General features: G+C 43.8%; 1 protein-coding gene across 2 annotated transcripts; it reads right to left on the bottom strand.

The window, feature by feature from the left end:
• Positions 1-25,679: 25,679 nt before the first annotated feature.
• LOC147894087 (Met-10+ like family protein / kelch repeat-containing protein) lies at positions 25,680-127,544 on the bottom strand. 2 transcript variants are annotated; one of them, XM_087384987.1, is made up of 11 exons: positions 126,919-127,544; positions 126,650-126,840; positions 125,994-126,559; positions 124,983-125,366; positions 100,870-101,895; positions 78,356-78,485; positions 39,421-39,656; positions 39,028-39,163; positions 26,542-26,618; positions 26,326-26,432; positions 25,680-26,204 (listed from the first exon to the last, which is right to left on the bottom strand). In XM_087384987.1, the coding sequence occupies exons 1-11, from the start codon at positions 127,496-127,498 to the stop codon at positions 26,101-26,103; spliced, it is 3,537 nt and encodes a 1,178-aa protein (XP_087241113.1). In that variant the 5' UTR covers positions 127,499-127,544; the 3' UTR covers positions 25,680-26,100. The 2 variants fall into 2 exon arrangements, with proteins under 2 accessions (XP_087241113.1, XP_087241114.1); XM_087384988.1 differs by lacking the exon at positions 124,983-125,366.
• Between the last annotated feature and the right edge of the window lie 16,635 nt (positions 127,545-144,179).

The raw sequence follows: 144,179 nt of genomic DNA, 5'->3' as shown, positions 1-144,179 counted from the left end.
CATATGTCATACTCCCCACTTCCCATGGTGTCCTTAGCCATAGCCTCATAGCCTCTGCTCCTTGAAGCCCTTTAGCCTCTGTGTGCTTCTCACCATCATCTATGCTATGTGCTCGTAGCCTATGCTACCTCCACCTCCTCTGCCCACATTGTGTTCAGTGGTACAATACATACATTGCAATCTTGGATTCTGCTTACTATGATTTGTATCATTGCCTATCTCTAGTGCTCGTATTTTACATTGCAAGCTAACCTACAATCCTCATGCTATTGGATTTTGTGCATTGTGCTTGTCGCCATCCTATCTATATTAGGCCACTTCACCCCCTGTGCCTTGTAGCATCTTTGCCTCGAACCGCTAACCATAGGCCAAGTCATCATGGCATGTCATCAAACCGCATCACATGCCATGTCATCAAGCCTCATGATAATGCCACATCATTAATTCCATGTCATAGTGCCACATCATTAGTGGCACATCATAGTGCCAAGTGATCAGGCCATGTCATCCTATGCTTCATAGGCACATGTTTTCTCTTGTAGCATATAAATACTTACCACATCATCATAGTACTTCACAAGCACACACATTGCACAAGGATGTCATTAATGTTTTCACACTTGTGTTAATGTCATTGAGGTCCAAAATAGCATGAGAATAATATAATGACATTGGTAGTAAGGAAAAAAAAAACTAGCAAGCTGGATAAGATTACCATCGTTAGATGGCTTAATATCACTTATATTATTCATATTATAATGATAATATAGAATATACCACCAACACTAACAAATGATAATATAAAATATACCATCAAATATAAATTGTGATAATACTAATAATTTTGGTGACTGTAGGACTTTAACTAGTGGTAATATTTACTATTTCCCTCTAGTTTCCTAAGAACAAAATACATGCGAGAGATGCAAGGGCACTTCATTCAGCAAGTTGTTTTCCATGTCTTCTTTACCATAATATGGACCACAATTGAGTCATGAGGAAGAGCATGAGGGAGGGAGTAATCATTTATGGTTTTGTAGGAGTGGTCGACAGGTATTCCAATGATATAGCATATTGGGTAAAGTTTTACCACAACCATATGTTGATGAATGCAATTGAGATTATGGATGGTAAGGTAATGAGGTTGCCAAGAAATTATTTGTTTCCTTTTTATCTAGTTTGAATCTTCATTCAACTTGTAGGCAATATACTTTCTCATGATATGTATTCATGTAACGTTTTGGTAGTATGTGGACAGACTTGATTAATATGTGTTTGTGCTTCTATGGATTTTGTTTGGAAAGCTATAACTATGGATATAAGAAATAGATACATAGGCATTAGTCAACGTGCAATAAGAGAACCATTGGTAGCCAAAAGAAGTACTACACAATCAACAGATCGAGATTCAAGTAGGAAGTAAGCTACAAATGCACATAAATTTATACAAGCCTCATGAATGTCCATAGTGTGCACACAATGTGGTTGATAAGCCTATTAATAAAAGTATTAATGCTGATGCAATTCAAATAATGATCCATAATAACAATTGGACACAACCTCCTTCTTGCACTATGCTCATGAGAGTTTTAGTCAATGTATAGCTATAGCATTTGTTAATGATTATTGAGTAGCACAAAGGAGAGCAGGGATTTAAAAAGTACTTCAAAAAAAAAAAACATAATTTTTTATTAAGAAATGAGTCTTCACATTCTAAACGCATAAAACACATTTTTTTCAGTTGCTCAAAGGTGACATATTGATCAGCACTATATACGCAAATACCACGTCGTATATATATATATATATATATATATATATATATATATATATCTAAACCTACCATGTAAATAAAAAAAAGACATAGTATTATAAATATTGCACATAAATTATATACCATGGAATAGATTTTAGGGCACCACATGTCGCAACCAGGGCCATTGAGAGACCGTGCGGTAACTCGAGATACCAAGCAATATTTTTGCGTGAAGGTTATAAAATGCCCGTTTCCTCACATTCATTGCAAAAATCCCATTGTGCTGTCAGTTTCAATGTTTTGGGCTTTCTGCCTTCTTGCTCTTTTGGTGAGTTTTCTGCTTTCTTGCTCTTTTTGTGTATGTCACTCGGGCTGGGTGATGGCCCACTTTAGTCGGTCGGAGTCACCTCACCTTGGCTCTGTGAGAGAGAGAGAGAGAGAGAGAGAGAGAGAGAGAGTTGCATGTCTATGTATACGTCGGGCTAGTAGATGACCCGCTTTGGCTAGTCGAAATTGCCTCATCTTGCTTGTGTTATTCACTTTTGTGTGTGTGTGTGTGTGTGAGAGAGAGAGAGAGAGAGAGAGAGAGAGAGAGGGGGGGGAGAGAGAGAGAGAGAGAGAGAGAGAGAGAGAGAGAGAGAGAGAGAGAGAGAGAGAGAGATGCATGTTTATGTGTCAGTCGCTAGGAGATGGCCCACTTTGGCTGGTTGGAATCACCTCATCTTGACTGACATGTTCACTTGTGATGATAAAGATTGAAGCTGAGTGTTCGCTTGCATTTTCCAGTTGATCCCACCCACTTCGATCTAGTGATATACCATATTTCTTTATTTATTATTTTTATATATAGGTGTAAATGGAGGCACGTTTTATCCAGATGATGGTTCACTTTTGCTGGTCAGTTCATCCTATATTAATAACATTTCCCAACCATATGCATGATTGGCAAAGCTAATCTAGATCATCTTGGTTATGTGATGCTATTACATGTTTTCTATTCTAGCCTCTACCACCGTGATATGTTGATACTAGATAGCGAGTCTATGAAGATTTCTAATATGTTTAAACAAATACTTTGCATTATGATATTCGGTTGTGTAGTGGGATGCATCTTACTTGACATTAATCCTCCGTTGTTTTAGAAACCAAAACGTATTTAGTATTTTGTTATTCTATGGTGCGAAACTTCTATGAACGATATTTTGCATCATGACAGTCAATTGTGTTGCAAGTCTTTTGTGAGTGGCTTAATTGACACTAGCATTGCACGTGTAATTATTTATTTAAAATTATTTTTAGCACTTACAAAATGATTGTTGCACGCCTTAGATCACTACACACCCATCTTTCATGGCAACATGAGAGAATAAGATATCATAGTTGAAGGTTGAGGTATTTAACCATCTCTACATGAATTGGCAAGGACGTGGCAAAATGTTAGGGTCAGATGTAAAATTGATAGTAGAGCAATTTTTCCCTCGATTATTGGGAGATCCAATAGGTCAACGAGAAATATTTACTAAGGCGAACAATGTCACCGTGCCTATCAATGGAGAGGAGAAGCTTGCACTCTAGATGACTGAATGGAATGCATCATAAGTTTCTACATGAAGGAAAAACATAAAGGAGAAAGGGGTTGTAGGAAAGGCAACAGCTAGTGCCTTAGTCCATTCCACCAAGATGGCTAGTGGCCAGATGCAAATGCCAATCTAAACTCCAAGGTGAAGGGAGACCACATATACAACTACGTACATCATATATAGTGCACTTCCCATTGGAAGCACTAACCATGCATGAACAAGTGGGCAAGGGAGAGGAAGGAAAGGTTTTTTGGGTACAAGTTGTGGGTGTCCTAGGTCTTAGACCAACATTGTGGTACGTTGGCAAGAGGAGTAATAGAGATGATGCCCACGCTCATGTAGCACTAAAGAATGAGCCAGCGATGATAGTGGTCCATAAATCTATTTGTCTGGTATTAGGGTACTCATACATCCAAGAGCTTTGGGGTGTCACTCCGTTTTTCAACTGAGGCAATGTGCATGGTATGCTAATGTGTCTCCCATAGGGCTATGGAACATAGGTGAGATGGGTTACGCCCATACATCCAAGAGACGACTGGAACTCCCCACTCACCAAGTTGCGAGCAAGGTTGTTCTATCAGCATGCTTTGTCTATTGCTGCTACTATTGCCAATGCTTGGAGAGTAGTCCACGAACATAGATATGCTCACATTGATCTACAAGCAACCAACTGCATGTTGGATTTCACACGGGATGACTAGTCGATGCGAGTAGGAATTAGTGATTGGAAAAGAAGACTCCACTAGACTGAAAAAAAGTATCCGCAAGACCCGACCCATGCTCCTCCAAAGTCGTTTCTAGTTTAAATTCTAGTCCAAATGCATGTCCAAATCCCAAGGGTGCATGGGCACCAGAGTCAAATTGCTTTGCTATGGGTTGGCTATTTAGAGAAATTACCAGCTTTCTCATAGATGTTGGAGGAGCTCTTAGTGACAGCTTGATGAAGGGAGAAATTGCAATCAAACTCTTAGTTGATTGTGGAAATTCACTATGCAGAATTGATCCAAAGGAGAGAGCTACTATGGGAGCAATTTTGACAAACTGCATGTGACCCATTGAGAAAATGAAGATGTGCTTGTGAAGATAGGCTACATCTTTTTTGATCTTGAACCATGTGACCACAAGTTTGATTGCTAAATTTGTAATGTCTTTGAATTGTATGTCATATGGATTCTATAACCTGTATCTTCAATTCTTGGTAGTATTGTTGGATTGAGATTGTGCAATCATTTGTAAGAGTTTGACTATTTTATTTTTTCGTCCTTCAATTTCCACAAGCATGCTCACTCCACAATTGAAACCTTAGCATGCTCACTCCGCAATTGAAAATTCCAACTATCCTTCTTGTTTAATTTTCTCAAACATGCTCACTCCACCATTGAAAATTCAAGATGTCCTTTCTCTATGAAATAGTTAGATAGATTTCCACATCCTACAATTTTCATATGCACCCTACAATTAAATTTTTGAACACCTATCGCTCATTCATTATCGTCGTGGTTATTAGGTCTTCACTTGCTCTCTCTCAGCATGGCATCTTCCTTGCAGCGTTCAAGGCAAGCATCATATGAGTCACAAGAATAAAACACTCACGGCAAGATAGCTATCAAACACATAATTGATGTGGCTGATGCTACCCTCCAGCCAATAAGGAGAGATGAGGCACACACAATTGTCAATTTGAGTGTCTACCATGATACATAGGGTTGGAAGTGCAAACGCGAGAAAAACATGGTCACCAACAAAGACATAGACACAGTTTGGGGGAGAGGCGATCTCACACATGGACATTGTCCCATGAGACTCTACAAAAACAAAGCTATGAAGGAGAATTTATTGCATGGTGTATTCAAGTGTTCTATTAAAAGAAGCCTCAGAGTAGATGCATGCCACTATACTTTGCAAAGATGTTGTATCCAAAGTTTGCGCTTAATGTGCCAATTGACTTTGCTTCTTGCCCTCATTCACATGAGTGACAGCCATTATTGCCAAGGACAACAATTGTTGTCCCCATGGTAGCATCACCACCCACAAATGTGGGAAGCCTGAGGTGAGTGAATAGATCTCTCTACAAGCGCATGCCAATTTTTTGCATTTGTTTATATTGATGATCATTGTACTCATTAGAATTGTTTTGCATCATGTAGTTTCTGTGACTTCCAATAAACTCTTCATGAATGTTGCTAAAGTTGAATGTGTAGAGGGGGATTACAGTGAATAGGACTAGGTCCTTCAAGGGAAAATCTCACTTTTCCCAACATCATAGTTTGAGATGCCATGTTTGAACTCCGACGGGTAGTGAGTGAGAACGAATGGCTCCTTGCAAAAAATAGTCGCTTGAATGCATTGCTCCATGAATGTAGACAAAGGTTGAACATAGAAAATGCCTATGAGGAGCAATGCCAATTGTAGCTTCATATCATCAACAAGCACGAGATGCACAGGCCTCACTTCAACATATCTAAGAAGGAGGCCGCGTTTGTGACCTTGCTCCAAATTTGTGGGACTAGCTATCCGAAATTCCTCTACCATTTTGGCACCCATTACTTGTTGCAATGATATATCTGCATTTTTCTTGTGCATTCTTCTTTTGCATTTTAAATGCTACGTGTTTAGGACATGTTACATGCCATTTTAATCATTGAGTTTTGCAATCGGTGCCTTTTAGATGCTCGACAACTGTTAAGATGTTGGTCATATTACTTTCCATCCTAGCTACCCTCATCGCAGTCACCCTGTTGTGTGGTATTTTCATTGTTTTTTTGAACAATTGTGAGAATTGACAACATTTTTTGTTCTTCAACTCCAAATGGGATTGCCTTTTGTTTCTTGGCCACAATGAATGTACTCATATTTTTTGCTGAATGGGCACCCCTTATAATTTTTGGCCACATCCAATGTACTCATAATTTTTGCTAAATGGGCACCCCCTATATTTTGCCCACATCCCATGTACTCATAAGTTTTGCTAAATGGGCACCCAATTTACTTTGCCCATATCCAATGTGCCGCACCATGTATACTTTTCCCATATACAATATGACGACAGGCTCCTACCATGTTTCCTTAATACTTATGCTTACTATATGTCAATTGTTGGGTAATGTAAATTGTTGTGTGGTTACTATATTACACTTTAATGAATAGAAATGGATATCAACCTACATTGGAATCTCATCTATAGACACTTACATGGTTAATACGTACAATTGCATAGTGCTTTGGGATGTTGTAATTGAAAATGATGCATTGTAAGATGTTATTTGAAGAGTCATGTTGAAAAAGAAAGATACATTATAACATGTTATTCGAAAAGTCATGAGGTGCATTGTAAGGACATACATGTATTATGACTATATTAAAAAAAACGATGAATCACAATATCTCATTTGCATTTTAAATGAATTGCATCATTAAACTATGACAAAAATCAGACAAACAATCAAGATGATAGGTTAAACATTCTCCTCCCTTTGCCTGTTAGATCACAAACCTATTCTTATGTTTTGTGACTTTGGAAATGGGAGAAGGGCCAATTCTGGGTTTAAGGCAGATCCTACTCTTTTTAAGTTCAGGAGTGTGTAGACTGAAATCTCCAATATTTGGAGGAGTTTCTTTGCAAAGAACATCATTGTTTTAGAGGAGTAGGAGAGAGCTGTGGAAAACACACATAGAGTTCTTAAAGCAACAAGGAAGCACAGGGCTAAGATAAGAGCTTAGAGAATGGTTGCTATCCATCAGTCAATTTTACACCTTGAAGTGATGGCAAGGCAGGGTAATTAGAGGGATCAAGAGCAATTATTAAGAGCAAAAAGGGACCTTAGAATAGAAGATCAAATTAAACTCATTGAGATTAGGTTGTATTTAAGAGAATGGTGGGTAGGTAAAATGGATAGACCAACAAAAGATGCCTTTAAATTGATTAGAAGGAAGAGAACAAATGAGGAAATTCCTCTTCTTAAGAAGAAGGATGGGACCTTTGCCAACAACATTGAGGACAACATGCAACCTTTACATGGTCACTACAGAGAGCTTCTATCCACTTCCATTATGCCTAACAAGTTAGTTAAGAGAGAAAGGAAACTATTCCAGGAAGCCAGACAAAAAAATACCAAAAGTTTTGACAACTTTAATTTGGAGACTCCTTTTACCCTGGAAGACCTCAAAGGAGCAGTGGATGTAATGGCAGATGGGAAGACCCATGGGAGGATGGCTTACCAGTTGAAATTTATAAATTCTTTTGGTATTTTCTTGTCTTCTTTTTTTGTCAAATGAGAGTGTGGCAAATAAACACCTTCCTCATCTCATCAATGGAGGCATCATCAAACTAATACCCAGGGAAGGAAACAAGGAGGAAATCAGACACTGGGGACCCCTTACCATGCTTAACTATAGCTACTAGATTTTTGCCAAGGCCTTGGCCCTTAGAATTCAAAAAAGAATGAACAAGTGGATCCTAAAAGAGAAAAAAGGCTTCATTAAGTGGAGGCACCTCTTTGAAGCCATAATTAATAGTTTGGAAGGCTATGACTATGCAAAATAGACTAAACAAGACTATACTTTCTCAAGGTAGACTTTGATAAAGCCTATGATACACTTGAGTGGGACTTCCTTATTCCATCCCCCCAGGACATGGGGGGGCCTACCTTTGGATCTCAAGTTAAGATTCTCCTCACCAATTCCTCTACCAAGGTTTCGGTGAAAGGTGAAATTACTTAGCCATTTCAACTAAAAATATCAATAAGACAAGGGTGTCCTTTAAGCCCCTTGCCATATGCAAGTGTTGCTGATGCTCTTTATTGGTTGCTCCATGAGCAATTAGAACATGGTTTAATTAAAGGCATTCAACTTCCATCTAGACAGGACCTCCTTGACCAATAGTTTGCATATGACACCAACCTGACACTCGAGAACAAAGATCAGGATATCCAAGGTGTCATTGATAGCTTAGACATTTTTTTAAATTCAAAGAGCTAATGTAGCATGCAAGTATGGTACTGAAGCTAGCATCCTGAGTAAGCATCCTCCTTTGGTTGCTTTTTCCACTAGTTGATATCCTTTGGATTTATCCTTAGTTGTGCATTCATCTCCATCAAAGATGACTCTATAGCTATGTTTCCTCATTGTTACAAAAGGTTCTTATTGCTAAGTTTTGGAACAAAAAGTACATATTTCATCAATTCTTTTATACCAATAAAATTGTACATAGGGACTATGCCTTTCCCTTCAACTAGATTTAGTTTGTTATTTATAGTATTGATAACATTCTTGAGTCCTTCTAATGGTTTCACCTCTATAAACCATTCTTGATGCTTTGTCATGTCCTATCAATGTAGCAAGGATGCTAATCTACATGGTCAACTTGATAACTACATTCTCCCTTAGAATTACAATCAATGTTAAGATACAATGTGTCAGTCTTCTACATATCCTCACTCACAAAATTCATTGTGTTGGGATCATTGGCACAATGATGTATTTCCTCTTCCACAAAAATCTCCTCTCTTGCTACTAGATTGACCTCCTTGGTCGGCAATCTCTTTCATAGTGTCCAAACTTATGATAGTAGTTGCACTGAATGTTTGACATGTTGGTGGATTCATTCCCTCTTCCTTCTTGAAACCTCCCTCTATTGAAATGATTTCCTCTTGAATGTTGATGCTGATGTTGTTGTGGATTCTAATATTGATGTTGATGACCACTTCTCTGAGATGCTCTTCCTCTTCCTCTTCCCCTGCCTCTGCCTCTGTATAAAGCTATAAATGCTTAATAATTGGAATAATATTTTCATGATTGAATGTATTGTGTCTTGAGTTCCTTACCAAGTAACAGTAATTGTATTTCTTCCAGTGTTGGAACTTGCCTTTGAATGGCAATACTTTGTACTAGATCCTCATATCCTTCTCTTAGTCCATTCCAGATGACTTGAACCATCTGTATGGGATTCATAATCTCTCGTGCTGCTCTGCAAGTTGGTTGTTGTAATCCTTGATCTTGAGTACATAAGCATGACTAGATTCATTGTTGTTGTGAAAAATTCGATTGATATGGTTTCTGAGTCAAAATTTTGGATGTGTTCCTGGACTCATAAAGAGTTGCGAACATATCACATGCTTCTTTTGGTGTCTTGATTGTATTGATCTATTCAAGCATGAAATCTTGCACATTCTCCTTGATTAAATGATATGCACACCTAACTTTCTTATCCCAATCTTCATGTGCTAGGTCAATGCCAAGATCTATTGTAGGTTTGGACCTAGTTGGTGTAGGTGTAGACCCTTTTACTTATGGTCTCGTAATGGTGGGGGTTGCTATAGATTCACTCGATGGTCTTTGTGTAGACCCATCTACATACTCCCATTTACCTTAAGGTATAATCATGGTCTCCATTCAATACTTCCATGTACCATAATTGGAGTTGTTTAACTTAGTAAAGGCCTCTAAATAGAGGTTATTAGTGGTGGACATGATGCAAAAGATGCACCCAACATGCTTGTGAAATGTTGTTAGTATCAATTGCAATTCGAATTGTTGGTGAAGATAGAACTGCAATATATATCCAATCTATTACAAGGCTTGTGTGGCATTAGATTCTGGGAATAGTCTAAAAGGCTTTATAAGCCTCAAATACCATGCACGAATGCCAAAAAAATAGCCAATAAGGCTTTACAATGAAGGCATGTGAGTGCAAAATGAAATGATGTGCAATCTGCCCAGTGAACAATCTAAAAAAACCTACAAAAATACTAAAATCTACTCACTGATCTATAGATGGTTGGGTTTTAGGACGTGTTATGATGTTGAGCCGCATGTGAGCAAAGGGATTGACTCCAAGTAGGAACTAGTCAAGAATTTCATACATGGCTTTGATTGGCTATAAATTAATCTATGCTAGTCTATGCTATACCAATTGTCGAGCCTATGAAAAACAAGAAACAGTTTCTTTTCCTTTTTTTTGATTTAGGTGTGGGGTTAGATGCATCGATGAAGAGGCTTTAAAGTGCAGTAGAATCGGATTGGATGTTGAAATTAAAAAGTGTAACATGCAAGTATCACAACCTATGCATGATTTGATGAGCATGTAGAGCTCAAAAAGTCAATTGATTTTCCTATTTGGTGCACCCTCAAATCCTTCCTAGATCAAGAGATATCACTTGATCAAAGTGGAGGGGAAAAAAAGGGTGATCTAGCACACAAGTGATGATGTAGCAAGTGTGTGCACATGTAGAGTGAAAACTTAGCCTGTGAAGAGGTCATTATGCCTAACTGGCATTGTGTGCAAGGTGGCACTGTTGGAGTAGGATGTTGATGTGGCTACATGACATGGTAGGTTGACATGGGAGTGGGGTGTAGATGTTGATGTGGCAGTGGTGAGCCAATAGATAATGTGGTAGATAAGGTCGTGACGTGGTAGGTAAGGTGCCACATGTCACACTTATAGCCTAATCCTAATGTGGTAACCAAATTACCACGTGTCACTTGAAGGACCAACCTTGAGTGATAGGGTGGACGAAATCTGTAGATGGTAATGAAATCTTTAGACTTTTCTCTCCTCACCATTGCCTTCTTTGTTTTGTCATTACTGCTTCTACATTGTTGTGTTGCTCATGCATGGCAGTGCTATTGATATTATTTATCGATTGATGTGATTTCTTGTTGGTGAGTGCTTAGGTGCTCGTGTTTGCCTAGCTTTGCATGTTGCTGCTATTGATGGAGCATTGCATGATTCATCTTGCTTGCCATTGCTATGGGACATTCGCTTAGTCGAAGCTTTATCAGTTGAATTCTATTGTTTGTTTCACTTGGGATTCTGCCTTGTGGTCATTTGAGCCAGGTATGGCTGGTCATGTCCGCCTTGCCAACTGAAGTGATGTTTCATCTATCCCTCTACTTGATGTTGTGTAGTCCATGGGTTGCTTGCAAGTTTGCGTGGAAGTTGCTATTGCTTGGCGTAGGTATTGCATCTAGGTCATATAAGTCCTTTATTATAGCGCTATGCAGCTACATTGTTTTAGCTAGGTCATGTTGTTGGTTGCACCTTTGGTCACAATGGTGTGAAGATAGTGGGAGAGAGGGAAGGAGTCTCACTTGTGGCTTTCTCACATACACAATGGGGGGATACACACAAAGGTGGAGGCTGAAAACAGTTTTCCTCTTCTTAGTTGTGTAAGCCAAAAGAACTCAAGTACAAAGAAATAGAAGAACCCTATATGTGGGTCTCAAACCAAACTCAACTAGCTAAGGTGGCATACTAACTGAGCCACAAACTAGAGTAGATAAGGATAGCTATCATCTAGCTATTATTCGTGGGCGGTGTACCAACCGCATCTGCAGCTAACAAGTCGGTGACATAAATGCACAACGGTCACCCTGGCATATCATGAGTGGAGCTCGATATCTCAACACTCCCCCTTGAGCTCAATCCCAATTCCTGCACACCAAGCAGGTCTCTGAACTTGCACAGCTTCTCTGCGCCCAATGCTTTCGTGAATATGTCAGCTACCTGATCCTCTGTGCTGACATAAACTAGATCAATAAGACCTAGTAAAACCTTCTCCCGCACATAGTGATAATGCACCTCAATGTGCTTTATTCTAGCATGAAAGACTGGGTTATTTGCCAAGTGTATACTGCTCATGTTGTCACAATAAATGACAACTGGCCCATCTATAGACTGATGCATATCATAAAGTAGCTTATGCAACCAAGCTACCTCACATGCAGCCATTGCTGCACCCCTGTACTCAGCCTCTGTGCTCGACAAGGCAACTGTAGGCTGTTTCTTGCTGCTCCAAGTGACTGCAGCACTCCCAAAAGAGAACACATATCCACTGGTAGATCGTTTATCAGAAATACTACCAGCCCAATCAGCATCACTATATCCATTGAACTGTATCTGAACCCCAGCCTCATAAAATAGTCCATACTGCAATGTGGACTTCACATACCTGAGTATGCATCTAGCCACATCCAAATGCGGTTTCCTTGGAGCCTGCATAAACTGACTTACCAATCCAACAGCATAGCTTAGATCTGGCTTGGTAATAGTCATATAAATCAAACTTCCTACTATTCTGTACATAGTAGGGTCTTCCAAAAGCTCACCTGCATCTGTGCTCAGCTTCACATTCTGCTCCAAAGGAACTGAAATAGGCTTACAGCCTGTCATCCCATATTTGGACAGCATGTCCAATTTATACTGCCTCTGCAAGAGCTGTATCCCACTTGGTGATCTAATCACCTTAATGCCCAAGAAATAACGCAGCTCTCCCAAATCCTTCATCTCAAACTTTTGCCTCAATAGCATTTTCACATGAAGGATATCTTCATCACTATCACCTGTGATGATCAAATCATCAACATAAATGACAAGCAGCATAATACCTTTCTCTATTTTTCTCACATAGAGTGAGAAATCTGCCTTGAAAATCTGAAAGCCAATAGTGACAAGATACTATCCTATCTTGTCAGACCATGCTCTAGGTGCTTGCTTCAAGCCATACAAGGCTTTCTTCAACCTGCAAACAAACTCAGGATGAAGAGCATGAATATAACCTGGTGGTTGCTCCATAAAGACCTCTTCTTGCAAATCACCATGCAAGAAGCCATTCTTTACATCCATCTGATGTAAAGACCATCCCTTTGATGTAGCCATAGCAATGGTTGCTCTTACGGTTACCATCCTTGCAACCGAAGTGAAAGTTTCTTCATAATCAATGCCATATGTCTGTGCATACCCCTTGACAACTAATCTTGCCTTGTATCTATTCACAGAACCATTTGCATTGTGCTTGATCTTATAAACCCACTTACAGCCAATTACATTCTTGTCTTTAGGCAAAGGCACTAATTCCCATGTAGCATTTGCTTCCAAGGCATCCATGGCTTTCTCCCATTTTTCATTTCCCATGGCTTGCTCAAAAGAAGTGGGTTTTGGTTCTTGTATCACTTTGACCATATAAGCATAGTGAATGGCTGTAAATCCATCATATTTCAGCCTATCCACAGGATACCTAACCCTGGTAGACCTGCGCAAAATAGGCTCACTTCAGGTGCTCTCAAAACATCCCTGGTCTTTCTTACTCCACGTGTAACAACAGAAGGAATACCCAACTCATCATTAATGCTCTGTTCTGAGCCACTGGATTCACCATCCACATAAGAGTGACCTACATTCACATCAAACATGGGCTGATCTACCTTCTCTTTTCCTTTTTGTGATACCTGCGTACCACTATCTGCATTGCTTTGAGGAGATTCTCCTGATCTCAATTTGCCTGTCCATGGCGAAGTATGTGAACCACTACTAGAGGACACTATAGGTCCACTGATATTGTGACTATTGCATTGAATTCTGTGCAGCATTACCATTTTGTGCATCTACATCAATCATCACATTTATTGGTTTATACCAGCTGCTCATCTCATAAAAAACAACATCTCTGCTCACTGTGAACTTACATGTAGAAGGGTTATAGCATCTATACCCTTTCTGCTGCAGAGAATAACCAATAAAGACGCACTTCTCAACTTTTGGATCCAACTTGGACCTCAACTCATCTGGCACATGGACATAGGCAATGCAACAAAAAATTTTTAAATGAGAAATGTCTAGTTTCCTACCAGTATACATCTCCTCTGGCGTCATGCCATGTATTGTTGCAGTGAGAGTCCTGTTCATTATATAAATTGCTGTAGCAATTGCTTCAGCCCAATAATAATCTGGTAGATCTTTTTCATTTAGCATAGCCCGAGATACCTCTCCAATATGCCTGTTTTTCCTTTCTGCAAGTCCATTTTGCTGTGGGGTATGACTGCATGAATATTGCTGCTTTATGCCATGCTCCTGCAGGAACCTTGCAAACTCATTTGAGAGGTACTCTCCCCCTCCATCTGACCTTAGGCATTTTATTTGCAGGCCTGTTTCTTTTTCAACCATAGCTTTAAAAGCTTTGAAGTGCCCAAACACTTCACTTTTCTTTTTCATAAAATACACCCAAACTTTTCTGCTGAAGTCATCAGTAAAAGTGACAAAATAGTGACAGCCTCCAATAGATGCAGCTTTAGTAGTCCACACATCAGAGTGGATTAATTCCAATGGCTTTTTACTCTCTTGAACATGCCTAGGAAAAGGTTTCCTTGCCTGTTTCCCAAATTGACAGGCTTCACAAACCTTGTGCATTTCTGCAACCTTGAATTTAGGCAATCCTGCAACAATATTTTGGGCTTGCATTGATTTAAGTCGTTGTATATTAACATGACCAATGCGTTTGTGCCAAATATCAGTATCTGCAACTACACCGGTCCCATGTGCAAACATTGCTGCACTCAATTCAGGCATGTCCGCATCCAACGTAAACATCCTGCCCTTCTTCTTTCCTTTTGCCATCAAGCGACCGTTATTTTTCATATCCTCAACAAAGCATCCATGAGGATTAAATCTGACCTGCAAGCCCTGCTCAACCATTTGACCAATAGAAACCAGGTTCTTGGTGATGTTCGGGACATGAAATACATCAGAGAGGTATTTTTTTTTCCCATCCTGCATAGACAAAGGAATTTTACCAATCTGCATAATAGGATGTGCAGTATCATCACCAGTCTCCACAAATCCTAGTTTTTCCATTTTCCTTGCATCTTGCATCCATTCTGCATGACCTGTCATGTGGTTTGACGCACCTGAGTCAACATACCACACATCATTTCGTTCTTCTGCACTTGTCACAGAATTGGTCATATGCTGCACCATAAATAGATGCTCATTCCTATCATCACCCTGTCTACTGGAAGATGCATAATTGCCTTGCTGCAACTTTCCATTCATAATGTCATTCTGCTTTTTGTAGTAGTCCTTAGCCATATGACCCATTTTACCACAGTAGTAGCATTCAACATTGCTGTTTGCATTTTGGCCTCTCTGCCATCTACACGGCCTCTTTGGCTCCCCTTGCCTCTAGAGTTACCACGTCCTCCTGCATAGGACTAGTTTTCTTGAGTTTGCTGCATATTCTGATTTCTACTACGGCCTGCAGATCGGCCTCCTCTACCTCTGCCTCTACCTCTTCCAGCATTTGAGTAGAAGACAATTTCTTTTGAAGTTCCTCCTGAAGAAGATGCACCCCCATTTCTCTGCTCTTCAGAAATTAGAAGAGCAAACAACTCTTCAAAATCAGGAAATTTTTCACGGACGACAATGGATGTCCGGAACTGTGCATAATCCTTTCCTAGACCATTCAAGGTCACAAAAACTAGATCATCATCTTCCACTGGCGACCCAATGGAAGCAAGTGCATCTGCAATTTTCTTCACCTTCATGTGATAGTCATTGATGCTCAAATTTTCTCTCTGCACATTATGCAACTCCTGTTTGAGCTGCATTTTCCTGGCTTGCGTATTTGTGCTGTACATTTTTGCCAAAGTATCCCATGCCTCCTTTGGCGTACTTGCATCCTGAATATGCACAATCATAGAATCTGAAATGTTGATAGACACCCAGTACATAAATTTTCTGGCTCTCTCATGCCATCCTTTAAATGCCTGCATTTCTTGTTGATTGGGAACATTAGGAAGAACTGGTTCTTCTTCATTTCCTGTAATGAACTCCCAATAGCCTTTTCCCATAAGGAAATTCGTCATTCTAAACTTCCATGCCTGGAAGTTGTTCTTGTCAAGCTTTTTAGTGACAATCTGTGAAAGAGAATCAGACGCCATGACAGAACACTACAAAATATTCTGTCACTGCAAAAAACACAGCTTTTGCCTCACACGGGCAGATCTGCAAAACTGACAAAAGTGGTATTTGACCACACAGTCACTTCCTAGTGACGATTTTGCATCAACAGGCAACAAGGATGATTCTGCAACTCCCAATATCTCTGCACACAGGCATACGATGCAATTTCTGCGGCAACTTTTCACCGACCAGCTGAGCAGTGGTCGCACAACAAAAACAGGGTCTTTTTCTGAGTGCCTGCGAAGAACTTCCGCCTTCAAAACGGGCCCCGAAATGGCCTCGAATCAGTAAAATAAAGTCACACCGCGTGAAGGGCATCTCAATCTGAGACAGTGCACTCTTGCACTTCTGGCTGTGCTACCTGCAGAGATTTGCTCCCAAACTCGAAATAGGAAAGCAACACTGGTCCTCTTACCAGGACACCACGAACTTGATTTGCTTTCTTCAGCTCCTTACCACGAACAAGGCTCTGATACCATGTAAAGATAGTGGGAGAGAGGAAAGGAGTCTCACTTGCGGCTTTCTCACATACACAATGGGGGGATACACACAAAGGTGGAGGCTGAAAACAGTTTTCCTCTTCTTAGTTGTGTAAGCCAAAAGAACTCAAGTACAAAGAAATAGAAGAACCCTATATGTGGGTCTCAAACCAAACTCAACTAACTAAGCTGGCATACTAACTAAGCCACAAACTAGAGTAGATAAGGATAGCTGTCATCCAGCTATTATTCGTGGGCGGTGTACCAACCGCATCTGCAGCTAACAAGTCAGTGACATAAATGCATAACAGTCACCCTGGCATATCGCGAGTGGAGCTCGATATCTCAACAAATGGAGCTTAATTTTCCTGCTACTTTGGCTTGCGGGAGTTGCTTAGCATATCACTAGTCATTGTAGTAGAGCATTCCACGTTGGCTATTGCTTGCTACTGCATGTTAGTTGTGAGTAGGACTGCCTTAGTTGCTTGCAATCAGCATATGCTGCTAGAGTCTGTGCCTATTGCTTGAGTGCTAAGTAGAGGTTGCTTTGTCATACCCATTCTAGACTAGTTGATATTCTTTCTGATATTCTCTCTCTCAAGAAGAGAAACTTTCTAAATAGAGTAGGTCTCTATATCTCTCGGTTGTGATATAGAAATAGCTCTCTCTTAGAGAAAAAATAAGAAACTCCCTCGCTCAATGCGTCTCTATTGCTCTCAATGAACAATTCTCAGTCTCTCTCACAATGGAAATTCTCACAATGCTCAGTCTCTCTCACAATGAAAAATCTCAAAGAGGCATGATTGGAGATGAATGAAATCTCTCTCTCGCATGGATGGAAATTTTATTTCATCAATAGAATGAAATAATGAACACTCAAGAACTTTCAGTCTCTCAATCTCTCACAAGGATGGCACCTCTACAGAAGGTGTAACCATGCTCTAACACCATGGAAAAATGTGAGGAGAAGAGTGGGAGCTAAGGAGTGAGGGCAATCTAGATAGTATACCACAAATGACTAATGTACACTATACTAATTGAAAAGAATCAATACATACATACCCCTTTAGGGGTAGGGTTAGGGTTAGGGTTTCCAACCGTTGTGCCTTTTTAGCACTCTTTGTGTTAGTGCTATGCACATATGATCACATGATGTTGACATGAATCCTCATTTGAGATGGATGGCAATGTTAATATGAGATTGGGTCCTTACCATGGACCTCATATTTTTCAATTATCATGAGAACCTATCCCACTAATTAAAGAGAAGTTGCATGCACTATACAAATTGCTAAGGTCGACGGCGAATGTGTTAAGTCCTAAACCAATGCTTGAAAATGAAGAAGAGCAAATTTATGAAAATGGACTCAATGATATGTTCGATGATTGCTCTATCAATGATGTTGATGCCAATTAAAACAATGATGTAGATGACATTGGAAAGTTGAAGAATGAAGCTACAACTCCAATTTAGAAAAGTGCAATTGTATTAAGATTTTCAACAAGCCATCTAATCATGAATGTACAAGCACGATTAATATAGAGAAACACCTCTGTATCAGCACTCTTAAGTAATTCCAAAGCTACTTAATTCATGTCCCTTTCTTAAGAAATAAGGGAATATGATTTTATATCTTTCACTTCTTTGTTTTTCTCTATCTTGTAGGTTACTACAGACAAAATATTTCCACAAAACAATACTCTACCTACATCAAGCGTGGAGGTGATTTCACTAATGGCTTCATTAGGAGTGGAATATAAAAGCTATCATGCATGCCCCAATGATTACATTTTATTCAAATAAAATTTCAAGATCAACACAACTTGTCCCAAATGTGTAAAATCATGCTGCAAAAAGTGATAGCAATGGTCCAAGTAAGGTTTTGAGGCACTTTCCAATCATACCATGATTATAACACATATTTTGATGTTGAAAGTTGGGGTGGCATGCAAAGAATTGGAGTATGGATATGGGATGCTGCTATTCTAGCTGATTGTGAGACATTCAACATACTGAAAGAACATGGCCAATATTAAAAAATGAGCCACGTAATGTGAAGCTGGTACTTGATCTTGATGGAGTTAACACTATTGGAAAACACTTAGCTAATTAGTCTGCATTGTGTGGGTGAGGAATACTCCTATATACAACCATGAAAATGAGAAAGAGGTTTTGACATTTATTGATAATAACATCGCATGTGACAAGGACTCATAAACATACATCAACATGCAAAAAATGCAAAATCATAGATGTTGCTTTAACCCTTCGTGAGACAATGATACTCGCGCCCTTGGAGGTGCCCAGAAGCATCATTATAGAGAAATATACAAAAAACAATATTTTGAAATGTGCAATCTTCCATATGACACATCAACTACCAATGAATGGATGGAAGGATTGAGTTTAGATCGATCAACATACATTCTGTTGATAAGATCTCAACTAACCAAGCGAACTCCATTCCTCAAAAGGCAACCTAAGGACATCTTCACCAATGCTTTGAACAAGAAAATAAGCTACTTGTGGTAATCTAACATGGATATACAAATCATGACGGATCCGTATGTATTAGCCTCATACTGCACATGATATATAGCAAAAATATAGCACAACAATACAAAACTTGCAACATGCTATAAAGGAATGTATCCATAACAACTCCACTACTCAAGAGAGGATGATAAAAATGGAGAATGCCTTCTTACACGCTCAACAAATGAGTGCCCAATTGAGCTTCATTTATAACTTTGTCATTACCTCTACACAGAACATCAAGAGAGTTTCAATTTATAAAGTATAGATGAAAGAGATGTTGGAAAGGTCACCTCCCCATCTGTAAGCCCCCATATAAGGAGAGCATGGGGGAGGGAGACCTTGGGCATTTGCCCAGAGGGAAAAGCTTGGAGAGGGGGTTGTCACATGGGCAATTCCCCACAACAAAGAAAAGAGGGCTAAAAGGGCTACCACATGGGCAGTGGGTAGCACAACAGCCTGGCAGAGGCACAGCAAAGCGTGTGTGTACGATGGGCTGGAACAGGCCCCTAAAAGAGGCACACAGATGGTGGGACAAAGGGCTAGCACACGGTGCATTAATGGCGAGGAAAACCAGCAAGAGTGTTGGCCACATGGAGGGGCTCTGGTTGGGGAGCCAGCCAACCAGTCCTTATGGGCAAACAAAGGGGGTTGGGACCTTGCCTGGAAACGAGGGCTAAAGCCCTTGGAGTATGGGCCAAAGATCCTAGACAAATGAGCCCCATAGGGGCATTTATGGCAGACGAGGTCAGCCAATCTGGTCAGATCTAATAAATCCCCTTGGGGGCCTATAAAAGGAGGGCCTCCAGGCCCTTAGTACTCATCATCTAGAGCAGCCACTCCACCAGCAGAAGGAGCAAAAAAGGGCTACCTTTGGGCCTATAGTCAAGAGGAGAAAGAAGTACCTTCTGTTGCAAACCTAGCTCACAGGAGGCTGTGCCCACCTAGGCTGTGCCCACCAGGAGGTAGTAAGGTGGAGAAGATCATTCTAGACGAAAAGTCTACAGACGCTTGAGGTGGAGCATGCGGGCTCGAGTCGAGAGATATCTGACAGATAGTAGAAGTACCTTGTGGTAAGATCAAAGGACCACACCATTGGTGGGACTCTGGATCTATCTCTTTTGTATTGTGTCCATAGCTTTGGATGAAAATATATTATTTGGGTGGTTTCCATATCTGGCTAGTTCATTGTCCTATTGATGAGTCTGCACATCTATCTGATGCACATTAAGTTAAGAAGTTTGTAATTCCACACCCCACACCACACTGTGTGAGCTCCTGGGCTATTCTATCAATCTTTCATTGTGCGTACCCTCTGTTAATAGATTTCTAACAAGAGAATCTAGAGCTTTAATTATAAAAAGAAAACATTAACTTCAAAAACTACATGCCAATTCCACAAACATTACATGCGAAACAATCATCAACCAGTACATGAAACACCAACACCTGAATGATGTTTGCCTTGCATCCTTTGCAGCTAAAAACAATCACATAAATGGCACAACTAGAAAGCAAAGATCATTTGATTTGTGAACTTTAACAAGGTCGATTTGAACAATTACTATTGTACTATCCATTTAGGAATGATGAAAATGAAGAGCTACTGGCCTTTGGAACATTGAGAGTAGTACAATTGAAAAGAACCTATTTAACTTTGAGTACAAAAAAATGACACAAGGTGGTGATCCTATGGAACAAATTCATAGATGACATTAATATAAAGTACATCCCAGCACATGGACCAAATTGAAGATGACCATGATATAGGACTAGACATGCCAAAGTTATAGAGAAATGCAAGATTAATAAGTTTCACCATATCTACAAAAAGACACGTACTACTAAGTAATGATGAATACTATAGGAAAACAAGATCTCTCAATAAAGAGCAAATGGGATATATTTGATGACGTCTTGCTATGTAAAAGAATCCGGCCCCACGAAACCATACACCTCTCTTTGACTAGCGAAGCTAGAACGGGAAAGACATATATACTACTACTCATTGTCCAAGCTCTAGACACTGGGTGTTACAACCAAGAGCTCCAATGTAATGACACAAACCTACCAAAGTTCCTCACGCTTGCGTACATAAGGAAGGCATTCAACATTAATGGGGTCACTATACATCCCTACCCTCCATATGCTTGTGCATAGCAAGGAAGTGACTTCATTGGCAGGGGGAAAACTAGATACCTAGTGTGCCTTTGTATAAACAAGTACATTTTCTTGTATTTGATGAAATCTCAATTGTTGGAAGGAGAACTTTAAACTTTTCCGACCTTCACATGAGATCTTTTTTGAGGACTACTTTGGAGGTGTCGATATCATCACTTGTGGAAATTTCTGCCAAGCAAAGCTAGTGAAAGATGCATGGGCTTTTAAATCAAACAAGACCACTTTAGACTCCATGGCAAACACATATTGGCAAATCATGTTCAAATGTTTTGAGCTCAAAAGAACAATGAGGCAAAGAGATAATGACTCCATAGAAGCTTTGAATTCATTTAGAAAATGTACCCACATGCAACAACAAATTTACTACATAAACAACAAATGCTTCCACCCACCACCACAAGAGCATATGTTTTTCCTAACCTATTTTACACCAACAGTGAAATGAACAAACACAATTCAAATTGCACAAGGCAAGAGCTAGATACTAAAAGCGATAAACGATTTTTTGCAGACATGTCACAACAAAAAATATTGGAAGACGCAAAGGTAACGGACAGATTGAGAACATACATACAAATAAAGGAGGAATGCTCGTTGAGCTATGCTCAGGAAAGATTAACCAACATGATGGCCTCGTGAATGGAGCATATGTTATTTTCAAAACAATGTCAATGTAGTGGCAAAGACATAGTTTGGATACAATTCTCACAAAAAGAGATAGGGTTTAAAAAAAAGAGAAAAATACAAACATGCTTACAACACAAACATTAATAGAGAATGGACACCCATCTTCCCTATTGCAAAAGAGGTGCAAATAGGACCTTAAAAAGCAAGCATTTTGACCAGACAACAATTTCCAATTCAACCTGCTGCCGCAAGGACAATACACATAGTGCAAGGACTCACTATGGAGCAAGTGGCCTTCTCTCCCAAAGGAGTACGTGCACACAGACTTGCACACACCGCCCTCTTGCGTGTCAAGAAATTGAGAACCTTTACTTGCTCTACCCATTGCGTACAAAAAGAGATGGAAAGAATGAACACCACATCATGATGGAAGACATTAAAAGAGTTGAATTGCACCTCTAAAAAACTCAACATACCAGAAACACAAAATTTAATACAATCAATGTCATTTGCTTACAAGAACCCAATACAAAATTCTATAGCATTCATGACTCTAGAATTTGCATAAAATGTGATGCTATATGAATGTCAAAAGTATGCACTAAATGGAATAGAAATTACTGAGGCACATATATCTAAGATGGGCTAGAAATATGTAATTGTGAACATCTGCAAGCCCCCTTGAATTGGAATTAAAGTGTTCTTAGAGCTCCTCTAGCAAATACCACAAAAAAAACGACATGAAGACAAACGTAAAATATTGGTCGAAGATTTGAACATTGACATGTGTAACACCAATACAAATTTAACAACAATTCACTTATTCATGCGAAGCTGCGATTACTATTTGCATATACATGAACCAGTAACTATCAATGGAAGTCAACTAGATCACATTTGGAGGAACATTCCCACACAACAAACTAAAAGTGAAACTTCATATGCATATTGGACAGATCACTCCATCACTTACATTTGCACATAGAAGCACATTCACCCATCAAGCTCATAGGCTTCAACACTCTTTCAAACAATATCTACATTGTTAGAATACATTAACAACATGAATTTCATTCATGTGGCTTGCCCGGTTGTATACATGGCCTCCGCAAGGGCAACGGAGTTTTGAAGCCTAGCACCCAACCTCTCCTCCTCGAGCCTCAACAAATGAAGCTTGCTCTTTTGGTTAGCCAAATTTGACAAAGATGCCATCGTTTGCAACATCTGCATGGTTTCAACTTATGAGCCTCAGTGTTCATATGAGGCTTGGGAGCCTTTTATAGACTAACACCTTTTGCTAGTTAGATTGGTCAAATGGGAAGGGACAACTGAATTTGAAGGGAACACTTGGATCTCTCATGAGCTCAAGGAGTTGCTCATGCAGCTAGAGGACTACTTCCAATTCTATCTCAACAAGGCTAAGGACAACAACCGCTATGCCCATATGGCATCCATTGCCAAGTGTAATCAGGTGATGCATCCTAGAAAAGTGTTTTTATTTTTACCCATTGAAAAAGGCCAATTCTTTCACGATTGCTAATTCTATTACACCATCTTCAATAAGTATTTTAAAAGAAGAGGTTTGCCCTCAAGGCTAAGGACCAATTGGACTAACCCTGTAAGAGCTAGGCTCTATGTTGAGACTAGATGTACCCAAGATCCATCTTGATCTAGGGATACGAGCGTGGTGTGACCAAGGGTTAGGAATACGCAAAGGCATAGATTGAAGCTAGTAGGAGTTATTTCCAAAAAAAGAAATGCTAATCCAAGAAAGGTAGTGCTATTCTGAGAAAAGCTTGGCTTTGAGGAAAAGCAAGGAATTTGGGGTGTGACTTCTATGAATTCCAACGATAGCAGGAGCTAGGATTACAAGTATAAATCAAGCGATCAATTCAAAAGTGTCCTATGGCCTTAGGTGTCATAGGCTAGAGGCTCAAGCATGTGGTATGGGCTAGACCTTACACTCGAGGACGATTCTAATATTTAGAACCTATGGTTGGGTGGGAACCCACTAGCTCTCCTCCTTGGGGTTTATTCAAGATGGTTAAAGGATATCACATTGGCACCAAAGCAACTCCTGAGTTGTATGAGAATCTAGTATGTCCTCGTGAGAATTTATAGCTCTAACCGCAAAACACTAAGGAAGGAGTGACAAAAGCCTGCAAGCTTCATCTTGAAATCTCCAAAAGTTGACCCATGGATTTTGGGGCAAAGGGCCCCAACGGTGAATTATGGTTAACTTTGGTTTGTCTAAAGAATTGTGATTCAGCCTGGGAATCAAGCTGAGTCGCAGGAGTTCTTGAGCTTGACATATGTAGCTTAGAAGCATGGTGATTGTGTTAGCGCTCCAAAAGATGCCACGTGTCATGACTGGGTGCACCAGGTACGAGAGGATCCCACTCCCTCACCCCATAGCCAAGCATGCCCTCTCTCCCAAAAAGGCCGATGGGATGAGAGAGAGAAGTCTCAACCCTCTTTAAATCCAAGGGATCCAATCCTCCCATATTATTTATGGGATTGGAATCCCACAAATACACGTGTCAACCAGCGCCACAAGGCCCCAATACCTTCATATTGATGAAGCTACAAAAGGGGGTACCAAGGTACATCCCGCAACAATGCACAATCCACCGGTCTAGAATGGCACTGATACCATGTTAGCACTCCAAAAGATGCCACATGTCATGATGGAGTGCACCGGGTACGAGGGGATCCCACTCCCTAGCCCCATAGCCATGCATGCCCTCTCTCTCTCCAAAAAAGGCCGACAAGAGGGGAGAGAGAGAGAGAGAGAGAGAGAGAGAGAGAGAGAGAGAGGAATCTCAACCCTCTTTAAATCCAAGGGAACCAATCCTCCCACATTATTTATGGGATTGGAATCCCACAAATACAGGTACTAGCCAACGACACAAGGCCCCAATACCTTCATATTAATCAAGCCACACAAGGGGGTACCAAGGGTGATTGGCCCATATCCAACAAATTGGAGCCTGAAAGCATAGCTTGGGCTTGGCACGTAAGCAATCAAGAGCTTCTACCCATATCTAGCAAAGGTAGAAAATCATAGTCTTGGAGCTTGGTGAGACAAGCTTGTATTTGTCCCTGTGTTAGCAAATGGCTAAAGGATTGGGCTTCAACAAGCATTACTGCAAGGGATGCTTGGGATAAGTTAGCCTCATCTATTGTCACTTATGGAACCTCAATATTTATTTGACATAAACCATGGAAGTAGCTAGCACAATTATTAAAATTACTCCTTTTCTTATAGATGAGATGAATTACTCCTTTTCAGTCCATGATCCATTGGAACCTAGCTTTAAGAGATACATCACCCCATAGGGTAGCTCAAGTTCCTAAAGACTATTCCATGGTGGATTAGTTTCATTCCCAACTGCTGATGAGAGCTTATCCATCGTCCACCGGACCTATCCTTAAGGGATACATTGGCCCTATACGGTAGCCCAAGTTACTAAAGATTGCTCCATGGTGGATCAGTTTCATACCCAACTATTGAATCCATACGTCATATTCAGTCCTGCCAGACTCCGAAGCGTGCCTGGGATGTTTTGAAGGTGTGCATTAAGCTCGTATTGAGGCCAGAGTCTCGTTTTTGCTGAGAGAGCTTGATTCAGTGCACATGGATGGAGATTATATGGTAGACCATACCATAAAAATTCAGGATCAAGTACGCTAGAATTCTATATCTTCAGAATTCAAAAAGTTTACGCATTGACAAGAATCACAAGATATACCAACAGGAAATGAACTTCTAAGGAAAAAGTGTCTGCATAGATGTTTTTTAAAACCCAGATAGCTTCAACGTAAGTACTTCCACAGCAGATGGTTTGTCAATGGCAGTGCCATTCGTGTTTCATGTCAAATAAGTCCTTCAATGTCCTTGCCAGGCTATATATACAAGGGGCGTGCCTGCCTCAAGCAGGACATTATTTGCAACGTTTGCTGTTACGTGCTTGTATGCACTCAATACACTAACAGTTTGAAGCACAACTTGTATTACCAGACTCTTCTGTGGACTCAAAGCACCCTCTTTGCCAACAGATATTGTTAAATTTTTATGCTTGTTTTGTAAATGGTCAAATCAAGCCTAATTCTTTCTGAACCTATCTCGATCATCTAAACTTCATGTGAAGACACATGCAGAGATCTGTCATTCAGTCATCTGTCAGATGGTTTTCTTAGAGTCACCTTCATGCTATAACCTCGCACTTGATATCAACCACCAAATGACGTATGTGTGGTGCATACCATTTCACTCGCTCAATATGGGCAACGTGGACATTCCACTGATGTTCTGCGAGTTCATAACAGAACCAATTACTAACATGCATAAAGAAATCGAAGCAAGACCAATTTGCTAGAGTTAAAGACACTGAAAAGACTTAAGTAAATTGTGTTATAACAAGTCTCCTCACCTTGGCTTTCAGAGATTTTTTTTATAGACGTACACACATAATCAACCCATTCTTTCTCCTCTGCATCCTTCACATTACCATGAATGTGCAATGTACCACCTTTGTCTCTGTCCAGAAAGAGACAAGTAAACATGTCAGAACAATTCACTTGGATATTCTTGTCCGTTGACCAGCCTGTGATGCTCTTTAAAGAAGACAGACATTACTCCTGCTCACCGCAAAGCTTTCACAGCCACTTCCCAGCTTTGCTCACTTGTTGGTAGAAGCCCCAAGCAGACTCTATCTGCGAGTCCCTGAGAAAGGAAAAGGCCAACTGAGATAGTCATTCATAACGAAATTCAAAGTTACGTCGGAAAGGCATCACCAAAGTCAAAGAAAGAGTGCAGTATAAAAGAGAAATTTCTCATACTTATGAGATAAACTTCATGAAATGAAATGCCTGTAGTACATCCACAGCATGGACACTTGAGAAACTAGACAGAAAATTAAATCCCAGAATCCTCAGTCTCAAGTCAAAGGTTTGACTACGGTGTTACACAAAGCCATTTGAAAGGCAAATCTACCATTTAGAAAGCAAGCAAAAATTAACATCCTATGACTCCTAGCTAGCTTGCTGGCTGCATGGTCACTTTCGAGGTTCGTTGGAAGGGCCCACATGGCCATCAACTCCATGATGTAGACCACTAGGTAAGGTTTTACATCCATTTGCATCAACAAATGCAATGTTGCACTTCTATTTCTTTATCACTCCCCTTTGCTGCATTGCTGACAGATGAGCTTTGCAGTTCACTGTCTAGTGAGCCTATACCAGCTCCCTTCTGCTATTTGGACAGCTAGCACATGTCACAGGTGGGGAACAGGAAATATGAGCTTCGTATTCAATCTCAGCATGAAATACTTGTGGCTGACAGTTAGTTTAATTGCAAATTTGAATTCACATAATTTAGTAGTGCACACCAAAAATTGACTCATGGTCAAGTTTTCTGGATCACTACAGAGGCATCCAAGCGTAAAAGACAAGGACGTTCTCATGGACGTCCTCCTCACCTCCCTCTCAAATAAACTCACTTGGTTGTGATAATATGTGAGAAAGAAAGAAAGACAGAAATTTTATTAGAGTCTTCGAAAGACCGATGGGTCTATGAGACTGAAAGAAAACCTGATACAAACCACAGTAAGGGTGGAGCTACTAAACGAGCATCATCACCCGTGCTAAGTCGTAAATTTAATCATACATAGTCAAATACATCTGGGTGTGAAAGGAAAAAGACTCGAGCGAAGCTGAATCCTCCGTATGTCATGTTGCCCTGGCTGGTGTGTAGCCTGTGATGGGATGTTGGCGTCTGTCAAGGGGTGCCGTGCGTCTTGGTTTCTTGGAGGAGGCTCAACTCAAGACCAGAGCCACCGTGACTCCTGTGGGACCATACGCGAAATCTATGAAATTGATTTTCGACCATTTAGTATTTTCATTCTTGATGTAAAATGGTTTAGAACTATTTATGACGGTCCCCATGTGACAGTGAGGAAAGACAATAGTGGTTTCTTTGCAATAGACTCCACCAAACTTTGGACTGTTGGACCGATGAAAGTGATACTTTTGTTCTTCCCGAGCATTGTGAGCAGGTACATACTAATGATTTAATTATTTGAATCTTTTGTTTTTAAAGATCAATTGGTACATGTACTTAAGCATAATTTCATATAATTGATGGCATTTGGCACCCATCTTCAATATAGATTGTTTTTCATCCAGATTGTTTTGATCCAAGATGGTGGTACCTGATCCAAGTTGCACCACGAAGTAAGCAAACTTTTGAAGATAGAGATGTGGATATGGAGATACCACTACCAATGCCGGATCCAATTGATCTAGATGGATCTAGCGAAGAAGATGAAGATCACAATATGAGCCAAGAGGAAGATGGGCATAATGACATCATACGGGAGGAAGATGGAGATCACGATATTGAGGAAGAAGATGATCATCATCAAGAATCACTTGATTTTATTGAAGAAGATGATCAAGTCCTAGGTGAATGTACGATGCCAGAGTACGATGATGATATAGGAGATCAACTCGGTATAGAGTTGGAGATAGACATGTTTGGCGCACTAGACTTGGCTCACGATGAAGCCGTTGATGTATGCTCCTCCGACTCAACCTCCTGACAGTTGCATAATATGCATATGCGATGCTCCCTAGGGATCCCCTCTACTTTGCTACTCTCCCCTCAGCTTTGCCGCTGTCTATGCAGAGGTGGTGTGATGATATCCGAAACTGTCCGATGGAGATCCGTAGTGAGTGAGGCATGTGTAGCTCAGTGTACCCTGGTAGTGTGATGAATCCCTCCTCTGAAATACGAAGACAATAATGTCTGTAGAAGCTCAGCTTCATTGGAAGCTCCCTCAGCTCCAACCAGGTCCTAAAGGTGTTTAGCTGCAGGAGATCCTCTCGAATGACCTGGTTGGTGTGTGGCCTGATCGGGATGGTAGGTGGGAGTACCGGGGGGGCATCCAAATTGTACTGAAAAGGAGGTATCCTATCGATGTGAAACCCCAATCTCACAAACCATCTGTGAGTCTGTGCTGCCAACCTCATGGAGGAATTGAGAGCCAACCATGGCAACCTCTGTCTCCCTGATGTGCAATCCCCATATGATCTAACCTGGTGTAGATATGTGATGGTCTGAAAGGTTGCATCTAACTGGTATGGAGAAGCACCAAACTCGGCCTGAATGATATGATGTGGTACAGAAGGTTTCCCCCCGATCCCGTGAGAGCATAAGGATCTGCAGGCGCTCCACCTGTGTCCACACTATATCTGACATGTCCGGCCCCCAATAAGGATTGCCATACATAGCAGCTGGTCGAACCAAGGAGTTGAAGAGACGAGCCTTGGTCAGAGGGTCCTGGAAGTGGGAGTGGAAGCACTGTCTCTCTAGCCGAGCCAGTGAGGTGTATCCCTTGCTCAGTCTGGCTTGCATCGCTGGTCTCATCGTGAAGATCGAGCCGGAGAAGATGATCCCCAAGTAAGTGTATGAGGATACGATCTCAACTGGTGATCCACCGAAAGTGAACTGCTCCCGATGCATGGCTGCTCGAGAGGTGTTAAAGATCATGACCTTGGTCTTGCCAAGGTTGACCTCCAAATCATGTGATACACAAAAAGCATGCAGTGCATCCAGGTGTCACTGGAGCCCCTCCGGTGTGGACGACAAGAGTGACACATTATCTGCATAAAGAAGAATCCGGATGATGATCCTGGCAAGTGAGCAATTGCTCCCTCTCGAAGCCCCCATGAAAGTCTCAACCTCGTCAATGTAGAGGCGAAGCAGGATTGGTGATAAGGGACAACCCTGTTTGACCCCTATGGTGCTCAAGATCTCATCTGTCCAACTTGCGCCTGTCTGAACTCAGACTGAGACTCTCTCATAAAGTGCCATGACTGCCCATATGATCTCCTGGACAAATCCCAGTGCCTGTAGGCGTGTGATGAGTCAAGCTCGAGGTACTGTGTCAAAGGCTTTACAGGAATCCACAAAGCAGCAATATACCCTCTCCTTCCGTGATCTGGCCTTCTCTATGACACTCCTGAGTGTGAGTATGTGATCCATAGTCCCATGGTCTCGCCTGAAACTGGCCTGACCCTCTGCTCTGGGCTCTCTCATCTCTGCGGACAGGCTGACCGACGCATCCAATACTGCTGCATAGATCTTGGACATCACCTGTTCAATCATGATAGTCATGGAGTTACTCGGGTCCATGGGATCCCTTGCCTTCTGGATGGGGGTGATGATGTTGAGTGTCCAAGTGCGGGGGAAGCCAAGGCAAACAGTGTCATTGAATAGCTTTGCTAAGATCGGGGCTAACTTGTCGATCCCATATGCGATAAACTCAATGCATAGCCCCTCGTGGTCCTTAGCTCGACCATTGTGCAGTTTCAATGTCGCGTCCTTTACTCCCCCTCTGGTGAACAACGTGCAAGTGGTGGGGCGAGGTGTGTCTATGAGATTTGGAGTAGACTGGTGTGGGACATCATAAAGATGGCGTGCATATGTGTGCCAAACTCTCATGTCGGTGAGGGGTGATGGAGACCTACGCTCAAGGAATCTCCGCCAAAATTGCGAGCTGTTGTTGTACAAGATGTTCAACAACTCCTCCTCATTTCAAAGAAGAAATGCCTGCTTCTTTCGACGTACGAGACGTCGGTACTTGCGTACCGTGTTTGGTGTGTTTGGGAGGTGACACTTGGTTTCAAGTCGGAGTTGTTGGCGATAAGCCTTGCACTCCGCATTGTACCAGTTGTTGCAAGGTACAGAACCAAGAGGTGGTGGTCTAGTGGACCGTGTGGTGTTGGGGAAAGGCTTGGAGGGCAACCTCATGGAGTCTACGACTAATCAGGGCAGCACGGTCCTCTATGAGTGGTATGTGATCGATGTAGGTTAGGAGTCTATTTAGGTATCCAGAGTAGGCAGGGGAGAGGCTGTGATCAAAGTGTATGTCGTGGTAGGTGTCGTGCATTATATGTGGTGTGTGTGGTGTGTGTGTGTGGTGCATCCAGGCGTCACTGGAGCCCCTCCGATGTGGACGACAAGAGTGCCACATTATCTGCATAAAGAAGAATCCGGATGATGATCCTGGCAAGTGAGCAATTGCTCCCTCTGGAAGCCCCCATGAAAGTCTCAACCTCGTCAATGTAGAGGCGAAACAGGATTGGTGATAAGGGACAACCCTGTTTGACCCCTATGGTGCTCAAGGTCTCATCTGTTCAACTTGCGTCTGTCTGAACTCAGACTGAGACTCTCTCATAAAGTGCCATGACTGCCCGAATGATCTCCTGGACAAATCCCAGTGCCTGTAGGCGTGTGATGAGTCAAGCTCGAGGTACTGTGTCAAAGGCTTTGCGGGAATCCACAAAGCAGCAATATACCCTCTCCTTCCGTGATCTGGCCTCCTCTATGACACTCCTAAGTGTGAGTATGTGATCCATAGTCCCATGGTCTCGCCTAAAACTGACCTGACCCTCTGCTCTGAGCCTCTCATCTTTGCAGACAGGCTGACCGACGAATCCAATACTACTGCATAGATCTTGGATATCACATGTCCAATCATGATAGTCATGGAGTTACTCGGGTCCATGGGATCCCTTGCCTTCTGGATGGGGGTGATGGTGTTGAATGTCCAAGTGCAGGGGAAGCCAAGGCAAACGTCATTAAATAGCTTTGCTAGGATCGGGGCTAACCTGTCGATCCCATATGCGATAAACTTAGTGCATAGCCCCTTGTGGTCCTTAGCTCGGGCATTGTGCAGTTTCAATGTCGCGTCCTTTACTCCCCCTCTGGTGAACAACGTGCAAGTGGTGGGGCGAGGTGTGTCTATGAGATTTGGAGTAGACTGGTGTGGGACACAATAAAGATGGCGTGCATATGTGTGCCAAACTCTCGTGTCGATGAGGGGTGATGGAGACCTACACTCAAGGAATCTCCGCCAAAATTCCTTGGAGTTATTGCTGTACAAGATGTTCAGCAGCTCCTCATTTCGATGAAAAAATGCCTGCTTCTTCCGACGTATGAGACGTCAGTACTTGCGTACCGTGTCTGGTGTGTTCAGGAGGTGACCCGAGGGGTGCCGGTCAACAACCTACTATCTCAAACCACGGCCCATTTTTCCTCCTTGCGGGCAGCATCCCGCTGTTGGAGAAGAACTCGTCACTCTTCAATCTATAGTGGTGTTAAATCCTCATCCATGGACAGGGTGGGATGCTCCCGTACAATGGCTCGACGTCGGAGTGTCGCTAGTCGAGCATGTGAATCTCTGAAGCGGGTGACTAGGGGCTGCTCTCGGTTGGGGTCTCTCCCAACACGCCATGCTCCCTCTATGCTGTGGTGTGGGACCCCCATGGTGGTGGTCACAAAGGCGATGGCCTCCTTCATGGGCGTTGTCGTGGTGCTGGTGCTGTCTCGCGTGATCCCTCGTATCCGGATGTTGAGGACCTTCGAAGCCCTTTGCTGCTGCTCCTGTATGGCGATTGAAACGGTTGCCTTGTGGGCTCCCCTTTCGCCACGTCCACCCATCTAGTCGTCTCTGCTATAGCCGACTGTATCATGGCTATCTGTGCCTCCATCTCTGTTACTGGGGTCCCTCTAGGCACTGCTCTCACGGTCCCAAGCTCCTCTCGGAGCTGTGTGATGTCGTGTCTGAGCCCCTGGATGTATCGGGCTTGCTCTTGAGTGTAATGTGTCAGATCTGCCTGACGGGCCTAGATGCTATGTATCTCACCCACTAGGGAGTCCCAAGCATCTGGTGGGAGCCTAAGATATCCTGGTCCAAGTGGGAACTCGATCTCGAGAGGGGTTGGAATGAAGGTGGGCTGCTGAGGTTGTATTGGTGTGTAGGAGTAGCGAGGCCAGACGAGGCGATGGAGGGTGGCTGACTGAGAGGTAGAGGGGATACGAGGGAGAAGTACTGTGGAGCCGTGGTTGATGGGGCTCTTGGGGGAGGAGGCCTGTGATGATGATGCAGGAGAGGGAGAGGGGAGAGGGGGCGTAGATGATGAGGCGGATGCGGATGATGGTGACAAAGTGGTGGTGGTAATCATAGTGGTCGAGGCTGTGGTGAGCGGCATGGGGTTCGGGTGGGCCCCGTTCTTCTGGGCCGTGGTGTTGTCCACTATCAAACCGCTCCGGTTGCTGCGTTTGTTGAAGTCCTCCAAGTTGAGTTGCTTTTGTGTTTTTACCTTGTCACCGTTCCCCTTCCCCATCTCCTCGTGTATGTATATTTGGACTCAAGGGTCTCCCGCCTAAGTGAGTCCCTATCCTCATCTCCCTTTGTCCTTCATTATGGTAGAGGGCTGGGGTCAAAGGTCAAAGGTCCTCCAAGAAGAAGGAAGCCAAGCCAAGCTCAGGTTCAATCACACCTCGAAGGGTCTGGTCATCAGCCGGACTATGAGGGGGGAGGGGGGGGGCGCTGTAGTAGTCGAATTGAGAGGAGGTCTATCCCGTGGGTGTTTGGGGCCACTGCGACTTGTAGAAAGCCAAGCGGAGAGGGAGATGGTGAGCTAATGTGCAGCAGCCCAGCAGTGATTGGAGCAGAGATGAAGCGGGGAGCTTGGAGCAGGGCTGACGCAATGGAGCAGGGCTGCACGATAGAGCAGGGCTGACACGATGGAGCAGTGTGCTGGTGCGATGGCAAGGCAGCATTAGCATCAAGAAGCGACGTGAGCAGCAAGCAAGAAAGCGTGAGCAAGTGGCGTGAGCAAGAAGGCAGCAGACGGGCGAGGCGGAGCAGCGGGCTATGGCAAGGCTATGGCGAGGCAATCTAAGCTCAAGAATAATTCACGCACATGGAAAGGAAAAAGATAAACTAGATCTGAGTATAGATATCTAGAACTTATTCTTTTGTTGCAACATGAAGAAGACCTATTTCACCAATAAGAATTTTTTCTCTGATGAAATGACACTTCTCCTTGAATGTACTTTGTTATCGAATGAAACACTGGGTTCTTAGCTAGTTGTATACTGCTCATATTATCTAAATACATCATTGTTGGATCTCCTAAAAGGGTTAAATCCTTGAAATAAGTCAACAACTTCGCATGTCACATTTGTTGATCCTTGGCATTTTGCTGTTGTTGATAATAAATAAACAGTCATTGTTTCTTGCTTTGCCATGATAAGGCTGCTGAACCAAGACTAAATGAATATCCACTGGTGTATTTTTTGTCATCCAAATTATTGGCCCAATCAGCATTGGTATATCCATAGAAGTCTAGATACAATGATCTGGCATAATTGACACTACAATTACATGTGCCCTTCAGAAATCTAATAACTAAACTAGTTGCATCAACTTGATTATTCATGGAACTTTGCATAAATTGGCTGAGAACACCACTGCAAACGAATTTCTGGTACTGTCAAGTCGATTATGATATCAATGAGTTGTGTATTGTTGAAGACCTCTATTTGGACATCTGTTCATAAGCTAATAATTCTATGTTAGATTCTATGACCATTGGCACTGGTTTGCAGTCATGCATACGAAACTATCCAAATCTTTCTGGGTGTACTTTCGTTGTGTCAAAATGATGCCATTTTCACTTCTTAATATTTAGATGCAAAGAAAATAGTGGAGAACTCTCATGTCCTTCATACCAAATTCAGATGTGAGATATCGTTTGCCTTCAAATTTGAGCTGATCAATATAAAGCAGAACAAGTACTATGTCTTCATGATGTAGAGTAATGAATCTAAATCCAATGGTTAAAAATCCTGTGTGGTAACAACGTGCATCTAATAAACTTAGCAATAAGTATGTTCTTTCTCTCAAGAACCCAATTCTGATTTAAAGTGTATCAACAAGTAAACAACCTTTTAGTCTCCTAGTGCTTGCAAAACGCATAAATTTGTCTAATTTACAATTACCTCCATTGTCCCATAAAAGAATTTTAATGTGTTTCCTAGTCTACTTTTCAACAAGTTCTTTGAACACTTTGAAAGCATTAACTGTATCTTCAAACAATATTTTTTTAAAAATCACCAATGAAAGTGAAGAAATACAAGCTTTGTTGAGGAGAAGCACTCAAAGAAGATTTGCGCAACTGTGAGAACATAAAATGCATCACCAATGCTGGTTGCAAGACCTGTGTTACTGCGCAATGTGATATTCCAATTGCTTTCATTTTATACCATGTGTAATCACCCAATTGCTTTTCTTGTACATTTTTTAAAGGATGCAATTCTGAAAAACGAATCCTATTGTGAGTGATGTGATTTTATTGTGCCCTTAACTTCCGTTCATGATTCCTTTGGGAGGCAATTACTCACATACACTATTGTTCTACTGCTTTCGCCTCGAAAAATTTGAGTGCATGCTTGGGGAAGCAATAATCACATACACTATCGTTCTATTGCTTTCGCCTCGAAAAATTTCCGAACTACTTGTTCGCAGCTTACATAACACAGTTTCACAAATTACCAAATTCTTCTCCACAACACCACGTGTTCTAGAGTATCTTCTATCAAGGTATCATTGCTCTTGCAAAATTCTACAAACTCGTGAAGTACTCTCTGCTACTGCCACTTCTCAAGCATTTCAGATTCCTTCTTGACTAAGCTTTTGCCATTTGCTTTGAAGGCTTTGAACATTTCAAAAGCCTTCGACCAGCTCCTAATGATGGTGCGTCCAACATGTATCTTGGAATATTTGTGTGAATCAAGTCCAATGGATCACGTTTCCTAGTTCATCCTTTGGTAGGAAGTGTTAATTACCATATACACATCCTTCACAAAATCCTCATTTACCAATCTCTGGTAGATCTTTATGTAAGAATCACAATGATTGGAACCTAAGGTATACGAGCCTTTGATACCACAAATTTACTTCATTGTGAGCAATTGTGCATATTGTTATGTCACTTTGCATCACTGCTACCTTGTACACTATACCACCTCTCATACCATGTGCAAGAATTCCATTTCAATTATGCAGTTCTTATTGTTAAAAAGAACCTTGATTCTTTCATCATTGATTCTTGACATAGATATTTAATTTTTTGATGACAAATGTTTCTCTATGATCCATGAATTAGTATCTCATATGTCTTCAATAGATAACTTGCTATCATCACCAACATAGATGCTCAAAGGTTTATGTAATGGCTTCATTGCCTTGAAACAATCATTTTGAAGCTCATGTATAGAGATGCTCTAGAATCTATGTATGAATGTCTAAATCATATTATCTAGTAGCCAAAAATGCCAAGAGTGCACTATGAAGTGTATTCTCTTATCGAAATTAGCGGCTTCAAATGTGTAAGAAATGATCTCTATAGAAGCCTTACTTCACCGCGAGTTCACTCCATCCCAACTAGGTCCGAAATAGGTGTAGCTGTAATAGATCCTCACGGATAACCTGGCTGACCTCGTGTGATATGAGGGGAGAAAACAAAGCATCCATGCTATACTGGCAGGGAGGTAGTCTATCCATGTGCAGCCCCAGAGCAACCGAATACAGAGAGCAGTTTACTTTTGACGAGGCTTTAGCTAAGATTGTTTCATCCTGGGGTTCTATTTTCAAGACCTATCTTCACATGAGACCGGCGATGCAGGACCGCCTAAGTAGAGGTTACACTTACTTGGCCTGACTGGTAGACAATGCTTCCACTCGCATTTTCAAGACCCGCGGACCAAGGTTCTCCTTTTCAACTCCTTGGTCCGACCTGCGGACATGTACGGTAGCACTTGTTGGGGACCAGACCTCTCCGACACAAAGTGGGTTCCAGTGGAGAGATTGCAGGTTCTCCTACTCTCACGGATGATACACAGCAAGCCGTCTGTCCCTCATCAGATCATCCAAGCTGAGTTTGCGGCATCTCCTCTGCAATTAGATGCAGCATTCCAAACTATCACTTATCTCTACCGAGTGCGCGCATACGGCTCATGTACCACAAGGCGACGTAGGCACTAGCATCTTCTATGGCACTAGCAGCTCAAGGTGATCAGAGATGTTGGTATGTATGCACACGCGAGTGGTTTGAGAGATTGGGTTTTCATATAGACAGGTTGCCACCCTTCCAGTACAGCATTGACGCTCCATTTGTCCCGTTCTGGGGCAACGAATTCAACCCAATCATCCGAGAGGATCTCCTACAGCTACACACATTCAGAACCTAGCTAGCATAGACAGAGCTCCCTATGAAGCTTAGCTTCTATCGAGACCACTGCTTGCACATTCCAGCAGCGGGTTTCATCATTCCACCAGGATACACCCAAATCCACCTATCACATTCACTCAAGATTGCCCTTGGACAGTTACGTGTGTCATCGCACCGGCTTCATATCGAGAGCGGGAGTGCAGAGGGGATACCCAAGCAGAGTCACATCTGCACATTATGTGAGCACCATGAGGTGGAGTCAACGAAGCACTTTCTTTTCCGTTGCCTAGTCTACTAAGAGATTCGTGGACGATACCATTGCCTTTTCAAAGACGGGTTCGAGGGCCTCTCTAGACGACTCCTATACCCAGACCAAAGATGCATGGCAGCTTTTACTCACGAGGCGGTTTGGCATAGAGATCGTCTCATCAAATCGAGGAGACAGAAGCAGGGGACCGTGCCCGGCCCATCTTAGAGTACGATCATAGAGGTCTTCTAGGCAAAGCAAGTTGTTGTCACGATTAGCAGGAGAGGCAGAGACCCTGAGACCGAGACGCGGCATACCAGGCAGAGGACAGACGCACAAATCACACTCACTGACATCTCCTTCTTCAAGTCTGGGATGCAGCCGACCGGGGTTACAGTGACGCTTGTCAGATGCCGAGTAGCCGCCAAGAGGACACGACAAGTTACTCATCCAAATAGCAGATAGCGATCCATTACTCGCTTCCTGCCTGCACTGCCTAGTCCGCCATCAGGTGTATCTTGATGCTCTATATGCCTATTGTATTGTATTGGATCAGACTGTGTCTCAACATGAGGATGATGATGCCAAGATGGCTGCTTAGGTTTTTTTAGTGGGCATGTACTGTGATATCACTGACTATGTCTACACAGTTTTCTAGCATGGGTTAGGATGCTCGCTTAGTAGCTCCACCCTTTTGCTCAATGTATTAGGTTTTTCTTCAGTCTCATAGACCCATCGGTCCTTAGCAGACTTTAATAAACTTGCTTTCTTTCTTTCTTTCTTGCTGTCATTACACGTACGATCCCGTCTCTTCAATGCTCTTATTGCAAGAACGTGAGGTCACCATTCAAATATGTCCTAATTCCCCTTAGTGGGCCCTTATGCTCATTTAGAAAGAGCATCACCAATGACAATATATACACCTTAATTATATCACTTTATACACAATTACTTTGTGCAGATTAATCATTAACAAAATGATCCTATCTACAAGCAGATAAAAAACAAGGCACACACATAGTCGCATGAAAACCCATTTCGTCCTGTTCAAAACCTCGAAACCTGAAACAGACGAAACGTTTCCAAATAGGACGAAACGCTCTAAACGTAACCTTTGTTTCACCCATATCAAAATAAACGTTTTTGCCCCATTTTTCCTAGAATCCAAGGTGTTTATGCTTTGAATTTCCTTTTAGTATCTTGACTTATATTTCTCTTTGTTCACTCTAGCTTAAATATAACATATCTTTTTGTCCCTATAAGGGTATATATTAAGTATCAATTCGAAACCTATCCATTTTGTACGAAAAGCCGAAACGAAACGAAACGAAACTTGTCGAAACGATGAAACAATGAAACAAACAAAATGTTTCTTGTGACTATGGGCCGCACACATGACCATAACAAACATAAGAAAATGCTTCTAAAAACACACTTCTTAGGCCATTGGAAGGATTTAACATGGTCAAGACGTAATGAAAGGCTTATTAGTTAACTGAAAACTGTTGTGAATATTAATCAATAAAAAAATACTAGCTTGAATTGCCTCAAACTATTTTTCAGATCTTTACCAGCAAATCCAAATGCTGGACTTCTCACCTTGTAGGTAAGATGAGAGTAATCCATGAAGGCAACCAGTAGAAAGAACTGGATCCAAACACCAAAGAGATAAACCCCCACCTTAAATAAAATACCTTCACCTTTGTAAAGAAATATGTGTAAGACCATAGTCCTACTATCTTCCCATCATGCTTTGTTATGATAACAACATACGACGAGATAATTGGGACAGAGATCCTACTTGGGGGGCTGTAATGCGATTGTCCCCTTCAAGGACAGTACATCGATCGTCCACCATGTTCACACGCAAATTGTATCTAAGAGCATCCAAAGCAGGAGGATTCCATTCACAAGCATAAACCCTCTTTGCATTAGCCCTGCTCCAACCAGACAAAGGACATCAAAATTTTCTTCTAGAATACAAAAGGAAGAATACATTAAGTTAGACACATAACATGGCACCAAATAACCTGTTTACAGGATATGCGAAGACTGCCTCTTTTGGTAATAATGGGAAAAAAATTCTGGGTGGACACCCTCGATAAGCATCTAGAGTGACTAACTTATAACCAAATAATGCAAAAGAAGCTTTAAAATGTGAAACTTCACATGGAAATTGCATCAAGTAACTTACTTCAATAAAAATGGCAAAACAAAATATCCAATGCCAGCGAATAGATCCACAATAATTTCACCACTGCAATTGATGCCAGCCATCCTAAGCTTCTCAGAGACATTCCCCGAGCAGAACATGCATTTGGTAGCATCAAAACAATATAGAATCCCATTTTCCCGGTGACGAACCCATCCACTATCTCCCAACAGGATTTGCAAATTGCTGTCTCTTGTGCTAGTTACTTTGATAGGTGCCTGCTAGCAAATGTCAAAGCAGAAAACGACTTAATAAAACGCTGTTACTTGAGCTGGTGTCAAGCCACATCAAAGTTGACAAGAATATTCCAAAGATAGTATGCATGTGCACATGGGCTAGTTATCATGATTTCATCTTCATTCATTTGGACAGTCGACACTACAGTCATGAGTCATATGATTATCGTATTGGGCAATGAGGTAATTTGTATCACACATCAGCAATTCAGGTTCGAAAGACAAACCGAGTTTGCAATGATATGATCAACTATTTGTGATCCTTCACATTAGCTTTGTCAAGATCTTCGAGTTTTATTTGGCACTTCCGTCAGTGTATGTCCTTAAGGCCAGATGTGCCCTCTCCTTCTCTTCCTTCCATTCCTTTACATGGTGTCAAAGGTTCCATCTTTGAAGGCCTATCCAAAGCTTCCTTCTGTGAGGACCTAATGTGTTAAATCTTAGTAGAACATGACTATGATCTTACCCAATTATGAAACACTAAGGTGGGCATACAACTCATCACCTAGTTTCATGATCCCCCCATATACTCCCACACACAAGCTTTGCATACAAGATACATCTCTACTATCATGCACTATCCTATAGGAGGTGCCTTCACTAGATTGGACCAACTTTCTATAGGCTCCAAGCAAAGGCTGTATCCTCATGCCTCCGAGACAAAGCTGTACTTTTTGCCTCCAACTACTACTCAGCTGCTCCATATAGAAAGAAACATGAGGGGATCTATATCAGGCTACTGCTTCAGCATTTGTTCAGCCTTTATCTGACGATGGCATACGATGCAATTGTTGATGTGTTACGCTCTAGCCGAGGTAGCTTGACCTCGGAAGAATCAGTCGACATTTCCCTTAAGGATCTACGTTTGTAATATATTTATTTGTGCTTCATGTAAATGATCGGGAGGGAATTAATGTCAAGGTCCTAGGTGAGGGCTGATAGCACCAGACTAGGTGGATCTAAGGCTAAGGGCCTAATGCAAGCAATGTGCCTAGGGGCAAAGGAAATCAAATGTATCCCAAGAGTGGGGTGAAAAGATGCATTAGGAAAGGCCCTATGATGATGACACGTGGCATCTAGATCCATCTAGGGAGATGGGGCTGTTGAGGTAAGTAAGAGAGAGAAGATGAGCTTCACGTATGGATTCTGATTGAGGATTTCGACTTCTCTATGTGTTCTTACGCTTCAACAGGAATTGGCTAGGTGGAATTTAGATGGTGCTACTCCCATGATCTGCAATAGTAAAGAGGATAAGTTTGTGTCGTTTGGTATCAGAGCAGGTTAGCGTTCAGGCTGGACGAAGGGAGCGCAGACAAAGGATTAGTGCAGGTTAGTGTTCAGGCTGGACGAAAGGAGCGCAGACGGAGAATATAGGAACCCCGAAGCGTGTATCGCGAGTCACGCAGAAATGCTTATTTTGAGATTGAAATAGTGAACGACTGCGTGTTCATCTATGATACACCTGTGAAATCAGCGGGGTAGACTGAGTACGGACGGCTGAATTCGCCAAGCTATGAGAAAGGAAGAAGGGTCTCCAACGAGAGCAAAGAGCGGCTGCTATCACCTGTGTTACGTCCCTACTGATAGCTAAACAATCCGCTTTTGGGCAATTCTCCTTCATCCCTTGCCTCCTGGATGATTCGTTGCTTGCAAACCTGCTGTCTCGTTTGGGTAAGATTTGCAGGGATGTGTTGAAAGGGGATTACGTAGGAAGAGAGCGCAGAACATCTGCGTAGCGATGGATGACGCACAGGCAGTGGCTCATGAACGGGGAGGCCTTCGACGCAATAAGCGATGAGTGGGGTTCCTTAACATCAAATTCACAGACCACGGGGCTTTCGACATTATTTGCTCATGTTTTCGTCATTTTGTTTTTTTTCCTGAACTTAGCTTGTGTGGAGTATTCAGCTTGCATGAAGGGATAGCCAGCCCGTGTGTAGGCTTGTGGTTCAAAGCAAGGTCATATTATGCTTGTGTATATGCCTCTGTGCTTGAGTCATAATGGATTGCAGGAACTTCCCTAGCACAGGGAAAAGTTGAATTTTGAATTATGCCTGGTCAGTGTAGTTGTCGGGATTGCAGGTATTCCCTAGTATAGGAAATTGTGTCAGAATTTTGTCAGCTTGTAATTACACTTTCTAGCGGTGTTTATTTATTAAAAAAAAAAACAAAAACAAAACAAGACACCCATTGACCTGAATGGAAGCAGAAGGAGGAGCTTCCAAGATGGACCCTGTAGAGTCAGGAGCCCGGCCGACCCAGTAGGTGTCGCGCCCAGTAGTTCACACCTTATCTGGAAGGATTGCATTATTTGAGGATGCCTTGCAGCAGTTATTAGCACAACAATTACAGGCAAATGCATGGCAATCTGAACTTAGAAGAGTGATACACAGTATGTCTACCACACCTTCTCGAGATGAGAAAAGAAAGGCTCCAATGGAACCGGAGTCTAGTGTCCATACGGTTGAGCCTAGGAAGGCTAAAGTATCTAATATTGCCAATTATAGGTCGGAAAAGTATTCTGGTCGGACGAATGACCGTAGTTCTGATGTCATTGAGACCTGGTTACACAAATGGGACGAGGCGTTCGCCATTTGTGAAATCAGAAATGATATCAAGAAAATCCGTGAGGCCACCCACATGTTTAGTGAGGCAGCGGATCGGTGGTGGATTAAACAACAGAAAGATGGTATTGCATCCACTACCTGGGAGGGGTTTAAAAGAGAATTCAGAAAACACTTCTTACCTCCTGACGAAGCATCCCGAGCTTGGGATCAGTATAGAAACCTTCGTCAGAGAAATTTGTCAGTGGCAGAATACACTGATAAGTTTCGAGAGAGCGTAATGAAGGTTGATGAACCCCTACCTCAATCAATCCAAGTGAAAGATTCCATATTTGGATTGAATGATCGGATTAAAATGGAAGTTCGGACTAAGTATGCGAACACGTTGGATGATGCAATAGCCATAGCCTTGAACTATGAAGATGCCAAGGGCAGCAGGCCAAGTGGATTTGCGCAGGTCGGAACCCAGTATAAGTACCAGAAGAAATCTGGCTTTAAGAAGAAGTGGATTAGTAAAGGGAGTGGTTCTCAGCCGAGTGGTCAAGCCAAGCAGGCGATGTGGCGAGGGAGAGAAGGAGCACACCGACACACAAGCAGGATAAACACAAGAGTGTGGGGATAAAACATATGTGTGTACCTCCCCTAGCACACAGTCAACCTTTTATATGAAAGGATAAGGTTACAACACTAAGTACACCGTACTTAGTGTACTTAACAAATAAAAGTACTAACTGTACTTGGGTGGCCATAGTGCCTTTATCCCAACAACCTCCCACTTAAAGGCAATATGCCCTCAAGTAAAAATAAATGAGGCTCAACCTATACCCATCAACTGTCGGCAATGTGCAAACCGCTCTGCAGGCAAGCCTTTTGTCAATAGATCTGCTGGATTATCATCTGTGTGAATCTTGACAAGCTGAATCAGCTTATCATCTATTACCTCCCTGATGAAGTGATACTTCACATCAATGTGCTTTGTCTTTGCATGAAAGACAAGATTGTGTGCCAACTGAATAGCACTCTGACTGTCACAATGCAACAATGGAATATCACCTGTAATGCCCAAGTCTCCCACTAGCCGAGATAACCATAAGGCCTCCTTGCATGCCTCTGTGGTTGCAATATATTCAGCTTCCGTGGTAGACAAGGCTATGCACTGCTGCATCCTTGACATCCATGACACTGCACCTCCAGTGAATGTATAAACATAACCGGTAGTAGACTTCCGGTTATCTGGATGACCAGCAAAATCTGAATCCACATAACCATGCACCTTTGCATCTCGCTTGCCAAAGCATATGCACAACTCCTGTGTGCCCTTCAGGTATCTCATGATACCTTTCACTGCATTCCAATGCTTCTTGCCTGGATTTGCCATATATCTGCTAACCACTCCCACTGCAAACGCAATATCAGGTCTGGTAGCAACCATGGCATACATGAGACCGCCACAAGCTGAAGCATACGAAATCTTGGCCATTTCAGCCCTATCAACATCTGAGTGTGGGCTGTATATTGCACTGAGTTTCACATATGGAGGCAATGGAGAACTAAGGGTCTTCCCCCCCTCCATATGAAATTTGTGCAATACTTTGCCAATATATTCGGTCTGAGAAAAATACAACAAACGCTGTCCCCTGTCTCTCCGTATCCGCATTCCCAGTATGTGATTTGCATCACCAAGGTCCTTCATATCAAAGGCCTCATGCAATCTTTTCTTAAGGTCATCAAGCTCCTTACGAGCTTTAACAGCAATAAGCATGTCATCCACATATAAAATGAGAATGATTAAGCTGCCATTTGCAGCTCTTTTGGTATATAAGCAGTGATCGTCATCACTTCTCCTGAAACCTTGGGACTTCATGAAGGTATCAAATTTCTTATACCATTCCCTTGGTGCCTGTTTCAGCCCGTAAAGGCTCTTTTTAAGCTTGCATACAAGTGACTCCTTGCCCTTGACTGCAAATCCTTCTGGCTGCTGCATGTAGATCTCCTCATGAAGATCACCGTGAAGAAAGGCTGTCTTCACATCCATTTGGCATAATTCCAAATTCTCACATGCAACCAAAGCAAGTAGAATCCTGAGTGTTGTCCTCTTAACCACTGGAGAAAAGATCTCATCAAAATCGACACCATACTCCTGCTTAAAGCCCTTGGCAACCAACCTGGCTTAGCTCCAAGTGTGACTTTCAATCTATACACCCACTTGCATGGCAGTACTTTCATGCCCTTAGGCAACTGCACCAATTCCCAAGTACCATTTTTATGGAGACTATCCATTTCAGACTTCATGGCTAGTTCCCATAGCCTTTTATCATGCATTTGCACGGCTTCCTTGTAACAGGAAGGTTCTCCATAGTCTGTAAGCATAATAAAATCTGCTCCTGGAACAAATCTGTCTGGCGGTTTCATTTGTCGAGTGGACCTTCGGACCCATTGGTCTTGCTGTCCAACTTGCTGCTCACCTAAAACAGGTGGCTGTTCCAGTAGATCAGGCTGCAGAATTATGCCTGGGAGGTCTTCCAAAGGTGGCATGTCCCGTAGTACATCTTCCGTCACTGCGGGCTGTCCATTTGGACCTGCTGCAGCATCATGCATTGGCTGATTACGCTGCTGTTGTGGCTGATTCGCAGCCTGCCTGAATTGTACAGGATGTCCCGAGTCATCAATGTCAACCTCTGAAGCATCAGAAGGCTTATCTGCTGCCTTAAACATACATGACTCATCAAATAAGACATCATTGCTGCGTATTAGCTTCTTATTCACAGGATCCCATAGGCGGTAACCCATCTCACCACTGTCACCATATCCAAGAAAAATGCATTTAAGAGACTTAGGATCAAGCTTGCTGCGATCTTCTCTGCGTATATGCACGTACACAGTGCAGCCAAAGACCCTCAAGTGCTTATAGGAAGGAGGTTTTCCTGTCCAAAGCTCCTCTGGCACTCTGCCATCTAGTCTTTTATTTGGTGACCTATTGATGAGGTGTACTACTGTTTTTACAGCCTCAGCCCAAAATCCATGAGGTAAAGCAGCATGTGACATCATAGAGCGGGACTTTTCCTGTATGGTTCTATTCATACGCTCTGCAGTGCCATTTTGCGCTGGACTGTAAGGAGCAGTGAGTTCTCTTTTAATACCTCTAGCATCACAAAATGCATTGAATGCATTAGACATATACTCCCCACCGTTATCTGACCGCAAAGCCTTCAGTGTTCTACCTGTTTGGTTCTCAACCATAGCAAGCCATTTCTGGAACACTGGAAAGACATCACTCTTCAATCGAAGAGGATACACCCACACCTTCCTTGTGGAATCATCTATAAATGTGACAAAGTACCGTGCACCTCCAAGTGAAGGACTAGGCATCTCACACACCTCTGTATGCACAAGCTCAAGTTGAGCATCTTTATGTCCTAATCTCCTTTTATGAGGACACTGTAACTGTCTACCATATATGCAGTGCTCACAAAACTTTAAATCAGAAAATTTAAGAGACGGTAAGTAGCCAAGGCGAGCCAATTGCTCCATTCCACTTATGCTCATATGTCCCATCCGGCTATGCCACATAGAAATATTCGGCAGCTCGGTGGCATGAATATCAGCATGATTACATACTTTAGCATGAAGAGTATACATTGTGTCAACCTTAGAGCCTCTGGCAACAACCAGGGCACCTTTGGTGACCTTCCAGAAACCATGACCAAAGCTGGTCACAAAACCTTCGTCATCCAACATGCCAGTAAAAATCAGATTTTTCTTGACTTCGGGTACATGCCTAACATTGTGAAGCATAAGCTGAGTACCATCAGCAAATACATGCCTGACATCTCCAACACCGACAATACTGCATGCATGATTATCCCCTAGAAAAACGACTCCATTACTGCCTGCTGCATACCTTACAAACAATTCTTTGTAAGGTGTAACATGGAATGAGGCACCTGAGTCAATGATCCAAGAGTGCATGTCTGCAAAATCTCCTGCATGGAGAGAATGAGCATCCAAAGTAGAGAGAAATAGAACCGCTCCCTCACTGTCATAACCGTGTGTAGAATGAAGCTCTTCAATCTTCACACTGCTCTTGCCATTGCTTACTGGTACAATTGCTTTTGAATCTGACGCATCAGTGTTTTTGGCTTTGTCTCTCTTATCATTTTTCAGTTTAAAGCACTGCTTTTTGGTATGTCCCTTTTTGCCACAGTAGTAGCACTCAACATCTTTGTTGGAGCGGGACTTGCTCCTCCCTTTTCCCCTTTCCTGAGATTTGCCTCTTTGCTGACTTCTCCCCCTTGCATTTAAGGCATTGTTAGGCTTTACTGCATCTTGAGCTTTCAGCTTCTGCTCTTCTTGCAAAATCAGCCCTGTGATATCTGAAAAACTTATGAAAGTGTTTGCATTTGTTACAGCTGTGGTGAATGTATCCCAACTTTCAGGAAGAGAGATCAAGAGAAGAGTGCCATACCCTTGGTTTCCTCATCCACCACATACTTTTGATTTGCAAGTTGAGTGACAATTGAATTAAACTCATTGAGATGTGCATCCATGGAGGTCCCTTCCTTCATCTTCAGATTGAAGCACTTGCGCAACCAATATATCTTTGTGGCTACACTTTGCTGCTCATATGTGTCCTGTAGCTTTTTCCACACACCCCAGGCTGTTTTTTCACCATCCACATTCCAAAACACTCTCATGGAGTGACAATTCAATTATGGACTTTGCTGACAGATCAGCTAGTGTCCAAGCATCATCAGTTGTGCCAGTGGGCTTCACACCTTTGTGTATAATAGGAGCATGAAACTGCCTGAGAATTAGCACATTCAGGACCATCTTTTTCCACATTGGGTAGTTAGCAGCACCCTGCAACTTTTTAATATTGAGAAGAGAAGATTCCGAGGATGAAGCCATTACAATCAGCAAGAAATATAACCCACACTTGGGTGCCTGACTCCCTGCAAACCAAGTGCACACAGGCACTTGTACTGTGCTCAAAAATTAAATTCCTGCAACGGAAAAAAAACAGGACCTGCACCTGCAAATATTTCTCCCACTTAATCAGAGAATTCTGACTGTTTACTGCTTGCTGCAGATTCAGAACAGCAGAACTGTATGCATCAATAAATGCTCTGTTGTACAATCCAGCAGTACCCTGATTTTCAACAGCATCTGCCCTGCTATTACAGTAAAAAACCGCAGTAGTTTGTGCACTCTGTACTTCAGTAAATTGACTGTTTTCAGTCCAGTAGTTGACACAAAACAGTACCTGACTGTACTTTTTAGTACAGAATCAGAAATTGACTGTTTAACTGCTCAAAACTGTCAACATCAAGCTTCCAGTTGCCCCTAAAACTGTGTAACACAGTGTAGAACAAGAATTAGGCAAAAGCCCCTTGACTGGAAGCAAAATTCTGAGAATTTAGTGCATGTACCGCTTCACTGATCACTGTAAGGCATTCAGTTGCTTCCCCACCACTGATATGCATTCCAATTGCAAAATCCCCAATTTATCTTGCACAATCAGTGCTCAATTCTACAATGTAGTACTTAGTGTACTATATGCATCTTCCATTGTCCCGTAGGTCACAAAATGCATCCAAATCCTGCAAGCATCAACTCCAAACAGGAGGATAAATGCAAACACATGCGTATACAAGCCAATGCTTGGCTGTGGCTACAAAAGCCCCTTGATTCTGTACCTTGTGACTTGAAATTCTCAACACCGACTAGGTACTCACGGGAGTGTAGTCTGCATCATTTTGTAAGCCAAACCTCTCCAAAGATTTTAAGAAATACCAAAGGCATTAATCAACAGTTTGTCCCGAAATCAGGGCGAGGACGCTTGGCGGGGGGCGGGGAAAGAAGCCAGATGAAGCTGGCCCTCGTTCAAGCGCCAGTGGTCGCCCATAACAAGACTGCGGTGGAGACGCTAGCCCCTGTGGCGATGATGGCAGAGCTGCTGGTGCCTGTGGCACTGGTAGCGCCGCTGCTGGCGCCGCTTCTGCTTGGCTGCTAGCCTCGCCGGTGCCTTGGCTGCTGGCGTCGCCGGTGGCCTTGGCTGCTGGCGACGGATAGCCTCGACGGCTGATAGCGCTGGCAGTGCTAGCAGCTGCTGGCGCTGCTGGAGCAGCTTGCTGCTGCTCCTGGCGTGATGCAGTAGCGAATGCTGCTGCTGCTTCTCCTTCTCTGTCTGCTGCTGCTGGCACTGTTGCTGGACGGACGGGAGAAGAAGGTAGGCAGGCTCTGATACCACTTGTGGCGAGGGAGAGAAGGAGCACACCGACACACAAGCAAGATAAACACAAGTGTGTGGGGATAAAACATATGTGTGTACCTCCCCTAGCACACAGTCAACCTTTTATATGAAAGGATAAGGTTACAACACTAAGTACACCGTACTTAGTGTACTTAACAAATAAAAGTACTAACTGTACTTAAGTCTACTAACTGTACTTGGGTGGCCATAGTGCCTTTACCCCAACAGGCGAAACCAGCTGAAACTCCTAAATCAAGTACCACCATTGGAGTGATGAGGAAAGTAATACCAATGGCAGCCCGGGCTTGGTCAAAGTCTCCCTTAAACCCAGAGCAAAGAGAAAAAGCGAGGAGAGAAGGCTTGTGTTTTGGTTGCCTTCAGCCTCATCAGTGGAAGGATTGTCCACGAAATAAGGATCGTCGAATGGCTGAGATGGTAGTCTCAGAATGCGACGAGGAAATGGAGGAAAGTCCCAGAGCGGAACAGATGCAGATTCAGCTAGCGGGATCTTCTCGGAGGTCAGTACCTTGTTTGTTATGTGTGTCTGTTGCTAAGCTAGTAACGAGTGCACCTGATGACATCCTATCTAAGCCCGCAGCAACGGGTATACAGCCTTTAATGATACAGATGAAAGGGCAAGTAGCCAAACATGATGTCATTGTGTTGTTTGACTCGATGTCAACTCACAATGTAATTAACTCCAAGCTCGTGAAGAGGCTGACGTTAAAGACTAGCCCATCTGACTATGCGTATACAGTCAGGATGGCAGATGGAAGTTCAACTGAAGTATGGGACCAAAGGGTTACCCAGTTGGAGCTTTGTACTCAAGACTATGCTGAGAAGCTTGATTTTGAAATGACTAAGCTTGCTCATGCAGATATAGCCCTGGATATGGCATGGCATTCTAGAAAGAATCCAACCATTGATTGGAAAAAACACGTATATCAATTCAAGATGAATGATGTACTGTATGTCTTACGAGGTGAGAAAGATGTACCTCAGGGACCGTTGGTTTCTGTGATGGAAATCCGAAAAGTCTTACGAGGTGAGAAAGATGTACCTCAGGGACCGTTGGTTTCTGTGATGGAAATCCGAAAAGCTCAAGAAGAGTTTTTATTCCTTTGTACAGCATCGGTAGAGCCGATTGATGATTCTTTGGCTAGCACTGATGTTGCGCAAAGTGGTGAGATGGCCAAGTTGGCTAATCTTATAGCAAAGGAGTTCTCTGGCTGTTTTAAGGATGAGCTACCTTATGGGTTACCTCCAGAGCGGAATGTTCAGCATAGGATCGAGCTAATCCCGAGGGCAGAACCTATAAATAGACCTCCCTATCGAATCAGTTTTACCGAAGAAGCGGAGGTGCGAAGGCAATTGGAAAAATACCTCAAGTTGGGACAGATTCAACCAAGTTTCTCACCTTTTGCTTCGCTAGTGATATTAAAAAAGAAAAAGGATGATACGTTTCGCCTCTGTATAGATTACAAAGCATTGAATAATATCACTATTAAGCACAGGTATCCGATGGCTTGGATTGATGATTTGCTAGATGCATTACATGGAGCCGTGATTTTCAGCAAGATCTTAAGTGTGGCTACCATCAGATCCGGATTAGAGCCGAGGATGTGCATAAAACCGCTTTCGAAAGCAGGTTTGGTCATTATGAGTTTTTGGTAATGCCCTTCGGACTTACCAATGGCCCAGCTACATTCGTCATGCTTATGAACGATTTACTACGTCCGTATATCGGAAAGTTTGTAGTACATTTTATTGACGATATTCTCGTATTCAGTAAAAGTATTACTGCGCATCATGAACACTTAAGAATAGTGTTTAGTACTTTGAGGAAAGCCAGTCTTTATGTAAATAAAAAGAAAACTATACTGTGTATGGTTAGACTTAAATATTTAGGATTCATAATTACTCCAGAGGGGGTAGAAATGGATCCAAAGAAAGTGGCTGCGATACTAACTTGGCCAATCCCTCAGAGTCTGACCGCTTTGCGGTCATTCTTGGGATTTGTCCAATTTTATAGAAGGCATATCAAAGGATATTCCGAAATAGTATCGCCATTGACTGATCTGACCTCAGATAAAGTACCTTTTATATGGGGACAGAATCAACAAGAAAGTTTTAACACCATAAAACAAGTTGTGGTCACAGGACCGGTGTTAAAAATAGTTGATCCCCAGAAACCGTTGTTCCTGGAAACCAATGCAAGTGGCATTGTGGTAGGAGCAGTTCTCCTTCAAGAGGGAAGGCCAGTAGCCTTTGAAAGCAAGAAGCTTTCTCCCTCTCAGCGAAATTGGCCAACTCATGAATTGGAGTTGTATGCTGTTATCCATGCTTTGAAAACATGGAGGCATTATTTGTATGGTTCAGAGTTTTATGTGGATGTGGATCATGATACTCTGAAACATGCAAGAGTTGATCGTCTAACAAAGATGGCTCACTTCATTCCGACTAGAGAGCCTGTTAGTGCCCCGCAAGTGGCGGATTTGTTTATTAGACATATATTTCGTCTGCATGGATTGCCTAGATCCATAGTGTCAGACAAAGATGTCAGATTTACCGGTCATTTTTGGACAGCGGTATTTGAGACACTAAGGACTGAGTTGGGAATGAGTAGTGGGGATCATCCTAAAACGGATGGTCAGACGGAGGGAGTCAACCAGATTTTAGAAAATATGCTGAGGGCATATGTGTCATTGAGGCAACATATGTGGGACAAGTGGTTGCCATTGTTAGAGTTTGCCTACAATGATAGAAAACATTCGTCTACGGAGTTTAGTCCGTTTGAATTGAATTATGGCTATAAACCAGCAAATCCAACTACAGTTGGAATACCTCAGAGAGTGCCTAGTGCCACAAACTTTGTGGTTTAGATGTGGGAGATGCTAGCACTTGCGAGAGCTAATGTCCGCCGGGCTATGGATAGAGCCAAGGCGTATGCGGATGAAAACCGGTCTATAAGAGAATTTAAGGAAGGAGAAAAAGTTTTTCTCAGAGTTCCTTCGTACTCGAAGTCGTTAACTTCAGGAGAGTGTGCTAAATTATTACCTCGATACTGTGGGCCATGGTTAATTCTAAAGAGAATAGGCAAGATAGCCTATAAATTAGAATTGCCGCAGGGTTGCAAGGTGCACCCAGTGTTTCATGTTTCTCATTTAAAATTTGTTTTGCATACTAGTGACTCACTAATCGAAGGTGTGGTTTTGTTTAAAGAGATAGAGGATAATGCAAGACGCAAACCAACAAGAATCCTGGACCGAGGAACAATGCAAGTGCGCAATTAGAAGATACCCACAGTGTTGGTTGCATGGCATGGTCAGCCTCTATCAAAAGCTACCTGGGAATCCGTATACCAGTTGCAGAGAGTGTTCCCAGACTTTATCATCGAGGACGTTGATGTTTAAAGAGGGAAGGAATGTTACGCTCTAGCCGAGGTAGCATGACCTCAGAAGAATCAGTGGACATTTCCCTTAAGAATCTACGTTTGTAATATATTTATTTGCACTTCATGTAAATGATCGGGAGGGAATTATTGTCAAGGTCCTAGGTGGATCTAAGGCTAAGGGCCTAATGCAAGCAATGTGCCTAGGGGCAAAGGAAATCAAATGTATCCCAAGAGAGGGGTGAAAAGATGCATTAGGAAAGGCCCTATGATGATGACATGTGGCATCTAGATCCATCTAGGGAGATGGGGCTGTTGAGGTAAGTAAGAGAGAGAAGATGAGCATCACGTATGGATTCTGATTGAGGATTTCCACTTCTCTGTGTGTTCTTACGCTTCAACAGGAATTGGCTGGGTGGAATTTAGATGGTGCTACTCCCATGATCTGCAGTAGTAAAGAGGATAAGTTTGTGTCATGATGTTTCCTCTTTAGAGGACAAACACAAGGCAGCATGCAATGTGGTCGAGAGCCAAGCACAATTTACCCTAGTTAGCAAGATCGTTGAATTGCATTATTAGATCTACGAATTGTCACTAAGCTAGCAACAGCCTAGTTAGTCTGCCCTAATCTCTAGGTACAGCTTGCAGAAATGACAGTAGCAAGGAGTAGAATGATAGGACAGCAAGCAGTCATGTACATAATCATCAAAAAGTACCTGGAATCCACGTGAGAGACCTTGGCTTGTGAGGGGCTGCACAAGCAACAGGCTAGGTGTTGACTCCTAGTCTAGGAGTTGATATCCTAGTTCATCTTGGAGCAAACAAGGCTCAGCTGAGAGTTTATTATATTGAATTCAAGAATGAAATGTGTGATTGATGAGTACAAAGGACAGCAGGCCCCCCCTTATATAGGTATAGGCCAAGGCAAAATACACCTATGCTTATGGGATAGCCTTCCTATGATGCCATGTGGCAACTTCTGGCTTCCCCTACTTAAAGTACCATTTATTTACAAGCCATTTAAAGGCTGCTTATGCTAGAAAATACTAAATAAATTTCACCTTTGTTACAGTCCTCCCTGCCCACAAGAAAAATTGCCCTCAAATTTGGAAGGGGCTGTAACAAGGGATTACAATCAAAGAATGGAAAGAGAGCTCATATCTAGTATAGTAGGTGTAAACCGTGAGCAATCTCAGCTGTAGCTGACCGAAATCCTTCACTGGTACACACTGAACTGCAGCAAGGATGGTGGTGGAGCAGTAGGTAGGGTGGTCAAGTCTCAGGAGCTCGACATGGGTACAAATGATCATGTATGGTCCCAAGCATCAGCTGAGCAAGTAGGGGTACTGCTCCACTATGAAAGAGGGCTGCCATGAAGACTCATCATCCGGTAATCCCCTCCATTTGATACATACATACATATATATGTATGTAGGATCTGTTCCTGAGGATGTTATCTCTAAATCCGATGATTCTCTCAGGTATATATTGAAGATGTCCCTCCTCATCCATGGGAAGCAGGTCCTCCATAACCTGGTCTGTGGGACCCAAGTACTTCTTCAAAAGGATACATGAAAGCCATTATGAATCCTAGAAGAAGAGGGCAGCTCCAACCTATAGGCCACCTCACCAATTCTCTACAACACCTTGTAGGGTACATAGTATCTGTGGACCAGCTTCGTGTTTGTGTTCCCTTTCAATGATGCATATCTAGACTTGTGGAGCCTGAGGAAAACATAATCACCTTCTTTAAAAGCAATCTCTCTCCTATGCTTATCAGCATTGCTTTCACGCATGCTTGGGCTTTAACTCTAAGGTCCTTACATTGCCTCAAATGGGCTCATCCCTATAAAAGAATGTTTAGTGCTGTTATGGCAAAACTCTGCCAAATGTACCCATTTATCCCAAGTGGACGGAGTATCAAAGCAATAATGCCTGAGGTATTCCTCCAACCACCTATTAACCCTTTCAGTTTGACCATCAGTTTGTGGGTGGTTTGCTATACTTGGTGTGAGGTGAGTACCCATTGCTTTGGATAATTGTTGCCAAAACTATCCCATAAATTTTGCATACAGTCACTCACTATCTCTTGTGGCATACCATGCAATTTGATTCCATGATCCATAAATTGTGATGCAACCATAGAAACTGAGTATTGCGTTTTCGTGGGAATAAAATGTGCTGCTTTGGTAAGCCTTTCGACCACAGCATAAATGCTATTCCATCCCTTCGCTATCACAGGGAGACGAAGTATAAACTCCATGGATATATGAGTCCACTTACCCCCAGGGATTGCAATGGTTGAAGAAGACCTGCTGGTCTAAGATTAAGCTCTCTGTGTTGCTGACATGGTTTACATCCTTGGGCCAACTTGTAAACATCCTTTGATAGTCCCTTCCATATATAACTTTGCTTTATTTGTGTAGCGAGAGTACCGGTAAGCCTATCAGGTCCAGTGCTAGCGAGAGTTATGGGTCTTGAATAGACCAATATAACCAGACATGGGAGATGAATGCATCTCCTGTATAACCAGCAACTTGTAGATAGACTTCTCCACAAGGAAAATCATCCCTTTGTACCATAATAAGCCATAAGACAACTTGCATTTGGGATGGCCCTCACAAGCATGATTTTGTAGGCCTGGAAAATGACATCAGCCTCTGGATCTGACATATATTCTTCTTGGATTCCATGTATCCACTCCTTATAAATATCAGTAATAGAGCTTAAGGTACATGCCCACATCCTAGATAGAGAATCAACCACAATATTCTCCTTTCCAGCTTTATACTCAATGTCAAAATCATAGTTTTGTATGTTTTTCTTGGGAGAGAGGTTAGTTTGGGACAGGAAATACTTAAGAGTTCTATGAACAGTTCTCACCTTGAAATGGCTGCCATACACATAGTGATGCCACTTTTCAATGGCATGGAGTATAGCCAACAAATGTGAGCTCCTTGGCATCCAGCTTCCTGTTACAAAAAGAGAGAGTGAGAGAGCAGGAAGCAAGAGAGCTGAACGTGTGTTTGCAATAGAAGAAGTGACTGTTACAAGAAGTGGGATGGGTTTTGTCTAAGTGACAAAACCTTATCCTTCGCTAACCATAGTTAGTGAACTAACTCTGGTTAGGGGGGGAAACCTCTAAATGAGGGAAAAGTGCCCCTAACCTACTTATTACATTACATTGGTCACTGCTCAATTATAATAATAATTCTAACACCCCCCTGCAGTGCCAATGTCATGTACAAGGAAATGATCAATCACCGAAAGGATATAAGTTGAGGGCACTACGAAATGTCTCAAACTTTTCACATGGAAGTGGTTTGGTGAAGATGTCTGCAACATTATCATGTGTTGACACATAGATCATACTAATCTCTCCTGCATGCAACTTCTCTCTGACATAGTGATAATGAACCTCAATGTGCTTCGTGCGAGCATGAAACACAAGATTCTTTGCCACTGCTATAGCACTCTGACTATCAGTGAGAATCGGAGAAGGACCCTCCAATGAAAGATGAAGATCAGCAAATAAACGACGCAGCCAAACACATTCAACTATTGCTGTGAAAGCTGCCCTGTACTCAGCTTCACATGAGGAGGTAGCCACTGTAGATTGTTTCTTGCTCAACCAAGAAATGCAAGCATGTCCTAGAAAGAAACAATTCCCACTGGTGGACTTCCTAGTATCATAGTCTCCAGCCCAATCTGAGTCACTGTAAGCATGCATCCCTGGGAAACATCAAGCCAAAAGACTTTGTACCTTGCAAGTAACAAGATGTGTTTTACAGCCTGCCAATGCATAATCTTTGGGCTGTGCATATACCTGCTCACCTGAGAAACTGAAAACTGAATATCAGGTCGTGTATTGCGGAGATAAATGAGGCATCCAACAGCCTGACTGTAGAGTGTGACATCAATTGATTCATCCGCATCATGCATTGTAAGCTTCAGCCCCAGCTCCATGGGAGTGGACATAGGCTTGCAATCATGCATGTTGAATCTGTCCAAGAGCTTTTGAACATACTTGGACTGAGACATAACAATGCCACGTTTCTCTTGAATAAATTGGATCCCCAAAAAGAAATGTAACAAGCCTAAGTCTGACATATCAAATGTAGCTTTCAATTGGGCCTTGAAATCTGCAATTACTTCCTCATTTGATCCGATGAGCAGCATGTCATCTACATAAAGAATGATGACCAGAATATCCCCCCCATCCTTCTTGATGTAGAGGGTGCTCTCAGTTGGACTATTACGCAGCCCCTTGCTGGTCAGAAAGGCATTAATTTTGGCATACGATGCACGTGGGGCTTGTTTCAGCCCATACAAAGCTTTATTCAGCTTGCATACCTGAAGTGCATTTTCTGAAATTTGAAAGCCCGGAGGTTGTTTGACATAAACCTCTTCCAACAAGTCTCCATTAAGGAAAGCTGTTTTAATGTCCAACTGATGAACATTCCATTCAAAATTTGCAGCCATGGCTATAACTGACCTGATGGTTGTCATCCTGGATGTAGCAGCAAAAGTCTCCTCATAATCTATGCCCTTTTTCTGAGCATATCCTTTTGCAACCAGCCTTGCCTTGTACCGATCAATGGACCCATTTGGCTTTCTTTTGACTTTGAAAACCCACCGTGTACCTATGGCATTTTTACCTGGTGGCAAATCCACAACATCCCAAGTCTGATTTTTATTAATGGACTGCAACTCATCGTGCATGGCATTCATCCAATGCACATCATCTTTTGCTTCTTCAAATGTCTCAGGCTCCTCCTCATCAAGAAGAGTACCTGCATAAGTTGATTCAACTGAATGAGCTCCCTCCATATGCCTGACTGCACTGCGAGTTCTGCCAGAAAATGGAGCTTCAAGCCTACTCTCCCTGAGAGTCTGAAGCAACCAATGCGAGACTGTTTCGGCTGCGTGTATCTCTTGAATTTCTCGCCTGACAACTTCATCCACACCCTAAGGTTGTACCAATTCAGCTTGGGGCTGAATCTGTATTTGTGGAGCTGGCGGAGGTTGCTGTAAATTCTAATTTTCAGCGGGGGAACCAAATGCTATAGGAAGCATCCCCTCAAACACATCATCTGAAGAGGCCGGAATCTGAAATTCAGCATTTGTATGTGCAGAATTTTCAGAGAATATGACATCTCTACTGACAAGAATCTTGCGTGTAGCAGGATTGTAGAGACAATAGCCTTTGCTTTGTGAACTATATCCCACAAAAATGCATTTTAGTGCCTTATCTGACAACTTGTGTCTAAACTCCACAGGCACGTGGGCATATGCAACACAACCAAAAACTCTGAAGTGGTCCACTGAAGGCTTTCTCCCATGCCATGCCTCATAGGGAGTGATTGTCTTCAAAGCCTTTGTAGGAGCCCGATTTAAAATATAGTTGGCACACATGAGGCCTTCCAGCCAAAACCTGTGAGGCAACTTCTTACTTGTGAGCATGCATCTATCCATTTCCATGGTGGTGCGATTCTTCCGCTCAGCCTTGCCATTCTGTTGAGGTGTAAGCCTCACTGTAAGCTGATGCATAATACCTTTTTCTTTCAAAAATGTCTCAAATTCATGAGACATGTACTCCCCCCCTCGATCTGTGCGAAGTGTCTGCACCTTGAGTCCTGTCTCATTTTCAACCATAGCCACAGTGTTTGAAATGCATAAACACTTCTGATTTTGCCTTGAGACCATAAACCCAAGTGTAGTTGGTAAAGTCATCTATGAATGTAACAAAATAGAGATAACCCCCAAAAGCAAGTGTCCTCATGGGACCGCAGACATCCCTGTGAATAAGCTGCAATTTTCTTGTAGCTTTCACTGCACCATCCTTTTTTAAAGGAAGCCTATGCATTTTGCCAAGAATGCAACCTTCACATGCATGAGGAGGAGGCGACTCCAAAGGAGATAATGCATCAACCATATCATGCCTTTGAAGTGTCATTAAGCTCCCATAGCTCATGTGCCCATACCGGGCATGCCACAACTCCGCATTGTGCATTGCAATAGTGGGAGTGCTAACTGATAATGCAAGATGGGATCTTTTTTCATATGAATCAAGCTGAAAAAGACCCCGATACAAAGTGCCAAAAAATCTCAAAGCTGTCAGACCCTACTTTCTATAGCCTGAATCTCTTTTCCTACGTTCCTTCGTTATTTTCATGCTTATCCATGAGACCCTCAATTCCCTAGATAGTTCTCCTTGCCAAATGTCATCAATTTAGCCTCTCCACTTGGTGCACCTTTCTACCCCTCTCTTGATGCACATTAAAAACCACTTGCCCCTTGGCATTATTGCACATTTAGGTGCACTAGGCCTTAGCACTCAGAACTACCTAGTCAATGCCATTCCACCCTCACCTAGGACCTTGGCAGTTACTTCTCTTGACCATTTCAATTACGCACATTAACTATTACAAAAGTTGGTCATCTAAGAGAAAATGCCCACCGATCTATCCGAGGTCATGCTATCTCGGCTAGAGCATAACATTCCTTCCCTCTTCAAGCATCAGCGTCCTCGATGATGAAATCTGGGAACGCTCTCCGTAACTGGTATACGGATTCCCAGGTAGCTTCCGATAGAGGCTGACCATGCCATGCAACCAACACCGTGGGTATCTTCCGATTTCGTATTTGCATTGTTTCTCGGTCCAGGATTCTCGTTGGCTTGCGCCTTGCAATATCCTCTATCTCCTGAAATAAAACCACACCTTCGATTAGTGAGTCACCTGTATGCAAAAATTTCTTTAAGCGCGAAACATGAGAAACCGGGTGCACCTTACACCCCTGTGGCAATTCTAATTTATAGACTACATTGCCTATTCTCTTTAGAGTTAACCACGGCCCACAGTATCGAGGTGATAACTTAGCACACTCTCCTGAAGTCAACGACTTCGAGTGCGAAGGAACTCTGAGAAAAACTTTTTCTCCTTCCTTAAATACTCTTATAGACCGATTTTCATCCGCATACACCTTGGCTCTATCCATAGCCTGGCGGATATTAGCTCTCGCAAGTGCTAGCATCTCCCGCATCTGAACTACAAAGTTCGCGGCACTAGGCACTTTCTAAGGTACTCCAACTATAGTTGGATTTGCTGGTCTATAACCATAGTTCAGTTCAAACGGACTGAACCCGGTAAAGAAATGTTTCCTATCATTGTAGGCAAACTCCAACAATGGCAACCACTTGTCCCACGTATGTTGCCTCAATGACACATATGCTCTCAGCATATCCTCTAAAGCTTGGTTGACTGTCTCCGTCTGACCATCCGTCTCAGGATGATCCCCACTACTCATTCCCAACTCAGTCCTTAGTGTCTCAAATACCGCTGTCCAGAAATGACCGGTAAATCTGACATCTCGGTCTGACACTATGGATCTAGGTAATCCATGCAGACGAAATATATGTCTAATAAACAAATCCGCCACTTGCGGGCACTAACAGACTCTCTAGTCGGAATGAAGTGAGCCATCTTGGTTAGACGATCAACCACCACAAGGATGGGATTATATCCTCCTTGTGTTGCAGGTAGCCCTACAATAAAGTCCATGGAAATGCTCTCCCACTTACTTAGTGGTATCTCCAAGGGCTGTAAAAGTCCGGGTGGCTTCACCCGCTCGGCCTTACTTACCTGACACGAGAAACACCGTGTCACATATTCATGAATATGCTTTTTCATCTTTGGCCAAAAGAAATCTCGCTTCACGAGATCATATGTCTTCTCGACTCCTGGATGTCCCGCACACGGGCTATCATGGCATTGTCGAATGACTCTCTGCCTGAGATCATTCGGACCAGGTACTACAACCTTGCCATTTCTAACTAGCATACCATTCCTTATGGTATATCTTGCATAAGTTTGGCCATTTCTGGATGCCAGGTCATCCATTTCACTTTCCCCGGGTTTTAACACATGAGCCTTAGGCCATAAGCTCTGGACAAACTCATCCACTTTTTGAGTTTCTCTTATCTCGGTCATTAGAGCACTCTCTAATACTGTGAAACTCAGGTTGTGCATAATGCGAGACAACGCATCAGCCACCTTATTGTCTTTTCCTCTTCGGTACCGAATCATTAGATTAAACTCCTGCATGAGCTCTGCCCACCTAGCTTGGCGGCCCCTCAAGTCAGGCTGTTTACAAAAATGTTTCAGAGTATCATGATCTACATCCACATAAAACTCTGAACCATACAAATAATGCCTCCATGTTTTCAGAGCATGGATAACAGCATACAACTCCAATTCATGAGTTGGCCAATTATTTTGAGAGGGAGAAAGCTTCTTGCTTTCAAAGGCTACTGGCCTTCCCTCTTGAAGGAGGACTGCTCCTACCGCAATGCCACTTGCATCGGTTTCTAGGAACAACGGTTTCTGGGGATCAACTATTTTTAACACTGGTCCTGTGACCACAGCTTGTTTTATGGTGTTAAAACTTTCTTGTTGATTCTGTCCCCAAATAAAAGGTACTTTATCCGAGGTCAGATCAGTCAATGGCGATACTATTTCAGAATATCCCATGATATGCCTTCTATAAAACTGGACAAATCCCAAGAATGATCGCAACGCGGTCAGACTCTGAGGGATTGGTCAAGTTAGTATCGCAGCCACTTTCTTCGGATCCATATCTACCCCCTGTGGAGTAATTATGAACCCTAAATACTCAAGCCTAACCATACACAGTATAGTTTTCTTTTTATTCACATAAAGACTGGCTTTCCTCAAAGTACTGAACACTATTCTTAAGTGTTCACGATGCTCAGTAACACTTTTACTGAATATCAAGATATCGTCAATAAAATGTACTACGAACTTTCCGATATACGGACGTAGTAAATCGTTCATAAGCATGACGAAGGTCGCTGGAGCATTGGTAAGTCCGAAGGGCATTACCAAAAACTCATGATGACCAAACCTGCTTCTGAAAGCGGTTTTATGCACATCCTCGGCTCTAATCCGGATTTGATGGTAGCCACACTTAAGATCTATCTTATTGAAAATCACGGCTCCATGTAATGCATCTAGCAAATCATCAATCCGAGCCATCGGATACCTGTGCTTAACAGTGATATTATTCAATGCTCTGTAATCTATACAGAGGCGAAACGTATCATCCTTTTTCTTCTTTAATATCACTAGCAAAGCAAAAGGTGAGAAACTTGGTTGAATCTGCCCCAACTTGAGGTATTCTTCCAGTTGTCTACGCACCTCCGCCTCTTCGGCAAAACTCATTCTATAGGAAGGTCTATTTACAGGTTCTGCCCCCGGGATCAGTTCAATCTTATGTTAAACTTTCCACTCTGGAGGTAATCCATAAGGTAGTTCATCCCTAAAACATTCAGAGAACTCCTCTATTATAAGATTAGCCAGCTTGGCCATCTCACCACTTTGCGTAACATCAGTGCTAGCCGAAGAATCATCCACCGGCTCTACCGATGCTGTGCAAAGGAATAAAAACTCTACTTGAGCTTTTCTGATTTCCATCACGGAAACCAACGGTCCCTGAGGTATATCTTTTTCACCTCGCAAGACATAAAGCACATCATTCATCTTGAATTGATATACGTGCTTTTTTCAATCAATGGCTGGATTCTTCCTAGAATGCCACGCCATACCCAGGGCTATATCTGCATGAGCAAGCTTGGTCATTTCAAAATCAAGCTTCTCAGCATAATCCTGAATCCGAAGCTCCAACTGGGTAACTCTTTGGTCCCATACTTCAGTTGAACTTCCATCTGCCATTTTGACTGTATACGCATAGTCAGATGGGCTTGTTTTTAACTTCAGTCTCTTCACGAGCTTGGAGTTAATCACATTGTGAGTTGACGCCGAGTCAAACAACACAATGACATCATGACTGGCCACTTGCCCTTTCATTTTAATTAACTCCGTATCATTAAAGGCCGTATACCCCGTTGCTGCGGGCTTAGATAGGATGTTATCAGGTGCACTCGTCACTAGCTTAGCAACAGATACACATAACAAACAAGGTACTAACCTCTGAGAAGGTCCCGCCAGTTGCATCTGCATATGTTCCGCATTGGGACTCTCCTGCATTTCCACGTCACATTCAGATATTATCATATTAGCCGTGCGACGGTCTTTATTCAGTGGACAATCCTTCCATTGATGTCGCTGAAGGCAGCCGAAGCACAATCCTTCTTTTCTAGCTTTCTCTTTTTGTTCAGGGGTCAACGAGGACTTTGACCAAGCCCGGGCTGCCATTGGAGTTATTTTCCTTTTCACCCCAACGGTGGTACTTGTTTTTACTAGTCCCTCAACCGGCTTCACCTGCTTGGTTTGGCCACTTGGCTGCGAGACACTTGTCTTTGAAATCCATTTCCTCTGAAATCCCCCTTTTTTCGGGTACTCATACTGAGTCCCTGCCTGCACAAATCCACCAGACCTGCCTCTGGCCTCCTCATAGTTCAGGGCTATTGCAATAGATTCATCTAATGTAGTCACATATTTAGCCCGAACTTCCATTTTGATCTTGTCGTTCAATCCATAGATATAGTCCTTTAACTGAACCGACATAGGGAGAGGGTCTGTTATTTTCATAACACATTCCCTGAATTTGTCGGTGTACTCTGCCACCAACAGACTCCTCTGACGAAGATTTCTATAAGCATCCCAAGCTCGGGACTCTTCATCAGGTGGGAGAAAGTGTTTCTTGAATTCAGCTTTAAACCCTTCCCAAGTGGTTGGAGCAACTTGATCCTTCTGTTGCTTTATCCACCATCTATCCGCTGCCTCAATAAACAGGTGTGTGGCCTCACAAATTTTCTTTAGATTGGATCTAATTTCACAAATGGCGAAGGCTTCTTCCCACTTGTGTAACCAAACCTTGATCACATCATCAGAGCTGCGCTCGGTCATCCGACCAGCGTACTTCTCCGGTCTATAATTAGCGATATTAGGCACTTTGACCCTTGCGTGCTCTAATGAATGGATACTGGGCTCTGGCTCTGCTGGAGCTTTGCCCTTATCAATTCTCGACGGTCTAACCGACAAGGCTTGTACCATCTCCCTGATCTCATTTTGACCAGCATTCACTTGAAGCTGCTGGTTCATAATCTGCTGTAAAGCATCTTCTAATATCGAAATCCTACCAATCAAAGTAGGTGCTGCATGATGTGACATCTGTTGTGTAGACTGCACTCTAGACTCACTAGGATTCACCCTAGAATTCTGCCCTTCTGCCTCCATAGTTTCACAATGGAGGAGGGTTTTTTTTTTTTTCAGTCTTTATAATTTTTCTTTCTTCTTTTCTCACGGGAAAACTCCAAAAGTACAGCACTTCCAAACCCCTTTTTGTACAGGAACAACTACTGCAAACTGAAAACCTGAAATATATGTATATATAAGAGAAAAGATGCTCCCTGGTTGTCTTCGAAGGATGTTCGCAACAATCCCGGCTGCTCAGCTTTAATCGATCACAACTTACTCAATTTTTGTGCTAACAGGCCTCTTAGATGTAGCTAGGCTCCAACAACGAGCTTCAACCAACAACAGCGTGGTGGTTCGACGGTCTACGGGGAAGAAGACCAGACGGAGCTTTTGTTTCGTGGTGGGATTTCAGGGTCACGTAAGGCAGCGAATTGTGGTAGGTGGAGCGTAGAGGTGGCGTGATCCGTCGAATGATTGCGAGCCCACCTACAACTACCATGCGCTAACAAAATTTTCACGTGCCTCCCTTCTCCGTCGATCCTCGTCCAACTGCGCTGTCCCAAGTTCAGCCGTCCGTTAATTTAGATCCTTCATAGGCCACGGTAGCCAACCTGCGCTGCGTCCCCTGCGCTCAAGCCCCGCTTGGGAAAACATCGTCAACCTTGACGACCTCCATCGCAGTAGTCCAGTGCCCACGTTTCATAGGCCACTTGCGCATCAGCGCGTTACGGGACCCCCACTAGGCTTTTACATCGACAGTCGAGAACGCCGTCGATCAGGCGTCGCCAACATCTCCGTGACCACCTCGCTTCGTCACAAAGTCTAGTCACGTTCACCCTTCTCTGGTCCTTTACCTCTCCACAAGGCTCTGATACCAACTGTCAGACCCTACTTTCTATAGCCTGGATCTCTTTTCCTACGTTCCTTCGTTATTTTCATGCTTATCCATGAGACCCTCAATTCCCTAGATAGTTCTCCTTGCCAAATGTCATCAATTTAGCCTCTCCACTTGGTGCACCTTTCTACCCCTCTCTTGGGGCACATTAAAAACCACTTGCCCCTTGGCATTATTGCACATTTAGGTGCACCTAAGCCTTAGCACTCAGAACTACCTAGTCAATGCCATTCCACCCTCACCTAGGACCTTGGCAATTACTTCTCTTGACCATTTCAATTACGCACATTAACTATTACAAAAGTTGGTCATCTAAGAGAAAATGCCCACCGATCTATCCGAGGTCATGCTATCTCGGCTAGAGCATAACAAAAGCATATTCATTTTCTTTATCTCTGACTGCACACTTGTCATCATAAAAACCAACCTGAAATCCTCCTCTATTGAGTGAGGACACTGAAAGAAAATTCTTCTTTATACCTGACACATAGAGTACATTTGAAATTCTAAAATCTATGCCATCAGTCGACACACTGAATAATGTCTCCCACTCGACACACTGAATGAGAAGAATTATTTGCACAAGTTATCTTCTTCTTGGTGAGTGAAAAATGCAAAGTTACAAACAAATTTTCCTTGGACGTGATGTGCTTTGAAGCACCACTATCAAAATACCAAGTATGTAGTGTCTCATCAACACTGAAAGAGCATTCATCCTTTGAAGGATCGTAACTGCAAGTCAAAAAAGCATATGGGTCATCATTATTAGTGGCTGTAGTATCTGAACTACCCACTAAAAAATCTGAAGTGCAAGTCAAAAAGGCATAGTGCTCTTCAACCAAGTTGACTGCAACATCTCCTCCATCATGGCAATGTGGACCTAATGCATCTGATGCAGCCATACTGGAATCCCTTTTATTTTCTCTGGCTATGCGCTTCTTGCACTCTCCAATATAATGACCTGGCTTCTTGCAATAATGACAGATCCCCTTCTTTTTCTGCTTGTTTGTATCACCCTGTGCCTTATAAGAAGGCTGTCCAGAATCAGCTTTATGCTGATGTGTGGGCTAATGTGCATGTGGCTTATGCTGCCCTTTACCCTTGGGCTTGAACTTAGAGAGCATAGCATGCTCGCCAGTCCGGGTTGCCATATTCTTGTGTGTTTGTTCCTCCTGCAGCAGAAGTCCTACCAACTCATGAAAGGAGAGAGGATTGCTGCCCCCCCTCAATGACAAATTCAGCGAGGCGTGGAAACCAAGATAGGACTCAAGAAGAGAGTTCAGAGTGGTGGAGATCATCTCTGAATCCGGAATGACTTCATCAATGTTCAGCAATTGTTCCCTGAGATCTTGAAGTTTCGTGAGGTGAGAATTCATGGAATCTCCCTCCTCCATATGTATATGGGAAAGTTCTCGCTTCAGAAAGGAAACTCTGGCATCGTTTCTTGCTGCAAACATACTCTCCAGTATTACCCAAGCTGCCATAGAAGTCTTACATGACCAAATATGAGGTATAATGAACCTCTTGACTGAAAGAGAAATTACTGAAAGAGCTTGTACATCTCTAGAGTCCCATCTTTTCTGCTCTGCTGTGGGAGCTCCTGGAGCGGCTGCTCCAATTACTTGTGCTGTATTTGTACCTCTACCCCTGCCTCCAGCTGTAGGAGTGACTGGTATGGGCGTTGTATCTGGTCTTTCTTCACCTCCATTGACATAATCCCAAAGATTTCTGCCAGCTAAGATATTTCGAACCATGAAACTTCACAAGGAGTAGTTGGTGCCATCCAACTTATCCTCCTGTGTGAGAACCCCGAACACCTCATTTGAGTTGTTCTGTGCCATTTTTGCCAAATAAACTCAGAAATACAGCAAACTGAACAAGTAAAATCCCTTCCTGGGATGTAAGATGCACAAATAAAATCTGCAAAGAAAGATATGCCCACAATGACAAATACTGTCAAAGGCTCAAAATGCATCACAATGCTCTGCTCAATGCCCAAAAATATGCAAATAGAATCTACAAAAGGTGGCAAAAGTCTGCAATTTGACTCGTACTGAGTCCAAAACTGTCTCCAAACCTCCAAACTCTTTTTTTACCCGCAAAATTGCAATTTAAATGCAAAAGCCCCAATTTCTTGTGGGAGATTGCATACAAAAGAGGGCAAATGGTCTGAAAGCCCCAAATGTTTCACAAATTGCACTCTGCCTGCAAAAGCCCCAAATTTCTGCAAGAAATTGCACCTGAAAGAGCAAATCAACTAAAAGCCCCAAATTTCTGCAATTCTCTGCAAAAAAATGCAAAAGCTCCCAAAATGCAAACCAAACAATGGTTGTCTGCGCAAATGCCTACCAAAAAACACCTTCCAAAGTCCACCTACAAAGAAAAACTCTGCACGAAGTACGGGCTCCTCAACTTGTACGGAAATGTTCGTACGGATGTGTACGGCGAATTTGTACGGATGGCACTAAACTTGTACGGACTTTTTTGTACGGGGCCTAACAGCTCTGTTGTACGTCGTCTTGTACGGATGTGCGGATTCCTGTACGGACAATCGATGCAGATCTGTACGGAACTAGTAGTGTGGCACATGTACGGCGGATGTATAGACTAGCGGCTAATGTACGGCTGTACGGAACAGTCCGTACGACTTGTACGGACAGCAACGCAAAACTGACGACGAGCTGTAGTACAGAAGTTGTTGGTACGGAACAGCCAACGAGCTGTACGGAACGGCCAACTATAGCTGTACGGAATGATTCGCAGGTACTTGTACAGGATGTCTGCGTAGGCTAGTACGGGATCAGTACGGACAAAGTGACGCAAGAGCTATACGGACGTGATCTGCGAGCACGGAGCTTGGAGTAGGGAGAGCTTGCAAGCAAGGAGCAGGGAGCAGGGTCTTGCTGCTCTGATACCAAATGTTACAAAAAGAGAGAGTGAGAGAGCAGGAAGCAAGAGAGCTGAACGTAGTGCTTGCAATAGAAGAAGTGATTGTTACAAGAAGTGTGGGATGGGTTTTGTCTAAGTGACAAAACCTTATCCTTCACTAACCGTAGTTAGTGAACTAACTGTGGTTAGGGAGAAAAACCTCTAAATGAGGGAAAAGTGCCCCTAACCTACTTATTACATTACATTGGTCACTGCTGAATTATAATAATAATTCTAACACTTCCTACTCTCATAGGCAACTACTCCATGGGGCTGATTTAGGACTGCACCAATGCCTCTCCCACTAGCATCTACCTCAATGGTGAAGGGTAAAGAGAAATCAGGGCATCCAGAGGGCAACCTTCCAAGTGTTGGAAGCTCTTTTTTGGCTCTGATGTCCATACAAAGGAGTCTTTCATTAGCAGGTCAGTGAGAGGGGCAGCAATCTTGGCAAAGTGCCTAATGAGTCTCCTATAAAGGAGGCAAGGCCAAGAAAGCCTCTCAGCTGAGTGACATTTACAGGCTGTGGCCATTCCATAATGCATTTCACTTTGAGAGAGATGGTCTTCCTTTGACTTGCTATAGATGAGAATATCATCAAAGAATACCAAGGCAAACTTATAGAGGTAAGACTGCGAGATTTTATTCATGAGGGCCTGAAAATTAGCTGGGGCATTTGTGAGGCCAAATGCCATCACCCTAAGCTGATACAATCCCCTTTCAGTTCTGAAGGCTGTCTCATTCTCCTCCCTCATCCTAACCTGATGATACCCTGACCTGAGGTCTATTTTGGTGAAGAACTTGGTTCCCCTCAATTCATCTAGGAGATCATCAACACTAGGAATAGGAAATATGTTCTTTATAGTCATTTTGTTGAGGTCCATGTAGTCAATACATATCCTGTAGGATCCATCTTTTTTCTTCACCAAAGGATAGGTGAGGAAGGGGGACTGCTATGAGTAATAAAATCTCTATCCAGTAGCTCCTTTACTTGCCTAGCCACCTCCTCCCTCTCCACTCTTGAAAACCTATAGGGGGTTTTGTTGACTCGTGGTTCAAGAGTGATGGAGGAGTCGTCAATTTCTCTTTGAGGTGGGAGATGATGGGGTAGATCAGCAAACACTTCTGAATATTGCTGTAACAGCTCTTTCATCTCTTGGTCCTCAACCAAGACCTCCTTTGTGTCCTCATACTTGGACAGCTGGAGGGCATAAATTGCACAAACATTCTTAAGGTCTCTTGCCAACTTCCTCCAAGAAATGACAGCCGACTTAGGTGCCTTAAAGCCTTTCAAAAATATATCCTTACCTTTATGGAAGAATCTAATATACATGTGGTTGAACTCCATGGTAATCTCACCACGTGCTCTCAGCCATTCACAGCCTAGAACAATGTCTATGGGCCCATATCCAAAGCAAATAAGTCCCCTTGGAAGGTATAATCAGGTGACAGCTGGATTTGGGTCGCCTGACAGCAGTACCTACTAATAGTATGCTCCCCATTAGCCACTTGTACTTGCAAGCTATGATTAATCTCTGTAGGATGCAACCTAACTGCTTGGACAAACTTGGAATTTATGAAGTTGTGGATGCTCCCACTATCCACCAAGATATGGGCAGGTCTGGCATTTTAGTCTAAGTGTTTTGGCACTATGAGCTCGCATGAATGCCGCATGAGAGATGTTGTACAGCTTAGATTGGGTATCCCAGAAGACGTGATCATCATCAACACGTGAATTCCCATCTGGATCTCTGCCAACATCCATGCCATCATCAATAACCTCAATCCTCCATGCTGCGGTATCCTAGGATGATTAGGTTGGCAGTCACCATCTACCATGGCGATCACACGGGGTAGACCCACCAGGGTCAAATGGGAAGGAGGGTTCCCTCTTGCATCCATGAGTAGACTCCCATCACTCATGGAACTCCGGCTCTGTTGCAGGGTCCCCTAGAAGAGGGTCATTCTCAATCTCAATGATCATACTGAATTTAGCTCCTGCCTTTGTCTTGCACACACCTCTATGTTCTCGGGTCCATTTTTCACCACAAAGATAGTAGAGATTTTTCTTCTTCCTATCCTCAATGATGGCCTGAGATAACTGTTTAGCCACATTGTCCTTATTGTCCTTTGAATCATCCTTGGGGCTGGGCCTGTTTGAAGGTTTTGCTTCCTCAACCTTACAGGGCTTCAGGGTGCTAACATGGCTTCAATAAAATGAGGGATATCTAGGGATAAAACTGACTGTGGAAGAGGGTACCACTTGCTTGGAAACCTTGGAGGGCTACTCTTGTTTATAGGCTTGCTGTCCATGTAGCCAATCCCACACACCTCTCCTTGGGGTTGTACTTATGCTCATAGAGCTCGGCCAACCTCATGGCCTCTTTGAGAGTGCAAGGGTTTTGGGCTGACACATCAGCAACTATGCTAGGATGGAGTCCATGAAGGAACCTGAGCAGCTTGCTTCTATCATCTATCCAATGGGCAAACAGAGATAGCTTCCAAAACCTTTTGATGTAGTTCCTTACTAAACCCTGCTGTGTTAAATCATACAATTCACACAACTTATCCTGAGCAAGGGGAGATACAAATGTCTGGAACATTTGCTCCTTTAAGTCACAACAACTTATCCAGAGCAAGGGGAGATACAAATGTCTAAAACATTTGCTCCTTGAAGTCATCCCAAGAAGTAATAGCATTACCTTCTTGCTGAATGTGCCTCCACCAAGTACATGCATAATCCTCTAAAAGTAGCACAACAAATCTTACCTTACTTGATCACTCTTAGGGCCCCATTGAAAATAATCTTCCATCTTACTCAACCATTCCTCCAGCTCATTGGCGGTACATGTGTCACCCTTAAACTTGGACAAAACAAGTTTGTCTTTGGCATCTTGGTGATTAGATCCATTGGATTCCATAGGATTAATTGTCTGCAAATATGTTGGAAAGACATGGCTGACCTGAGATCAGCTAGCAATGTTGAGTCTCTTACATGGGACATCCACTTCTGGACCAGCAACCCCTTGAGCATTGCTCCTTGGTGGCTCCTCGTTGCAGATGTATCTTTCAGAAATACTCCCCCCCCCTGCCCGCCCTCCCACCTCAAAAAAGAAGAGACTTCTATAGCGTATGAAAGAAACACCATGAGCAAGCTCATGGTAAAAGTACATCATGCAAAGCGTGAGAAAGAAAAGAAAGAAAGTTTATTAAAGTCTTCAGAAGACTGATGGGACTGTGAAAATCTTGATACAACAACCTGTGGTAGTGGAGCTACTAAACGAGCATCCATACCAATGCAAAATGCAGAATGGCAGTACGAAGTCCTAAGTACAACATAGTCATATCCATGGTCGAATATATATCAATCTCCGCATCATCATCGTCATCATCAGCGGCAGCAAGATATCAGGATGGATGAGGCAGTGGAGGCATGAAGTCAGCAATAGAGTGCTGTCGGCCACTCAGAGGTGTGGTCCTGGCACGTCTCCTGGTCGTAGCTCTGCGTCTAACCAGGGCTACTGTGGACCCTGTCGGTCGGGCTCTGACTCAATACGAGGACGAGATGTCCCCAAGTGTGATCTGTGTGTCAACCCTCTGTTTGAGCTGTCGGGTCACAGGCTCCGGGTCACGGTCATGTCGAGGCCTCGTCTAGTGGGGGTCCATGTGATCTAGCTAAAAGAACTCCGTGATAGAGCTCTGAGAGGGATCAGCCAAGGAAGAAGTCTGCTCCTGTCTGCTCGGAGCATCCTCTCACGGTGTCTAGGTGCCTCATGAATGAAACCTGCCAAACACCGCTGGTCTGGGTAGGAGAAAGAAAGAAAATTTATTAGAGTCTTCGGAATACCGCTGGGTCTAAGAGACTGAAAGAAAACCTGATACAAATCACAGTAAGGGTGGAGCTACTAAATGAGCATCATCACCCGTGCTAAGTCCTAAGTCTGATCATACATAATCAAATACATCTGGGTGTGACAATGAAAAGAAAAAAGACTGGAGCGGAGCGGAATCCTCCGTATGTCATGTCACCTTGGCTGGTCCATAGTCGGTAATGGGACACTGACATCCGTCAAGAGGTGCCATGCGTCTCGCTCTTCTGGAGGAGGCTCGACGCAAGACCAAAGCCACCGTGACTCCCCTGGGACGTGTCCTGGGTCTAAAAAATGACGAGAGGTCCCCCAGAGTAATATGTGTGTCCCCTCGAGGCCTCATGTGTAGTGTTGCGATCGTCGGGTCGAGGTCTCTGTCACGTCTGCGGCTAGAGACCGGACGATCAATATCCCTCGATGGGAAGAACTCTATGATCCTGGTCTGAGAGGTGTCTGATGGTGTGGTCAAGCCACGTTGCCTAAGTACTCTCTGTGTCGAACCTCCTCGTGAATGAAGGCCGTGAGGCATCTCTGATCTGGGTAGGCGAGGAATCTGAAAAGGAGCCCGAAGCCGTCTCTGAAGAGACAGTGGTAGCGACCTCGAATCTCGTAGTACACTGGGCACCTGAAAATAAAATGCTCCTCTGACTCAACCTCTTGACAGTCGCACAATGTGCATATGCGATGCTCCCTAGGGATCCCCTCTCCTCTACCGTCCTCTATGCGGATGCGATGTGATGATATCCGAAACTATCCGATGGAGATCCGTAGTGAGTGAGGCATATGAAGCTCAGTGTACCCTGGTGGTGTGATGAATCCCTCCTTCGAAATACGAAGACAGTGATCTCTGTAGAAGCTCAGCTTCACTAGAAGCTCCCTCGGCTCCAACCAGGTCCTAAAGGTGTGTAGCGCCAGGAGATCCTCTCGAATGACTTGGTTGGTGTGTGGCCCGATCTCAATTGTGGGTGGGAGTACTGGAGGGGCATCCAAACTGTACTGAAAAGGAGGTATCCTATCGATGTGAAGCCCTAGTCTCACAAACCATCTGTGAGTTCGTGCATAACAGCATCGCTCATCTGCTTCTGCTACCAACCTCACGGAGGAATCGAGAGCCAACCATGGCAACCTCTGTCTCCCTGATGTGCAGTCCCCATATGATCTAACCTGGTGTAGATATGTGATGCTCTGAAAGGTTGCATCTAGCTGGAGTGGAGAAGCACCAAACTCGGCCGGAATGATATGATGTGGTACAGAAGGTTTTCCCCGGATCATCCATGAGAGCATAACGATCTGCAAGCGCTCCACCCGTGTCCACTCTATCTCTGACATGTCAGGTCCCCAACAAGGGCTGCTATACATACCAACTGGTTAGACCGAGGAGTCGAAGAGAAGAGCCTTGGTCCAAGGATCTTGCAAGTGGGAGTGGAAGCATTGTCTCTCTAGCCAAGCCAGTGAGGCATATCCCCTGCTAAGTCTGGCCTGCATCGCTGGTCTCATCATGAAGATCGGGCCGGAGAAGATGGCCCCCAAGTAAGTGTATGAGGATACGATCTCAACTGGTGACCCACCGAAAGTAAACTGCTCCCGGGGCATGACTGCTCAAGAGGTCTTAGAGATCATGACCTTGGTCTTGCCAAGGTTGACCTCCAAATCATGGGATAAACAAAAAGCCTGCAGTGCATCCAGATGTCGCTGGAGCCCCTCGGGTGTGGACAACAAGAGTGCCACATCATCTGCATAAACAAGAATACTGATGATGATCCTCGCAAGTGAGCAACCGCTCCCTCCGAAAGTCCCCATGAAAGTCTCAACCTCGTCGATATAGAGGCCAAACAGGGTTGGTGATAAGGGACAACCCTGTTTGACCCCTCTGGTGCTCAAGATCTCATCTGTCCAACCTGCGCATGTCTGAACTCGGCCTCAGACTCTCTCATAAAGTGCCATGACTGCCCAAATGATCTCCTGGACAAATCCTAGTACCTGTAGGCATGTGATGAGTCGAGCTCGAGGTACTGTGTCAAAGGCTTTGCGGAAATCCACAAAGCAGCAATATACCCTCTCCTTCCGTGATCTGGCCTCCTCTATGACACTCCTGAGTGTGAGTATGTGATCCATAGTCCCATGGTCTCGCCTGAAACTGGCCTGACCCTCTGCTCAGGGCCCTCTCATCTCTGCGGACAGGCTGACCGACGCATCCAATACTGCTGCATAGATCTTGGACATCACCTGTTCAATCACGATAGTCATGGAGTTACTCGGGTCCATGGGATCCCTTGCCTTCTAGAGGGGGGTGATGATGTTGAGTGTCCAAGTGCGGGGGAAGCCAAGGCAAACAGTGTCATTGAATAGCTTTGCTAAGATCGGGGCTAACTTGTCGATCCCATATGTGATAAACTCAATGCATAGCCCCTCGTGGTCCTTAGCTCGACCATTGTGCAATTTCAATGTCGCGTCCTTAACTCCCCCTCTGGTGAACAACGTGCAAGTGGTGGGGCGAGGTGTGTCTATGAGATTTGGAGTAGACTGGTGTGGGACATCATAAAGATGGCGTGCATATGTGTGCCAAACTCTCATGTCGGTGAGGGGTGATGGAGACCTACGCTCAAGGAATCTCCGCCAAAATTGCGAGTTGTTGTTGTACAAGATGTTCAACAACTCCTCCTCATTTCAAAGAAGAAATGCCTGCTTCTTTCGACGTACGAGACGTCGGTACTTGCGTACCGTGTTTGGTGTGTTTGGGAGGTGATACTTGGTTTCAAGTCGGAGTTGTTGGCGATAAGCCTTGCACTCCGCATTGTACCAGTTGTTGCAAGGTATAGAACCAAGAGGTGGTGGTCTAGTGGACCGTGTGGTGTGGGGAAAAGCTTGGAGGGCAACCTCATGGAGTCTACGACTAATCAGGGCAGCATGGTCCTCTATGAGTGGTATGTGATCGATGTAGGTTAGGAGTCTATTTAGGTATCCAGAGTGAGCAAGGGAGAGGCTGTGATCAAAGTGTATGTCGTGGTAGGTGTCGTGCATCATATGTGGTGTGTGTGGTGTGGCTAAGTGTGAGGTGGCGATAGTGAAGAATAGGTATGTGTGATCAGCTCCTAGAGGGAGTGGTGCTACGGTGAAGTCGGTGATATGTGAGGTGAAGGTAGGGGATCCCATGATGTAATCTACTACACTAGTACCCCCCCCATGTGGGAAGCAAGTAAAACCACCTGAGGAAAGCCATAGGCCCCTTGTAGATGATGAAATCATGCATCCAACCCAGATCAAGGAACGCGTGTCCATAAGGTGTAATAGGCCCATGTCGGTCCGATGAGATCCTGGTCATACCTGCTCCATCTAGGTCCATGTCTGGTAGCATGATAGAGTCGTCTCGGAAGTCTAGGAGTGGTGCCTGGCACGTGCTTATCCTAGCATTGAAGTCCCCAATTAGGAGAACTTCCCCGCGAGCTGAAAGGTCTAGGATATTCGGATGTACGAGTGCATATGGCGATATCTGACCCTCCTCTCCTGCAACTCTGGCGAAGTGGGATGTGTCTGGCGGGAAGTAGCATATTGCTATGAAAAGGTCACGAGTGGCTGTACGTCGGATCCGAATCCACATGAATCGGGAGTGTGCATGCTTCCTCTCAACGGAGATGGCTCTAGCGAGGGAAGACCTGTAAAATACTGCGACCCCGCTTGATCCTCAAACTCCTCCTGTATCCCTCGTCTCATCCCTGAAGGCTGACTCCCATGTGTAGCCACTGACTATCGGTAGTGGACGCTGTAGGCTCTAGTGTGTCTCCATGTAAAAGACTATGTCTCGTCCTGTGTAAGATTCCGAGAAGTTCCCTGGGTCTGACCATAAGGTACCATTACACTTCCAAATGGTGCAGGCTAGGGTCTCGAAAACCTGAGTCTCATAGGCCCCGTCCCCCTAGGGGGTACGGATAGGAGCCCGACGGGTGTCGGTCAACAGCCTACCATCTTAGACCACGGCTCATTTCCCCTCCTTCCGGGAAACATCCCGCTACTCAATCTATAGTGGTGTCAAATCCTCATCCATGGACAAGGTGGAATGCTCTCGTAGCGGATGACTAGGGGCTGCTCTCAGTTGGGGTCTCTCCCAACACGTCATGCACCCTCTATGCCGTGGGAGGGTGCCGTGGTTGGGGACCCCCATGGTGGTGGTCACAAAGGTGATCGCCTCCTCCATGGGCGTCTTCGTGGTGCTGGTGCCGTCCCGCATGATCCGTCGTATCCGAATGTTGAGGTCCTTCGAAGCCCCTTGCTGCTACTCCTGTATGGCGACTAAAACGGTTGCCTTTGCGGGCTCCCGTTTCGCCACGTCCACCCATCTAGTTGTCGTTGCTATAGCCGACTATATCGTGGATATCCACGCCTCCATCTCTCTGACTGGGGTCCCTCCAGGCACTGCTCTCAGGGTCCCGAGCTCCTCTCGGAGCTGTGTGATGTCGTGTCTGAGCCCCTCGATAAGGGTGTCCTCCTCGTGTATAATGCGGGCCTCCTCCTGGGTGTATCGGACCTGCTCCTGAGTGTAATGTGTCAGATCTGCTTGATGGGCCCGGATGCTATGTATCTCAGCCACTAGGGAGTCCCATGCATTTGGTGGGGGCCTAAGATATCCTGGTCCAGGTGGGAACTGGATTTCGAGAGGGGTTGAAATGAAGGTGGGCTGCTGAGGTTGTATTGAGGCTGGGGACAACGTGATCTAGCGGGGGGAATGGTGTGTAGGAGTAGCGAGGCCGGACGAGGCGATGAAGGGTGGTTGACTAAGAGGTAGAGGGGATATCAGGGAGAATTATTGTGGAGCCGTGGTTGTTGGGGCTAGTGATGAGGCTATTGGGGAGGAGGCCTGTGATGATGATGCAAGAGAGGAGGAGAGAGGTGACGTAGATGATGTGGCAGATGCACATGATGGTGGCGAAATAGTGGAGGTAATCATAGAGGTCGAGGTTGTGGTGAGCAACATGGGCTTCGGGTGCCCCTTTCTTCTGGGCTGCGGTACTGTCCACTGTCATATTGCTGCGGTTACTGCGTTAGTTGAGTTGCTTTTGTGTTTTCCCCTTGTCAACGTTCCCCTTCCCCATCTCCTCGTGTATGTAAATTTGGACCGAAGGGTCTCCCGCCTAGGCCCCTGTCCTCATCCCCCTTTGTCCTTCATTATGGGAGAGAGAAGGCCTCGGGCGGAGGGGCTGCAAGCAAGGAGGCAGTAGCAGGCAAAGGAGCTACAGGCGGGGGAGGGGTTGCAGGAGGACGGAGCTGCAGGCGGGTGAGGGGAGCAACAGGAGCAGAGGGTCGGAAGAGGCAGCGGGCGGGGGACGCAGCGGACAAGAGAGGCAGCTGTAGGGAGGCTAGGCGGGTAGGGAGGGTGGCTAGGCGGGTAGACCAAAACGGGAATATCACTAGCTCTGATAGAAATGGGGTCCAAAGTAATAGAGGGCCCCTCCCGATCTGCAAGAGGTGGAGAAGCAGTAACTCTTCTAGCCAAAACCTAGCGAGGGACAAGTGTGGAACTTCGCAGGTGCCGAATCAGAGGGCACTACCAAAAGAATCACTCTCAAGAATCACTCTCGAGGGCGAGAAAGGGCCGCATCAGAAGCATTCTTGGGGCGTTTCTTCATGTTTAGAAAATCTCTAGCAAAGTGCTGACTGCCAAGAGATCCTATAGATCCGACAATCCTGCTTTCCCACAATCTCAACTCTCTGCTGAAAAGAGTGCCAGCCATTAGGCCGCTGGAGCATGATATATTCATAAAAAATGTTAGGGCCCTCAAATACAATAACCTAGCTCTAGGAACCCCATCTGACCTAATCGCCTCTGTCGTTGAAGAGGGAAACCAGAGAGTAGAGGAATCTCAATGACAAACCCAAAAGTAGTCGATAGTGAACCAGGCCCAAACCTGAAAAATCTGATATGAGAGAGAGGTCGTATGTGCGTCCTCCTCTACTTACTCAAATCCTAGAGAGAAGGGCTTGAAGAAAATCTTCCTAGAACCGAGCTCAGAGGACTAGCCTTAAGCGTTGTGCTCGCGGCACCAAGAGTGTCAAAGGCCACCTGAAAGAAACGTTAGTCCTATAAGCAAATATCAAATATGTGTGGGATAAGGTCTGAAGGTAAGGCCACCAACATCCAATCCCTAACCTATGATCTAGAGGGTAGGCACCCATGAATGCATGTGAAGAGGGTGGTGAAGCTCTCAAACTCCACATCCTTTTGCAAATGTTGCAACTCATCTTTTGAAAAAATACATGTTCTCATGGCCAATGGAAGTCAGCAAGGATTGACTGAAATGGGTCAACATTCATCAATCGAAGGTGAAAGGCTAATAGCCCATAGAATGGCCTACATCTCCTCTATTATTGGGACGTAAAGATTGAGAGGCCAACCTTATGCCCACCAATACGAAGTAAAATCCACTCTGTTATACAGAGTTTGATGGTGCCATGTCCCACCACAAGAGGGAGAAATGAATCTGAAACTGAAATGCATGTTCTTTTCCTAGGAAGGAGACCAAAGAGTGTTACTGGAAAGCAAATTTACATGAATTTGCACAGTCTTTATCATCCAACTTGTGTTCCTGAATAAGAAGAATTCAATGAGAACCCCAGTGACATCTAGATGAAGCTGCTACCAATCAGCTGCCTTGGGCGGCGATGAGAAATACCGGCAAGGCCCTGAATATTCCAACTAACAATCCCCATTGACGAAAGAAAGTCTACTAGTAAACCCTACCCCACCTAGTGGCGGAAACACACACCTCTTGTGAAGTAGGTCTCTTGGAGTAGTGGAGAGAGCCCACAAGGGAAAGGGGAGGCGGGATAGGAGCAGCAGGGCGAACAAGGAGGGAGGCAGCAAAGCGGAAGGGGAGGGACGGAGGGGCAGGCACCAAGGCAGAAGAGGAGGGGCAAGGAGTGAGGGGTAGGTACAGCAGCATTGACGACAGGGGTGACGGGAAGCACGAGCTGCAGCTCAAGGATTGGATCATAACGAAAGCTGTTGTTATTTTATATTTCAATTGTGACTTTTTTTTCAATTTCTAAGTGATAATTGAATAGATCATGAGCTTGACTCTGACAAAGCTATCTCACAATTACCAAGGCGTTGTCACAGCACCAACACAAGTTAGAGAGTCGTCCTATCACATCTGTCTTCTTGGAAAAAGTTGAACACTCAATCCACACCAATTACTCCATCCAAAGATGCTGAGTTCTTCCTATTCAGCTTTCCAAAAAGATGCTTAGAGAAAACAAACTTGTCGCACATTTCTGAGAGTGACAACTTGCTTAAATGTGATGAGCATAACAGCTATGCCATTCTGGCAATTCCACTTTCAGAACTACCTCATTGTTGCAAAGGACTTCTATTGTGATATGCAAAGTATAGATGCTACTTATTAAAACTACACTGCAGTTCAAACCAATGGCATGCTAGACGTTATGTACTTGCTGCCATGTGTTAGACATTTCATGTGTCAGAAAATGAAAAAGACCAGATAAAGAGTACAAAAATGTTAGAGATGCAACGGAAAGGAAAAAACTGCTTGCACGAACAATATGACCATGCACTTTTTGGGAAAAACATGAGAAACATAAAAGCTTACCTGACGTGCAACACGACTCACATTCAACGACTTTGCTACAGTCATCCATAATTCTTGTCCTAGGGAGCACCAAGTTTTACTTGTGAAAGAAGTTGAAGGAAGTAGTGCCATGTCATCAAGCTGTTCCCACCTGCACAAAGACAAGATTCCTGTCACTAAATTTGCACAACATTGTCAATAAATTTGCACAACATTATCGATTCACTATATTCTCCTCTTTCGATTAACCTTTTGGCCTCAGCCAGTATGATCCCAATTAGCTCAAATTTATATTTTCTGCAAAGCTTTAAAGGAGATGAATGTTCAGACATGCAAAGTAAAATCTCAAACTACTTTCAGCACACAAAGTCAACAGAACTGTAAACAACACGTTGCCAACCATGATAACCCAAGAGGGTCCTAACCCTTCTAAAATACCTAGGGCCCAGTAAGTGAAAGCCAGGCCATTGAGCCCGAAGTAAGGAACGAAGTGGAGGAGGAAAACCTGCCCAAAAGTTCTGATATCCTAGTCCAAATGATCCTGGTATGTCTGGAATCCAAAGACCGTGCTGAATAGACTCAACAGCTGATAAGGACTGTGGACAGAGGGGATCTGCTCCAAAAGTACTGATATTTACTGTGATCCCTCCATCAAGAGAGTACATTTTCTATTCCTGAGGGATTCCCAAAGCCTCCTCCAAAATAACCTCTGTATCTCCAGGGTGATCTGAAATCTCTCCCAATGGTGAGCCCTGCCAGGTCTCCAATCTCTGGTAGTAATCTGAAATTTCCTAGCATTACTTACTGGATAGGGTATGTCCCATGTGCTTGCTGGCACTATTGACATGGAATAAGAATGTCCACCATCTCCCAATGTAGCTAGCATCCTTCATCAACACTTTGGGTAAGGCAGGGATCATCATAAGCATAAACTAATGTTCCTATTTTTATTTTTGTGTATCCAAAGAACATAGTAGTAATCTCAGAAAATCAACGAGATAGGCATGACATGAAGGTTAAACTAGGCAAAAATAAGGCCATGACCTTCGACATTTATGAGAGTAGACGCAATCCTAAGGCATTCGCTTTAGGGGGGGAGCAAGTGAAGATTGTCCAATCATCTATTAATTAGAATACAACTTCCCATAGCTATAGTTCAATATAAAAATAAAAACAGCCACTCAATCACAATTGACTAGAGGACATGTAGCCCTTGCCAGGTTGGATTCCAAGCGCACCTCCAACATTGTAGACTAACTCCCTCCTATCCCATTCATAGCTATGGCTGGCAGCATTGTATATAGCACAATCTAGGCAAACAGACCAACGAGATCATGAATGAAATGGATCCAAAAGGTTACGGCCCAAGGGTCATGACACTTTGAATAACTCATGCAACATAAGCAATCCAGCCCTCATTATAGTCCTACATCCAAACGTACACACACGGACCTCCTTACTTGAACCATGCTTGCCAGTATGGTCAGTTTGAGGGTGGTAGACAAAGGGGGGTTTCCATTTTCCGAGCAAAAACCCCCGAGTGACGAGCGGACAAAAGGTGGGAGGGTCCAAATATACAGACTCAAGTCATTTTGGGGGAGCAAAAAAATCCAAATTATTTCAAGAAATATGTAAGTAAATATTAAATATTGATAAATAGATATAGATATAAATATACCTTTATATAATATACATATATAATGTCTAAGTGGTGACTTATTTACAACTTTCAAAAATCCTTTCTTTTCCGTTCACCATTGGTTGAATCATTACAGTTCCTCAGGATGACCTAAGAAAAATATATAATACCTTTTTAATAGACCCTCTAAGTGTATTTTGCCAGAGAAATATGGTTTGAAGAGGTTGCCCCAACCCATTCCACCGGCGGAATACCCTTGGAGAGCCTACGCAGAAGGGGTCATAACTTTTACTCCTTAGCTTAGATTGAGGAGCTGTAAAAATCTCATGATCTATGCAATGGTAGGCTTAAAATTACACTTTTTATAGTTATAAAAGAGAGAATTTAAAAATTTCAAGATGTATATGAGAGTTACAACTTCTCCCTAAATTAGATTATGGTAAGAAAGAGTTCAATAGAGACCACATTTCCTTAAAAGTACTTAGGTTTGGAGAATTGGGAATATTTTAAAAATCCCTCCCTTGCCTTCCCATATTTAATAATGTATTAGAGATTAATTTATGATCAATTATAATGGCTTCAAGTATGAGGTTTCCAATATCTTTTTCCTACTCATCCAAGGAACATGATATACATTGTTATATAAGAGCTTCAAATATGGGATTGCTAAAGATTAGGGAAACTCTTTTAAATTGATTGAATTACCATAATCCTCAAAGAGAGTATGGTAGGGAGGTACATATAGGAGTTTCTAAAGTGTGCACTATTTGCTCGCATATAGATGATGTTCTCTAAAATGAGGGTTATAATGAAAAATAAGTAAGTATATGGTTCCATAAATGAAAAAATTAAGAAAGAATTGTATATTCCTTTGAGAAATATACAAGCATGGTTGGTGTAAAAAATTATCGCTCGGACTTTTGTGCTCGTAGGTTTTTGCTCGAAAACTGTGCACATCCTAGACAAAGGCTTCCATGGTTGCACTTTTGACGCAGAGGAGCTACTATTTCTGCTATCTGCTGCTATTTTAGAGACTAGGAGAGCTGAGAATAGCAAGAACTAGTAGAAAACATAGAGATAAGATAGAGGGAGGATCATGCTTACTTGAAAGAGGGCATGGGGACTGGCTAGCATGGCTGCTAGAGGCTGCTGTCCTTCTTGCATGTACAACTTGCGGTTGATGCTTAGGAGGTACAACTCTCAATGGAAAGTGCGCACTTGTATTAATGATCAATGGAAATGAAGTATAGCTGAAGCCCCTTTTATAATTTTGCTAAGTGGGCCAGCAACACCTTTACTTATGGGATTAGTAATAACAGTTGCCATGTGGCAAGCCCACAATAAAGCCTAGTACACAAATATGTACAAATGAGTACTGAATTATGTACAATAAATGTGACCCCATTTATGTGCTAACTAGGTCCCCATTTGGATAGCTATTGCCAACCCTAATGTACCCTACTATTACAATGCTCCCCTCCCTACAGAAATTTTCCCCTCAAAATGAAGGCAAGTAACACAACAGAGAGAGTGTAGAAACAGTCCAGCATGGTAAAAGCAAGAAAGCATGGAAACCATAGGAGGAAGCTTTTCTGCAACTAGAATGGATGGTCCCACATGTCTCTTAAGTAGGGAAACATGAAACACATCATGGATCTTAGCAGTGGCTGGTAATCTGAGTTTATAAGACAAAGTCTCCCACCCTTTTTAGAATCTGAAATGGGCCATAAAACTTGTGAGCCAATTTAGAATTAGTGTTGCCCCTTAAAGTGGCATACCTATGAGGATGCAGTCTGAGGTAAACCCAATCTCCCTCTTGCTATTCCACATGCCTTCTCCACTAGTCTGCATAATCCTTCATATAGGATTGAGCTTTGAGGAGATTATCTTTGACCAACTGCAAAAAAGCTTGCAACCTATCCACTTCATCCTTGGCATGTTGGTTGAGAAGGGCTTGGTCCCTTATGTGGAAGGTCGTTGGACTTGACAGCCATGGGGACATACCAATTGAGGTATGCTTGGTAGAATTAGAGCAAAACTCTACTAAACACAGCCACCCGTCCCAAGACTTTTGAGTATCAAAGCAAAAATGCCTTAGGTACCTTCTCAAATTGGCCATCTGTTTGATGATGATATGCTGTACTTGGAGCCAATTTAGTCCCAATCTGGGAGAAGAGTTCCTTCCAAAACCCACTCATGAACTTGGCATCCTATCCATGTAACCTGAATATATGCTCCACAAATTGACCAGCCACTTAAGAGGAAGTATATGAAGTGGGCTGTTTTCGTCATCCTGTCTACAACTGTAAATATATTTGGTTGTAGTAGGCAAACCCACAATAAAATCCATGCTTATGTGAGTCCACTTTCCCCTAGAGATAGGTAAGGGTTGTAAAAGGCCTGCTGGAAGCGTATTCTCAATCCTATTTTGCTGGCAATGCATGTAGGCTCAAGGAAGCGGAAGGATGCACAAGAATGGAGCAAGAGCTGAAAGCCGTCACATCAACTATGAAAGAATGAAAGTACAAAGTACAATAAAAGGGAGCCCTAGGATAGAGTGTCTTAGTGGTATCACTAGTACTAGGTGTCATAAGACACTAAAAGTACTAAGGGACCTAAGTGCCAATAACTAAAGCTACATGGCACATACCAAGGCCCAGAGGGCATCAATACGACCGGGAGATGAGGGCCCACAAACCCCCCTCCATGGTATGGGCTGAAGTATTCTAGAAACGTCTCAGAATTCTGGTATTTTTTGGTCATGGTGGCACATGTTCATCCCAAGGGATATAGCCACGTATGAATGTACAAGGTATACCAAATCATGTGACAAAGGGAACCAAGTGTAAAGCCTGTCGAAAGACTTCAAACTTGGGATGAGGAAGTGCCTTTGTAAACATATCTGCTATGTTATCCGCCATGGGAAGGTAGGACAACTCTATGTCTCCTGCTGACAACCGCTCTCAAACATAATGATAGTGAACCTCAATGTGCTTGGTACGTGCATGAAACACTAGATTACGCGCAATAGCCAAAGCACTCTGGCTGTCAGTGTAGACCATAGTGGAGGATGTCTAGCGGATACCAAGATCTACAAGTAACTATCGAAGCCAAACACACTCTATTGTAGCGGTGAAGTATGCCATGTACTCATCCTCACAACTGGATGTGGCAGCTGTTGGCTTCTTCTTGCTGAACCAAGAGATACATGAACTGCCAAGCAAAAAACAGTTGCCGGTATGTGACACTCTGGTGTCGGAACAACCTACCCAGTCACTATCTGTGTAAGCATGCATGGTAAGTGAACCCTAATCACCATAGAAGAGGGCTAAATCCTGAGTGCCTCAGAGATATTTGAAGACTCTCTTCACTGCCTGCCAATGTTGTGAACTGGGCATGTGCATGAACCTGCTGAGCTGGGATACTACATACTGTAAGTTAGGTCTGGTGTGGCACAAGTAAATGAGACATAACAACCTACTGGTAAAGGGTGATATCACATGGTGTGCTCCGATCATGAGCTGAAAATTTGAAGCCAGGGTCCACTCGAGCAGAGATTGGCTTGCAATCCTCAAACTGAAAATGATGAAGGAGCTGTCCAATATACTTGGACGGTGTCATCATAACACCCCCTTCAACATGAGCAAATTGAATGCCCAAATAATAGTGTAGATGTCCCATGTCTGACATTTCAAAAGCTTGCTGCAAATCAGCCTTGAAAGCTGCAATCTGCTGAGTATCATGGCCAATGATCAGCATGTCATCCATATATAAAATCAGCACTTAAAAATCAGATCCAATCCCACGGACATAAAGAGTGGGCTCAGTTGGGCTATTCTAAAAACCAAGGGACAGTAAGTGTGCATGAATTTTGGCATACCATGCTTCAAACCATAAAGGAATTTTCTCAGCCGACATACCTTGTTTTCAAAGCCAACAGCCTCAAAGCCATGAGGTTGTGTCCCATAAACTTCTTCCTGCAAATCCCCATGAAGAAAGGCAGTCTTGATGTCACGTTGGTGCACTTACCAATGGTAATGGGCTGCAATGGCAATGACACATCTGATAGTAGTAATCCTAGAAGTGGGAGAAAAGGTCTCGTCAAAGTCAATGCCTTGTTGTTGGGCATACCCTTTTGCAACAAGACAGGCTTTGTGTCGATCTATGCTGCCATCAAATTTCCTTTTTGATTTGTAGACCCACCGGGTACCAATGGCATGCTTGCCAAGAGATAGATCTACTGATTCCCATGTGTCATTTTTTGCAACAGATTTTAGCTCAGCTCTCATTGCATCCAACCACTCTTTGCTGTCAAAAGCATCTTTATGGCATAAAGGCTCTTCATTGCAAGCTGTAGCAAGGAGTGCAAAATCAAGAACGTGACCATGCATCTGTCTATTCCCTGATCTTGTCCGGGCAGCAAGAGGTTGATCTTGTTTGCTGTCCCTCAATGTGTCAGGAAGCCATCTGGGAACTTGCCTTTGCTGTCTATTAACAACTCTTTCTTCAATCACTGCATCATGAATATTGGGATCATTTTGTGCTGGAAGAGGAACCTGCAAATCAGCATGTGTTGCTAGTTGATCATTGCTTGTTGGAGGGCCTGCAGGAGGCTCATGTTGCTGGTCAAAGTCCCCCCTGAGGGAAGAAGAGGTAACCAAGAGTCAAAGGCATCAAACGTGTGTCAAAGGCATCAAACATGTCAACTTCTGGCTTTGCTTTGCAATCCACAAGAGGAGAAGCTGAATGTTCTGCAAAGATTACATCTCTACTGACAATAATCTTCCCAGTATTTGTTGGGAAACTGAAAAGAAAGAGTAGAGTGGACACAAACTCAGAATACTTGCATTATGGAATGAAGAAGAGTGAAACTGAAAAGAAAGAGTAGAGTGGACACAAACTGAAAAGAAAGAGTAGAGTGGACACAAACTCAGAATACTTGCATTATGGAATGAAGAAGAGTGAGGTCCTTATGTAGGCACCTCATACATGCTCACTGACATCACTGATGACTTCAGAGCTCCACAATCATCTCCTCAATCTACTCCTAGATTCTCTCAATCATCCTATGTGGCTTTCCACCACCTAACTGTGCTTGTGGGCACCTAACTGTGCCTCTAGCACTCACACATAGAAACCAAGGTGTGCCTGAGGCATACACCTTGAGATATCCCATCAAACCCCCCCTCAAGGGAGTGCCTCAGGCTATGTCAAGGATACCGCTAGCACAAGGTGTCTCATGCCATCTCATGGTGGTCATGGATCTATCAATGGCTAGGGTCTCAAGCTAGCAAGGGTTCCCATGGGTGTAAGGTAAACAAAAAGGGATACAAAAAGACCTTACAATGGTTATCTCCCCTGCATGTACATGCACACAATGTCTGCAGGAGGTACCATGGAGCAAAACATACACATGGCCTACATCATAAGGTGACCAAAGGTGTTTACAAAACACAATAGTTTATTTCATTCATTTTGGAGGACTATCCAGGAGCAGAGATGATTTAAAATGAATAATCTTCAAAGGATGCCTCATCTTGTGGAGGCACATCAACTGAAAGTAGATTGGCATTTTCTGTCTTTGAAGTTGCTTCCTTTTTGGCAACCATTATCTTGGCAATCTTCAACAAGGAAGCCATGTTGGCTTTTTCATCCTTTGTAGCATAACAAGACATTGCTTTATGTTTTGGCTTTTCACATATTTTGCATAAGCAAGCCATGAGAGGGTCTAACCCAGGTATTGGGCAGTGTCTTCTCTCTTACAAGGCTAGAATAACAACTGATGCTCACTGACATCACTGATGACTTCAGAGCTCCACAATCATCTCCTCAATCTGCTCCTAGATTCTCTCAATCATCCTATGTGGCTTTCCACCACCTAACTGTGCTTGTGCGCACCTAACTGTGCCTCTAGCACTCACACATAGAAACCAAGGTGTGCCTGAGGCATACACCTTGAGATATCCCATCAATATTTGGTTGGTACAACTGATACCCTCTGCTCTCCTGGCTGTAACCGATAAATATGCATTTGATTGCCTTATCATAAAGTTTATATCTCAGCTGAGATTGTACGTGTACATATGCAAGAGACCCAAAAACTCTCATGTTTGAAAGTGAAGGCTTCCTGCCTTTCCATGCTTTATAAGGTGTAACAGTCCTCAATGCCCTTGTAGGTAATCTATTAAGCACATAGTTGGCACACATCACTGCATCAAACCAAAATTTATTGGGCAAGGACATGGCCTTAAGTATGCATCTGGCCATCTCCATAGTGGACTTGTTCTTTCTTTTAGGAACAGGATTATGCTGAGGAGTGTAAGGAGTAGTGCTTGAGTGAACAATGCCCCATGAAAACAAAAATGCATCAAACTCCTTTGACACATACTCTTCCCCCCTATCTGTGTTGAGGGTGACAAACTTGCATCCTGATTCATTCTCAACCATATTCAACTACCTCTGAAAGCATGAGCACACTTCAGATTTGGCTTTTAAAGCAGAGACCCAGCAATATCTTGTAAAGTCATTAATCAGAGTCATAAAATATTTGTACCCTCCAATCGCATTTGTCCTCATTGGGCCACAGACATCACTATGCACTAGCTGCAATTTCCTCTGTGAGAATTTTGGACAATCATTTTGAAAAGGAAACCGATGCATCTTACCAAAAGACAACCGATGCATCTTACCCAAAAGAGAACCCTCACACACATGTTTGGAAACTGTGTGAGTTATAGGTACATCATTTGCCATGCCCTGTGAATGTAATTTGGCAAGAGCTCTATAATTTAGATGACCCATTCTCTCATGCCGAAGATGAGTTTCAGCAAGCTGTGAATCTGAAATAGCATATGCCTCAATAGAAAGTGCAACTGAATGATAATCAAGCTGATAAAGCTCCTTTTGCAAAGTGCCAGTGAGAACTATGGCATTGTCATCACTGAGATCATATACGAGGCATCTGTAGCCATCAAAATCACTCTGAAACCTAAAGTGGCAATTGCTAACATTGAAATCAAGTTGACTTAAATTCCAGTCACAAAAAGAACATTGGTCAAAGTGACAGGATGGTCTGATATGGATGTGAGCTGCACATCTCCAATTCCTTTTACAGCATAGGAAGCATTATTGGCACATGTGACAGTCCCCCCTCGAGGTGCAACAGCCAAGGAATGAAAACTTTTTGCAAGAGGTTATAGCTTGGAAGCACCACTATCAAAATACCAAGACTGTGCATCATTAGCAAAAAAGAATGCATCAACTTTGGAAGGATCAAAAGAACAATGGACAGCCCATGCCCACTCAACCTGAACAGCATGTGCATGTGAGGCATCTGTTGGCTCATGGGATTCAATTGCATGTGAGGCATTTATTGTCAATCCTGCTTTCTTCTTCTCCAAAGCAATGTGCTTCCTACATTCTGAAATTTCATGCCTTGGCTTGTGACAATAGTTGCATCTTTTCTTCTTTGACTTATCTACTGCATTTTGGGATGCATTGGAGGAATTGCCACTGTTAGGCACATATTTAGGCTCACCCATGGGCTTGGAAGTCTTGCCTTTTCCTTTCTACTCTGAAGCAAATGCATGATCAGGAATTGCAGCTTGCCTATTGGCACGGCTTTGCTCTTCCTAATACCTGATCAAATGAGTAGTGGTCAGGATTTCCACTGGCCACTAGTCTAAGGGTTGTAGCAAACCCTTGATATGTGTCTGGCAGTCCATTCAATGTAATGCTAACAAGCTGAGAATTAGGCACCACTTCATCAATATTTGCAAGTTGCTCCATGAGGTCCTTGACCTTTGTTAAGTATGTATCCATAAAGTCACTTCCCTGCATGCTGACTTCCTGCAATTGCCTTCTCAAATATGCAACCCGTGCCTATTGCGAACCTGATAAAGAGAAGCTAATTTATCCCAAGCATCCTTTGCTGTCATGCATGACCGGATGTGTGAAATAATGATTCTCTTGCATGATAAAGCAATACATGAGTGTGCATTGCTCTTGAGTAGGAGTAGTGACAGGAGTGCTAGAGGAAGAAGAACCAGAAGGATTCCCCCCTAAGGAGTGTAAGCAGTAGGGGCAGCCACTTGAGCATTGGTTGGCCTCAAATCAATACCTGAAACAATATTCCAAAAGTTTCTTGCAACTAGAATATGCTTCATAAGGTAAGACCACATAGGATAGTTGGTGCCATCCAACTTATCATCTTCACAGAAAACACCAAACAAATCACCATTGTTGCTAGCCATTGTAAATAGCACAAGTAAAAGTGAACTGACCAAGTGATGCAAAAATAGCCTCAAGGCTTTCAACTGCAAAGAAGTTGTCTTGCAAATTCACCCAATGCAAATCTGAGCTGAATCTAAGGAAGATCACTGCAAATAGAAGCTAAGGCAAAAGCCCCACAATCTGAAAGGGAAAAATGGGCAAAAAGAGGGCAAATGTGAAAAAGCCCCAAATTAAGCTACAACTTTGCAAATGTGACCAAATGTCCTGCAATTTCTTGCCAATTTCACTGAAAACCACCAATTTCATATCAAAGCACGTAAATGTCACTGCTATTTGAGCAAATGTGGCAAAATAACCTGCAAATTTGAGAATATCCTGTAATCTGCCTGCAATAGACCCAAAAGCCCCAATTTCGGAGGGGACTTCTACTCAAGGTAAATGCGCCAGCCCGCAATGTCTTGTCTCCTACAAATTTGTAGCCCAAATGCAAAAGCCCCAATTTCTAGAAGGGAAAAAAATGCAAAATCTGTGCAATCTTCCTGTAATGTCTGTCAGTTTATACAAAATGTCCCAAATTGTGATTGCACAGGTGTCCAATACAAAATGCACGGACTGCAAGGCAATTGTGCGATGGGAAGCACAACTGTACGGCAGATCTGCCGTACAATTGTACGGACGATTGCAGGTACGTACGATGACACTTGTACATTGACGCAGGTACTTACATTGACGACGTGCGATAGATGAGTGGCACCACATTTGCGTCGTACGGTAAATTGTACATTGTATGGCGACGCAAAGTTGCATGGTTGCCCACACAAGCCGATGCAGGTACGGTTGTACGGGCGATGTGCAAGTTGTACGGCTGTCCACACAGGTTGTACGGCTGTTCCACAGTAGAAGAAGCGCCAACGTATGGCAGACCTATACCGAATGAGTTGCGTAGAAGCTAACGAGGATATGCAAGCAGGTGAGAAATGAAGCACCAAGAGCAAGGAGAGCAAGCAAGGGGTGAGCAAACGCCAGGAGCTCGAATGCTCTGATACCACTGTAGGCTCAAGGAAGCAAAAGGATGCACAAGAATGGAGCAAGAGCTGAAAGCCGTCACATCAACTATGAAAAAATGAAAGTACAAAGTACAATAAAAGGGAACCCTAGGACAGAGTGTCCTAGTGGTACCACTAGTACTAGGTGTCATAAGACACTAAAAGTACTAAGTGACCTAGGTGCCAATAACTAAAGCTACATGGCACATACCAGGGCCCAGAGGGTATCAATACGACCAGGAGATGATGGCCTACAATGCACACAGCCCTTAACATAATTCATGACATCTTTCCATAACCCCTTCCAATAGAAGCTTTGCTTTACTTTGTCATAGGTCTTACCCAAACCAATGTGTCCATCCATTGATGAGCTATGCATCTCTTCCAAATCAGTTGCTTGAAAGAAAATGAGGGACCAACTATACTCTATCGATATACCATAAAAGACCATTATTCAAGGCATTTTGAGGGTAATCTTGGCATTGTGTATCTTGGAGGGCCATAAAGATCTCAGCTGCTTCTGTGTGCCCCAATATTATGAATTCCATCCTTGTATATAGTGGAAATGGCATAGCATTGACATGACCATAATTTGGATAATGCATCAGCTATAATATTCTCCTTTCTCCTCTTATATTCAATCCCAAAGTCATGGCCTTGACTAAATTCTAACCACCTCTTTTGCTTTGGAGTGAGAGTATTTTGGGACAGAAAATACCTCAGGGACCTATGATCTGTCCAGACTTTGGAATGACTACCATATAGGTAGTGGCGCCACTTCTTGATTGCATGTACAATACCAAGCATCTCTTTGTCATGAGTTGGAAAGATGTACTCTTTATCACTGAGCTTTCTGCTTTCGTGTTCACAATGACACCATGACCTTGCTTGAGGACAGCCCCAATGCCCTTCCCACTTGCTTCAGCCTCAATCAAGAAAGGCTTGGAAAAATCAGGGCTTGCCAATATTGGAGCTGTTATGAGTGCTTCCTTGAGGTCATTAAAAGCTGACTGAGCCTAAGAGTTCCAAGAAAAAGCACCCTTCTTAAACAAATCTATAAGAGCTGCTGCTCTCTTAGCATAGTGTCTAATAAACCTCCTGTAAAAAGATGTCAATCCCAAAAATCCCCTAAGCTAAGTGATTGTAGTAGGTATAGGCCATAGCTTTACCACTTGAACTTCAGAAGGATCAACTCAAATACCTTTTGGAGTGACAATATGTCCAAGATACTCAACCCTTTGAACCATGAAAGCACATTTAGAAGGCTTGGCATATAGCTGATGTAACCTGACAATTTCCAGCACCTTAGCAACATGTTGGAGATGCTCCTCCTTGCTCTTTCTGTATATAAGTATGTCATCAAAAAACACCAAAACAAACTTGAAAAGATAGGGGCCAAAAATTTGATTCATCAAGTATTGAAAAGTTGCAGGAGCATTAGTGAGTCCAAAGGACATCACCTTGAAATGATAGTGCCCTCTTTCAAACTTGAATGCAGTCTTGAACTGATCTCCTTGATCCTTATTTGGTAGTACCCCGACCTGAGGTCAATCTTGGAAAAGTACTTGGACCCTTTGAGTTATCAAGTAAGTCATCAACCCTTGGAATTGGAAACCTGTTTTTGACAGTCATCTTGTTCAACTCCCTGTCATCACCTGCAAGTAGCATCTTTCTTCTTGACCAATACAAGTGGAGATGCAAAAGGTGATTGACTCGGGGTAATGAATCCCTTATCCAAAAGCTCTTACAGCAATCAAAAGAGGCCTCAAGATGGTAGGAACTAGGATGACCTGCTGTTGCAGAGGAGCTGTGTATCTGCTGTTAGGAATAAGGCATCAAATTCCAGAATCTAGAGCCATTTAAAGCTCTCAGTTCACCATGGCCCCCTTCACAAACAAGGAAAGCTTCCAAAACTGTTTGATGTAGTGTCTAACTAACCCAATTGGGACTAGGTCATACCATTGACACACAAACTGATCAACAGTTAGAGAGAAGAATGTAATCACCATTTCATGTTTGAATTCTTCCCATGTGGCCATAGCTGGTCTTAATGCCTCCACAACGTGTGGGCATAATCCTCAAAATGTAGTACTTCAAACTGAATTTTGGCAATTGAACTTCTTGGGCTTAACTTAAAGTAGTCTTCCACCTTACTTATACATTTATGTAGCTCATCGGGTGAGTTGGACTCTCCTTTGAAATTCTGCAGGACAATCTTGTCCTTGTAGTCCTTGACTAATCCTAACCCTTGTCCAATCTTTTTAGGCCTCATGTCTATTCTCTCTCTCTCTCTCTCTCTCTCTCTCTCTCTCTCTCTCCTATGCCCGTGGCTCCCTTGCTCCCCGCTCAGCTCCTCCGCTCCCCGCTCAGCTCCCTTGCTCCCTGCTCCCCTGCTCCCTCGCTCCTCGCTCCCCCGCTCAGCCACCCCTCGCTCCCCGCTCCCTCGCTCCCCCGCTCAGCCCCTCACTCCCTGCTCCTTGCTCCTTGCTCCCCCACTCCCTCGCTCCTTGCTCCCCCGCTCCCCGCTCAGCCACCTCGCTCCCTGCTCCCCACTCAGCTCCCTCGCTCCCTGGCTCCTTGCTCCCCCACTCCCCGCTCAGCCACCCCTCACTCCCCGCTTCCTCGCTCCCCCGCTCAGCTCCCTGCTCCCCGCTCAGCCCTGCTCCCCGCTCAGCCCCTCACTCCCCTCAGCCACCCCTCGCTCCCCGCTAGCCCCTCACTCAGCCACCTCCCTCCCTCCTTTTCCGCTCATCCCCTGCCCCCCCCTTCTCTGCTCCCCTCGCCACCTTCGCTTTTTTTTTTTCCAAAACAACCACCTCACACTGCACATGCCTCCCATTATGGGGGGGGAACCGGTGCTCCCGCTCCCGGCCGGACACTAAGACCTGCACCCACACCCCAAGAGAAATGGGAGACAAAGCCAAGAAAGACAATAATAACAACAACAACAAAAAGCAAACAACACAACTGAAATTGGAGGATGTGAACACACATTACAACAGAAGTGGACTTGGGGTAGACAGCAAGGCAAAGGTAGGATTCTTCAACCTCTATCTCTACCTCAACCTCAACTCCCGCTACAGTGTCAATTTCATTTTCAACTCCAGCCTCAGCTCCCTCTATCTCTATCTCTACTTCAACTTCAGCCCCCGCTTCAAGCCCAGCTCTAGTTCTAGTCTCAGCTCCCTCTACATCTACGACCAGTGACATACGCATGCCCATGGCACCGGTTGTTGTTCCCTTCCCCTCCTCCTGTTACAACTCTCGCACAGCTTATGGCCCCTACTTCGTAGGTGTCATACATTGTGCCTGGACATGGGTGGGCTGATACACCAGAGGCCCATGAGACCTTGCTCACGGAGATACATAGTTTCCGTGAGCGTGATATGGAGCTGACTCGCTTTGCACGGGAGCAAGTCCGCTTCAAATAAGAGAAAAGCCGCATCATACAGAAGCAGGCGAGGGCCATTCGAGAGCAGGCGAGTCTTTCAGGGACTCAGTCAGGATATCATGCAACTCCGACAGGAGGTCACAGCCATACACACTGTCCCAGGGAGTACCCCGGTGGTCGAGGCACAGATTGCGAGCATGCAATCTACTATTGAGGAGACTTATAGATGGGTTGACAAGGCCAAACTCCTCCGCAAGGATAACCGTTCCGATGGTAGATGCGACTGCGTTCGTGGCTGCTACCCTAGGTGTGGCTGAGCACAGGATAGAGAGGGCATGGCGGGTGGGGAGAGATCCCAACCGAGAGCAACCCCTGATCATATGGTTCCATGACACTCAGGCACGACTTTCAGCTCTACGACGCAGGTCAATACTTCGAGATCAGCCAGCAATCTCTATGGATGAGGACCTCACACCTCTACAGGTTGAGGAGAGGTGCTCTTTGTTGCAGTAGCGGGATCAGGCCCGGAAGGAGGGAAAGTGGACAGAGGTACGAGAGGGACGACTTCTTATAGTCCCCCATAGGGCACCTGCCCCCTCCCCTACATAGGGAAGCCGGGTCTATGAGACTCAGATATCCGAGACCCTGTCCTGCACCATTTGGCACCATTTGGAACTGTAATGGTACCTTACCAAGGAATTTCTCGAAATCCTAAACAGGCCACGACATAGTCTTCTATACAAAGACACATTAGAGTCCAGAGCGCCCTCTTCCAATAGTCAGCGGATATAGATGGCAGTCTGCCTACAGAGATGAGATGAGGGGTACAGGAGGAGTTCGAGGTTCACGTGGAGTTGCAGTCCTTTTCAGATCCACACTTCGGGGGATCATTTCAGTAGAGCACAGAGAGACACATTCCAAATTTCTTTGGATCCGGATACGACACATGGACAGCCGAGATCTGTTTGTCGCAGTTTGCTACTTTCCCCCGGAGACCTCCCACTTTGCCAGAGATATTTGAGGTGATGATGAGACATCCCCATTTGCTGCCCTTTATCAGTCCATCGTTGACTTTTCTAGCCGCGGAGAAGTCCTTCCAGTGGGAGACTTCAACGCGAGGACCAGGGCCCATCAGGTACCACTTCTTGACTTCAGAGATGATTCCACTCTACTGCAAGATGTTGACCTTGAGGAGGCAAGTATGCTACGGGTTTCGGCTGCCAGGCGAGGTCCATTCTCATCTTATGGGCTGGCCCTATTAGACCTCGGCAAGATACATGATCTCATTATCTATAATGGTCTTAACAAATGGCCCGCTTCAAGTGGTTTCACATGCTTTTCACATTGGGGGGACTCCAGTGTTATTGATTACATCATGGGATCCCCTGTCTTCACATCTCGCATTACTGACTTCACTGTAGCACCTCTCCCTCCAAGGGCTGATCATACATACCTTTTCTTTTTCATCTCCACCTCCCCTTTGCCAAGCACCTTCCACCCCACTCAGTGCTTACTCCACCTACCACAATATACGCTTTGATCAAGATCACTCACCTTCTTACTCTGGCCGTCTATACATACTTCTTGCTTGTATTGACTTCATACCCCTTTTAGAGGATCGTGCTACCCTTGTCACCCGCACACTACACGAGGTTGCCATTCACGCTTTTTCCCACACCACCCGCCCACCACCCCCTAGAACCGTACCCTGTAATAGTTGGTACGATGATGAGTGTAAGGCCTTACGCCGTCCTCAGATTCGAAACAAAAAACAGTCTTCTAAGCGCACCAGATACGCTACGTGAATACCGTAGACTGGTGCGGAGGAAGAAACTAGACTTCATTCGTCGAAACGAGGAGGAGCTACTGAACCTTTTGTTTAGAAACAACTGTAAGGACTTCTTGCGGAGATTTCTAGAAGGACAGTCCCCTCCGCCACTCACTGACACCTAGATCTGGTTTGATTATGCACGCACACTTTATGACATCCCAAATCAGCCAGTCCCTAACCTCTCACACATGCCTTGTCTCACATCCTACACCCTCTTCACTAGAGGAGGGGTAAAGGATGCCGTAATGAAACTTCATAATGGCCGAGCGAAGGATCATGAGGGGCTATGCACTAAGTTCATTGCATATGGGATTAACCTCCTAGCCCCGATCTTAGCAAAGCTTTTTAATGAAGCGGTTTGTTTGGGATTTCCACACACTTGGACCATTAACACTATCTCACCCATCCACAAGGCAGGGGATCCATGAGCCTGGAGAACTACAGGACCATTATGATTGGACATGTCATGTCCAAGATTTATGCATCAGTACTTGACTCCGAGGTTAGCACACTTGCAAAGTGTCGAGAACTTAGAGCAGCAGGACAGGCCGGATTCCGACGTGATCATGGAACCATGGACCACATTCTCACACTCAGATGTATCATCGAGGAGGCGAGGTCGCGGAAGCAGAGGGTTTATTGTTGCTTTGTGAATTTCCACAAGGCATTTGACACGGTCCCGAGAGCCCACCTCATACGGCGCCTACACAACTTGGGTTATGACCAAGAGATCATATGGGCTGTCATGGCACTTTACGAGAGAGTTTCTGGCAGAGTTTGGGTAAGATCCGGGTGGACAGACGAGATCATGAGTACCATCACGGTCAAACAAGGGTGTCCGTTGTCACCTACCTTGTTTGGCCTCTACATTGACAAGCTTGAGACAGTGATGCAGACACAAGGGGGTGTAGGTTGCTCTCTTGCGGGCACGTTGATCCAAATTTTGCTCTATGCAGATGACATGGCTCTCTTGTCTTCCTCAGCAGAGGGGCTTCAGAGACACCTAGACGCACTACAGTCCTTTTGTGAGTGTCATGATTTGAAGGTCAACCTGGGTAAAACCAAGGTCATGATCTTCAATACATCTCGAGCCATCATGCGTCAGGAGCAGTTCACATTTGCGGGGTCATCTGTTGAGATAGTTTCATCATACACTTATCTTGGGGTTATCTGCTCCGGACCGAGCTTCACTATGAGACCCGCGATGCAAGCACGCTTGAGTAGAGGGTATGCCTCATTGGCTAGACTAGAGAGGCAGTGCTTCCGCTCGCACTTTCAAGATCCACGCACCAAGGGGTTGCTTTTTGACTCCTTGGCTTGCTCAACGGGGATGTACAACAGCCCTTGTTGGGAGCCAGACTTGTCGGATACAAAGTGGGCCCGTGTGGAGCGGAAGTTCTCATGTTATCACGGATGATTCGTGGTAATTCATCCGTTCCTCACCAGATCATTCAGGCTAAGTTTGGGTCACCCCCTTTACAGCTAGATGCTGCATTTCAGGTCATCACATATCTGTACCGAGTTAGGGAATATGGGGATTATACCTCGGGGTGTAGCAAGCTACCATGGATAGCTCTATCCTCTTCTATGGCACTTGCAGCAGGAGGAGATCAGAGGTGCTAGTATGCACATATAAAGAGATGGTTTGAGCCACTGGGGCTCCACATGGATAGACTACCTCCCTTCTAGTATAGCATGGATGCTCCGTTTTCTCCCCTCTTATCACACGAGGTCAACCAGGTTATCCGTGAGGATCTACTACAGCTACACACTTTTCAGGGCTGGTGGGGACCGAGTGAACTCCCAGTGAAGCTTAGCTTCTACAGAGATCACTTCTTACATATCACAGCGGAGGGTTTCATTGACCCACCAGGATACACACAAATTCACCTACGCCACTCACTGAGGATCTCTCTTGGGCAGTTCCGAGTCTCTTCACACAGACTTCGCATCGAGAACAGCAGAGCAGAGCGACTACCCAAGGAGCAACGCATATGCACACTGTGTGACATACAAGAGGTTGAGACAGAGGAGCATTTCATCTTCAAGTGATTTCATCTTCAGGTGTCCTGTGTACTATGAGATCCGAGGACATTTCCACTACCTCTTCAAGAATAGTTATGGGATTTTAGCCCGTTTCCTCTCCTACCCAGACCAGCGGTGTTTGGCAGGTTTCATTCATGAGGCACTTAGACACCGCGAGAGGATACCCCGAGCACGGAGACAGGAGCAGACTTCTTCCTCAGTTGATCCCTCTCATAGCTCTATCACGGAGTTCTTTCAGCTAGATCACATGGACCCCAACGAGACGAGGCCTCGACATGACCGTGACCCAGAGCCCGTAACCCGACAGCTCAGACAGAGGGTCGACACACAGATCACACTTGGAGACATTCCCTCCTTGTTTAGAGTCGGAGCCTGACCGACGGCGGTCACGGTAGCCCTGGTTAGACGCAGAGCTACGACCAAGAGACGTGCTAGGACTATACCTCTGAGTGGCCGACAGCACTCTATTGCCGACTTCATGCCTCCACTGCCTCATCCATCCTGATATCTTGCTGTTGCCAAGGATGATGATGCTAAGATTGATATATCGTCGACCATCGACATGACTATGTTGTACTTAGGACTTAGTATTGCCATTCTGCATTTTTGCATTTTGCATTGGTATGGATGCTCGTTTAGTAGCTCCACTACCACAGCTTGTTGTATCTGGATTTTCAGTCTCATAGACCCATCGGTCTTCCGAAGACTTTAATAAACTTTCTTTCTTTCTTTCTTTCTTTTGAACATCACCTTGAATAGCCTTCACAAACTGAGTAAAGGTCATGGCTTCTCTCACCTCAGAGTCTAACTAGTTGCAGGCCAACAATTGCTGAATCAAGAATTCGCCTCTCTTCAGGGAGGCCTGATACACTTTGGATGAGCTGGGCACACCATCAAGACCTGTCCCCTGGGCTGGACTAAACTCTGAACCTCTAGCATCAGCCATGAATTCACTCCTACTTGGGTCCAATCCAACCTGTCCCAGTTCCATAGACTTCTTAGGTGGATCATCCCTGGCAATCTCCTTACCCTTTGGCTCAAACCTACTCCTCACTTGATTCACATCACTTCTCATGGTCCTCGACTGAGTGAAAGCATTATCAAACTTGACGTTTGAGTCTCTTTCCACCCCTTCAACCCTTTGTTCCAGCACTGAGGTGAGTTGCCCTAGCTGGCCAAATAACTTTTGCTGCTGGTCCACAAGCTGCTGCATAACCTTTTTATGGTTGTCCATCATTTGTCCATGCTGCTCCAACATGATTGCCATAAGACCTTCAAAATCCAGCTTGTCCTTGTGGTGAGGGGACTTGGTTGGTGATTGGTTAGGGGATCTTGAAAAGGGACTTGCCTCTTCTTGCTCTTGGTCACAGGCCTGAGCATCCTCCATGGGTGCCATTGATTGAACTTGTCTTGTTAAATCAATGTGCATGACATAGATAGATAGCTAAGGGCAACATGGCAACAAGATGATCATTGGGTGTCAGACACACACACACACACACACAGAGAAATTAGGGACACAAAGGGAGGGAAAGAGATAAAGAGAGAGAGAGAGGCAAGGGAGAGAGAGAGAGAGAGAGAGAGAGAGAGAGAGAGAGAGAGAGCAATGAGGGACACAAAGGAAGGGAAAGAAAGCTCGGAAGACCTTGCGGGTCTATGAGAGAGAGAGAGAGACTTTCCAAAGAAAAAACAATAAATATAAAATTGTAATTAAGAGCATTTTTAAGGGCAATACCCATGTATGAAGTACACTTCTCAGTCATTTTCACTTAGGTCTGAAGTCCCTTGGAGCCTTGCCCTTCCGAGAGTTAGAACTAGACCTCCTTGGGGCCATAGAATTAAATGATCCAAGTCAATTGGCACTCGAAAACACAGTCTGAGTGTTTGGACAGTAGACTCTCTGTATGGGCCTGATTTTGAACAGAAAAACACTTTCTGAGCATTGTCTATACCCTATTTATACTCTGTGCAGAAAGATTGATTATATGCACTGTTTGAACAGGGAATGCTCTGCCATGGTACTGTATAGGACTGATCAGTGATTATCACTGGCCAGGATAGAAGAAATGACTGCCACATGGCAGATGCACAGCAGTTTGCACTAATTCCGAGATTTTGAGGGCTCCATTGCCGCGGATTGCTGCAATTTAGGCATAGACAGGATACAATAGAGCAATGTAACACAGAGATCTGAGAAGCCCCAATTTTCTAGGGTCTTTTGGCCGAGAAAACCCTAAATTGTACCTGCTGTAATAAATTCCAAGGCAAATGATAGGCAAAAGGAAATCCTATACTCCCAAACCTGGTACAGATGTTTCCCAGCTGAGGCGACTCAGTACATGCCATCAAAACAGAAATTGGAGCAACAGTTGTCCAGATCGCAGCAAATAAAGAGATCTGATGACACACTATTTCCCTGGCAATTTCTGGCTTGAAAGTGGGAATTTCTTTGAGATTATTGAGGGCTAATGATCAGGAGATCATGCTGAGCACATTGATATTAAAAGCATTCAATTCTGAGCACATTGGCATTTAGGGCTGATAAGAGGCTGACATGTGGCAGAGCAAGATGCAGAACACTTCTGGCGATGAGTTTTGCCACACCTTAGGCTCTAGATGAAGTGCTCCAAATTCCAGAACAAAAGATTAAAAATTCGCCCACAAATCCCCTAAAAGGGCTCTGATACCAAATGAAGCGCAGAAGTACTACTATTTATGCTATCTGCTGCTAGTTTTTTTTTTTTTTTTGGGGGGGGGGGTGGGCGGGCGGGGGGTTGCTGTAGCCTTTCAGGGGGGGGAAGCTAGGAGGAGTAGTGAGGGCAAGAGCGTAATTCAGGACAGCCCATGGGAGGATGGCATGTGGCGAAGGGGGGGAAACCTCCTATGCTAAAGCAAGAAGAGGAGGAACTAAGGTAGAGGGGAGGAAGCAGTGATGCCTGACCAGGGAAATGCGGGTCAGCCCAGCAAGCGACCTTCTCTTAGAATGCTTCTTACTGGATCCTCTAGAGGCTGAACTTGGCCTTTTGTAGTTGAACTCCCATGCTCCAATACCATGATGTGGGAGATGGAGAATTGATCCCACCCAATCAACTTGACTGGGCCTAAAGCAATCAACTGCAAAGCCCCTACTCCTTTCAAGGAGGTAAACGCTTACGGGTGAAGACGGGAGCAGGCCCAATGCGTGATGAAGTATGGGTGGGTGTGCCTCTTGGTTGTATGGTTCAACCACTAGTCCAGGATATGTGAAAAAATTTAAAATATTATTATGCGATTTTCTGCAAACCCAACGTCTGCAAGCTTGCTCTGAGTTCTGTCCGCTTGCGGAGAGTTGCGTCCACCTGGTCCACCGTCCGCCTAGTCCGCCTACGGATGTTCCGTCCTGCGGAGAGTTCCGTCCACTTGCTGAGTGCCAGGGTTTCTGATATGCACCTGCAAACTGGTGCGATTTTCAAGGTCTCCCGCTGTGCGCATGTCACGTCTTTATCGAGGTCTGTGGACCGTTGCTACCAAGGAAAGTAGCAAAACCATGCTCTGATACTACTATAACCCAAACCAGATAAAAATCGCAATTCACTTCGGCACCGTGGAGCAATTCGCAACCGACATGGACTCCTCTGGAGCCAAAATTGCAGTACCCGAGGCAGGATACATGGTGCTGGAAATTCCGTACACTTCTCGAGATACCTACTAGAGCTGTGGAAATTTAATCGCCAATAAGATAGAGTGCTGGGAGAGAAGGGTAAGGAGCAAAACACAGCACTAGGGTCAATAAATAAGGGCTGGACCCCCCCGAAGGTCTTTATTGCAATAGAATAATCTTTGTACAACTGGCTTTTGAAAGAGCATAGAACTAAGTACAATTCTGAATGAATCTGGAAGGCCAGAGGCCTTTCTTTTATAGACTAGGCCTAGCAAAAAGCTAGGGCCTGCTTTCTAAAAGCTACTTTAACAAAAAGCCAAGCTTTTAGAATTTAGCTTTTTTGTTGTTCTAAAGTCCAAAAATCTACACAGAAAATAAAAGAGAAAATGAAAGAGAAGAAAAATGAGGTAGCCAAAAAAAAAATGAAAAACAAAAGGAAGACATACTTAGCAAGTAAAGCAACACTTATGTCGTCATCAATGCTCAAGCATAAACAGCTACACTGGGTTTCTAAAGACCCATCGAGTCTCTATTACACTATTACTCATCCTAGCACGTTACATTTTGAGTTCGTAGAATGCCATGTCTCTGTCACATTCTAGCACGTTACATTGAGAGTTGGGATCCAAACATATCTAACAGTGTAATTTTTTAAGTGAAATTCAAGTTGCAAAACCACCACACCTAAGTGATAAAAGGAAGATTGTTACCTCTTTGGTAGCTCAAGAAGAAGAGAAGTAGGCAAGCCATACTTTTGTAGAAGTAAAAAGACGGCATCTTCCAATATTCCTCGTGGAGCCTTTGGGAGCTTCAAGTGACCAACTGATTTCATTTGGACAATCTCCAAAGTCGCGATATTTTCTGCTGTTTGAACACCACCACAACCTTTAGGCTGGCTTGAATTTACAGCAAATCTTAACATGCTCTTCCCATCCCTATCTTCCAAGTGGCACAATGCTTCTTTAACAATGGGGAACAAAACATGTAAACCATCATCATCAACTCTAGCCTTCCTTCTTAAATCCAACCAACCAAGCTGCTTTAAAGTATCCTTGCAGGATTTTGCATGGATTTTGTCACTTTTAGCCACCCAAACAAGATTATCAGTCATTTCCTCCAGACAATTCTTTGCCAATGTTCCTGCTCTCTTTTCAACCGTGACCTGGATATCTGGTAGCACAAAGGTGAGGTTCATAAAAAAAGGTGGGCTAAATTTGGTCCCAAATGCATAGCAAGATATGCCACCACCTACTATCACTAGCTGGTTGCGTACACGAGTGGCTGAGTGACGTACAAATAAGCAATCACTGGGTAATCTGATTCTTTCATGCCTCCATTCCATTGTGTCCACATTCAATAAGGAAATGACATTAATATGCTTTGTCAATGGACAACCACCAAGTAATAAGAGAGTTCTGTCAACCACTGAGATGGTGTGAGAAAACCTTACCAATGAATTGAATTTCATTGTGCTCCAAAAAAAGGTTTCTAAATCTAAAACAAATAGATCCCCAAGAATTATTCTCCCATCTAAACCACCAAATAGATATAGCTTCTGATCTATGACAGACAAAGAATGAGAGTGGCGAGGTGCTGGCACATCCCCAGTACATTCTATCCGGCTCCACTGCATTGTGGAAGTGTCTAGAACATGAAGATCCCCCAAAGCATTCTGATTATCTAAGCCACCAAAAACGTATATTTTTAACCCAACATTTACTGCAGCATGCCTATGCCTGCAGACAGAAAACACAATACTTGTTCAGTGACAGAATTAAGTTTGCCATTGCAATCAACACTACATGTAAACATACCAATGGCAAATGTATGCATCAGTGTTTACATACATAACATCAGATATGGAGAAACACGCCGTTGAGGTTGAAATGAGTTCTTCTTTAGTTGCTCCTTTCAGTTCTTTCTACTTCAAAAACAAAACGAACTAGAGATTTATTTTGCATGCAAATGCTAAAAATTAATGGGTGCAATGCCTATGTGCTTTCATTAATTGTTGCAGATGCAAGAGAGCAGTAAATTGTTAGAATTATAGATATAATTCAGCAGTGACCAATGTAATATAATAAGCTAGTTAGGGGCACTTTTCCCTCTTTAAGAGATTTTTCCCCTAACCGCAGTTCGTTCACTAACTATGGTTAGTGACTACTAAGGTTTTGTCACTAGGACAAAACCTTATCTTTTCCTTCAGTGTGTTGTACTCTCACTCTCTTCTATTGCAACTAAGCTTTCAGCTTCCAAGCTTCCAGCTCTCACACTCTCTCTTGCTCTCTCTCACTCACTCTATACTCACATTTGGTATCAGAGCGGGTTCAAGAGCCTCGGGCTCCCTGCTCCCTTCAAGGCACCCCTTTGCTTCACGTTTTCAGCTTGCTCCAACTCGTCCGTACAGTCCGTACGACTGTACGGAATTCGACGTATTGTTGCCGTACATTGCCCGTACTGCCTCCGTACAACTCCCGTAAAGACGTCCGTACACATTCCGTTGCAGCGCCGTACATCGTCCGTCCACATTCCATACAGCAACCGTACAGCGCCGTACAGGTCGCCATACCTGCGCAGGAGCATCCGTACAATTTGGCCGTACAATTGGATTTCGTACCTACGCTGACAATTTCGTACTTGCCGTACAGCCCCGTACACACTGTACCGTACAGTCCGTACTGTACCGTACCACATGTACCCTTCCTAGATTTGCATGCATTTCTGTACTTTCAGATCTGTACTTGCAGATTTACATAGGTTGCCTTCAGCCACAGGTGTTCCTTGGCAGGCACATCTTGCAGAAAACCATAGTTTGGTTCAGTTGTTTGGGAGTACATTTGGGGCATTTTGTATATTGCAGACATTGCAATCATTGTGCAATTTTGGAGCTACATCTGGAGCAAAATTGCAGATTTTGTTTAAAATTTGGGGCTTTTACAGACAGATCTGCAGATCTAGTCTGAAATTTGGGGCTTTTGTTCAAAAATTGCAGATTTGGGGCTTTTAGTAATTTTGCCCCTTTCTGGCTGCAATTTCAAGCCACAAATTGGGGCTTTTGTGTTGAGAGAGCATTTTTTGGAGTATTCAGTACATACTGCCTTTCTTGGAGTGTTTGAAGCACTTTTGGCAGATTTTGGAAAGTTTTTGATGCTTGGACAGATTTCTGACAGTGCAAGTACAGAAATCTAAGTTGCATTTACAGCCCGTGCTTGGCTGTGTTTTTTGGAAGTTGTGCATTCCATTCCCAGTAAGGGAATTCAGCTCTGTATCTGCTTCAATCTTTTTCTCAAAAATGGCCCATCAAAATCAGAATGAGTTTTCGTTTGGTGGTCTTTCACAAGAAGACAAGTTGGATGGTACCAACTACTCCCTCTGGAGTTTCATGGTACGTAATATTCTGATTTCTCGAAATCTATGGGATTATGTCAATAGGGATGAGATCCGACCGGCAGATATTGCACCTGCTACCCCTCCTCAGCAAGGAGGTGGAAGAGGTCGTGCACAGGGTGCAGCTGCAGGACAAGTTGTTGGTGCAGCTACAGTCAATACTCCAGAGCAGAAGAGATGGGATTCACGGGATGCCTTAGCTTTGTCATGCATCTCTCTTTCAGTAAAAAGATCTTTCATTCCGCATATCCGGTCGTGTAAGACCTCCAGGGCAGCGTGGGATATCTTGGAAAGCATGTATGCAGCACGGAATGATGCCAGGGTATCTTTCTTAAAAAGAGAGTTGAGCAATACACATATGGAGGAGGGTGACTCCATGTCAGTCCACCTCACAAAGCTACAGGATCTCAGAGAGCAATTGTTAAACATAGATGAAATTATTCCTGATTCAGAGATGATTACCACCACTCTGAATTCTCTTCCTGAGACTTATCTCAGCTTTCACACTTCGCTGAACTTATCATTGAGGGGGGGTGCAAATCCCCTCACTTTTCATGAGTTGATAGGACTTCTGCTTCAGGAAGAGCATACCAGGAAAAATTTGGCTTCACGTGCAGGTGAACAAGACATGCTCTCAAAATTTAAATCAAAAACAAAGGGACAGGGAAAGACATCAGCAAATCAGCCTTCCAGTGGGTCAGGACAGCCTTCACAAAAGGCTAAAAATGATGCAAGCCAGCCCAAAAAGAAGAGTTTTTGTCACTACTGCAAAAAGCCAGGTCATCACATAGCAGAATGCAGGAAAAGGCTTGCAAAAGAAAAGAAAAACAGCTCAGGTATGCCTGTTTCAGATTCAGCCCCTCATGCATCTGACAGTGGGGATGCTGCAGCCAACTTTGTTGGTCAAGATTATGCCTTTTTATCTTGCATTTCAGATTCTAGATTGGCTGTTCCAGATGCTCGGGATAGTACAGCCTCTTGCAGTGATGATACATATGCATTTCTGACTTGTAGCTTTGACTCTTCTACAGATGCATCTGCTTTCAGTGTTAATGAAACACTGAACACATAGTATTTTGACAGCGGTGCATCCAAGCACATCACTTCCAAGAAGTGTCTTTTTACTTCCTTGCATCCACCTCCTGTTAGTAAGAAAGTCACTTGTGCCAACAACTCCTCATATTCAGTACGTGGCACAGGAGAGGTTGAGCTCACTGCCATTGATGGCTCAATTTTCATACTTTCAGATGTCTTATATGTGCCTAGCATAACCAAAAATCTCCTTTCAGTGTCCACTCTTAACAGAGGGGGATTTCAGGTCATCTTTGAGGATGACAAATGTGCTGTCCGAGATAGGGAAGCTAACTATGCCTTAAGGTTATCTGGTACTCTGCTGCGTGGACTTTTTCAGCTTGATATTTTTGAGAAAAGAGCAGCCCATGCTCTGGCAGTTTCTACCCCTACAGCTGCCATGCAAAATGCAGAATTATGGCATGCCAGATATGGCCACATGCATTACAACAGCTTGATGACACTTCAGAAGTTTTCAATGGTTGATGCATTGCCACCTTTTGAGATACCTCCTCCACATGCCTGTGAAGGGTGCATTTTAGGTAAGATGCATACGTTCCCCTTCAAGAAGGATGGTTCAGTTAAAGCTGTTCGCAAATTGCAGCTTATACACAGTGATGTCTGTGGTCCCATGAGGACTCCGTCTTTGGGTGGTCATCTCTACTTTGTTACATTTATTGATCACTACTCCAATTTTACCTGGGTTTATGGGCTGAAAAAGAAATCTGAAGTGTTCACGGTGTTTAAACACTTTTCAGCCATGGTTGAAAATGAAACCGGACTCAGGATACAGACATTACGCACGGATAGAGGTGGAGAATACCTATCTGCAGAATTTGATGCTTTTCTCAAGGGCAAGGGTATTATGCATCAACTCACAGTCAGGCTGACCCCTCAGCAAAATGGCAAAGCTGAGAGGAAAAATAGAACCCTCATGGAGATGGACAGATGTATGCTGAAAAGCAAACACATGCCTCATAAATTCTGGCTAGAGGGTTTGATGTGTGCCAATTACATTTTGAACAGGGCTCCCACTAAGGCTTTAAAAACAAAAACTCCTTTTGAGGTCTGGAATGACAGGAAGCCTTCAGTGGATCACTTCCGAGTCTTTGGATGCCTTGCCTATGCACATGTGCCAGTTGAATTTAGGCACAAATTGTCAGATAAAGCCATCAAATGCATATTTGTTGGATACAGTGTAGAAAGCAAGGGGTATCGTCTCTACAATCTTGCTACACGCAAAATCATAGTAAGTAGAGATGTGATATTTTCTGAAAATTCAGCTCACACTCAGACTGAATTTCAAATGCCTTCGTCTTCAGAGGATGTCTTTGAGGGATTGTTACCCATTTCTTTGGGTTTCCCTGCTGATTTTTCTGATCCAAATCAGAATTTACAGCAACCTCCTGATGCTTCAGTTCCGCCACAGGATGTCTTTCCCCCTCCACAGGCAGTGGAACAGGTGGTGCAGCAAGAAATTGCAGACATACATGCAGCAAAAACAGTCCCAAACTGGCTGTTACAGACTCTCAGGGAGAGTAAACTTGATGCTCCGTTACCTGGCAGGACTCGCAGTGCAGCAAGGCACAAGGAAGGTGCTAATTCAGTGGAATCAGCATATGCAGGTACTCTCCTTGATGAGGAGGAGCCTGCCACATTTGAAGAGGCAAAGCATAATGTGCATTGGATGAATGCCATGCACGATGAGTTGCAGTCCATTGCAAAAAATCAGACTTGGGATGTTGTGGACTTGCCACAGGGTAAACATGCCATTGGCACACGATGGGTATTTAAAGTCAAACGGAAGCCAGATGGCTCCATTGACAGATATAAGGCCAGGCTGGTTGCTAAGGGCTATGCTCAGAAAAAGGGCATAGATTATGAGGAGACATTCGCTCCTACATCCCGGATGACCACCATCCAATCAGTAATTGCAATGGCTGCACATTTTGAGTGGAATGTTCATCAGTTGGACATAAAAACAGCCTTCTTAAATGGGGACTTGCTGGAAGAGGTGTATGTCAAACCACCTCCCGGCTTTGAAATTACAGCAAATGCACTTCAAGTATGCAAGCTCAATAAAGCTTTATATGGGCTGAAACAGGCCCCTCATGCATGGTATGCTAAGATACATGCCTTTTTTACCAGCAAGGGGCTCCACAATAGTCCTACTCAGAGCACCCTCTACATCAAGATGGATGGGGGGGAAATCTTAGTCATCCTTCTTTATGTCGATGACTTACTGCTCACAGGGTCCAATGAAGAAAAAATTGCAGATTTCAAAGCTGATTTGCAGACCAACTTTGACATGTCAGATTTGGGGCTGCTTCACTTTTATTTGGGGATCCAGTTCTCTCATGAGAGACGTGGCACTGTTATGTCTCAGTCCAAGTATGTTCAGAAACTCTTGGACAGATTTAACATGCAAGAGTGTAAGCCCATATCCACTCCTATGGAACCGGGGCTGAAACTCACAATGCATGATGCAGGAGAAACAGTTGATGCCACACTTTACAGTCAGGCTGTTGGATGCCTCATATATCTCTGCAACACTAGACCTGATATTCAGTTTGCAGTATCTCAGGTGAGCAAGTACATGCACAGCCCAAAAACTATGCATTGGCAAGCAGTTAAGCGCATCTTCCGTTATTTGCAGGGCACAAAGTCTTTTGGCTTACTATTTCCTAGGGGGGGTGACTTGCAGATGCATGCCTACAGTGATTCAGATTGGGCTGGTGATTATGACACTAGGCAGTCCACTAGTGGCAATTGTTTCTTTTTGGGTAAATCTTGTATTTCATGGCTGAGCAAGAAACAATCTACAGTGGCTACCTCATCATGTGAAGCTGAGTACAGGGCAGCTTTCACAGCAACAGTTGAATGTGTCTGGCTGCGACGTCTATTTGCTGATCTTCATCTGTCTTTGGAGGGTCCCTCTCCAATTCTCACTGATAGTCAGAGTGCCATTGCAGTGGCAAAGAATCCAGTGTTTCATGCTCGCGCGAAACACATCGAGGTTCACTATCACTACGTCAGAGAGAAGTTGCATGCAGGAGAGATCAGTATGATCTTTGTGTCCACACATGACAACGTTGCAGATATTTTCACCAAAGCACTACCACGTGAAAAGTTTGAGGCATTTCGCAGTGCCCTAAACTTATATCCGTTTGGTGATTGATCAGCCTTGTACATGACACTGCAGGGGGGTGTTAGAATTATAGATATAATTCAGCAGTGAACAATGTAATATAATAAGCTAGTTAGGGGCACTTTTCCCTCTTTAAGAGGTTTTTTCCCCTAACCGCAGTTAGTTCACTAACTATGGTTAGTGACTACTAAGGTTTTGTCACTAGGACAAAACCTTATCTTTTCCTTCAGTGTGTTGTACTCTCACTCTCTTCTATTGCAACTAAGCTTTCAGCTTCCAAGCTTCCAGCTCTCACACTGTCTCTTGCTCTCTCTCACTCACTCTATACTCACATAAATTCCCCTTTTTTTGTTGGAGGAATCATAGCCAAAGAGTGTGTGTGTGATGTGTTGTACTAGAGTTCTAGGCCATGTGTCATCTTGGGAGCTATCCCATATGCAATTCGTACTAGTGTGTGTGTGTGTCTAGCCTATAAAGGCTAGTACTTCACTTGTCATATCATACTTGATGATACTTTGATGAATGAATGAAAGCCTTTCATTATGTCTTCATTTGAGTATCATTTCTTCTCACCCTAGACCACGTCCCCCTACGCCACCACAGCATGACACAGCCCGACAGATGTAGATCCGAGACATTTTCACTGCTCACAGGTAAGCCACCACGGTGCCGGGCTTTGGATTCTGAGCCTGATCCTGAGTCTTAGATCTCAGACCCTAGTATGCTACAGCTCTCTATAGAGTTATCATGTTTTTCATTTTTCAGTTTAGCAATATGAATACTCAGCAAGGGCCTTAGCGTGGCCTTTGCTCCAGCCCACTGGGACTTGTATGAGATCATCCTTTTGGTGTACTTTGTACCTTGCCTCCCGCAGACCTCTCTCTCTCTCTCTCTCTCTCTCTCTCTCTCTCTCTCTCTCTCTCTCTCATCACTGACTTCACTGTAGCACCTCTCCCTCTAGGGGCTGATCATATCTATCTTTTCTTTAGCATCTCCACTCCCCTTCGCATAGCACCTTCCACCCCACTAAGTTCTTACTCAACCTACCACGATATACACTTTGACCGAGATCACTCAACTACTCACTCTAGCCGTCTGTACATACTTCTCGCTTATATTGACTTCATAACCTTTTTAAAGGATCGTGCTGCCCTTGTCATACCCGCTCACTACACGAGGCTGCCATTCACACTTTCCCCCACACCACCCGCTTCCACCCGCCCACCACCCCCCTGGGGCCGTACCCTGTAATAGCTAGTACGATGATGAGTGTAAGGCTTTACGCCGTCAGCTCAGATTTGAAACCAAAAACAATCTTCCAAGCGCACCAGATACGCTACGCGAGTACCGTAGATTGATATGGACGAAGAAACTAGACTTCGTTCGTCGAAACGAGGAGGAGCTACTAAACATTTTGTTTAGTAACAACTCTAAGGACTTCTGGCGGAGATTTCTAGAAGGACGGTCCCCCTCGCACATGCCCCACCCCACATCTTGCACCCTCTTCACTAGAGGAGGGGTAAAGGATGCCGTAATGAAACTTCATAACGGCCAAGCGAAGGATCATGAGGGGTTATGCACTGAGTTCATTGCATATGGGATTAACCTCCTAATCTCGATCTTAGCAAAGCTCTTTAATGAAGCTGTTTATTTGGGGTTTCCACGCACCCAGACCATTAACACTATCTCACCCATCCACAAGGCAAGGAATCCCATGAGCCCGAAGAACTACAGGACCATTATGATTGGACATGTCATGTCCAAGGTTTATGCATCAGGCTTCGCATCGAGAGCAACAGAGCAGAGCGACTACCCAGGGAGAGGCGCATATGCACACTGTGTGACATGCAGGAGGTTGAGACAAAGGAGCATTTCATCTTCAGGTGTCTTGTTTACTATGAGATCCGAGGGCGTTTCTACTACCTCTTTAGAGATAGCTATGGGATTTTGGCCCGTTTCCTCTCCTACCCAAACCAGCGGTGTTTGGCAGGTTTCATTCATGAGGTACTTAGACACCGCGAGAGGGTACTCCGAGCACGAAGACAGGAGCAGACTTCTTCCTCAGCTGATCCCTCTCAGAGCTCTATCACGGAGTTCTTTCAGCCAAATCACATGGACCCCCACAAAACGAGGCCTCGACATGACCGTGACCCAGAGCCTATGACCCAACAGCTCAGACAGAGGGTTGACACATAGATCACACTTGGGGACATCCCCTCCTTGTTTAGAGTCGGAGCCCAACCGACAAGGGTCACAGTAGCCCTGGTTAGACACAAAGCTACGACCAGGAGACGTGCCAGGACTGCACCTTTGAGTGGCCGACAGCACTCTATTGCCGACTTCATGCCTCCACTGGCTCATCCATCCTGATGTCCTGTTGCTGATGATGATGATGATGTAGATGATGCTGAGATTGATCTATAGTCGACCATCGACATGACTATGTTGTACTTAGGACTTAGTACTGCCATTCTGCATTTTACATTGGTATGGATGCTCGTTTAGTAGCTCCACTACCACAACTCGTTGTATCAGGATTTTCACAATCTCATAGACCCATCAGTCTTCCGAAGACTTTAATAAACTCTCTCTCTCTCTCTCTCTCTCTCTCGCTCGCTCGCGTCGTGAGCTCTACTCATCGCTGATCATTCACGCCCTCTATCGCTCCTCCTACTCACCATGCTTCTACCCTCACTCTCCCATCATATGTCTGCTCTCCCATATGTACGTCTCTCTCTCCCGTCATACGTCCGCTCAACCTTACGTTAGCCTCTCTTAGCCTTGCGTTAGCCTCTCCATTAGCCTCTTTGCTTAGCCTTGCATTAGCCTCTCTGCTCAACCGTTCCGTTAGCCTCTCTACTTAGCATTGCATTAGCACTAGCCTCTCCCTCCATTCGCCAGCTCGTCAAATCCAGTTCATAGCCAACCCGTCGTTGGCTCGTAGCCAGCCCGTCGTAGCTCCCTGTTCTTGGTCAGAGACACTCTCTCCGTCCACTTACTCACTAGTTAATGGATGCTCAAGTATGCGTGGGTGTGTGGATTTGTAAGTGTGAGAGCATAGTTTTATACTATGGTCTACACCCACTGTTGGGCACTGATGACATCAGTGGGGATGTCATAGTAGCTAGTCCCTGCTATGCGTGATGGAGTTTATGGTTTTCAATCTTATGAGTGACTCTCGTGAGATTGAAACTGCACTATGTTGTGTTTTTAGAGGATGAGTTTGGGAATGTTCCTGGATTCATCTAGGTATATGGCGAGATAAGCCAGCATGAGCATCCCTTTTACACCTAATTAACGCGCATAGCAATTGTCTCGTCGTTATGCCATCGCCTTCACTCGCCCACACTCGCCCATTTTCTCCGCCTACACCAAATTCATCTCCATGTAGAACCTTTTTGGCTAGGTTAGATTATATTAGCTGATTGGTTAGGTTTAGTTAACTTGGTTCAAGTTAGTTAGTTGGGGTTAGGTTAGGTCAACCTAATTAGGGATAGGTTAGGTTAGACTAACTACTTGTCCTAACTGTCCTAGAGGTCTTTAGATCAGTGGACTAAGTGTCCTGGGTGACTTAGGGGGCACCCCCCCCTCCCAAAAAAGGAAGAAGAGGAACCTTTTTACACCCGTTTTGAAGGCCTTCCACAGCCCCTTTTGGGATCATTCGGGCACCATTTCGAAGCCTCTTCGACGACCTTTCTCCCAAGCTTCTCCATCGGCATTTTTAGTGATTCTCATCTACTCATTACAACAGGATAACAAGAGTCAATTTTCGAAATAGGAAAAGGGGAGAAAGACAGACAAAATAAAAAAAGAAGACAAAAACCATTAAAGCTCGAGGATGTGAATAAGCGCTTCAACCGGAGTGGACTCGAAGTGGATAGCAAAGCAATTCATAAGATGAGATCTACCTCAGCTTCAACTTCAGCTCCAACCTCAGCCATAGCCACATCTACAATCACACCCACTCCAGCTACTTCTCCAGCTATAGATATACCCATGACAGGAGGTTGTACCTACTGAGCATGGCCCGATGACCTAGAAAAACTATCGAGTCGTCGTGTCTCCTACTGCACCCCTCTAATGCGGGAAGAGTGATTCGAGAACTCAGCCCTCCGCACCTCGAGATCCTACAAGATCAGCCTCGCAGACTCGTATCTCTCGCTGAGCCACTATGAGCTAGGCGCATGCTCTCTAAGACACTCTATGGAGGCCAAATCCCTCCTCATGGCTCTCTCCCTCTCCTACAGGGCAAGCCTCCTCCTAAGTGCTTGGGACTATAGCTCTGCGCTACTCCTCCGGATCGCCTCCACTACCCAAGCTGCCCATCCTGCTGGGGGGCCTCCCTCTAGCTGCTACCAGATCGCTGCCATGGAGTGTTGGGCCTCCACCTCTTGAAGCACGTTGTCTGAAATGCAAATCCCCTTTCGAGGGAGATCCGGACAAGACTGCTCGAGGTGAAGTATGATCGTAGAATGATCAGACATCGTGGTACCCGCTAATATATCCCCCTCTATGTAAAGCCCAGTCCCCAACATAGAACCGGTCCAAGCACTCCACCAACCCATCGTTCCTCCTCTGCCCAAAAGAAAAGTGTAGGCTGGTAGGAGTCCTAGTAAACTGTGCCTCACGCCAGGGGTGTCTACCACTAATCGCAAAAACAAACTGCTCCCAGGTGCTCCTCTCTGCTGTTGGCATCTTCGAAAAGGAGGTCCCCCCTGCTTGTCCTCCGCGAACTCAAGGTTGTTGAAGTCACCTCCAACAATCCATGAGTCAACATCTGGAAGACACTCTGTCAGGCATCTCCAAAAGGTCAGTCGGTGCTGTCTACATGCTAGTGCATAAACATTAGAACCCCTATCCTGCGGCCACCCGGTCAAAGGCCCATCCACATTACCTTGCCTGCTATCACCTCACCTTGATCGAAGACCTCAGAAGCCACTACTTGTGAAGCTGAGATAAAAACCCCTCCGGAGACCTCGGGCACCCTCCTGGGGAGGAGGTGATGGCGACATGCAATATCAACCAATGTGAACATGTGCTCCTGAACCAAGAGGAAGTCAACCGACCTTCCTACCACTGCTCTCTACAGCTTCTGGCGAAGAATTTGCTACTAAGGCTGACTATGTGCACGATCGTGAGGCCATGCACGTTTGAACTCACTATTGTCCAACTCATGAGGAAGATGTCAAAGGGAACAAAGCTCGCCTATGTGTGGGATCTTGCTCCAGGAAGCGGGATTTCTGCCATTTTAATGGGGTCCTGGAGGGAGAGTAGTCCGTGTCCATATGCCGACGGACTAGAGTAGCAACCGGCTCTAACATCCACCTTCCCAACCCACTGCATCATGAAGCAAAAGTGCCCCAAATGCCTATACACACTGCGGTAACGTCTAGTGCTACTGCATCAAATGAATCTTCGCTTCTGATGGTAATCAAATCAGTCCTACTGCCAAACTTGAACCTGGTCGCTCCGGAGTGAAATCAAGCTGGAAGAAAGCTGACGAGCCATAGGCGAGCCACGGGTCCAAACCATATGGCCCCATCCACTCATCCATCATACGAGACAGTCGCTCCTTTCAAACTATCCGGCGTCCACTTCTCCTCTCTTGTGGAGGCAAACTCTATGCCCCAAAACAGATGGGTGCGCGATCCAATCACACAGAATGAATCCCCCCCTTCAGAGCTGCAGAATGAAAACTGTCTGCTCAAGAGACATAGGATAGGAATCCAGAATAGCAAGGTAGTTCCATGGCCCCAAGCGCCAAAACTCCCTCGGTAAGGGACGTCCAGATCAAAGCTTTGAGTCAGGAACCTGAGAGAAGGAGACATGTTGCCCCTTGACTCCTGTCGCGAGGTTCTGGTCCTCTGAAGGAGCGCTCCAACTTGCTACTCCAGGGGAGAGGCTGAGTTAGAGGCCGGTACCTTGCCCTTGCTCGAGGGTTGAGGCATAGGAGGGGCTCGAGAGGAGGGAGCAGATAGCTTTGCCCTAGAGGGTGGAGCAAGGGGGGGGGGGGACGGGTGACAATGGTTATAACCTCTAGGGGGGGTGGAGGGAGAAGGGGAGAAGGATCCGGAGGAGGAGGAGGAGGAGGAGGACAGGGGGGTGAAGTCTCCACAGAAGAAGAAGAGGGTGCCCGCTGCTATGTCGAGGCCTCTTGCCGCTGCTGCTCATCCTCCATATCTTGAGAGGTTCTCTTTGGGGGAGCCTCTGTCATCAGCACATCCGGTTCCTGCTATTGCAGTGTGGACTGTCTGCCTGGGGGCTCGGCGTTCGAGGGATCCACTGCAGAAGCAAAAACCCCCTCTGCCTGCGGGGGGAATGACCTGTAGGTGAGTCCATTGACTGCTCCTCTTGAAGGGAGGAGGCTGACTCACGCTCCATCCACTCCCTCACCCTACCTCTGGCTCTCCGTCTCTGATTCTTCCGAGTCCGCTTGCTCAACTTCTTCCCTTTCACCGGGATCCACTTGCCCTAGAGAGTGTCACCCAAGTTGCCTGTGACTCCTGCTGTGTTATGCTCTAGCCGAGATAGCATGACCTCGGATAGATCGGTGGGCAATGGGCAATTTCTCTTAGATGACCAACTTTTGTAATAGTTAATGTGCGTAATTGAAATGGTCAAGAGAAGTAACTGCCAAGGTCCTAGGTGAGGGTGGAATGGCAATGACTAGGTAGTTCTGAGTGCTAAGGCCTAGGTGTACCTAAATGTGTAATAATGCCAAGGGGCAAGTGGGTTTTAATGTGCCCCAAGAGAGGGGTAAAAAGGTGCACCAAGTGGAGAGGCTATAATGATGACATTTGGCAAGGAGAACTATCTAGGGAAATGAGGGTCTCATGGATAAGTATGAATGAAATAACGTATAGATGTGACGATCTACGATCCATGAGAATAGTCTGGGTGGAATAACTCATAGCCATCGCCCGTGATTGCTTTAACGATGAGAATAGATTCAGGCTGCAGTTAAAATCGTTGACAGATGAAAATGTATGACATTTGGTATCAGAGCGTGGTTAGAGGATGAATGGGGATTCGTGATTTACGACGAAACCTGTGAAGGGAAGGTGGACGATCAATTTTTGGTTGGTGTTTGCTACGACGACTGGTGTAGGCGACGCGCTGATCACCGTGAGGCGTTGCGCGGTGGCCTTGGAGAAGAGATCGACGGAGATGCTGGTGACGCCTATTTGACGGCGTTCTCGACTGTGTTGTTGGGGTGTCTACCGAGTTGGGTGACGTGCTCAGATTGGATCGCCTCGAGCAAGAACTTGGTGAAGACCCCAGGGCTACTGGCCGTCGCACAATGAATCTGTCTGTTCCGCTCCTCGAGTATGGGCTGGTTGCAAGGCTTCAGCCTTGGTGACTATACCGGTCTATAGTTGGCGTTGTGGCCACAAGGCCTAGCCTTTGTAAGGCGGTTGGCTGGTTGTGGGCAAGCAGAGATGGGTCGTGGAAGCACGAGCGTGGAGTAGAGACAAGCGACGCGCATGCCTGGCAATATACGATTTTGGAGCGGGATGATAGTCTACGTAACGTGAAGGCGTTACGTCAATTAATAGCCGCATATCTGATCTGCAGAAGCACCGCCTGCGAGGCATTCTAAGGCCTCTGCACAGCCTATTTGGAAGGGACTTCGAAGGGAAACTGTATGTCTGAGAAGAGCAGCCGCGATCGTTGCAGAGCTCATGCAGGAGTTTAATTTGACGATTCGGTACCGAAGAGGAAAAGACAATAAGGTAGCTGATGCGTTGTCTCGCATTATGCACAACCTGAGTTTCACGGTATTAGAGAGTGCTCTAATGACCGAGATAAGAGAAACTCAAAAGGTGGACGAGTTTGTCCAGAGCTTATGGCCTAAGGCTCATGTGTTAAAACCCAGGGAAAGTGAAAAGGATGACCTGGCATCCAGAAAAGACCAAACTTATGCAAGATATACCATAAGGGATGGTATGCTAGTTAGAAATGGCAAGGTTGTAGTACCTGGTCAGAATGATCTCAGGCAGAGAGTCATTCGACAGTGCCATGATAGCCCGTGTGCGGGACATCCAGGAGTCGAGAAGACATATGATCTCGTGAAGCAAGATTTCTTTTGGCCCAAGATAAAAAAGCATATTCATGAATATGTGACACGGTATTTCTCGTGTCAGGTAAGTAAGGCCGAGCAGGTGAAGCCACCCGGACTTTTACAGCCCTTGGAAATACCACTAAGTAAGTGGGAGAGCATTTCCATGGACTTTATTGTAGGGCTACCTGGAACACAAGGAGGGTATAATTCTATCCTTATGGTGGTTTATCGTCTAACCAAGATGGCTCACTTCATTCCGACTAGGGAGTCTGTTAGTGCCCCGCAAGTGGCGATTTGTTCATTAGACATATATTTCGTCTGCATGGATTGCCTAGATCCATAGTGTCAGACAGAGATGTTAGATTTACCGGTCATTTTTGGACAACGGTATTTGAGACATTAAGGACTGAGTTGGGAATGAGTAGTGGGGATCATCCTGAGACGGATGGTCAGACGGAGAGAGTCAACCAGACTTTAGAGGATATGCTGAGGGCATATGTGTCATTGAGGCAACATATGTGGGACAAGTGGTTGCCATTGTTGGAGTTTGCCTACAATGATAGGAAACATTCCTCTACCGGGTTCAGTCCGTTTGAGCTGAACTATGGTTATAGACCAGCCAATCCGACTATAGTTGGAGTACCTCAGAAAGTGCCTAGTGCCGCGAACTTTGTAGTTCAGATGCGGGAGATGCTAGCACTTGCGAGAGCTAATATCCGCCAGGCTATGGATAGAGCCAAGGTGTATGCGGATGAAAATCGGTCTATAAGAGTATTTAAGGAAGGAGAAAAAGTTTTTCTCAAAGTTCCTTCGCACTCGAAGTCGTTGACTTCAAGAGAGTGTGCTAAGTTATCACCTCGATACTGTGGGCCGTGGTTAATTCTAAAGAGAATAGGCAGTGTAGCCTATACATTAGGATTGCCACAGGGGTGTAAGGTGCACCCGGTTTTTCATGTTTCGCGCTTAAAGAAATTTTTGCATACAGGTGACTCACTAATCGAAGGTGTGGTTTTGTTTCAGGAGATAGAGGATATTGCAAGGCGCAAACCAACGAGAATCCTGGACCGAGGAACAATGCAAATACGAAATCGGAAGATACCCACGGTGTTGGTTGCATGGCATGGTCAACCTCTATCGGAAGCTACCTGGGAATCCGTATACCAGTTACGGAGAGCGTTCCCAGATTTCATCATCGAGGACGCTTATGCTTAAAGAGGGAAGGAATGTTATGCTCTAGCCGAGATAGCATGACCTCAGATAGATCGATGGGAAATTTCTCTTAGATGACCAACTTTTGTAATAGTTAATGTGCGTAATTGAAATGGTCAAGAGAAGTAACTACCAAGGTCCTAGGTGAGGGTGGAATGACAATGACTAGGTAGTTCTGAGTGCTAAGGCCTAGGTGTACCTAAATGTGTAATAATGCCAAGGGGCAAGTGGATTTTAATGTGCCCCAAGAGAGGGGTAAAAAGGTGCACCAAGTGGAGAGGCTATAATGATGACATTTGGCAAGGAGAACTATCTAGGGAAATGAGGGTCTCATGGATAAGTATGAATGAAATAACGTATAGATGTGACGATCTACGATCCATGAGAATAGGCTGGGTGGAATAACTCATAGCCATCGCCCGTGATTGCTTTAACGATGAGAATAGATTCAGGCTGCAGTTAAAATCGTTGACAGATGAAAATGTATGACATGCTGGAGCTGCTTGGGAGAGCGATGGGCCCTCTCCTCTTGTGTCTCTCGCTGCTAACTCTGCCACTTGTGAATGAGGGAGAGGATGTCGTGTCTGTCCGCTAGGACAAGCTCGGGCTAGGTGCCTCAACTATATGCACCGTAGGCACTATCTAGGGAGTCCAAAGATCGCCACCCTCTGCTGAAGTGTTCCCCCATCTAGGGTCTCAAGAAGAATCACCTGCGAGAGGAACTCCAGGTTCTCCACAACTAGGGAACCCCATCATATGCTACTACTGAAACTGCTAGGGGGCCGCTCCTTGCTTGTGCAGCAACAAGGAGGGAGGGCTGTGAGCTACCCTCCCCTACCTGAATGACAAAAAGCCCTCAAGGGGGGCCTCCCCTCTCCCTCGCAGCCGTACAAACAACAAAGTGGGCTGGGGGCTGCCCGCTCCTAGCGGCTTGGGCCACCAGCAAAAGGTGGGGAGCCCGCAGCTCCTCACGGCTTGGCACTGCGTGCTGGACGGCTGTCAAGTGAGGCGTCACGCTGGAGCAGGTCTGCACAGGCTGAGTGAGTGCACGGGGACTGAGGACAGGGCTACAGCAACCAATGCAGGCCGCTACACCAAGGCCCTAACAGAACACACACACTCTCTTTTGCCTCTCTCTGTGCACACATTATGGCCCGGAACCAACAGGCTGGACCAAACCCCCCCCCCCCCCCGGGAAAGGTCTTTATTTCACAGATGAAAAGAGAGTTTACAAAGGCTACTGGAACTTTGGGCCTCACGACCTGGAATGGATCCTGGAATGCATGCCCACAATGGAGGGCTAACGTTCCTTAAATAGGCTTTTAGGGCAGACTGGCCAACCCTGGTTGGATGGTCAACACCGACAGTTGACCAAGTCACAAAGTCAACGTGTTGACTTTTTTATTGAAAAGTCAACGTGTTGACTTTTTATTGAAAAGTCAACTCTACGTGTTTTGACCTGCGTTCCATGCAAATCTGCTACTAATTGATGATGGGAAATGATGACTATTCAGCCTGGTGTCACTGCCGTAGGCCACCCTCAAGTGGTTCTAGTGATGCCCTATAGGCCATGGTATGTGCCTTGTAGGCATAAATAAAGACACTTATAGTGTTAGTGTCTTTTAGGCCACATAGGACACTTAGTCCTATGTGACACCTAGGACACTTAGCCCTAGGTCTAGGTACTTGTACCTTGTACTTCTTTGTTTTTGATTATCTAATCCGCTAAGGCTTGTGCTACGTTTTGCTATCTATACTCCCTCTCTCTCAAGCGATCCTACAATGGTATCAAAGCTGGTTTTGACTCATCTTCTTGCCCCTGGACTCCCTGCATCACCTTCCGTACGGACTTTCACACATGCCCGTATTGCACCGTACATCTTCCGTACAAGCGTACGGAAGGTTTCGTACAATCCATACGTACTTGCATCATACATCATGTTTGAGTTTCGTACAATGTACTTGAGCAGCCGTACAGAGGTGAACCTGCATCGCCATACTCGTCAGTACGTTTCCGTACAAGTATCGCACCTGCATTTGTACAAATTCGTACCTACCATCGTACTTGCATAGTACAGCTCCGAACCTGAGCAAGTGTACAGCTCCGAACCTGAGCAAGTGTACAACTCCGTACTTGCCCTCCATACTTGTCCGTACTGCAAACCGTACATGCACGTGGGAACGTACTGTTCCATACAGTTTTCGTACCAACGTACCATTGTGCATGTACCAGCTCCGTACTTCAACCATACATCGTACAGTGCACTTGATCTTCTGTACTTGATCCGTACAATTACTGTACACTGTACTTGAGCTGTCCGTACAGCTAGTACATCTTTCAAGGTCCCCATACAGGTGGTTGCACGTGCAAGGTTACATTCTGGACATTGGTATTTTTTGGGGCTTTCAGTTCATTTCAGCTTCTTTGGTTGCAAATTCCTGCAAGAACATTGGGGCTTTGGGATTTGGTCTGCAATCTCTTGTTGTTTGCAGTACATTGGGTCAGATTGCAGGATATTGAGTCACTTTCGCAGGACATTGAGTCAGATTTGCATACATTGGGTCACATTTGCAAAAATTTCAGTAAAATTTGGGGCTTTTCTGCATTTGCCCTTTTTTTGGCCTATTTGCCCTCAATAAATTTGGGGCTTTTGCCAGATTTGTTGTTTTCGCAGTGGACATTGCCTGCTACAGTCACATTTGGGTCAGATCTGCATTTGCCCTTTGATTTGGGTCGAAAATTTGCAGATATTTGCTGTCATTTTTGGACAGCCAGCTTTTTGTAGTGATAGCCTTGAGGCTTTTGGGTTTTCAGGTCTTTTTCAGGGTATCACATTTGCTATGGCTGGGAACAATCAAGATTTATTTGGAGTTCTTCGTGAAGATGATAAGTTGGATGGCACCAACTATCCGATGTGGTCTTATCTCATGAAACATATTCTTGTTGCAAAGCATTTGTGGAATATTGTTTCTAGGGCTGATCTGAGGCCAGCCAATGCTACAATGGTTGCCTCTACTGCTCGTCCTTCTGCAAGGGGTACTACTCCTGATGCCTCTTCCTCTAGCACTCCTGCTGTTGCTCTTCCAACTCAAGAACAGTCAAGATGGGATGCAAGAGATGCAAATGCACATTCATGCATTGCTTTATCATGCAAGAGAATCATTATTCCACACATCCCGTCTTGCAGGACAGCAAAGGATGCTTGGGATAAATTGGCTTCTCTCTATCGGATTCGCAATGAAGCTCGTGTTGCATATTTGAGAAGGCAATTACAGGAAGTAAGTATGAATGAAGGTGAGTCTATGGATGCATACCTGACAAAGGTCAAGGACCTCATGGAACAGCTTGCCAACATTGATAAGGTGGTGCCAAATTCACAGCTTGTCAGTACCACATTGAATGGACTGCCAGATACATATCAAAGGTTTACTACAACCCTTTGATTAGTGGCCATGGGTAATCCAAACCACTATTCTTTTGATCAGCTAGTGACTTTGCTTTTGTAGGAAGAGCAAAGTAGAGCTAATAGACAAGCCATTATTCCTGATCATGCATTTGCTTCATAGCAGACAGGAAGAGGCAAGGCTTCCAAGCCTATGGGCAAGCCAAAATCTGCGCATAGCAGCTGCAATTCCTCCCATGCATCTAAAAATACAGCACATAAGTCAAAGAAGAAAAGATGCAACTATTGTCGCAAGCCTGGACATGACATTTCAAAATGCAGGAAGTGCATTGCTTCGGAGAAAAAGAAAGTAGGATTGACACTTAATGCCTCACATGCTATTGAGTCCCATGAGCCAGAAGATGCCTCACATGCTATTGAGTCCCATGAGCCAGAAGATGCTTCACATGCACATGCTCTTCAGGATGATTGGGCATGGGCTGTCCATTGCTCATTTGATCCCTCCAAAGCTGATGCATTCTTTACTGCTAATGATGCTCAATCCTGGTACTTTGATAGTGGTGCTTCCAAGCATGTCACATCTTGCAGACAGTTGTTTCATTCTTTAGCTGATGCACCTCGAGGGGGGACTGTCACATGTGCTAATAATGCTTCATATGCTGTTAAAGGAATTGGAGATGTGCAGCTCACATCCATTTCAAGCCATCCTGTTACTCTGACAAATGTTCTTTTTGTGCCTGCGGAATTGGAGATGTGCAGCTCACATCCATTTCAAGCCATCCTGTTACTCTGACAAATGTTCTTTTTGTGCCTGGAATTGAAGTCAACTTGATTTCAATTTCAGCAATTGCCACTTCAAGTTTCAGAGTTATTTTTTATGGCTACAGATGCCTAGTTTATGATCTTCGTGATGACAATGCCATAGTTCTCACTGGCACTTTGCAAAAGGGGCTTTATCACCTTGATCATCACTCAACTGCACTTTCTATTGAAGCATTTGCAATTTCAGATTCACAGCTTGCGGAATCTCATCTTTGGCATGAGAGAATGGGTCATCTCAATTATAGAGCTCTTGCAAAGCTACATTCACAGCAGATGGCAAATGACGTACCTCAAACTCACACACTTTCCAAACATGCGTGTGAGGGTTGTCTTTTGCGTAAGATGCATCGGTTTCCTTTTCAAAAGAATTGTCCAAAACTCTCACAAAGGAAATTGCAGCTAGTACACAATGATGTCTGTGGCCCAATGAGGACAAATGCCATTGGGGGGTACAAGTATTTCATGACTCTCATTGATGATTTCACAAGATATTGCTGGGTATATCCTTTAAAAGCCAAATCTAAAGTTTTCTTATGCTTTCAGAGATGGCTGAATATGGTTGAGAATGAATCAGGATGCAATCTTGTCACCCTCAACACAGATAGGGGGGGAGAGTATATGTCAAAGGAGTTTGATGCATTTCTGTCTTCACGGGGCATTATTCACTCATGCACTACTCCTTACACTCCTCAGCAGAATCCTGTTTCTGAAAGGAAAAAAAGGTCCACAATGGAGATGGCCAGATGCATGCTTAAGGCCAAGTCTTTGCCCAATAAATTTTGGCTTGATGCAGTAATGTGTGCCAACTATGTGCTGAATAGATCACCTACACGGGCATTGAAGACTGTTACACCTTATGAAGCATGGAAAGGCAGGAAGCCTTCACTTTCACTTTTTTGGGTCTCTTGCATATGTTCATGTACCATCTCAGCTGAGACATAAGCTTGATGACAAGGCAATCAGATGCATATTTATTGGTTACAGCCAGGAGAGCAGAGGGTATCGGTTATATCAACCAAATACTGGGAAGATTATTGTCAGTAGAGATGTAATCTTTGCTGAACATTCAGCTTCTCCTCTTGTGGACTGCAAAGCAAAGCCAGATGTTGACATGTTTGATGCCTTTGAATCTTGGTTACCTCTGCCATCATCAGAAGAGAGTTTTTGACCAGCAACATGAGCCTCCTGCACGCTCTCCACTAAGCAATAATCAGCCACAACCTCATGCTGATTTGCAGGTTTCTCTTCCCGCACAAAATGATCCCACTATTCATGATGCAGTCATTGAAGAAAGAGCTGTCAATAGACAGTAAAGGCAAGTTCCCAGATGGCTTCTTGATACATTGAGAGACAACAAACAAGATCAGCCTTTTGTTGCCCGGACAAGATCAGGGAATAGACAGCATGGTCACTTTCTTGAGTTTGCACTCCTTGCTACAGCTTGCAATGAAGAGCCTATGTGCCATAAAGATGCTTTTGACAGCAAAGAGTGGATGGATGCAATAAGAGCTGAGTTACAATCTATTGCCAAAAATGACACATGGGAATTAGTAGATCTCCCTCCCGGCAAGCATGCCATTGGAACACGGTAGGTCTACAAATTAAAAAGAATATCTGATGGTAGCATAGATCGATACAAAGCCTGTCTTGTTGCAAAAGGGTATGCCCAACAACAAGGCATTGACTTTGAGGAGACATTTGCTCCCACATCCAGGATTGCTACCATTAGATGTGTCATTGCCATTGCAGCCCATCATCATTAGCAAGTGCACCAGCTTGACATCAAAACTGCTTTTCTTCATGCGGATCTGCAGGGAGAAGTCTATGTAGCACAACCTCCTGGCTTTGAGGTGGTTCATTCTGAAAATAAGGTATGCCGGCTTAGAAAAGCCCTTTATAATTTGAAGCAGGCACCCAGAGCGCACCCAGGGCATGGTATGCCAAAATTCATGCACACTTACTATCCCTTGGTTTTCAGAATAGTCCCACAGAACCCACTCTTTATGTCCATGGGAGTGGATCTAATTTTTTAGTGCTGATTTTATATGTGGATGATATGCTCATCACGGGCCATACTCAGCAAATTGCAGCTTTCAAGGCTGATTTGCAGCAGATTTTTGACATGTCAGACATGGGACGGCTCCATTATTATTTGGGCATTCAGTTTGCTCATGTTGAGGGGGGTATCATGATGTCTCAGTCCAAGTATATTGGACAGCTCCTTGATCATTTTCAGTTTGAGGACTGCAAGCCAATCTCTACTCCAATGGACCCTGGCTTCAAATTCTCAGCTCATGATGGGAGCCCACCATGCGATATCACTCTTTATCAGCAGGCTGTTGGATGCCTTATTTATTTATGTCACACCAGACCTGACTTGCAGTATGCAGTATCTCAGCTCAGCAGATTCATGCACATGCCCAGTTCACAGCATTGGCAGGCAGTGAAGAGAGTCTTCAGATATCTCAGAGGCACTCATGATTTAGCCCTCTTCTATGGTGATCAGGGTTCACTTACCATGCATGCTTACACAGATAGTGACTAGGCAGGATGTTCCGACACCAGAGTGTCACATACTGGCAATTGTTTTTTGCTTGGCAATTCATGTATCTCTTGGCTCAACAAGAAGCAACCAACAGTTGCCACGTCTAGCTATGAGGCTGAGTACAGGGCAGCTTTCACCGCTACAGTAGAGTGTGTTTGGCTTCGACAGTAACTTACAGATCTTGGTATTCGCCAGACATCCTCCACTATTATCTACACTGACAGCCATAGTGCTTTGGCCATTGCGCGTAACCTAGTGTTTCATGTGCGTACCAAGCATATTGAAGTTCATTATCATTATGTTCGGGAGCAGTTGTCAGCAGGAGACATAGAGTTGTCCTATCTTCCCACAGAGGACAACATAGCAGATATGTTTACAAAGGCACTTCCTCGTCCCAAGTTCGAAGTCTTTCGCCAGGCTTTACACTTGGTTCCCTTTGTTACATGATCTGACATCCCTTGTACATTCATAGGTGGCTATATCCTTTTGGCTGAACATGTGCCACTTTGACCAGAAAATACTAGGTTTTCTGAGACGTTTCCAAAGTACTTCAGCCCATCCCATGGAGGGAGGTTTGTAGGCCACCCTCTGGTGGTTCTAGTGATGCCCTATAGGCCATGGTATGTGCCTTGTAGGCATAAATAAAGACACTTATAGTGTTAGTGTCTTTTAGGCCACATAGGACACTTAGTCCTATGTGACACCTAGGACACTTAGTCCTAGGTCTAAGTACTTGTACCTTGTACTCCTTTGTTTTTGATTATCTAATCCAAGTTTAACGTGACGGCTAAGGCTTGTGCTACGTTTTGCTATCTGTACTCTCTCTCTCTCTCAAGCGATCCTACAACTGCCACCTAGGCTTGACCTTGGTGTATCTGAGAGCTCGACATCAAGAATACCTAAAACATCACCAATCAATCTCACATGATCAGCTAGACTGGAGAAACCACTATCAAAAGCTTGACAAAATCTCTTCCAATCAGGTGAAAATTCATCTCTACATGATAATAGTTGGGTAGATTTTATAGCCGTGACAGGACATAAAGCAAGTAAAGAGCAAGTAAAAAGCAAGTAAAAGACAAGAACAGCAAAACAAATAAACCCTCCTTCGAGAGATACTAATAAATTGACACAATGAAGTCCCTCATTACAATCTGCACAGAGAGAAACAATACCTTGGTGGAAACAATGTGCCCCTCACAGTGGGATACATCCACTGCATAGTATCCAAATCAAGCACACAAACATCCCCCAATGGCTTGCTTGGATCCTCCCGGCCACCTATGACAACCATCTTTTGCCCAACTATGGAAGCTGTGTGCCCCATCCTTGGAGTAGGTGGGCTTTTGGTACAAATTGACTGGAGTTTTCCATCATTACAATCCAATATCAGTAAGTCATTTTGTCTACCTTGCCTGGAGGTACCTCCATAGCCTCCAAATATCAGCAATGAGGCTGAAGAAATGCCATAGGCCTCTGGTAGAAGACACGTGGAATGGCCCCATCGAGATAGTTTTTTGGTGGAATCACTTAATTTTTTGAACATCTCCCCTGTGAACCTGGGCCAATGCAAGAGCCTAAGCGTCAAGAACAAATATAATATATGAGCCACCAAATCAGCAGCAGGTCGAATTTACAAGTTAGCTATAAGTGCAAATATATCACACCTAGTCCTGGGCCGTATTTCATTAAAACGTCACATGTATTCCATGCAAACCGTTAGGAGAACCTGGGCACAAATTAACCTAAACTTCCAAATCATTGCAATTCAAATCTCCTTTTAATCCATTTCATAGGAGACATCAGCGTACTATAAAGATAGACCCTTCAAATTAAAGTTTTCATGGTATGGCTTGCTATGCTCTATGTACACTTTCCACATAATCTGGGCTCAAAACAAATTACACACAGAAGGGTTTCCGATATGGTTAACAGATCTGGCAGGCCATACTGATAGACATCCACAACAAAAGACTAGAAATAACATGGTCCTCCCTCCCCTGACCATGAACCCTCATCAATGTTTGAGCGCACTAGAGACAGATGCTGCCAATAATCCATTCTGCTCAGATGGTGAAGTTATGGGAGCATAAACTCCTTGCAATGTTGCCACGTTTAGGATCCTGCATGGCCCTTTTCCCTCCAAAATTTAACCTGCGGCAGGGTCAATGATAGGATGGACCTACCTACCTTTTCCCTCCAAATCACAAAGATCCTGCTCTGTCCTTTGGCTGCACATCTGAAGCCCAGTGCATACCGCCTCTTGTTGTACATCTGACTTCTCAAGGTCAACATCATCTTCATGTTTCCTTACGCTGCCTTGAGAAGAGTTAGCATCGAATCCCTTTATCTGGAAATCCTGACTTGCACCATTCACGTAACCCAAAGTGTCTGGAAGCAGTTCTCGTAATTTTGTCTCCACCAGTCCCTGTATTTGGGACTCCACGACTGGTTCTTTTTCCATGCCTTCTACAGTGTCAAAACGAGCACCATCGATTGAGTGTGAATTGTCTGGAATCACTTCCTGTAATTTTGTCTCCAATTCGTGGATTCGAGACAGAACGCACATTTGTCTCTTCTCAAGCTCAGCAAATTTCCTCCTCTGAATCTCAAATGTCTTCGCATTGCTCTTCTTTCCTGAATAACAAATGTTTGCTTCTCCGCAGATGGAAAGTGAAGTCAATTGCCTCCTCACAACCTGGCCCGTCGATTCACTAATGCTGTCGTGGGTACAAGCTATAGGACCCTCCATCTGCAAATGAGCAAAATATTAGTTTTGATGAAGAAGCAAGTCATCCGGCATGAAACCAACTATTATCAAATCATGGAGGACCAGCATCACCTGGCCGATGAATGCGGACAAAAATCGATCCGTTCTCTGGCGATTTGCTGCCATCTTCTCGTTTGCGATTCGAACAAGGAAGCTCAAGTACGCTTCATCGACCATTAGGCGGCCTTTCTCTGCGATAGGTGCTTCTATACGAATCGAGCAACGTACGGCAGCAATTATGCGTTTTTTCATGCTCGTCACACCTGCAGAAACCTTCTAAGAATTGCTTACACGAAAGAAAACAGCAGCGATATTAGAAATAAGAAATAAGGTGTCGGTACCAGATTCACGAAATCCAGATGATATGGCACAGGACACGAGAGCTTGAGCTGCCGGGAGGTTAAGGCATTCGACGGCGAGTATGAAAGGCTCGAACCGAAAGACCGTGAGACCGAGCTTGTCATGCTGGTCATCCTGGAGCGAGCAGGCGCAGCTTTCCAAGACAGTGCGCACAACCTCCTGTTCATCTGCCTCGTCGTGAGAGACATAGCTCCAATCTCCCCCCTTCTTCCTCTTCTTCTCCTTGGTGCTGAGGGAGGGCTCTTCAAGGGCGGCGGGAGAAGACTGATCGTGGGAAGCAAAGCTCCAATCTTCCCGTGTACTGTTGAGGTCGTTCGTCTTCTGAGCAATCTCGTCTCCGTTCTGTTTGCTATCGGCCGTGGGAGAAATGTCGATGAATTGGGGGTCGTGGGAGATGGAAATTCGACCGGAGCAAGAGCTGGTGGTGAAGAAGGCGGGGTGGGAGTTGATGCGGGAGATGAGGGGGGCGATGGGGGCGTCGATGTTGCCCTTGCGAGACTTGTCCGGAGCAGCTGAAGCCATAGCCTGCAAGCACGCAGCCTTCCGAGCTCCAAAATCCATGTTTGCAACAAAACTAAGTTCAAACCACTGCCACTTTTCCTTTTTATTATCAGAGCTATACAAGAGGAGACTTGGACTTCTAATAAGAGGGCATTCCCATGCAGCTCACAATGAAAATATCCTCCCCCTCCAAAAAATTCACAGCTCCTTATCACCTCACCGATGCGGAAGTTTCGGTCCAATGGCAGCGCATCGATGGGAGCTAAACACGCTACTTTGCAGCGTGACAGGCATCGAACAGACGGACAGATAGGAGATGCATCGTTCCCTTGTAGACATGAAATTTTCTTTGCTACAGATCAATATGGGTGGGTTCACCCACCCATGAGGAAATAGAAATGGAGGATGGCCGCCAAGTCTAGTGGTTCACACTGCCCGACAATCATCTAACTGCTAATTTATGTTGCCAACGAGTGATTGGTGTGGTGGTTGGAGGAGATGGAATGGGCCAATTATGTAGCAGTCGAAAGAATTGGCCATGTAGTGAGCGGCCTTCATGGACCAATGTCCATGCTATTGTTCCAACTAGGGTGGCAGCCCTTCACACTACCTTTTGCAGGATGGCCGCCAGGTGGTTTGAACCAGCCTAAGGCTCAGTTCACACCACCAAGCAAACAACCCAGCCCAAGCCCCTCCCTGTACGCACCTTGTGATCGTTGTCCAAGGCTGACGAACTGAGTAAAAGGCTCCAAAGTTTTAGCACAAACAAGGTGGCAATGCCACTTTGGCCCTATACATTCAAGCATAATTAGATAATTATATGCAAGGGTAAGAGCCTCTAGGGAAGGCCTTAGTAAAGGCACCCTCCCTTGGAAAATTTTTCATTGCTTTTATTTTTGGCCTGCCAATTTACATTATAATTTTTCTTTGTTGGGCTCGCCAGATGGCAGTATTGGACGGGTTCTGGAATTTCTTGCGTGACGCGTGGACACGGGAGATTGGTCTTACATGCAAACAGCGGACTTTGCCGCCCAATTCGCACCACATTGGCGTCCACAGGGTACAGCCCCTCGACAGTTCTTCGCCAATCACGAAAGAAGCTGCATGCATGCAGCTTCTGCAAACAGAAGGAGACGTCCAAAGGCGCATTATACGTCTTCTGATGATCCAGAGAGGATGTTAAGCAGCGAATCGGGCGAGAAGGGTTGATGCAGCTCAGACGCGAAGGAGCCAATGAAACGGGAAGGTTTGACACCCTTCATGCAGCTCAGAGGGCGTGAACGCGATGAGGGCGGGAGGAGACCAATTGTGTTGGTTGTTCGTTGCTTGTCTGATGAGAGGAGTCGATCGTTGGTTGGATTTGCCCCAGCATTGTTGCACGTATTTTCCTGTGTATTGGCAGCATTCATCAACGTATGTGTGTGTCCCTTCGAACTCCAGATGGTGGATGGCTGTTAACTTTGTGCGTTGGAGTTCGGAAGTGCTATTTCGTGATGCTCTCCACCACCAGACACATAAAAGGGAGTTGTTCCCTCACCAATTGTTAATCTCTGCTCCTTGTGCACTTCTTACGTTAAGTGAAAATACGCTTCTCATCTTCACGAATCTCTTGAGTATCCTAGCAATGGCTTTCGACCCAGTTATTCCTGCAGAATCCATGGACAGTGACAGTATGAGATTTGAAGAGGGTACTTTGTGATTCTGCTTTCTTCCTTCCTTCCTTCACATATATGTTTCAGTGCAAAGTCTGATAGGAGTTTCTATTTATTTGCTTGTAGAATTTGAGAAGTATTTGGAGTGTGCTAATATACCACTTGCTGAAGAAAAGGTTGAACATACGATGGTAGGATTCGCCATGGTCGTTTAATTGCAGGCGGGTAACATTATATCGAAATGTTCTACATGACACTTAGTTGACAAACTCGTTTTTGAATTTGCAGTCGGAGAATCTCTGGTTCAAGTGAAGGAGGAAGTAGATGATCCTAATTTTCGTATGACTGATTTGCCAGACGAAGGAAGCTTGGTCGCAGTGAAGGAGGAAGTTGACGAAAGTTCGGTCGCAGTGAAGGAGGAATTCGACAGTTCACACTTGGGGATCACTGATTGTGACGAATCCAATAGAAACAGCCTAAGTGACGTGATGCAAGATATTCATGAGAGTGGTGGGTAATTGATCTCATTTGCGTGATCCTCTCGCTCTGTTTTTATTTCTTCGATCTTAATTGATCTCGTCTGCGTGATCCTCTCGCTTTGTTTTTATTTCTTTGTTTTCAAGTGGATTGATGATTCGAGTCGATTTGATGCAGCACCCCTCTCTGATCCTGTTCCAACGGCTACGCGTATGGAAGTGTGGTTGGGAAAGCGTCCGATGAACGAAGGACCTTCCTTCACTGGCAACCACACTATTGAAGGTTTATATTTCTGCTAACCGCTTTGCATGTAAATGTTCGTGACGTTCGTGTTTTAGTTGCACATTTTTATGAATCTAGGTGGTTGCCACAGCTTCCCCTCAGTATTTCCGTCCTCTGCACTCTTCCAATCTGATTGGAGGCCGCCAAACTGGAGTTCGATCGTCTACACCTGTGAGAGGAGACCAGCACAAAGTTGTGGGCAGCAAGAAGGAGAAGAAAACATTGAAGAGGTCGTTTCAGAGCAGTGTCAAGTTTGCATACGAAGAAGGTATAGCCTCTCCTCTGCATTTTATTTTAGCTCGACCCATTCCAAAATATTTATCGTGCTTATTTCGTCAACATTCCAAAATATCTATCGTGCTTATTTCGTCAACAGTCGTTTACTTTCATCAAATTTTGTATAGCTAGTCACTTTTGGTCTTTCAATTGCTGGGTACTTCTTTAAGAATCCTCGTTTATCTGCTTACTGTACCAAGTACAATGGTCGTTGTCATGTATTGACAATATTGTAATCGCTTGCCGATGAGCTTGATATTTATCAAACCTTAGTATAGTGTGCTTGTTACAAGCTTCTGTAGTCACAGTTTTCTGGAATTTTCATATGATGTAGTGCCGCTTCCAAGTAATACGAAATAACACAAACATGTATGACATTTGATATGTCTTTCTTTAAGCTTAGTTGTGTAATGGGTGATATATTAAGTTGTAGTCGGAATACTGGTTATGTTGCGTACTTATTTCTCTTAAGACATAAATCAAGTACTTTAAATTGTTGGATCATATACTTTGGGAAAAATTATCTTCATAATACAGATTGAGAACCACTTCTTATTATAATTTTTTTTGCGCATTTCCAGCATAAAAAAGGTCATGCATGAAAATAGACTCACACAATTATGTAAGTTCAAGCCCACCAATCAGAGAAAAGGCATCCAATACACCTCCTCTACATAGTAGCCAATATAGTGTTGGTCCCATTGTACCTTTGGGTGAAAACTTTGTTGCGGAAGGAATCTCACTTCCCACACTGTCTATAGACCTACTATCTGAGTTCATACGACATCGTTTTTCCTTTGAGTGCAAGCTATTAGCTAAGTATGGCACATTTAGAGCACGAAACCCAAATTACCCCATATGCATTCGTGCCGATCTAACTGATCATCGCAACTGTGATACCATAACTCTTGTTGTTCCTCATGCATTTGTGGAGCAATATAGAGAGTACTTAGAGCTTGATTGTTTCTATCGCATTGAGGGAGCAACTATGCTTCCAAAGGCCATTGGGGAGGTGGGATAGCAAGCTTCTCCCTACATATCAATGCCACTACTATAGTGATTCGTGGGGAGCCTTTTGAGGATACTATTGCATTTCTTCCAGAGACCACTATTGCATTATATTTCTCTTGGACTTCATTGATTATAAAGTCTAGTTCAGGCAATATTTCTAGTATTGCTAGGACGATTGCCTTTGTTGTGATCGACATTGACTCAAAGGGTGGCTCCAATGATCAAATTATTATTACGGATGGACCTCGCAACGAAGATAGAGCAGTCGTCAGTTCATTGAACTACTTCTAGTTGTTCATTGGTACTTGTGTGCTCTTTCTTGCTATGTTCTTTCTAAAGAAATTAATGCCATTTTACCTTACTAATGTATTTTCTTTAAGTAGTTGATATTTGTAAACAAGCGTAGGAGTGTACAAGCATAGCGTATTCAAGAATTCCATGATAATGGCCATGCACACTCTCAGAAACATCTCTTATATGCGTCACAACAAGACAAAGCACCCACAGACGCATTTATTGAACTAAAAAAAAAACTTGCGGGTGCGTCTATTTGTGCATCTATTTCCACATCTAAAGACCTGCATCTAATAGCGCGTCTATATAGTAGATAGACGAGCGTATAGACGCACATCTAGACGCATAAATAGATGCTCTGCTAAAAATTTTTAAAAACAGACAGACGCATCATTAAACGTGTGTATAGATGCGTTTATAAATGGTCTTATAGACACGTTTATAGACGCGCAAATAGACGCTTCTCGAACAGACAGACGCGTTTATAGATGCACTGATAGACGTGCTACATAATATATTTTTTTAAATTTACAAAATGCTGTGTATGTTGTGTATGCTATATAGTTACAAGAATCCCATTTCCACATTGTGTAATTCAATTCTTACAGCCAACCGCATTTTAATTACAATTCTAAATAAAACATTACAATTCCAAAACACAATAAATTGAAAGCTCAAAAAGTACTTGTATGTACATATAGCACGAAGCTAAGCCACGGCATATGGCTTCAAGTACAAAAAATAAGAGGAGTGTATATACAAGAGACACGAAGCCAAGCCAGTGGCTTTAAGTACAAAAAAGAGTAGCTAGCATTACTTCTATGACTAATCCTTGCTCCCTTCCACGCTCCCTTCTGCGCTCTCTTCTACGCTCCCTTCTCTGCCTCCTTCCTCGTCTTCTTCCTCGTCTTCTTGTGCAGGGACCTGTAAACAAGGGACAACATATATCAATGTATGAAAAATCAAATCTTTACTTATAATATTGACATTATTTAATTACTTTCAAATACCTCGGGGGCCGCTCCAGTAGCCTGGATATACTGCTCCTCAGCAATTAACCTATCATGATAGAAGTGCTTCCATGTATCTGCTCTACGATGGTGGCGGTGGTAGGCTGTCTCAACAGAAGTAGGGTATCTGCCCACAATATCAAGCTACAAGATGACACAATTTACGGAGGGATTAGTACAAAGAAACAACCTCCTAATAAACTACAGAAGTAATATAATTTAAGATCGATACTTATAAATTGGGCCTCCCATGATTCAACACCCCCTGCTCCAAAATGCATGCTTTCATATTGCTCCATCTGGATCCTTCGTGCCTCCACGTGCTGCAGACTGGGGTCCTCCCTTGCTGACTTCATTGCTTTCTTCCACTCATGCTTGTGAGCGGTGTGGGGCGAGCCCCTTGGTGGTTGATCTCCCTCAAGTCTGGCAAGCTCCGCTAATGCCTACCTCTTAAGCGAAGATCTTTTATTGCCAAGTATCGTAACAATCTTTGACTTGGCCCATTTATCTGTGAACTGATGATTGGGGGGAATTAGGATACCTAGAGCGAACAACAACGAGGGTCTCATCAGCCAACCTCTTTGGCTAGTCTTTGTAGTGGATAAAGAAATCTCTGTAATTGTTAGCAATTACAGAGCGCATGAAGGCCATAATGTCCTTCCCCCGTCATCAAGATGCCTCCTGTCTGAGTGATGTGATAGAATATCGTACCATCACCCGGAGGCACGTCTGAATCATCTGAATCATCATCGTCCCTGCCACCACCCCTCCCAAAGCACTATGCCATGCATCTCCCATCGCTCTCTCTGCTACTACACCTGCTACCATGTCGTGTTGAGCTAGTACGCTGGCCACTCGTAGCTAGAGACTGCACGGGACTACATGGACCACTCGTAGCTGAAGAACCGTCTCGACTGCACAGGAGTATGCTGACGGCTCTGCAAGACAGAAGGACCTCCTGATGGCATGGGGGAAGGGGCATAAGACGGCATGGCGAAAGGGGCATAAGACGGCATGGGGGAAGGGGCATAAGATGGCATGGGAGAAGGGCCTCGGTTGTGTAGCCGGCTGGGCTGTGCTGACTCCGCTGGGGTAATCTCAGCTAGTGTGGGGTGGTTTGGAGTCTGGATTACCGACTCCTGGGGGGTGTTTAGAGTACCCGTCATATACCTGTATAACTCCGCACGACTAGGAGGGTGCCCTAAAAGGTTATATAAGTCTCTAAAAATAGACTCCCGGAGATCAGGTGAGCCCGAAGAGCTTCCTGGCCACATGATGAACTGGAAAAAAGAAAAAAAGACGATTACTGATGAGCTAAGAAGAAAGAGGAAAGGAAGAAAAGATTACTATCGGAGCGCATCTATAGACGTGTCTGAGAAGCGCGTCTATTTTCGCGTATAACAGCGCATTTATAGACGCGACTGTTTGTCTCTGCAAACAGCTTGTAGACGCGGTTTTAGACGCGCTTCGACAGACAGACTTTTCTAAAAAGTAGAAAAGGACATGCGCCCGACACAAAAACATAACACTGATACTAAAATCATGCATTTCTTGGATACGAGAAAGTACAAATCCAAAGAGAGCAAACTTCCAAAAAAGATCAATTGTAAAAAGACTTACCTTGGATAGAAGTATGGAAGCTTCTTCTCCTTTTTCAAAGTTGCTTCTCTTCCTCGTTCACCCTCTTCTCCTTTAAGCTTAGAAGTAAGTGTGGGTGCCTTCTTCTTAAGTGTAAGCTTGGAAGTAAGTGTGGGTGCCTTCCTCTTAAGCGTTGAAACTATGGATCTGCTAATAGCAAAGCAAGCAAGCCGCATGAAGTATAAGTAATGTGAAGAAAAGCAAAGCGAGCACGCTTAAAGCAGATTTAAAAACCGCGTCTATAGGCGTGTCTAATAGCGCATCTATACATGCGTCTAAATACACAGAGCAAATGCGGTTTTAGACGTGCTTGTAGACGCGCACCATAAAACAGACAGACGTGGCTTTAGACACGTTTGTAGATGCGTACCACAGAACAGACAGATGCACCTTTAGACATGCCACAAAGTTTAAAATTAAATATTTGAAGAAAAGTAAATTTTTTTGGGTTGTTTGTTTGTAGGATGTCTTCATCTTCAATAAGTAGCTCCAGTGAGGATAAATCCCTATGTATCCACATCGCAAAATGTGATTGGAGCAAAAAATCAAATGTATGTGTGATCGATGTCGAGAAAACATGTATCATGCACGCAGGATTACACTCAATCACATCTCAAAGTATGGAGAATGGGATGCGACCGTAAACATGGTAAGTGTTAAAGAGTTAAGGTTGATTGAGATACCTATGGGTGTTCATATGTTTGAGTTATGATCCCATTTTGATTTAATACATGATACAGTGCCACACCCGCATATGTTGCCCTATGCTTGCTATGAGGAGGTGAAGCATCGACGATATGAGGTGGGATCTTCGGGAGGGACCGTTACGGATACATAGAGTGATGGTGATAGTAGCCCTCCGCCATTACCTCATGAAGTCGTGGAGGAGGAGGTGCTTGATGATATGGTGCAGGATTTATATATCCATCAAGGAAGAGATGATAGCATAGAGCAAGATGATCTTTTTACTGCAGCATCAACTCCACTGTTTGAGGGGTGCACATTCTCTGTTCTAGGTGCCTCCCTTGAGTTACTAAACTTGCAAACCTTCTATGGATGGAGCAATGCAAGTTTGAATGCATTACTCAAGTAAGATTTAAAGTCTATTTTGCAAACATGGTGAATTATGCTAGTGGGTCAATTACTCGAATGCTTTTCCTCATTTATGGTCTTCATGTGCAGGCTATTGTGTAAAATGCTTCCAAGGGAGAATAAATTACCGACCTCAAGAGATATGTCAAGGCAACATGTGACCTCTCTTGGAGGATTAGATTACAAGCGTATCCATGCATATGTCAACGATTGCGTTTTGTTTCGTGGACTACATAAGAATGCAAGAGAGTGCCCTACTTGTGGAGAGGCAAGATATAGAGCAGATCTCAAAACTTTGGACGTGCCTCATAAGGTTCTGCGACATTTTCCCATAACCCCTCGCATCCAACATATGTTCAAGTGCAAATCCATTACAGAGCTCATGTCATGGCATTCCTCCCATCGATCAACCGATGGCAAGTAGAGAACTCTCGCAGACTCTCCTACGTGGAAGCATATTAAAGACACATGGCCAAGCTTCAAGAAAGAACCTAGGAGCTTGAGACTTGGATTCACTATGGACGGTGTGAACCCATTTGGTCTCAAAAGCACCTCTTACAGTGTATGGCTAGTGATATTGGTGAACTATAATCTTCCACCCTCTATGGCTATTAAGAAAGGACATGTTATGTTGTCCTTTCTAATTCCAGGGAAACATAAAGTCAAAAATCTTGATGTTTATTTGGAGCCTTTGATTGACAAGCTAGAGATACTTTGGAGAGGTATCGAGGTGCATGATGTGAGCAGGCCTCCCTCGTCACGAGACTTCAGCTGCAAAGTAGTCTTGATGTGGACGATGCATGACTTCCTAGGCTATGGTGAGTGTTTAGGTAAGCATTGCACTTCTAATTATGAATAGGCAAAGGATGTGGCACCCTAAACCCACCTTCAACTCTTAATTGCGTCTATTGTTCAGGTCTCACTACATCAGGTTACCATGCATGTCCTGTTTGTGGTCCTTTGCTAGTTGTCTCATGGGCAGACGCATTGAATAAGGTTATCTATGAGAATCACCATCGATTTCTCCCACCTGATCATCCTAGATATGTTGCCCCTTGGAATGAAGTCCTCCCACAATCACTCACCGTGGGAGATTGGATAAGAATTTAGAACGGTTCCATGACTCCTCTACTACTTGGCATGAGCAGGTAAGGGTTTGTAACTATTGTGTGCTATATTGGCTGGAAATAAAGATTGCCCGCTAACACTTTATTTTGTTTAGATACTTCATCTTTTATCATTTACCATATTGGTCCCACCTCAAGATCAATCACTTACTTGATCCCATGCATATCTTCAAGAATGTAACATCTACCATTTGAGAGCATTTGAATGGGACACGAGATTCCGTAGGCATAAGGGAGGATCTACGTACCACAGGGAGGATGCATGAAGCTTGGCCACAAGAGAGACCAAATGGGCGTGTTTTTTTACCTCATACACCATGAAGGTTATCAAAGCTAGAGATGGCGGCAGTGAAGTGCGCTATTACTACAATTCGTACTCCCACTGGATGCATGAGGTGTTTGAAGGGAGCCTTTACAAAGAGCAAGAAAAGAGGTATAGAGCAATTATATGGCTTGAAATCTCATGATTGGCACAAGATGCTCCAAGTAAGTATTTTATGTGCATAATATCTTTTTTCTTTCAAATTTGTGAGTGAATAATTATAAGCAACTAATTAACCACCTCCTCGTGGGTTTAGTTCATGCGTGCTTAATAGTGATCTGATGAAAAGATGGGTGACAAGATACGAGGATGCAAAGGCAAGAAGACAAGAAGAAAGGGCTCTCTTTCGTACACGCCACAGATCTCGTGTGCCATACCCTTAGTATCTAAGAGCACTTCCAAAGGATATTCATGTGGATTGGCTACTTGATGAAATGGAGAAAGTAGAGAAAGATGAGGAGATGCATATCACCATAGAAGAATGGGAGTATGCTAGGGGATGCATGAGCAAGGTCGGTATATAGAATATTATGCATAAGTTAGGAGCTTTCAAAAATTTAGATTGCTTATTTAATTGATTTTTTCTTAGTGTAGTAGACTATGTTCAATGCTATATGGTGTGAGGGCAAGCATTTTCGAACACAATAGATTGATGATAAGAGAAACACACAAGATTGCGGCGTCATTACTAGCTTTGAGGGAGTCAATGGAGCCATGGATGATTATTATGGCATAATCCAAGATATTATTAAGCTTGACTTTCGACGCTTCTTTGTGTATGTTTTGGATGTAAAGTGGTTTAAGGACGTGGTGGAAAGAGGTCCTAATGCAATAATCAAATGCCATGCAAGTGGCTTTGTAACTATTGACTCCACAAAGTTTTGGCAAAGTAGGAAGGACACACTAGTACTACCGCAACAATGTGAACAAGTACTGTGCACACATATAAAAATACTCGCTTTTAAATATTTGATGCAAGGAAAATAACATGATTGTATTTGTGTTTGAATTAGGTTGTCTATCAACCAATGGTAGATAATAATAAATGGTGGCATGCCATACCTATTATGCCATGTTCCAAAGTGATGTATAGTACATTTACTAATATGGAGCGTATGGAGGATGATCATGGCCATGGACATGATGATGATCATGATACGAGAGAGGAGAATGATCATGAGATAGGAGATACAGATATTGAGGCCATTACCCATGAGGACGAGACTACCATTGGTGATGCTGATTTCGATGAGCACATGAGTAGCACAAGTAGTAGTGGGTTGAATGTATTTGCAGATCTAAACACTTGTTTGGATTTTGAAGTAGATAGTTTGGCAAGGGTTGATCTCATTGAGGATGAGATTGAACTGTAGTCCATCATTGATATTGGCAAAACTATTTTACATATTGTCTCATTCTTCTCACCTCACTTAATTCTTGTATACGTGGTCTTGCAAAAAAGCATTGATGTTTTTATTAAAATTATGTGCTTTGGTAATCATAGGTAATGTTTGGAAAGCAATGATGTACATCAAAATCTCACTTTTTGTATTCAATGTTTTGCATTTAAATACGCGTCTAATTCTCAGTGTAAACAATAGACGTACTAATACACGCACAAATAGACACGTTGATAAACGCAATGTTAGACGGGCCCATATTTTCTTAGTGTAGACGTGCAAATAGATGTGTTAATACACATGCAAATAGATGAGGTGTTAGACACGCTATTAAACGTGCCTGTAATTTCTCTATTCAAACAACGCTTATAGACGCGCCCGCTATTTTGCTTGTCTATCAAGTGCATCTATAGTTACTTTGTATTGTTGTGCGTGCTTGTGATTCACAGTGTGTCTTTGACTTCACAATCTTGGGAGATGTTCCTGAAGGCAATCAAAGAAAAGAACTACATCAAGTCTTCATCAATCAAGCCTCTGGACTAGGATATGGTCGAAGAGTAATGCTTGGTTTGTTTTTGTGAATGCCATTCTATTCTTTAGCTTCACACCTTAATCCATATTCCTTTCTTGGCACGTGCATGGTATTCTATATTTCATTGCTTTAAATGGTCAATTGGTAGATTGCATTTGCTTTGTGTGCTCTGGAAATCACGTTAACAGAGATCTAGTTAGGCCCTTCTGCTTCACATGTGATTTGCCACATGCAGTTGTATGCACAACATCTTTGAAGGGTAGAATTCTTATGGAGGATGGCTTGGATATTATAGTACAAATCAGAGGCTCACATGTTGATCATGTGTTATGTCTAGAAGTTCCATTCATAGCACTCTATGACGACAACATCATACGTGTTCGTTCAATGCTCCTAGAGCTTAAACCCACCAGCTACTTTACCATAAATAGTTCTAGTCACATCATAACCTTTGATGATGAGTGATAGTATTGAAAATAACTTTGTAGTTTCAATTTGTTTGTTTTGACTTTGGGAGAGGGGCATCCATGCCCTCATTTTGGATTGTCTTACCCTGCGCAAAGCTTTTGATGTACTTGCCCTTGCCTTGATATTGCAATAAAGAAGATTTGTGTATCTTAACTTTGCTTTTTGAAAGAATTTCCTCGGCAAGTTCCTTCACTTTCATCAAGTCTCTCGTATGTTGCTTTCATAAATATTCAACTTGCAAGCATAAAATCATGCTCGCTATGAGCATACATTTTGCGAAGCGGCTGCATGAATTGGATCTCAATAAAACTAAAGGATTTAATGACGGTATTGAACTTAACACAGACATCATAAATTGCATTTGATAATTTGTTCCAAACAACAGGTACGAAGAATTGCTTGACATGTTATGCATATCAATTGCAACATCAACGACATTGGAAAAGTCTCCATGGTTCCTATTTAGTAGACTTCTTCGTGATCTACAACCCAGCTCAAGTACATCCATCCTACATCATCTATCTTGTCTTTACAAAAAACAAGAAGAGTAAGTATGTCCTATGGATAACCGAGGATGAACAAGAACTAAAGCAACTGGTGTATAGTTTTGTGCAAAATTCAGCAAGGGACATAGCCATCAAGTTCTTATCAATGTTTAAAGCACCCAACCATACAGTTGCATGAGTAATGAACAAAGTCTATAGACTCAAAGGTACTATCACAACTTCGTATGTGAACAATGCAAACTTGAAGCACAAGCCAACCAAAAGGATAAAGCACAGTGTAGCGGTAGCTTAAAACCAAGCACAAAGCGAGCAATCGCTCATAATAGGAAGAGAAAATACAAAGAAACTGAGGCAAGACACTCTGCAAATGAACTACAAAATTAAAGTTACAGATAGCCCCCAATATAAATGTGTCTGTTGTAAAACACTTACTCTAAAAAGAAAACTAACAATACTGACAACCAATGAAAAGGAATTCCTATGGTTGCATCAAATCACCTCGTATGGAGGAGAAAAAAATAGCAGTCACTGTTTGTGTAGCTTTTGTTCCAAACAAATTAAAAGACAAGTTCCCACATTTAATAGTACGAGCATGACCATGTCCATGCAAACACATTATGTATTATTATTAAAAAACATTGAAGCTCACCTTATATCAATCAGGATACCATTCTCTCAAATACAAGAGTTATCATATGAGGGGTAGTATGGAATGCGAGGTAGCATTGTAAATGTATTTGCAAATGTAGATAGGGCACAAATAGTGCTACCATGTTTTATTGATGATTCAGCAAGTCATGGTTTCCTTAAAGTGCAAGTTAGAGTACAATCACAATTACCTATGTGGACTCGTACGCCTGTCCTTAACAATGCATACTGAGCCATTACCAACACCATTGTATGAGAAAAACAACGTAAAGTTAAACTCAAACTAGTTATACCACACCATTGAGATGCAAAATAATTAATGCAAGAACAACAGTGATGTCCTAGAGGAAAATAATGTTGACATAGAGACAAACACTTTGGTGCATGGAATTTACATGAGCCAAGTAATTGACTTCGAAGACAAAGTCATCAATATTGCACCTTCAGAGGGTTTCTGCCCACTAGGCTTCTTTAAAGACAAATACTATGAGGAGCTTGGCTTTCCTAATTTGTTTTATGAACAACCTAGAAAATACAAAATTCCAACTATGACATCATATCAGAGCATTGCACAGTGAGAATTAAAAAGTTTAGATCGGAGATTTACACTGTCAATCGAGAACTTATTCTTTAAAGCAATGAAAATAATGACAAGTCCTCCACATGGGTCAGAATGCGTAAAGGAAAACTAAAAGGGAGAAGTCTATGTGTTAAATTTGTGATCACTGACACAAACATTGAGAGAATGTTACAGTCGAACATTGGGTATAGAGACTTTGTTTGCTTTGCAAACATCGATGGACTACAAAAATAAGTTAAAGAAATACGTCTTTGCAAATGAACGTCAGTTGGGTGCACCGGCGTTCTCCATCACACTATCAGCAGCAACAGAAAGGCTATGGGATCCATTGATTCAATGCCTTAAAAATGTATGCAACCCAAAATCAACAATGCAAACTCTAGAAAGCCTGGCATAGTTGTGAGAATTAATACGCTCTGACCTCGTAACCACAACACGTTACTATATCCACCAACTTGAATCACTAAAAAAACTCCTTCAAAACGATGACAATGATTGTTGGAGAAGTGACAGACTACTTCTTCATAACAAAGTTTCAAAATAGAGGAAGCCCAACATGATCATGGATAAAGGGTACACCGTCTTTGCTTAATTCCACAACAAAAGAAATACTGAAGTTCATAGATTCGTATGTAACAATAGACATCACATTACTCTTGAAAAAGAAATCCAAACACACAAGCATAGGAGGGGCTGTTTGAGGAGAAATAAACTATGTCTTTTTGGCTTCCCTAAACCACCAATGAGGGAAACCAATATCTTAATGCCACTCACAAATGATAATAATGATATATAACATACGACCAACTTAAAAAAAATAGCAAAGGCTTTACAAGAACCTAATACATTGAATCTAAACTTTTTGCAAGAATTTGGGCTCACTGAAAGTGAGTACATATGCGCATTGCGATATAAGACTATGCAACCAACAATATACTTACACCGTCACCCCAAAGACATATACACAAACAACTTCAATCCAAAGTTATCAGTACTACATGGCATGCAAATACCAACGTACAATTCATACTGAACCCACCTGGAGCTACAGCTTATTGTACATCATACATGGCAAAGGTAGACAAAACAACAGCTATTGCAGTTAACGATGCCTTAACACAGTGCATCGAGATGAGAGCTCCTACAAATGAAAGAGTACGGAGGATGGGAAATGCAATACTTAATGCATAACACATTAGTGCTCAACAAGCAATTTACATTGCACTTTCCCTTCCACTTATAAGTAGCAGCAGGGAGTTTATGTACATCAGTACAAGTGAAATAGATGAATGCACTCTATTACTGAAACGACAGAATTAGCTAGGGAAAATGAACCCAGATGACATTGGAGTGTTTTGCGATGACATTAACACAAAGTACAAGAATAGGCTATGTGCCATGATCGAGATCTGCTTAGCAGATTTCTGTAGTAACTACAAAATAGCTGCACATAAAATAACCAAGAAAAGGAAACCAAGGATAATCCGTTTTAACAACTACAACCATAAGAAGGACCCTTAGAATCACTACTGAGGACTTTGTTTACTATACTTGCCATTCACAAATAAAGAGCACGAAGTAGACAAATCAGGCAGTAACTGGCATGATTTCTACATGATGAACAAGACGACAATCGAAAACAATAAAAAAAGCTTTAATCAAAACATACTACCACTAAATGAAAAATTGAAAGAAAGCATTCAATCAATACATCGTCATCCTCAACACCACAACAACAAACACCGCAACAATACAATTTGGCACTGGACATGAATATACCACTAAAGAAGAAAACAACTAGTGCAACAATGTGCAAAATGTATGATATAATGGAAAACGCTGAGTACCAAGAGCTATTTCAAAAACTAAACTGCTAGCAACGTCTGCTTATCGATGACATTGCCCTAATAAAGAGAACCAAACCAAAATAACAAATCAAACTGTTTCTTTCAGGGAATGCAAGAATGGGAAAAATGTGTGTACTACATCTCCTAGTGCAAATGCTACTTCGACACTACACACACAAGCAAAAAAACAACATAGACAAACCAAGGGCCCTACTACTAGCATACACAAGCAAGGTGGCATACAACATTAGAGGCCTAACAATACACTCTGCACTTCATATGCCGTTACTATAACAAAGTACATAGGTGTCAGGCTTATCTCTGAAAAAACTGCAAGTACTGGCAACGCTATATGTAGAATTAGAACTACTAGTCATTGATGAGATTTCATTGGTTGGCCAAAACACATTCATAGCAAGAGACATGTGCATGCGTGAAATCAAACACAACCATTCAGAGCCATTTAGAGGCGTGGACTCATTTTTTTTGGGGATCTTTGCTAGGCAAGCCCAACAAAAGACAATTGGATATTCTCAAAAAAGGTAGGGGAGCTGACACTAGCAAATACCATTTGGAGGGAGCACATCAAATACTATGAGCTCAACCAGCCAATGAGGCAACAAAACAAACAATACATTGAAATACTAAACAAAATACGAGTAGGCAAGTAATCACTAGATGATATTACAACTATAAACAACCAATACCATCGGCAACCGAAAAGGAAACAACACACTCCACACTTATTCTATACAAATGTATTAAATAAAACACAACGTTGAGATTTTTGACAACCTCAAAGGAAAACCTTATTTGCTAAATGCAACAGACATAAAACATGACACATGCATCAAATTAATAAAGATACCAAGTGATGCAAAATGCACAGCAGGGCTTCATTGCCAAATATGCCTAAAAGAGGGAATGATCGTCGAAATTTGCTTAGGTAACTTAGATATATTGGATGGAATAGTAAATGGAGCAGATGGATTATTCATGGGATATAGTAACACAAAGAAAAGGCCTATTGTCTGGATACTTTTCAAGGATCAAAAAATAGGAAAAAGAACACGCTACAGGAACAAAGATGTTTATGAAGAAAACACACCATCAACATGGACACCAATCACATAAATATAAAGGGAGTTCCAAGTGGGAAAAAACCAACTAAATGTGAAGATAGTGGGAGAGAGGGAAGGAGTCTCACTTGAGGCTTTCTCACAAGCACAATGGGGGAATACACACAAAGGTGGAGGCTGAAAACAGTTTTCCTCTTCTTAGTTGTGAAAGCCAAAAGAACTCTGGTACAAAGAAAATAGAAGAACCCTATATGTGGGTCTCAAACCAAACTCAACTAACTAAGGTGGCTTACTAACTAAGCCACAAACTAGAGTAGATAAGGATAGCTGTCATCCAGCTATTATTCGTGGGTAGTGTACCAACTGCATCTCTAGCTAACAAGTCGGTGACGTAAATACACAACGGTCACCCTGGCATATTGCGAGTGGAGCTCGATATCTCAACAATCCCCCTCGAGCTCAATCCCAATTCCTGCACACCAAGCAGGTCTCTGAACTTG

This window comes from Dipteris shenzhenensis, chromosome 14 (assembly GCF_047967505.1).
Source record: "Dipteris shenzhenensis isolate YYH24624 ecotype China chromosome 14, Dip_SZ_1.0, whole genome shotgun sequence".
NCBI lineage: Eukaryota > Viridiplantae > Streptophyta > Polypodiopsida > Gleicheniales > Dipteridaceae > Dipteris > Dipteris shenzhenensis.
This window is presented reverse-complemented; position numbering and strand designations above follow the sequence as displayed.

What these genes read in the sequence shown, in the direction of transcription:
- LOC147894087 (XM_087384987.1), bottom strand. Translation starts at nt 127,498, where the DNA reads ATGGATTTTGGAGCTCGGAAGGCTGCGTGCTTGCAGGCTATGGCTTCA. An exon ending in TGTCCGCATTCATCGGCCAG is followed by an intron (nt 126,560 to 126,649) that starts GTGATGCTGGTC and finishes GCTCATTTGCAG; the next exon opens with ATGGAGGGTCCTATAGCTTG. An exon ending in GATTTGGAGGGAAAAGGTAG is followed by an intron (nt 125,367 to 125,993) that starts GTAGGTCCATCC and finishes GCATTGGCCCAG; the next exon opens with GTTCACAGGGGAGATGTTCA.